We start from the raw sequence: 122,289 nt of genomic DNA on the forward strand, positions 1-122,289 counted from the left end.
TGCCCTGGAATTGGAATTGGAGAAAATGAGTCACGATACAGCAGAAAGGTCAATTATGTAGGTGGATGGGTGCTGGAAAAATTGTATTAGAATAAAAGAAAGCAAGATTGCTAACTACTTGCTGATTAAGCACATCCTTACTTATGCCAGCATGTATCGTACATGGCAATTGTCCTTGAAGGTGAGGGTGAGCTATTCCTCTTGAACTGCAGCAGTCTTTCTGGTGAATGTACATCCATAGTATTTTTGAGTAGGGAATTTCAGGTTTTAGATCCTAAGTTGATGAAGGAACATCAAAGAGGCCACATCAGACTAATGTGTGACTTAGAGGGGAGCCTGCAGGTGGAGTTTCCACAGCTACTGCCCTTATCCTTCACAGGAGAAAAAGTCAAAGGTTTAGGAGGTGGCTTTGGTAGGCTCAACAAGTAACTGTAATACATTTCGTTGATGGAACACACTGCACCATTAGAGGAAGAGTGGATGTTTACATTGGTGAATGGAGTGTCATTCAAGTAGACTGTATTGTCCTGGATGATGGTGAGCTTTTCGACTATAGTTGGGGCTGCACTCATCCTTGCAAGTGGAGAGTATTCCATTCCATACTGGATTTTTGCCTTGTTGAAGGTGTACAGGCTTTGGGTTAAAGGTGAAAATTTTGTCAAAGATTGCCCAGTTTCTAACTTGCTCGTGTATCCATAGATTTTATATGATTGATTCAGCTGAGTTTCTTGTCAATAATGACATGTAAAATGTTGTCAGCAATGGCAACGCCACTGAATGCCAATGGTAGCTCATTCTCTCCTGTGGGAGATGGTAACTGCCCAGTACTTGTGAGATTTGAATGCTACTTAACCCTTCCCTGAACATTGTCTCGGTCTTGTATTGAAGTATGGACTGCTCTGGGTCTGAGTATCTCCAAAATGAGTTGTGAAATCATCAGCAAACCTTTCCGACTCTGACCTTGTGATGAAAGGAAGGTTAATGATGAAGCTGTTGAAGGTGGTTGGGCCTAGACAGTCATAAGGGTTTCTGCAGATGTCCGGGTGATGGTATGATTAAATTCCAATGAAACACAAACATCTTTGAATGTCAAGACTCCAACCATTGGATTTTTTTCCCCTTTGATCCTTATTGACTGGCTTTACCAAAGATTCTCAAGGGCAGCCTGGAATTCAGCTCTTGGATCCATGTTTGGACCAAGACTGTTATGAGGTCCCACCAAAGTCCAAACTGAGTATTAGTGTGCAGGTTATTAATGAGTCAGTGCTGCTTAACGGCACTGTCAATGATACCTCCTATCACCTTGCTTATGAATGAGAGTAAGCCAATTGCATCATAATTAACTATAGTTGATCCCTCCTACCTTTTGTGGACAGGACATATCTGGACAATCATTGATTGATAGATACCTGTTTTGATAGACACAAGAGACTGAAGATGCTGGAATTTGGAGCAATAAACAAACTGCTGGAGGAACTCACGGTGCCTGACCTGCTGAGTTCCTCCAGCAGTTTTTTTTGTACCAGCTTTGGTAGCCTGACTAAAGGTACAGCTGGAGCTTAAGTATTCAGTACTACAACCTAGATGTTGTCTCACGGTGTAGCCTTTGCTGTAACCAGTAATCACAGCTATTTCTTCATGTGGAGTGAATTCAATAAGGGTAAAATGTTAGATTAGCACACAATGGTGTTTGTGGTCCAGAGCAAAGTAAAGGTTTAGTTGCTTTGTAAGGCAGTTCCTTAAGCATTCTGACAAAACATCACTTTGAACAACTAGCAATGCTTTCTTATCTCTGTATTATGTTTTACAACAATCTCCATTTTTATTTACAGTTCCTACAATCTGCAATATTTTGTTAATTTGCATAATCCTGTAAATTTTGCCTTTTTTATCTTATTTTCATTTTATTCACCTCATTAACTTATTTGGCACTCACTTAATTTTCTTGAATACCATTTCCACTTCTCTATTGACAACCGGCAAATCTAAATGCCGATCTGATGGGCAGTTAGTCAATTTTATTGCATCTACGAGCTTGAAACACCAGGGGGAAAAACCCCACAACCCATAGAAAATTTTGCAATGGAGAATAGTTTAAAAAGAAAATGAATCATTTTGCCATCTCAGCTAAATCTGATATTGCTGCTTCATCAGACAACCCCTGAGTGCAAGATAGTCACAGAGAGGAAACCTTAACCGATCCTAGAGCTAGAAGTAACCACTAAGAGTCATTTCAAGTAAATGTATTAAATCAAACCAAGCTATCAGATTTTCCACTTTCCTTTATGAACCAGCAAGCAAGCAATTTCATGTGTCTCAAAAAGCTTTGGAAAATGACAAGCTGTAAGATGTTCAAATTGCACAGTGCTTCCATCATATCTTCTACTCATAAAATTATGGGCATATGAAAAATATTCCCTAATATTTAAGTGTACACAAATTGGGTCAACTTGCATTTATTGAAATTCTATGTCATGGAGTCATTAGTTGACAAAAAAAGCTTCAGTATTTCATTCAGGCATTTATTTTTAAACTGTTTATAAAAAGAGAACGTTATGAATTGATATGCCAGACCAGATTCTGCAGATAGTCCCATGGAGAAAAGCCAGCTGGGGACAATGTTAACCAGCCTGTTCCTGAATTCTACGCCTGCAAACTGCAATCTGGAAGTTAGGCATGCACTCGAGGTCAGATGCCTTTACACTAGGTCCAGAGCAGAAGTCAATCACACTGAGCTGAGGAGATTGCATACACCTCATACCCATCCCCTCGGCTTGGGATTTCGGGTGTCAGAAGGTGAATCACTCATTGCAGGATATCAAGCCTCTGACCTGATCTAGTAGCCAAGGTTTTTATGTGGCTGCACCAGTTGGGTTTCTGGTCAATGGTGACCCCAAGGATCTTGATGGTGGGGGATTTGGCAATTCTAATGCCACTGAATGACAAGAGTAGGTGGTGAGACTATCATATATTGGAGTCTGACACATTTGTGGCATGGATCTAATTTACCACTTACCAGCCCATGCCTAAAAGTTGTCTATATCTTGTAGGTGTGGACTGCTTCACCTATTGAAGAGTTGCCAATGGAATTCAACAATATGCGATCATCTACAAACATCCTGACCTTATGATAGAAGGAATTTCATTGAGGAAGCAACAGAAGATGATTGAGCTGAGGAACTCCTGCAGTGATGTGCTGGGCCTGGGTGGTCACCCTTCAACAACAACAACCATCTTCCTTTGTGTGAGCAAAAAACAAACTGCTGGAGGAACTCAATGTGTCAGGCAGCATCTATGGAGGCTGACAAATGGTCGACATTTTGGGTCAAGTGGACTCCAGATTACAGCAGTCTCTTGTGTCTTCCTTTGTGTGAGATTTGACTCCAACCATTGGAGTGTTTGATGTCCTTTGATGTCCTCTGACTTCAATCTTGCTGGGTCTCTTTGATGCCACACTTGGTCAACTGCTGCCTTTCGAGAGAGGGTAATCAATTTCACCACACTTATGTAATTCAGCTCTTTGGTCCATGTTTGGAAGAAGAATGTTATGGGGCTAGACCCAGTGATCCTGGTGAGTAAGTGCCACTTGACAACACTGTCAATGACACCTACCATTTTGCAGATGATTAAAATTAAACTGATTGGAACTAATTAGCCAAATTGGATTTGTCCTGCTTTTTGCCAACAGGTTACAACTGAGCAATTTTCCACATCATCAGGTAGATGAGAAAGTTGCTATTTTACTGAAACTAGAAGCATGTGTAACTTTGGACAACAGGTCTTCAGTACTACAGCTGGTATGTTATCTGATCCTATAGCCTTTGGTGTATCCAGTGCTGTCTGCCATTTCTTGATATTACATGGTGTGAATTGAATTGACTGGAAAGTAGCTTCTGTGATATCGGGGTTCTTGGGAGGAGGATGAGATGGACCATCCATTTCAGAGATGCAATTCCACTTATGAATTGTGGTGGTAAAGCTGCTGTCATTAGAACTGTAAAGTGTGGACCAATGCATAAAAATGCATAAACCCTTGGGTTTAAACACTGTACCCACAGAATTATAGAGTTATACAGCACAGAAACAGGCCCTTCGGTCTCCCTGAAACAGGCCTCCCTGAGTGAGTCTCATTCGCCTAAATTTGGCTCACATCCCTTTAAAACTTTCCTATCCATGAACCTGTCCAAATGTCTTTTAAATGTTGTAACTGTACCCACCTCTACCACTTGCTCTGGTAGCTCACTCCATATACCCACCACACTCTGTGTGGCAAAAGCTTGCCTCTCAGGTCCCCTTTAAATCCTTCCCCTCTCACTATGAACCTATGCCCTCCAGTTTTAGACTCTTCTACACTAGAAAAAAAGACCATGACCATTCACCTTATCTATGCCCCTCATGATTTTATATACTTCTATAAAGTCACTGCTCTGCTTCCATTCACTTCAAGGAAAGCAGTCCCAGTTTATGCAGTCTCTCCTCATAAATCAAGCCCTCCAGTCATGGCTACATCCTTGTGAATTTTCTCTCCATTCTCTCTAGCTTAATCACATCCTATAGTATGGTATATACCTATAATATTAAAGGTGCAGTCTCACCAACGCCCTATACAACTGTAACATGACGTCCCGACTCTTGTACTCAAGGCCCCATACAATGAAGGCAAGCACACACTACGCCGCCTTCACCACTTTGTCTACCTGTGTTGCCACTTTCAGGGAACTCTGTACTTCTAGGTCTCTCTGTTCTACCCAGTCCCTAAGGACCTGTCGTTTAATGTGTAAGTCGTCCCAAAATGTATCACTTCACACTTGTCCGAATTAAGTTCCACCTGCTATTCCTTTGTTCACTTTTCCAGTTGACCTAGATCCCTGTTGTAATACTAGACAACCTTCTTCACTGTCCACCACACCACCAATTTTGGTGTCATTCGCAAATTTGCCAGTCTTGCCACCTACAGTCTCATCCAAATCATTAATATATATGACAGACAGCAGGAGACCCAGCACCGATCCCTGCGGCACGCTACTGATCACAGGCCGCCAATCTGGAAAATCAAGCCTCTACTACCATCCTCTGACTCCTGCCCTCAAGCTAATTTCGTATCCAAACTGGTCTGTCCATTCAAATGCACTGAATGGTCATATATGTTGAATTTTGCTTACAAATGCCTCTCTGATGCTTTCATTTAGATTTGTTTCCATCAGGAAATCAAGTTTCTAATAAAATGAAACTGAATTGTGTGTGGGTTAACCTAGTTTTGGTGATTAACCTTGAATGTCAAGATTTACTTTGCTGGAGGATACATGAAGTCTCCATCCCATTTCAACAAAAATGTGGAAAACAAAGTTGGATTGATGCGTTCAAGATTAACTACTTTATCAGATTTCTTTACAAATTTAAATTAATATAGAGAAGTTGAAAGGTTTATCTATGCTTATGAAACACTATTCAAACTTTAGCCAAGTTGATTTGATTGTACATTGAATCGAATTGATTCTGAAATACTGGTTTGAAGAACTTAATGATACTGAGATGGTGTACTGATTTGCACACCACATTGACATCTTGATTAGATTGTTCTATTTCTGATTCTGAATGAACTAATATGCCACAGCATCAATCAGAATTGGAATGGTTGTGAGGTATGAACTGCATCATGGGTGGTTTTCAAATTGGTCACAAAATGACCTAAATTTGATTAAAATCAGATGCTGAGGTCAGCTTTTTCAGCAAATCAAGTCAATAAACTATGACATTAGAAAGATTTAAACTGGCACGGCCTGGGGTGGGACATAATTTTTCAACCAGCATATCAGGAACTCAATTAACCTATGTGAGATTGAACATCAATATGATTCCAATTGTATTCAGAAGTACACCAACTTTTTCATACATTGAAGAGCAGAATAGAGTTGCATTCAGCGCTGAATACAATCAAATGTGCAAGCAAGTAATTCACACCTTCACCACTATCATTACCACAAGTAACATTCAAGAACAGAAAGTGGGTAGTGAAGATTTTGATTTGCATCAGTGTTACAAATCCAATAAGCCACCTGTCAATCCACAGGGAACAGATTGTTAAATGTTAGATAAACTCAAGATAGTGGTCATTTTAGGGAAATTAACTCGTTATTTTTCTATAGCTAATATAATTAATATAATTGTTACATTTCAAATGAAGTTTTATCTAAATTCAATATATTAAATATTTAATTACATTCTATTTGCCACGTAGTTTTTAAACGTATCACTCTTACTAACGAAACTGGGTGATTTAATAGTTGAGTACTCCCCTTTCATCTCTTGAACCTTACTTTTAAATCAATTCAGACTACCTGGCAGAAAGTGTCCACACACATCTTTGGTGATTGTTTTTTTTACTAAAAGTGTCTACAGGATGTAGGCATTACTTGCAGGGCAAACATTTATTGCTATCCCTAATTGCCCTTAAGACAGTGGTGGTGAGCCATTTTCTTGAATGACTTCAATCCTTTGAGTGAAGTTTCTCCCACAATGATGTTGAGTAGGAAGTTCCAGTATTTAGACACAGCAAAAATGATGAAACAACATATCCAACTCAAGTGGGAAGGGAACTTGCATTAGATGGTATCTCCACATGCCTCTTTCTTCTAGGTGATAGACACAATAGGTTTGGGAGGTGCTGTCAAAAGAACCTTGAGAAGCAAATGAAGTGATACACAGGTGATGGAGGAATTGAATGTTCAAGGGAGTGGAAAAGATTACCATCAAATTACTGACCTGGACAGGGTGGAACTTCTTGGATATTAGAGTTGGACTCACCCAGGCAGGTGGTACCATCATGTTTTGAAATAGCAGTAAGTAAGTTTTTGAGGAGTCATGTGGTGAGTTGCTCAGCTTCATTACAGTACTTATATGGATGATCCATTTCATTCTGGTCAATAATCATCCTCGAAACTTTGGCATTGGGGGGGCTCAGTAATATTTGAACTGTCTCTTTGTGGAGATGGTTTCACTAATCACTACTAATCAGCCTATGCTTGAATGTTGTTGAGGTCTCATTGTGTTTTAAAAAAAGGGCTATTTAACTCTGCAGAACTGCAATTGTAATTGAATATTGTGTATTTGTCAATGAACATCCCACCTCATAATGGAAGGAAGGTCATTGCAAAGCAGCTGAAGATGGTCATTCCTGGGAACATTGAACCAATATTCTGTGGCTGAGATGACTGACATCAACCATCATCCTCTGTAGAAGGTATGACTCCAACCAGTGGAGTTTTCCTCTTGCATTGAATGTTACCAGCACTGCTTGATATTGTACTCAATCAAATGATGCCTTGTTGTCAGGTGTGGTTACCACCATCCCATTTTTTTTTAAACGCATCTTTGGGTCAAAGCTGTAATTGGGCCTACAGCCAAATGGTAAAACACTAATGCTGTTCAGTTGTGCTGCTTGCTTGATGTCAGTGTTGATGTCACCTTCAGTTATTTTACTGGTGATTAAGAGTAAACAGTCTCCACTCCATGGACTCTGTCTATACTTCTCACTGCCTCGGTAAAGCAGCTGGCACAATGAAAGACTCTACCCACCCCCGCCATCAGGCAGAAGATACAAAAGCCTGAAAGCACCAAACACCAGGCTCAAGGACAGCTTCTTTCCTGATGTCATAAGGCTATTGAATTGTTCCTTAGTATGATAAGATGGACTTTTGACCTCACATTTGTCAGATAGATGTGAGAACTTTGTAATGTTGGAGAGTCTGGGTATGCCTTTGCTATGTACAAATCTAGTGCCTGGGTCAATATGATCCAACTGCTTTTTTTGTTTAACCATTGGTCTGGCATAACTACAAAATGATCTAATAAGCCATTCCGTTAAGAATCAACTATATTCTTGAGGGCTAATCTCACTTGCAGTACAGAATGAGTAAGGCAAATTTTATTCCAAAGACATTAGGGATCCAGGTAGGTTTTTAAATGACAATTTAAAAATGCCATTGTCACCATTAATTGAATTAAAATAATCTGGACTAATTTATTTTCTCCCGCTGCCATGGTGGAATTTGAATTCTTGTATGGATTGTTAGACTAACCCTTTTGTCCAATAATTTAATTACCACACCGTGATTCCGACTCAGTTAACCAACCTTGAATAAATTGATGCTAAATGAAATGAGCTAAGTAAGAGCTAATATAGACTGGAAAGGTTTAGAGGGATATGGGTAAATGGGAAGAGCTTAGATGGGAATCTTAGTCAGCATGGATGAGAAAGCTGAAGGACCAGTTTCCATGCTGTATTACTCAGAGACTATGACTCTAATGTGGGAAGTGAAATACTCCATTGTACTTAAAGTGCATGTCTGGCCTGAATAAAGGAAAACTGACTTTTCACTTCATTTGTATCATCTCTAACTTGATATGGTAACTATATATACAAAGCAAGGACAAAATACTACCTCCCAGCATCAAAATCTCTCCAGTGAAACATAATAACCATCCCAAAGATAATAAGGCTCGCCTGAAGTCTTATTCCAGATCCAGTTTTCAGTTGTTTGGGCACCAACTCAGTGTTGCTGTTGCTGCTCACTCTGACAGGTCCAACTAGCCTACTTCTGTTCCTACAATTTCCACTGCAGAGTCTTTAAATTAAGACACAACCAAACTATCAAGGTTTTCAATTGGAACTGATGTTACTTTCCCAATTCTGTATTGGGAAAAGTGAGCACCATTTTTTAATTGACATCAATGGTACATTCATTTCAAATAGCATTGTTAACAAGCTTATTAGTGATAACAATTAATATACATTTATTGACATTAACATGCTGTATATATACACACGTTCTCATATGTACAACACTGTGCACGACTTGTACATAACAGATTACAAAGAATAATCAGTAAAAAGACATTTATAAAGAGTTTATATCAACTGTTCTGAACATACTGTATAGGAAGTTAATTCACAAGGTGAAACTTTGAAATGTAACCCAGGGAGCCCCTGTATTAATCTCATTACATAAACCAGTATTAGAATACAATTTAAGAACATGTACAGGTTTTCATTAATGACTTTTAAACATTTTACAATAAGCTTTGCTACAACAATAGACATCACAAACACAACATTGAAACGATAATCTTTTGCATTGTGAATATGACATGCAACTTTACATTCAACTGTTAAATTCAAATCTATGGTAGGTTATAAACTCTTCTTGATCAATTGTTGTTTCATCAGGATATTTAGAGAATTGGTGCTAATCCCACAGATCAAAGAATTAAGGTTCTTTTAAAATGTTTGAAGTAAACAATTTTCTGCCCATGTCCTTGAAATAAAATTGAGTAATTACCACACTGAACGTGAGCATTAAAAAACAATGCAGACATAATAAAAAAGAGATCCCTTGCAAACCACTTAAAAGAAACACTTGCAGGATCAAGTTTCTCAGACTGATAATGCCGTACATCTTTCAACAATTGATCTGTACAGTCAAGTGTCTATTTTGATACTACTGCAGATAATCAAATCAGCAGTACTTGCAATTTTATATTAGAGAGATCCACAATCCACTAATGACAATGCAGATTCTACTGAAAATTGTGCGGGGGTAAAAAAAAGTTTTGGATTTGCAGAGCTGGCTTCTTGTGGCAGATTTTATTCCAACATTGGGGGCTCAGTCTGTGTATGCTTCAGCAGTTGCACAGGACAACTAACCTTAATTTCAGGGTACTTGCGGGTCCCACCACTCCCCCACTGGTTCTGCTTGTAGGACACTGACATCATCACAAGTCATCCAGAAATCTGATCACCAGAAGTTCTGATCACTTTCGTGCTTTAACACAATGTAATTAAAAGGCATTCATTAATGATGTCCATGATAAATCAGCTGAAGCTGAAAATCATGTATTTAATGTTGAAATTTGAATCTTTCAACACATCTCTACAATGCAAATTTTCACGTTTTGGATAAGTATACTGATTTTGTTTTTTTTAAAACTTGCCAGAAACCTAAACATGTATTTCGTCTTAACAAAAAACCTTGAAACAATTACTCTTCCAGTAATTTTCTGACCAAGTCTGAGATAACTAAAAGGAAATGTATTTTTCTGCTCACAAATGTGTGCTGAGGAACCAATAAATATTCCCAAGTGCTGTCAACGACCTGCTTTACATATTACAGAGTGGGAACAAATTAACCTTACTGTGGACCCAGCTGGGAACTCTAAATATGACTCAGTTTCCATAATTTTCATAAATTAGAAGGAACTCTGGGGTCTTCACAGTGAATGCCACGTCACCCAAAGCTGAAAGGCTCATCATACACTATTACCCACAGCTACCCTTAGAGCCGCACAGGAGCACCAAACATAGCTGCTGAAACCTGGAAGGTCTCAGGGTATGCAAACTACAAACATTCCCAGGTAAGGGGAAATTTCAAATCAGCCTGTGTTATCCAAAGCACCAGCACAAAGACTATTGCTTTTCATTTAGAGCAGCAAGTACCACCCCAGTCTTGGGAATGGGTGTTAACAATTTGATTAGGGAGGTAAGAAGTAATTCCTTTTCCATACACATTTAACCTTGTAAAATATTATAATGCTGAACACCTACACAATGTTTAAGAGTACAGTATGGTTCAGAATCATCTGGAATGGGAGTTCCAAGTTTGTTGCTATTTTTGTTGACAGAGCTGACTACTTCCTGTTCATCTATCCACAGCAGTTTGAACAAATCTCTTGTACCTTGCTCCAAGAGAAAAAGTTCTTAGAAGAATACTTCATTCACAAACAAGAGCAGCTTTCCTTTTAACAAATATAATTAAGGAACGGTTGAGCAAAATGTCTGAGTTAGTGTTTTAAAAATAATAGCCATTGAAGACAGATTTTCCAATCCTGAGTTCCTGGTAACATTACAGGTTGAACTACACCATGGGCATATCCTACCATGAGGAAAAAGTGCTTTACTGTCTTGTTTCCTATTGGTATGTTTAGAACTTTCCAGTTAATAGCTGCCAGTACATAGGGTGCTCTAATTTGTTTTTCATGCACTAAGTTTCATGCACAAACTCTTATTCTAATGTGATTTGATCAAGGCAGAATCCAAGAATATCACAGCACTGGGCCATTCAGTGCACTGCACCAGTGCCACTGGTGCTATCCAGTTAAGTCTATTCCACTGCCCATTCTCCATTACTTTTTTCAGTTATGCGATTTAATTGCCTTATAAAACATTTTACAAAACTTAATTTTCCTATTTTTCAGTTTCGGTATTCCATGTTAAATACCTTCCCCATGAAATAATTCTCAACTATTCTCTTATGATTTTGATGAATGATGACACTTTTCCTCAGTATAAATCAACAGAAGAAATAACAGCCCATCTTTTTTTTAAGATCTTCCCAAAGCTTCCCCTGATTTCTTGGCTTTCTCTATCTCATGAAAGGGATTGTTCTGTGGGTCTCCAGAACAAAACTTTCTAATCTTAGTGAACTTTTTCTACAGTTTCTCCATGTACTTGAATGCTTTGTGGGGAAGGAGCAGAGGGTGAATAATTTAACAGAACAATTTTTGTCAAAATGTTTCTTCTCCTCCCCGCACCTCCAAGCTAAAAGACATATTAATGCAATCTTATTCAAATAAAGATATATTATCTATCAAAGTATTCAAAACATTCACCTAACCTACAGCAGTCAGTGAACACAATCAGAAATGCAAACCCTTGACATACTATAACAATAGTGCACACAAGGCTTTAACAGAAAACAAGATAAACAAGAACCAGTGGTAAAAACGATACCAAATCTGTACATTGCAGAAGGAAAATAAGACAGAGGTAACAGTTGCAACTTAAGTTACTTGGTACCTGTTGTTTGGAGCAGTTTTACAAACCTTAAGTCCTTCGAGCTTCGAGGAGCATCTGTAAATGTTAAGTAGTGTTTTGATTTTCTTTCAAAAGCAGTTATTTTTAATAGCTTAGCTGCCTGTTGAATATTTTCTTTTCACTAATAAAACAAGACAATAAGCCAAGACTAACTAAATAATACCATCTCAAAATATTAGATAACAAAACTTGATCTCATGACATTCCACTATCATCAGCAATAAGTATAGATCTTTTTCCTCACAGACCAGTATACATGGGTTCAAGAAAAGCTCACATGAGACAACATAAACCATAATTATTCTTTGCCTTGTTATTTTTCCAATGTCCTGCAACATTTCTCATCTAAAACCTGGTCCACTGTCAGCCTGGTCTTCTGGTCATTGAAGGAGAGAGTCAATTCCAGCCTCAGCCTTTGTAGAGCGCTTCCTGATTATGAAAAAGGAAACCAGCCATAACTATTCAAAGATTTACATTCAGTTTAACATTTTACTAAGTGAGTGCTAAATTATTAATCCTGTTGCCAATATGCAATAATAACTTGTACTTGGAATGTAGGATGAAATCTGCAGCTGACATGAAACTTGAAAGTACAGTAAACACAGAAGATAGCACTAGATTTGATGGGGATAACAATGGGCTGATGGAATGAATGAACACTTAGCAGATGAAATCAAACACTAGAAAATGTTCTAACAGTTTGGCGCGAAGAATAAGGATACACAATATGGACTACAGGCCATCCCCAGGTTAAGAATGCCCAACATTGACACCCTTGCATACGAATGAGCTCCAATAATAGTATTAAATTCAAGAGTCCAACATACATATAAATGTTTGTTCCTGTGAAAGGTAGAACTAGCTTCTTCTGTCTCTCCACTTTTCATAATTGTTCTTTGTTATGCACTGTGATGCCATTCGTTACAATACTGTGGAGGTATGATTACTACATCGGATTATTTTTGTGTATTTTCCAACTTGGACAAAATCAACTTATGGATGTTTGTAAAATGGAACCTGTTCGTTACCTGGGGATTTACTCCCAGAGTGGAACCTAGAAATTCTACTTTCAACAAGTTCGCACTACACAATAGCATACAGGTAGTAAACCAACAACTTAAAGAAATCAGGGGTTTACTAGGTCTTTGACAAACAATACCCAATTGGTGCACTTACTCAGAGGCAAGCACATTATCACATTGTCAACAAAACACTGCACTATCATATTCCATGTTACATACTGTACTATTCCTATGCATCTGTAGGAAATAAGACAACTTGCAATTATACAACATCCTTAGTTTGGTTTGGTGTGTTAGAAGAGGAACGGGAAGTGGAAAAGGTAATCTCAATATTATTGGCAAGATAGTTCACAAGTTCCGTACACCTTGTTGGATATTAGGACAGGGCAAGCAATGGAGAGGGAGAGAGATGAAAAATGATTTGCAGGGGAGAAAAGCAGCTGGGAGGACAGTGTACATGAGGGGTGAGAAATGAAAGAACACCACAGAAATATACACTCTAGGAGAGAGGATAAAGCAGGATGAATTACTAGCAAGTGTCTCAAGTCTAGATCAGCAGCCAAAAGCTGCATGTGAATACATAGTATACAGCCTGCTAAACCCACTTGAAAAAAAATCAAAACTACCTTTTTTTTTAATAAAAGAAATAGACAAGCCCCATGTGAAGGCCTTTCCGTAATGGAAATTCACCCTTACAGAATTCAAATTACTACTCAAAAATTTGTGTAAAAAAATTAATGCAAAGTTTCATTTTTCCGCTTGCGTTTCTTGATATATGCGTGGATGATGCGGGTTCACATTATGCGAAATCATGAGATGGAATATTTTCCAGGAACGCAACCCCACTGTAGTGTGAAGTTGCCTGCAGCCACAATGAACGTCACTGCTTAAAACCGGATGGTAGGTTGGCAAAGAGTACTCATAGAGGACTGGGTGTTCATTATTTGCTCTCTCTCATGGGCATGCTACTTACCGATAACCTATAACTCACAGACAGAATTGAATACTCTGGCCTGGGAATGATTATCTTGACCTGTTAAAATGGAAATGAATCACTTCAAGACAGACGAGTTACTGGAAGTTGTCCAGTACCTTTGCCACAATCTCTTTATAGACGAGATTTCTAGATAAAAAGTGGTTAGAGAGAATAGAACAAAAGATAAGTTAAGGTATATTTTACATTTAAAAAGACACAGAGAAAATTTTTGCTGTGGCCTCACTTTCTTCCAGTTTTGGGTCTGGATTTTCCTGCTTTTGAAGTTCTTGGTCTCTCCAGTCTCATTAATGACTGACGCAGACTTTCTTCAGTGTAGGCCAAGTAAACGTGAGATAGATCCACTTCAAATGGCTGAAATAATTTTTAAAAAAACAGCTTTAAGAATCAAATAAAACTATCAAGAACTTTTTGTATATTTATTATTCAAGGCCACCTTCATTATGGACTTCATTTTTTACAACAAAACTCCACAGATAAGATTGACATCGAAATACATTATTTAAAAAAATACACGAATTCCACTCAGGGATCACATACTAAGATGTAAATAACAACCTTGTTACCATATAATTGGAGGCAGTAAAAAAAAAATGGACAATATTTATACTTGTGTGATAGAATATTTGTGGAGTAAGCAATTTGCAACTATGTTGTGCCTTTCAATGTAATCTTATTTTGTTGACATATGACAGGCAATTTTCATACAAGATCGATCCTACAAATTGCAGTTCAATATGTAAACAGAGTTTTATTTGGTGGAAAGTGCCATCCCTGGGTGGCAATATTTCATTCAAGGCTGTGTGTTTGAGTCCCACTCAGGCACAGAAATGTAGGTTAACTGTCCAATCCAGTTAAGGGAGTGTTGCATTTTGAGAAGTATTTAAAAGGTTCAAAAATAGCAGTATTATAATTTTATAATTATATCACTGAGACAAATTTTAATGAAGAAAGTGCTGTAATATCTTTAACTAGTAAAGAACATACAAATCACAATGCACATCTACTGTAATAACTACAGGCTAACATTCTACAGTATCCAAATTGATATACACTGTCCACAATTACAAATGGAGATGCATTTCTAAATTTCTGCAAAATTAAATGTCCAAGATTTGAATGAGGAACAACTTCAAGACTAAAAGTGATTTCACTGCACTTGATCATTTCAAATTTATAATTCACAAGTCAGTAAAATTGCTTTGTTGCTGTTTTACTCATATTTAAGCAGCATATTTCAAAGTAATATTAATGAACCCCATCATAAAATCCTTTGGAATTCTATTTAATTCAAAACTATGGGCATTCAACCAGTTAGATGCATTTTAAATAAATGAATTTCAACTGGTTAAACATTTTATTAATATTTTTCCAAATATTAAAAAGACTAATTAATAACAGTTTTAAGGTATGGATGGAATGGGGAAAGGTGGTTAAGGAGAAAAAAATATGTAGAATGCCTTCTGATTGAAATGTTTGCTCTATATAGTGAAGAATTCAAAAAGTGCCATCAACTTACATCTTTTTCTTTTTTGTCAGGAACTGGTGTCTGTTTTCTCATATTGTTCCCTGTATATGCCACACATTTCTACAAATAAACAGAAATCTTTAGGTGAGCTCAAAATATATAATTCTTAATATATAGCAAACAATTCCCCCTGGATGTACAATAAAAGAATCAAACATGGAGGTACTGCAGACCAAGTTTCGCATTATAGTTCAGCTGGCTGGAATGAAGTACATGGGTAAGACTTAGCTCTGACAAAATAAGAAATGCAACATTACTTTTATGAATATAAACATACTTTTCTGTGCATTTCCAACATTTAGGAAAAACATTGGCATTACCTAAAATGTGTCTGCACTTATTTTATTGAATTTCTTCCAGTTTATAGAAGTTGTTCCCAATATCCACTGTCAAATATTTTGGTTCTGTATGCATACCTCTCAAAACTAACATGAACTGTATGTAAGGAAATTTACCAAGTGATGAATTTACTAACAAACTCATCAGGCAAGCCACTGCATTTTGATGTTTTTCTCAATTTTACAAAACATTCAATTTTTAATTCAGCTACAGAATTATACAAAGATATCTAAAGCTTATAAGCAAAAGAAGAGAATGGAAATTCTATCCAGAAAGATGCTTAAGCAATAGGTGAGAATGGAAATACTGTCCAGAAGATTAAGATGCATGGGATCCACAGCAACTTCATCCAGAAGATCTACGGTGACTTGGTAGATTGGATTAAAAATTGGCTTGGCAATAGATGACGGAGGGTAGTGGTGAGGCGGTGGGAGGTTTCTGACAGGAGGTCTATGAACAGTGGTGTTGTAGAGTCAGAGCAATACAGCACAGATACAGGACCTTTGGCCCACGAGTCCATGCCGACCATGGTGCCCACCTATCTAGTCCTAATTTCCTCCGTTTGGCCCAAATCCCTCTAAGCCCTGCCCCTCCATGTACCTATCCAAGTGCTTCTTAAATGATACTATTGTACCTGCCTCAACCACTTCCTCTGGCAACTCGTTCCATATACTCACCACCCTCTGTGTGGAAAAAGTTGCCCCTCAGGTCTGCTTTAAATCTTCCCCCCTCTCACCCTAAACCTACGCCCCCTAGTTTTGGATTCCCCTACCCTGGGGAAAAGACTGCTACTATCCACCTTATCTATGCCCCTCATGATTTTATAAACCTCTACGATCACCCTTCATTCTCCTGTGCTCCAAGGAATAAAGACCTAGCCTGGCCAATTTCTCCCCATAACTCAGGCCCTCTAGTCCTGGTGACATCCTCATAAATCTTTACTGCACTCTTTTCCGTTTAATCACGTCTTTCCTACAACAACGTGACCAAAACTGTACACAGTACTCCAAGTGCAGCCTCACCAATGACTTGTATAACTGCAACATAATGTCTCAACTCCTATACTCAATGCCCTAACTGATGAAGGCCAGTGTGCTAAATGCCTTTTTCACCACCACCACAGGGATCAGTGCTGGGACCTGCGCTGTTTGTCATTTATATAAATGACTTGGACAAAAATGTAGATGGGCTGATTAATAAATTTGCAGACAACAAAAATTGGTGGAGTTGTGGGTAATGAAGAAGGTTGTCAAAGGCTACAGCAGGATGCATATCAGTTGCAAATATGGGTGGAAAAATGGCAGATGGAGTTTAATCCAGGCAAGTGTGAGGTGTTGCACTTTAGGAGGTCAAATGCAATGGGAACATACACAGTAAATGGCAGGACCTTAAGAGGATTGATGGTAATTTGTTAGTTCATTATTGTGACTTGTACCGAGATACAGTGAAAAGCTTTGTTTTGCATGCCATCCAGACAGATCATTCCAAACACAAGTACAACAAGTTAATGCAAAAGGAAAAACATAACAGAATGCAGAATATATTGTTACAGTTACAGAGAAAGTGCAGTGCAGGTAGACAAATAAGTTGCAAAGGCCATAATGAGGTAGACTGAGAGCTCAAGAGTTCAGCTTTATTGTACAAGAGGTCTGTTCAAGAGTCTTATAACAGCGTGATAGAAGCTACCCTCAAGCCTGGTGGTAAGCGTTTTCAAGTTTTTTGTATCTTCTGCCTGATGGAAGGGGGTAGAAGAGAATGACTGAGGTGGGAGGGGTCATTGATTATGTTGGCTCTTTCCAAAGGCAGCAGGAAGTGTAGAGAGAGTCAGTGGAGAGGAGGCTGGTTTTCATTGACAGACCGGGCTGCAATCACAACTCTCTGCAACTTCTTGTGATCTTGGATGAGCAGTTGCCATACTAAGTTGTGAGGCATCTGGACAGAATGTTTTCTACGGTGCATCTGTAAAAATTGGTGAGGGTCATTGGGGGACAGAGAACTTCGCCTTCTGAGGAAGTTGAGGCGTTGGTGTGCTTTCTTGACCATAGAGTCCACGTGGTAGGACCAGGACAAATTTTTAATGATATTTACACCAAGGAACTTGAAGTTCTCAACCATCACCACCATTGATACAGTCAGGGGCATCTACCCCACTTCACTTCCTGAAGTCAATGACCAGCTCTTTTGTTTTGCTGACATTGAGGGAAAAATTAAGGGATCTTGGGGTCCAAGTCCAAAGCTCCCCGAAAGTGGCGACATAAGTAGATAGGATGGTAAAGGCAGAGTACAGCATGTTTGCCTTCATCAGTCAGGGCATTGAGTATAAAAGTCAGGAAGTCATATTGCAGTTGATTAAAAATTTGGTTAGGCCACATTAGGAGTATTGTGTTCAGTTCTGGTTGTCACTTTATAGGAAGGATGTGGAGGCTTTGGAGAGGGTGCAAAGGAGGTTCACCAGCTTAGAACGTGGAACATTACAGGCCCGTTGGCCCACAATATTGTGCCAACATTTTATCCTGCTCTAAGATCTCTCTAACCCTTCCCTCCCACATAGCCCTCCATTTTTTTTGAAATCATTTATGTGCCTAAGAGTCTCTTAAGTGTCCCTGATGTACCTGCCCCCACAACCTCTGCCGGCAGTGCGTTCCATGCACCCACTACTCTGTGTAAGATAAAAACTTACCTCTGACATCCCCCTTATACCTTCCTCCAATCACCTTAAAATTATGCCCCCTCATGTTATCTATTTTCACCCTGGGAAAAAGTCTCTCACTGTCCACTTGATCTATGCCTCATCATCTTGTACACCTCTGTTAAGTCGCCTCTCATCCTCCTCCTCTCCAAACAGAAAAGCCCTAGCTCACTCAACCTATCCTCATAAGGCATGCTTTCCAATCCAGGCAGCATCCTGGTAAATCTCCTCTGAACCCTCTCCAAAGCTTCCACATCCTTCCTATAATGAGGTGACCAGACCAAACACCATACTCCAAGTGTGGTCTAATCAGAGTTTTATAGAGTTGCAACATTACCTCACGGCTCTTGAACTCAATACCCCAACTAATGAAGGCCAACACACCTTACACCTTCTTACCAACCCTGTCGACCTGCACGGCAACCTTGAGTGATCTATGGACAGGACCCCAAGATCCCTCTGTTCTTCCACACTACCAAGAGTCCTGCCATTAACCTTGTATTCTGCCTTCAAATTTGATCTTCCAAAATGTATCACTTCACATTTTTCTGGGTTGAACTCCATCTGCCACTTCTCAGCCCAGCTCTGCAGCCCATCAACATCCTGTTGTGATCTACAGCAACCTTCTACACTATCCACAACATCACTAACCTTCGTGTCATCTGCAACTTACTAACCCACCCTTCCACATCCTTACACGCACCATTCACATCTCAATGTTGTAGACAGGGTGGGGATGGGACCTGGACCGCTCACAGGCACAGTAGTGTAGCGGTTAGCATTACGCTTTACAGCGCCAGCGATGCCGGTTCAAATCCGGCCACTGTCTGTAAGGAGTTTGTACATTCTCCCCACGTCTGCGTGGGTTTTCTCCGGGTGCTCCAGGTTCCTCCTACATTCCAAAGACGTACAGGTTAGGAAGTTGTGGGCATGCTATTTGGTGCCGGAAGCATGGCGACACTTGCGGGCTGCTCCCAGAACACTCTACACAAAAGATGTATTTCACTGTGTGTTTTGACGTACATGTGACAAATAAAGATATCTTAAGTCATTTATAAAAATCACAAAGAGCAGGAGTCTCAGAACAGATCCCTGCAGAATACCACTGGTCACCAACCTCCAGGCAGAATATGCTCCATCTACAACCAGGCTCTCTGAATTCTGAATCCACACAACCAAGTTTCCCTGGATCCCATACCTCCTGACTTCCTGAATGAGCCTTCCATGAAGAACCTTATCAAATGCCTTACTAAAATCCATGTACACCACATCCACTGCTCTACCTTAATCAATGTGCTTTGTCACATCCTCAAAGAATTCAATCAGGCTCGTGAGGCACAACCTGCTGCTCACAAAGCCATGCTGACTGTCCCTAATCAGCTTATGCTTCTCTAAATGCCCATAAATCCTATCTCTAAGAATCTTCTCCAGTAATTTGCCCACCAGTGAAGCAAGAGTCACTGACCTATAATTCCCAGATTATCCCTACTCCCTTTCTTGAACAAAGGAACAAGATTTGCCACCCTCCAAATCACCTGGCACTACTCCTGTGGCCAGTGAGGACACAAAGATCATTGCCAAAGGCGCAGCAATCTCTTCCCAGACGTCGCCTGGATTAAAGAGTATTAGCTATATGGAGAGGTTGGACAGACTTGGACTGTTTTCTCTGGAGCTTCAGAGGCTGAGGAGAGACCAGATAGAGGTTTATAAAAATTGAGAAACATAAATAGGGTAGATAGTCAGAGTCTCTTTCCCAGGATAGAAATACTAGAGGGCATAGCTTTAAGGTGAGAGGGGGATGTTTAAGGGAGATGTGCAGGGCAAGTTTTCTTTTTACACAGAGACTGGTAGGAACATGCTGCCAGGGATAGTGGTAGAAGCAGACAACAGTGGCATTTAAGCAGCATTTAGACAGACACAGGAACATGAAGGGAACAGAGGGATATGGATCACGTGCAAGCAGATGGGATTAGTTTCATCATAGTCGGCACAAACACCATGGGCCAAAGGGCCTGTTCTGGTGCTGTACTTTTCTATATTCTACAAATCCTCTCGGTGAGACAGTTTTAAGGCTTGAACATAGAAGCACAAAGCCTACAGTCAACATAAATGCTCTAGTCCATTTTAATGTTACAATTGACACCATAAACCTACCAATTGCCACTCTCCAATGTCTTCATTCCAGTGTACGTAGTTTTCAATCATCTCCTTGAAGGCATAAATATCCATTTTAGACAAACTTGTTCTCTTATCTATTGGTGCCAAGCACAAAATTTAATAAATACAAAGGTGTAAACCAGTTCACTATATATAATTTTGATCAATCATACTTGACAAAACTATCAGGCTCTTCTGAAGTACAACTAAGGCTCATTCCATAATTCAATTATCAATTTTCCCAATTATTAACCATAACCTTTTTTGAAACAGGCTGAAATCTTGCATATAGTTTGATTTACTTAATGGCATTTTCCTACCGTTTGGCATAATCTGTTCAAAAGGCGGAAGACTAAATGCAATTTGTTACTTTCCTAATTTACTGCCCAAAATATACCCCTACTTAAAGATTTATAACACCAAAATTTAGGGTCCTCAATGAAATGGATAATTATACAAGTTCCCCATAGATGAGATGCATCATATGCAGGTTAACATTTCTGCTAAAACCACCAATTTTTCAGCCACAAGCAAATTTTATAGCAGGAAAAGTGTGACACATTTGTAAAGAATCAGTGGCGATCATCAAATGTCTCAAAAGATAGCAGCCAACAATGACAATACTAATCCTTTGCTCCAGCCCAAAAATAGATAAACACATAATAAGAATATGGCCAGTTGAATATTACTGGAATTACAAGGCAGAATAAGGTGGACTAGTAGTCAAATACAGGAAAACTCCCTTAATTTGGAACGCTTGGGACTTGGGTACTCAGTGCCTGAACAGTTTTAAAAAGTGATAAATCCCTCAGGCTGGATGGGAGCTATCCCAGGCTGCAGTGGGGTCAAGGGAAGAGATTGCTTGGGCTTTAAATGGAGTTTTTTTTAAATCATCACTGACCACAAGTGACGTTCCTGTTGACTGGAGGACAGTCCTTTTCAAGAAGGGCAGCAGGGAAAAGCCTGGTAATTATAGACTTGAGCCTAACATCAGTAGAAGGGATGTTATTGGAGAAAATACTGAGGATCAATGATCACTTGGAACATCAGGGTCTAATCAGAGATCGCCAACAGGGCTTTGTCAAGGGCAGATCCTGTCTGATCAATCTGCATGAATTTTCTGAAGAGATAACCAAGTGCATGAGGGGAAAGCAGTAGATGCGATTTAAATGGACTTGAATAAGACTTTTGACAATGTTGCACATGGAAGTCTCATCCAAAAGGTTAGGGCCCATGGGACCCAGTACAAGTTGGCAAACTGGATCCAAATCTGGCTCAGCAATAGGAAACAGAGAGTGAAGTAGAGGGTTGTTTGAGTGATTGAATGCCCATTACTAGTTGAGTTCCTCAATGATCAGTGCTGGGACCTTCACTGTTTGTAATACACGTGAATGATTTGGATGTGGAGGCACGAGTAGTAAGTTTGCAGATGATACGAAGATTAGCGGAGTTGTGGATAGTGTGGAGGGTAGTCTTAGGGATATTGATGTGTTGGTGAAAACAGGCTGATAAATAGCCAATGGAGTTCATTCCAGATAAATGCAAGGAGATGCATTTTGGGACTACTAATGACGCTAGGACATATACTATGAATAGTATGGTCTTAGGGAGCATTGATGAACAGAGGAACCACGGAGTAGTGGCAGCACAAGTAGATAACTTGGTTAGGAAGGCATGGGGATACTGGTCTTCATTAGTTGGTGCAATGAATACAAAGGCAGGGAGGTAATGCTCCAACTTTATAAAAATTTGGTTAGGCCTCAAATGGAGTGCAGTTCTGGGTGCCACACTATAGTATAGATGTGCTGGTGCTAGGGAGGGTCAGAAGAGATTCACTAGGATCTTGCCTGGAATGGAGTGTTTCTATTATGAGGAATAAATGGAGAAGCCCAAGAGAGTGGTTGAAGCTGAGTCGCTGAGAGCATTTAAGAAATCTCTAGATGAGCACTTAAATCACTTAGGCATAGAAGGGTATGGGCCAAGTGCTGGGAGATGGGATTACTGCGGATGGGTGCCCACTAGTTAGCATGGATGTGGTGGACCGAATGGCCTGTTTCCATGCTACTCATCCCTATGATGCTCTGATGAATAATTTTTTTTTGTGGTATGAGTCAGACTGACAATCTGAGTTGTATCTGAAGGCCACTCATGTGAACACGCAAGCCCCAAACTTTGACTGCGTTCCATTAATGGTTTTCTCATGAAGTCCAACGGCATCCAACTTTCTTTGAAAGTTGGAAGTCAAACTTTCTGTAGTTTCCTAGCAATTGCACTAGGGAAATCAGAGTGTTGAACCTGTGCCAGTTTAAGCCTGGTGTTGATTCAGCAGCCAGTCATTTCAATGGAGGGGGATGACATCAAGGGCTAGAGGAAAGTTACATTTTTTGAATTTTTAAATTTAACTGTGCTTTTTACTTTAAATATATTTGAGGACTGTTGGTTTTCTAGTGTAACTAACCAAAATCACCATTCACAGAAAAGGGTGTTTTCCTTTTCATTTTATGCACACACTGCATTTCCTTGATTATTCTTTTCCACCTAATAATTCCTGATCACGAAATACCCCTTAAACCATGCTCAAAACCTAACACGGAGCAGTGATATGTGTATTATGAAATCACGTTACATTCATGAAAGCTGCACAATCCAAACAACATAATTGTTTACACGTCTGAACAAAGGTATGCTCAACGCATAAGTGCAAAATATTCAATTTTATAAAAAAGCCCTACATAAGCAAATCGTTAAAGATCTATTTGACCTGGTATTCTTGAGGAATAAAGTTGTCAACAATGAGCATCTGGAGTCTGAGTTCTCGGCCTAGCTGTCTCACATTTTCCAGCAGCCCTTCAATCTCACGTTGATGTTCTTGCCGCAAGTCTGCCATCTTTGAATAAAAACCAAAACAGACCATTGGTAATGCTGTCATATCACACCTGAATGTTTTAATACAAAAACCTGGACATTGGGGTTATTTCCACCTGGACTTCTTCTACGCATTGTCAAATTAGAGCAAGTTTAAACTGCTTTACTTTTACATTGAAAAGGCACTCACATAATTAGGAAGTGACCAGTAAATTATTCATAATTTTCATAATTTTTTTGGCACTTCTTTTTCAAATGCAAGCCTTTCCTGTCAACCTTAAATTATAATCTAAGTTCTAAGCTTGATACTTCAGTGCACTCTGTGCAGGCATTCCATACAGTGAATATATTAAAGTAGATGCAGAAATTGCACTATTCCCATGGATTGCTGAGTAAGACAAATAATGAGAAAGTGAGAAACTGGATGCTGTAAATATAGATTTTCTTACATGTTCTAAAGAATATCTTTTCTAGTTTGGACTTTCAGAATTTAATATACTCAACTGCATCTAGTCACGTTTAAAGCAGAATAAATACAATTGTACAAGAAAATCTTACATGTCCTAGAAATGTCCCGCCACTGTCTGTAAGGAGTTTGTACGTTCTCCCTGTGTCTACGTGGGTTTCCTCCCACATTCCAAAGATGTATGGGTTAGGAAGTTGTGTGCATGCTATGTTGGTGCTGGAAGTGTGGCGACACTTGCGGGCTGCCCCCAGAATACTATGCAAACGATGCATTTCGCTGTGTGTTGATGTGCATATAAAGATATGTAATGTAAAGATAATAAAGATATCTTATCTTATGTAAGATCAAACATTTTTGTTTCCTCACCTCAGACTTTGCTGCCATCAGCATTGTCCAAACTTTCTTTAGTTTCTTTGTTTTACCTTGTGCCTCCTCCTGCAAACTGGTATACTTCTCCTCGATGTCTAGACGTTCTTGCTTTAATAAAAAACAAGACAGAAAGGGACATTTTTAGCAATAACATACATGAATGCAACCTTGAGGACAGTTTTATCTTTTCCTACAGCTGTTACAAAAGCTTTATACTATGCAAAAAAGACGTTGTTGAGATCTTTTGATAATTTATTAACTTCTGTTTAATGTAGTTTCATCATGATGAATGACAGAGGTGACTACTTGTTTTAGTAAAATGTCTTCAATTAAGAAAGATGAACTAGATCATTCTGTAGAAATAATTAGACAAATGAAGTGCTCCAATCCAACAAACAGGTTATTAAGAGGGAGGGTGGCACAGGAGAAATCAAAATCAAAAATCTTCATTTAAAAAGAGGAAATTTTAAGGAAACAGGAAAACAGATGAAAATGGAAATGTCTAGGGAAGAAACTTCAGTGCAAGGAACCCAGATATCAAATGATGCTACAAAAGGGATGCAAAAATAGAAAAAGGCCATTGGTCCCTCATGTGTGATCTGCCATTCACCATTACTTTTATCCCCAACCCTGTATTCCCTTAATACCCAAAAAAAACATTCATCTGCGTTGGATATACTGAGCAACTGAATCTCCACAGTTATTGATTGACAGAGGAGGCTGTGTGTGTTAAAGTACCTTCAATGAAGAAAAAAATGGTTTAGGTTATTTCACACAGGTGTACTCACAGAAAAGTAGTGCACCAAGCCACAGAACAGAATATTAAATTGCAGGAGTCAGATAGCAGAGGGGCAAGAGGCCCAAGATGGATGAACAGAATTTTTTTTTTTGTTGAAGGAGATTACAGAGATAGGAAATAAGAGACGCGACCCTGAAGTTATTGAAACAGAAAGAGAATCTTAAATGTAGGTCAGCATAGGGAAGATTTATTGGTAAGCAGTACTTGGTACAAGATAGGATCAAATGGGCTGAAGATGCAAAGAATGTAGCTAGAGATACAAGGCTATCTATATAGACTAAGTTATATCTATTATTTTCCACACTAAACAATTTACTGGGTCTTATTGTATTCTGAATCTGCCTACTTCTTTAATCATGAATGAATTACTCATCCAGATTGTACAGCACTGTGCTATAACCTGGTTTATTTACTTTTTCAATTGGTAAAAAGTATCTAGATTGGAAGCAACAGGGAAAAAAGGCAAGGTAAACCAAGAAAAGGCTGACAACAATTTGGACTTCAATTCTTTTAAACCACACATCATTAGATTAACTGAGGTAACGTTTCAATTTTGTGATACTAGGACTGTGTTAAGAGCATTAACCTCTTTTTCCTCCAACTCCTTCCTAAGTTGTTCTGCACGATTCCGGCGAGTTTCCAGTTCACAATTAGATTCATCCAGCAGCCTCTCTTGCTCTTCAGCTTTTGCCAAAAGATCCACTCCTCCCACTATCACCTTCTTCTCTAGAGCTGACAATTTTTCCAACAAAGTCTGATGTTCTTGCCTAAGAGGTCCAGTGAAAGGATTTCATTACTCAATTATTTTGTAATAAATAACATTAAAATGTAAATTCTCTTTAAAAGGAATAAGAAAAACACCAAGCTATAAGCAAAGTAGTGTGAGACCGTAGAGTAGTAGAATGTGATGTTGTGCTTATTATCTTCAGTCAATAAAATGCAAGTAAATCTCCTAGAAAGAGGAAGCAAATCTGGTAAATGACTACCAAAAATCTTCAACTAAATATGTTAATCAGAAAATAACTAAATTGCCAATAACATCTGATGCAAAATTCTACCATAATCATGGTTGCAAACATTTTACAGAAAATACTTTCAAAGAGCATTCTTTCTGCAATATTTGTAATAAATGGTTTATTCACACAATGTACCAAGCAGTTTTTAATGTATTTTGTTATTACTAAACTTTTTTTTAAATCCAAGTGCAAGTTAACACAGACTGGAATTTTGCATTAGTCTCATAATGCAGGAAGTAACAGTATTTATCCCTCAGCTCAACTCCAAGGGCAAAAAAGGTTATAGCCACTATGTTGCATTGAGTCAATTTTTAAATAGTGTTGTAAATTGATAATAACAGACAAACAACTTATCTGGTCCTGAAAAAATTAATGTGCTTTTACTGACATTATTGTTGAAGATATTTTTACAAATTGCTTTGACTGCTATTTTTATAATGCTTGACTAATTATAATAGACATTTTCCAATCTTCATTCTGCTCTCTGTACATGATTTAAACCTAATTTATACTTCCTGCTTTAACCTTATATTTTTACACAGTAATGATTGCTCAAAGTGACTGATTGCAGTATTTCACTGTCCACGTCTTGTTCAGACACCTTTAGAAGGCACAAACATTGGATCAGACAGAGGATCAAATACTGGATAACAAAGTTTTTGAAAGCTGTGAAATCTTTCTGGGCAACTGTCAATGAGATGAATGGTGCACAATGTTCCTCCAGAATTTTAATTGTATTGCATTTATGTACTAGTAACTAACTAAAGGCATTAATTTGAAAATATTCAAGATGCTCACTAAGATCATGTGTCATGTTGCAAAAGCAGAGGAATGAGGAGAAATATACAGAATTACATCGAAGTGGGCAAAAGCTGCTGATGGAATGCAATTCTTTGTGATTTCATTTGCACAAAAATCCCCCAGCATTAACAACTCTTGGGTGGCATCAAAGGGGTTCTTTTATTGACAGGTCAATAACCACTTCAGGAGCACATTTTCCTTCAAGTGAAAGGGGATGCAGTTTCTGAAGCCGAGTCACATTCCCAGCTCTGAACTACGCCTGCTGCAGTACACCTCCCTCAAATAGTTATTTTACAGTGATCAATAACAGTTGCTCCTTGGTGCAACATGATCTAATTTCCCCAGGAACATTCCAAAAGAACATTACATCAGCAACGTCATGACCCTAATGTAATCGAAGTGGAAATCACAAGACAAAGATGATTTGTGAATAGAAATGCCCAACCGAATTTCCAGAATAATGCAATCACGTCTTGCTCTTAAAGACTGACTTTTAGAAACATAGCACAGAGAAAAAGAATATTACGCTACTAACTTCCTAAGCCCCCTATATCAAGGGAATCAAGGTATATGGGGTTAGTGCCCCGAGTGGTGCCGAGGTAAAAGTTCAGCTATGAGCCTACTGAGTGACAGAGCACGAAGGGCTGAATGGCCCAGTATGGCTTCTGTTTTTTATGCTCTTCCCTTCACTGATATGATAGCCACATCTAGTGGATATAACCAGATACTGCAAAACTAAAAATACAAATATAAACTATAATGTAAATACACCTACCTGCCTGTATCATTGTTGTGTATCCCACCCCCAGATTCTCTATCTATAATCTGGAGAAACCCTAATTCTTCAATCAAATACATCTTCACAAATTTGGGTAAATATTGCTATTTAACTATGAGACTCAATATATTTTGTTAGATTAAGAACATATGTATAACTTTAAATAGGACTAAATTATACTATAACAATTAATCTTCAAATGTAACCATCTGAAGACTTTGGGACTCTCTTCCTCAAAAGAATGGAACAAGCAGAGCGAGTTGTTGAAAAAAATTAAGGCAGAGTTTGGCAGATTCTTGATGAGGAAGGGGTTAGGTGGCATTGGGAGTGTAATTATAGTTACAGTCTGATCAGCCACAATCATATTGGAACATGGAGCATGCTCAAAGGTAGTGTTACCTGCTCCTACCCTTAATTCAAATGTTTGTATGTTCGTACAAATGGTTTTGATTTTCTGTGTGGGAACTTATGGGGAAGAAACTCGAAAACACAAGGCTTTATTTAACCACAAGTTAAAATCCCAAAGAACAAAAATCATCATTTTCAATCTCTCAGATGCTACCTGACCCGTTGAGTATTTCCCGCATTTTCGGCCGTTATTTTAGATTGCCAGCATCTGCAGTTTTTTTTTTATTTATACCAGACTGCTAAAGATGTTGGACATCAGAAATAAAACAAAATATGAAATTTGCAGTATTATCTATGACACAGGAGGACATTCAGCCCATCAAGTCTCTGCCACCACCACGCATGGAAAAACTTGCCTCACAGGTCCCCTTTAAATCTTGTGCCTGTGCAGATGTCAATTTGCCTCTAATGTTAGTAATGAAAGCAAACACTAACCTTTTCACCATCATTACAACTATATTTTAGTAACTTTTGTGACTTGCACTTCAAAAATCATTAAGTGAACTTTATATTCTTTATCTTACTGTGCTTTCAGCAGGTCTTTTTCTCTCTTCTCTAGCTCTGCTCTTGCTTTGTTTCTTTCTTCCTCCTCCATGTCAAGCTTAGCTTCAAGAACTTTTCTCTCTTCATCAATCTTTGCCTGCATTTCCGCCATCTTTTCTGGAGATACCTTCTTCTTTCCTTCATCACAGAATAAATTGTGTTATCTCATTGTGCAGATCACATATTTAGATTTGGCCAAATTTACTTAGCTCTGGCCAAATAAGTCACCTTCACAATTGAACTCATCACTGACTTTCATGCCCATACATTGACTCTCAAACTTTGAGAAATCGGAAGTGCTCTAAACACTCAGCAGGTTTGGCAGCATCTGTGGGACAAGAAGCAGAGTTAACGTTTTAGGTCAAAAACCCTTCTTCAGAACAGACAATTCTGACAAAGAGTCACAACCTGAAACCGCAACTGATTCTTTTTCCACTGATGCTGCCTTCACCTGCTGAATATTTCAAGTATTTTCTGTTTTTATTTCAGATTTCTAGCATCTGCTTTTTTTAAAATCCAAGAGTCCGAGAGAAAAAGGGGCACAGTACATCCAAGTAAAACAGACAAGCTAAACAAAGATGTCTGCTTACTTTTATTTTACTTAATGTTTGTACTTTAAGATGTCTTTAAATAAATTATTTGATATTTTTAAACTTTTAATTATTTAAGGCTGAATTAATTTTAAATGTGTCTGATTACCACTTTAAGTTCTCTGATAGAAGCAACCTGTCAAAAGTCAGAGCATTCCAGGATCCACCAACTGTGGCCTAATCATCACTACCTTACCGAGGACCAAAATCTATGGGGAACCATAGTCATTTGCTCATTTTAATTGTTCTAGGATTTTGTGCTGCTTCTTTGTAAACATGCAATGAAACATTTTATTTTAAATGGCATTGTGTTTGGTTCTTGCAAAGACGATGCCCAGACAGAAAAATGTATACAAAAAAAAATTCCACCGACAAAAAAAGTAGAGATCACAAACCTGCTTGATCTTGAATTGGGAAGAAATTAGTAGGCCACACAAGGACAGTATGCGAATGAAGGAGGAAAAAGAGACAAATCAAATCATTATTTTCTGCATTTCCAATAGCCAAAGCAATGAAGATGGAAGTGATCATAACTCAAGCATGAACTGTCACAAGAAACAAAGGAATGTTAATAAAGGTAATGTTTCCTACAAATCTTAACCAAAAAATTACAAAGAACACTAATTTTGGAAAAGATTGTCAAGATAATTGAGTGGAACAGTTTATTTTGAACTATAGTTCTCTCCATATATTTACTTTAGCAACTCGTGCAACCTGCTATCGTAACACAGTACATTTCACAAACCCCTAAACAAGTTTAATCTTTCAGCAATCAATGTTTTACAAGTGCATACCTTTGACTGTTCTCAATTATCATTATCCTAGGATTTCTGCTGCCCAGAAGCACTTGAGGACACTGATCAAGTAAACAATTAGGCTTATCAGCAATTCCCAACCCCAACTCCCAATGTTGTTCTTCTGGCAGGAAAACCCAAACATATCTCATACCACTGATGAAAAGGTCATTCCTTGAACCTGTTTCTCCCTTCACAGCTGCTGCCTGACACATTACTTCTGATTTAATGTCCCATTAATACGTCACTTGCTGACCAGAACTGCCAGCTAAGTGCCTAACTGGCTACTAAAATAGGGCAGAAGTAGTACAGACTAGATATGCTAATTGCTACAAGAGGAAATTCCAGGCTAGGAAAGTTAGTGTAGGTCAATGGTTGCATTTTGTGGACTGAAAGAATCTTGCTTCTGTCAAATAATTTAAAATTCAACTTTCTTGAAACCTTCCGGCTCTGGCTTTTGGCAATTTTGGCATGGTAACAAAGCAACTACTGTTGTCACCCAATCACCATCACCCAGGCTAAAACATATCTCGAGCTGTTGGGGAGGGTTTAAACTATGTTGGCAGGGGGATGGGAACCAGAGTGTTAGGTCAGATGATGGAGCAGTTGGTATAAGGTAGATGCAACCTGCAGAGAGACTGCAAGGAAGGATAGGCAGTGGACAGGGCATAAATGAAGTCAGTTGGATGGGTTGAAATATGTTTACTTTAATGCGAGAAGTATTGAGAATAAGGGTGATGAACTTAGAGCATGGATCAGTACATGGAATTATGATGCTGTGGCCATTATAGAGACCTGGCTATCACAAGGGCAGGATTGGCTGCTTGATGTTCTGGGGTTTAGACATTTCAAAAGGGATAGGGAGGGGGGTTTAAAAAAAAAAGGAGGGGTGGAATGGCATTGCCAATCAGGGATAGCATCAATCAGGGATAGCATCAGAGCTGCAGAAAGGGAGAATATAGTGGATGGATCGCCTACCGAGTCAGTGTGGGTGGAAGTCAGCAAAATGGGTGGAGCATTGGCTGGTTGGCAGGAAGCAAAGGGTGGAAATAAAAGGATCTCGTTCTGGTTGGTTACCGGTTACTAGTGGTGTGCCGCAGGGGTCGGTGTTGGGGCCGCTCCTTTATACCTTGTACATCAATGATTTGGATGATGGAATAAATGGTTGTGTGGCTAAGTTTGCGGATGACACCAAGATAAGTGGAGGAGTAGGGAGCATAGAGGAAATAGAAAGAATGCAGAGGGACCTAGACAGTTTAGGAGAATGGGCAAGGAAATGGCAGATGAAATTCAATGTTGAGAAATGTGCAGTTGTACACTTTGGAAGCAGAAATAAGCGGGTAGATTATTATCTAGAAGGAGAGAAGATTGATAGTGCGGTAGTACAAAGGGACTTGGGGGTACTCGTACAAGATACCTTAAAAGTTAACCACCAGGTTGGATCGGTGGTTAAGAAAGCGAATGCTATGTTGGCATTCATCTCGAGAGGTATAGTGTATAAAAGTAAGGAAGTGTTGATGAGGCTCTACGGGGCGCTAGTGAGGCCTCATTTGGAATACTGTGCGCAGTTTTGGGCCCCACATCTTAGGAAGTATGTGCTGACGTTGGAGAGGGTTCAGAGGAGATTTACGAGAATGATTCCGGGAATGAAAGGGCTTAAGTATGATGAGCGTTTGTCGGCTCTTGGACTGTACTCACTGGAGTACAGAAGGATGAGAGGGGACCTCGTAGCGACATTTAAAATGTTGACAGGTAAGGATAGAGTAGGTGTGGCTAGGCTGTTTCCCTTGGTGGGCGAGTCCAGGACCAGAGGGCACAATCTTAGAATTAGAGGGTACAGTTTCAAGACAGAGATGAGGAGAAATTTCTTTACCCAGAGGGTGGTGAAATTGTGGAACTCCTTGCCACGCACAGCAGTGGAGGCCAGATCAGTGGGGGTGTTCAAGGAGGAGATAGACAGATATCTAAATAGTCAGGGTATCAAGGGATATGGGGATAAGGCTGGAAAATGGGATTAGAATAGTTTTTTTCTTTTTTTTTTCTTTTTCTTTTCTTTTTTTTCTTTTTCTTTTCTTTTTTTTCTTTTTCTTTTCTTTTTTTTCCCACCCCATTTCTTTTTCCCTTTTCCTTGGAGCAGACTCGATGGGCCGAATGGCCTGCTTCTGCTCCCTTGTCTTGTGATCTTGTGATCTATTGGGAGTATTCTATAGGCCCACCAAGTAGCTACTGGAACAGAGGAGCAGATAAGTAGGAAGATTTTGGAAAGATGCAAAAATAACAGGGTTGTTTTCATGAGTGACTTCAACTTCCCTAATATGGATTGGCACCTCCTCAGTGCAAAAGGTTTAGATGGGGCAGAATTTGTTAGGTATGTCCAGGAATGATTCCTTACACAGTGTGTGGACAGGCTGACTAGAGGAGAGGTCAAAATGGATCTAGTACTAGGCAATGAACCTGGTCAAGTGACAGATCTCTCGGTGGGCGAGCATTTTGGAGATAGTGACCACAACTTCCTAACCTTTAGCATAGCCATGCATAAGGATAGGAGCAGACATTATGGGAAAGCATTTAATTGAGGGAGGGCTAATTAGAATGGTATTAGGCAGGAACTTGGGAGCGCAAACTGGGAACAGATGTCCTCAGGGAAATGCACAGAAGAAATGTGGAGGTTGATTAGGGAACACTTGCATGAGGTTCTGGATAGGTTTATCCCACTGAGACAGGGAAAGGATGGGAGGGTGAAGGAACCGTGGTTGACAAGAGGTGGAACATTTAGTGAAGAGGAAGGAGGAAGCATACTTAAGGTTTAGGAAGCAAAAATCAGGCAGGGTTCTTGAGAGGTAGACAGAAAGGAGCTTAAAAAGGGACTTAGGAGAAGTAGAAGGGGACATGAGAAGAAGGTCTTGGTGATTAGGATTAGGGCAAACCCCAAGGCATTCTACATGTATGTGAAGAACAGGAAAATGACTTGAGTGAGGGTAGGACTGCTCAGGAATTAAGGGGGAAACGTGCCTGGAGGCGGAGGAGGTAGAGGAGGTCCTTAATCAATACTTTGCTTCAGTATTCACTAGGGAGAGGGACTTTGACAAATGTGAGGTCAGCGTAAAACAGGCTAATGTGTTGGAGCTTCTGCAAAACATTAGGATAGACAAGTCCCTGGGGCCAGATGGGATATACCCTAGGTTACCAAGGGAAGAGGCTGCTGGGACATTGACAATGATCTTTGCATCCTCCCTGGCCACAGGAGTTCTACCAGAAGATTGGAGGATGACAAATGTTCTGTTGTTCAAGAAAGGTAATACAGATAATCCTGGGAATTATAGACCAGTGAGTCTTACGTTAGTGGTAGCAAACTATTGGAGAGGATTCTTACGGATAGGATTTACAAGCATTTGGAGAAGCATAGTCTTAGTAAGGATAGTCAGCATGGCTTTGAGAGGGGCAGGTTATGCCTCACTAGCCTAATTGAGTTTTGAGGTGACAAAACAAATTGATGAAGGTAGAGCAGTGGATGTGGATTTTAGTAAGGCAATTGACAAGGTTCCCCATGGTAGGCTCATCCAGAAAGTCATTAGGCATGGGATCCATGGAAACTTGGCTGCATGGATTTGGAATTGGCAGAGGGCGGTAGTAGATGAAGAATATTCTGCCTGGAGATCAGGGACTTGTGGTGTTCCACAGGGATCTGTTCTGGGACTCCTGCTCTTCGTGATTTTTATAAATGATGGATGAGGAAGTAGAGGGATGGGTTAGTAAGTTTGCAGATGACACGAAGCTTAGCAGTGTTGTGGATAGTGTCGAAGGCTGTCGTAGGTTACAACAGGATATAGACAGGATGCAGAGTTGGGTGAAGAAGTGGCAGATGGAGAAGTGTGAAGTGATACACTTTGGAAGATCGAATTTGAAGGGAGAGTACAAGGTTAATGGCAGGATTCTTAGCAGTGTGGAGGAACAGAGGGATCTTTGGATCCAAGTCCATAGATTCCTCAAAGTTGCTGCGCAAGTTGATAGGGTGGTTAAGGTGGCGTATGGTGTGCTGGCCTTCATTAGTTGGGGTATTGAGTTCAAGAGCTGTGAAGTACTGTTGCAGCTCTATAAAATTCTGGTTAGACCACACTTGGGAGTATTGTGTTCGGTTCTGGTTGCCTCATTTATAGGAGGGATGTGGAAGCTTCAGAGAGAGTATAGAGGAGATTTGAGGAAATACGAGGAAAAGTTGAGCAGGCTGGGGCTTTTGTCTTTGGAGCAATGGAGGATGAGAAGCGACTTGATAGAGGTGAATAAGATTATGAGAGGCATAGACAGAGTGGACAGCCAGCACCTTTTTTCCAGGGTGGCAATGGCCAATACCAGCAGTAGTGTCATCCACTTAAGGTGAGTGGAGGAAAGTTTAGGGGAGATGTTAGAGGTAGGTTTGTTTTTAAAAAACATAACACACACACACAGTGGTGTGTGCATGGAATACACTGCCGGGGTGGTGGTAGAGGCTGATACAACAGGGACATTTAAAAGACTCTTAGATTGGCACATGGAAGTGAGAAAAATGGAGGGTTATGGGCTATGTAGGAGGGAAGGGTTAGATTGATTGTGGAGTAGGTTTATATAGGTTGGTACAACATTGTGGGCTGAAGGGCCCATACTATGCTGTGCAGTTCTATGTTCTACATCAGACTAAATGACAGTTGATCTGTATAAGCATGCTGCCGACCTGCTGCATGTATTCTTGCAATTTTAAATCACCCAGATTAAGGCAGGGTAAGAATGGCTAAGTATTTTTTAACCACCTCTCACATGCATAAATAATCTCACTTTACCTAGAATCTGTAATTTCTGTATCTACAGAAAATCCTATATCTACAATATTCAACATTTTAGTTAGAGGGCAAAAATACAATGGACACTTCAATAAAAAAAAAGTACTCGAAACATTTCTTATCCAAAGCTAGCCTTTTTTTCCCCTTCCATATTTTTTTTTAAAGAGTTTCTCACATACAACTATAATAATTAACTGGTAGCATGCACTGCTCAAATAGCAAGTTTCAAAGTCAACAATTTGCCTGCTTCTATTCAGAAACGAGGGAAAATAATGTACTATTTATATCCAAAGCCATCTGGACATTCTTGACATTGCAAAATAACAAAATTTGAACATCACTTGCAAAATAAACTTGCTACTATAAACAGCTGAGTCAACATGCACTACTGTGCAAGTAAATTAGTTCAGTACAGAAGACTTATTACTACCACAAAAATTCAAGCTCTGGCAAATTAGAACACAGAGAACAAGTTCAAAATGAGTGTGGTATTACCACTGTTCTCAATGTAATATCGCTACACTAAAAGGCAAAACACCTCAGTAAAAACAAACTTTACCCGGTTCTGATGGAAGATTGATTTGAAAAGTCAACTACTTCTCCCTCCACATATGCTACCAAACTTGTCAGGTAGTTTCAAAATTTTCTGCTTTTATATCTTAACAATAGTACTAATTCAAAATCATTAAAGATACTGAGAGATACAAATGGCAACTTAGAATAGGTAAGTAAAGTGAACAACAGGATTACTCCGACAACGACGTAGTTTCCTTTCATCAAAACTGATGTCCTGGCCCATTAATCCACCAAGAAAGTTAAATATGTTCTTGATTAATCAGGCATTCCAAGTAACTATTAAAGCAGTACAATGTCTATATTTGCAAACTGTCTGGTCAAAGAAGGAGCTACATCATCATGATACCGTGGATTTTTTATGATTTAAAGCCTTTCACTAGAACTATTTTACACAGTTCAAATATCAAAAATTTCTTGAATTGACACAAGTTGTTTCACTCAATGTCTATATATTTATCCTGTAATCATTCTTAGACATAAATATACAATCAGAACTCCTGTACAATCTTTGACAATCAAAGGAGCAAGATTATAAAACCAGTCTGACAGAAGAAACTGGCTCACTAGATTAATTCCTGAGATGAAGGAATTGTAATACAAGTTAGGGTACAGCAGAATTGGCCTATAATCCTGAGTCCAGAAATAATGTCATTGCAATGCAAGATTCAGGGAGGGTTTGTCAGGATAATTAATGCAAGGATGTATCCCCTGCTGGAAGAGTCTTAAACAGAGCAGTACTGTCTCATGATAAGGTGCCAAACATCAAATACTGAAATGGAGGAAGAACTTTTTCTTTAAATCTTTGGAATTCTTTACCCTGTAAGTTGTGTTAGTCAAATCATAAGTACATTCAAGGCTAAGAGGGATAGAATTTTTTGACTAGCAAGTGAATCAAGCTTTATGGTAGGGAAAAAAAAAATCGAATGGAGGTCACAGATAAGATCAGCAATGATTTTATTGAATAGTGGAGCAGGAACAGCTACATCGACTACTCTTACTTTTGTTATACCATAATAGCAACTTTCTAGGTTCCATAAAGTAAAAGGCTAATAACCAGGATTGGTTTCAATGATTTTTAATCTGAAATGTTAAAAATTACAGTGCAGTACGTTTTAGAACTGAAGCAGTACTCGTGGTCAACAAGCATTTGGATACTTTTAACATAAGCATAAATTTGTTGGTCTAATAATGAAGGTACTGCCTCTTACAATAATTAAATCAGTTCAGTTGATAGATCATTTTTAGTGAAGTTAATGAAAAATATTTGCGCACGTGACCTTATGTAGAAATGCAAATATTAAGATCAAAAATTAGGGAAGGAGATGACAAAGCTAGGAGGTATTAACATAACATAAATAGATCAAGGCCAATTAAAATGAGGGTTTATTTTAAATAAGTACCTTTTCTTTTCTTTTTCTTCTCTCCTTCCTCTCCATTTTCCCCTTCTTCTTCTTCATCTTCAGAACCACTTATTTCTGAACCAGAGATTTCTTCTCCTACAAATCAGGAAAAATTTTTACTAAATCAAATATTTTTATTTCACCTGCAGCTCAGATTTCCTCTCCATTACCGGTCCATACCTTCCTTTAGTTTATTCCTGAGATCCTCAATTTCCTTCTGGAACTGACGCAATAGAGCATCTTTAGGATCTTCATTAATTCTGGCTTTATTCTTGATATTCTTTGCTCTGTTTGCATATCGTAAAGTACTGATGGTTTCATCATAATTGTAATCCGCTGGTCCAATGTTTGCACACTAATTTAAAAAAATAACCAGAAAACATGTTCAACTCTGTTACTGAATAATCAGTCTTAACAACTTTGGTGTAAAGAGGTGTTAAGCAGAGGGAAATTAGAGGCCTCCCCATGAGGCAAGTAAACACTGCAGTGAAACTACGTTAACTCCTCGTCTAGTAAACTGCAGGCGGAAAGAATATGGAAACAACTCACAGCCCAATATTAAACATGATCAGCGATGTTTAATTTCACTCTTGGAAAGTTAGGCAAATAAGTTCTACTTGGGTCTACAAGAAGATGCAGACAGAAAAGTAGCCCATCAATTAACACAAACTTTATAGCTAGCTACATTAGATGTTGTACCTCTTCAATAAAAATCCTGGAGGTAAAAGTAGATGAATTCCTAGCATTAACCCATCCCATCATCCTTTCAGAAAAGGTCCAACATTACATGTGATCAAGAAAACTGCAAAGAACATTTTTATCATCTGTTATCTATGGGAAGAGATCCACTTATGCAGGTGTTGCGAATATGATTTTGCACCATTTTTTGAAGGTAGCTCTTGAATTATAGATACAATTGTCTATTGATGCAAATGCTGTTACCAAAGTTCAAATACTGTGTAATCTCACAAAATTATCCTCTATCCATTATATTAATAGGAAGAAATTATAGTCTCACCATCATGGTCTTTGAATTGCCTCCTAATGAATCCTGAAGTAAACGTGTCAACTTGGAATTACGGTAGGGTACATGTGTACTTTTACCATCAACAAGAGCCGAGATAACATTACCAAGGGTGGACAATGAGAGATTAATTTTTGTTGCTTCTTTTAATCGCTGCCCTGTGGCTCCAGTCTTTCCTTGTCGTTCTGAACCCTGCAAGCACAAATAATGGGACCAATTCTTTGCTAATGAGATTTAAAAATATGCTTTCACGATTAGAAAAGTTGTATCTGATATATACTTTAAAAATATTTAAGTGAATATGCCAATTTAAAAAAATGCACAAAACATTATTCAGCAGTTATAAAAATAGGTTATAACAAAAACAGAAAATGCTGCAAATACTCAGCCGAGAAGAAAGCTTATGTAGGAAAAGAAACAGTTCCATCCTTTTGACAAAAGATCACTGATCCAAAATAGTTACTGTTTCTTTCTCCAGAGGTTACCTAATTCAAATAGGTAACTAGAATCTTTCACATGGTCAGATGTCAGCCTAAATTATGTGCTCAAATTCAGAAGTAGGGGTTTAACATATAAATGGTGTGACATGAAAGCAAAAAACACTACCACTAGGCTAAGATGAAAATTCTTTGATATTTTTAAATTGTCAGAGCACATTTGATGCTGACAATGTGAAGTTAAAAAAGGCTGGAAATATTCAACAATTCAGAGAGCATGTGTGGAAGTCAAAACTGAGTTAATGTTTCAAGCTGATGAATTTAATAAATGCACTTGGCATGCTATTAGGCTGTGAACAATTAAACAGAAGCTGGTGAAAAAAGTACAATGGATAAAAAAGGAAATGGATAAAAGATAATGCCTATGACTTTATTTAAAGCTTATCATCGAGTAGAACCCAGAGGAATGTAAGCAGCAGTGTTAATATACATATTGCAAAAATGTTTATGAGTATTACAGAACACAACTTAAGAAGTGTTCATGTCACAAACTATGTTTTTAAAAAAAATTGAGAAATATAGTCAACATCCATAATGCAAAACATTAGCAAGATTTAACAGAGAAGATGAAGTAATTATGGAAGCAGTAATTAAATGATGGTGTGCTGAAATGTTTAAATCTGGAATTTATAGATGGAATAAAAACTGAATATAGGAAGGGAAAAAGGATGTCAGACTTGAAATTCAGTTATTAATAATGGGTGATTAGGACAGACAAGATTAAAACAAACATCTAAAAATTAAAAATCAAGATTTTATGATGCTAAAAAATCTGCAAAAGCACAGCTTAAAGTTAGTAAACTACAAATACAGCAAATACACAAAATTGCACGATCAAAATACACTGCCATTGTTTATAAGCGTTCTCCAAGACATGCTATCAATTCTTACAGCAAGATCAACGAGGTGTAGTTTGCCCATGCGCACATGAATATTTCCATCTATTCCTTTTTCACTACATTCAATAGTAATGGTGAAAATAGCATGAGAACGGGAACTGTGCTCATTCATATTTGTGGCACCAACAGAACCTGGTAGGGGAAAAAAAAAATCAATATATCACCATTTTGTTTTCTAAAAAAGAGATGCAAAATGCAACTGAGGTACACAATGATTTTTACTCAGAACAATCTCACAAAATAGAGGACGCAATTCTCCCTCCTCTGATTTGGGAGGAGGAGGGCCTTCTGCAAATGTTAAAAAAAAAACTACCTTTTTATCCTGGATTCTGTCTGCAGACTTCACATAGTTTGACAGCTTAGAAGTAGTGTTTTTAAATCTAATTAAACACTGATACAGAAATTTAACAATATTCTTCAGAGTGTCAGTATACAGCAACATAGTATGGTAACAAAGGACAAAGGTTAGAGCTGAAATACTCCAACCCACCCACAACACTCAATGCTCCCACATGAAGGAAATTCTAAAAAGGCCTACTTAGTACTTATGATGATGACGACATCTTGACAAATTAAGAAAAAAAACTAACATGCCGCAAAATTCATTGAAATTCATGAAAAATGAATAAGTTTCCACTAATATCAATTTTAATATGGACATGTTTAATGACATACAATTGAATATCCTGTAGCAGCCAGAGAGATGCCAAGTATCCCACTCTACTAAGCCAGCAAGGGGAAGGTGGAGGGAAATACTGGGAACCACAGAACAAAGAAACAGTGAAGGAAAGTCAGGAACTGACATCTTGTGAAAGGGACAGTCTGATGAATTTCCAAAGCACAAACTTGCATTTTTTGTCTGAATTACAGAACCACTGGTTGAGGTAATTGTGGGACAACACCAGCAGGGATTTGAAGGAGTTAAAGAAAAATTTACTTGTATGCACAAAGACTGGACTTAGTGGTATAATTGGCTATGAAGAACTAAACAATGTCTGGAGGTACACGAAGAAATATATAAAAAGGTGTCTCACAAGATAACCGGCAGCAATAAATCCAGAGACTAAGAATTGCAGAAGCTCCTAGACCCTGACTTGGAGAAGAACTCATCACATCGAACCCTCGCCAGGTTCATCTAAGCCGGTAGTATCTAGATACAAGTAGTAGGTTTTGGAAGTTGTAAAAGAGTTGCATAACTAAGAGTTAAGTAACTGAAGAGTTAATGAGTCTTATTTGAGCTACATTGTGAACCTTTGAGATTTTTTTGAACTAATCACAAATAATAAAGTATAATTATTAGGCAAAGTCATTGTCTGGTGTGATTTTATTATATGCTGTATTTAATTGGCAACAATTCCTAACCTAATTTGATAGATTTACAAATCTATGAGGATGTTTTCCTTTGTGCCCACCATTCTCTCTAAACAGAGACCGCTCAAATCAGTAAGATTGGCCATATTATTTTTAAATTGGAGAGTTTAAAAAAATCCACCGATTTTCCAGAAGTTAGATTGGTTTCCTTTAAATAAGACAGATATCCTTGATGCATTTGGCTAAACTAATGTTTTGGGGAGCTTTTTAAGACAGGGTTTATTAAAAACACTTTTTCCCCATCCACGAAAATACAAAGCAAGAGAAGTACCATATCAGATTCTTTTTAAACTTACGGTTTTTATTTCCCAAAGTCATAATACGATCCATGTCATCTGCATTATTTACTACATAACCAGAGAGATCTTTAATATATACTCCAACATCAGGCCGTTCCTTAACCTACACAATGAAGCAGAAAAAAATATGGAAATGAAGAAGGGTCATGAATTTTCATTATAACTCTCAAAACCAAAGTAATTAGAGTGATTTTAAATTATACTACGGGATAGTAATTTGGTGGAATGGAAGAAATTAAGTTGTCCAACAGGCAGGGAAATCTATTCTCCTTTCAGCTGGCAAAGTAGAAAGTTATCCTCATGAATCAACAGTGCAAGTAGGAAATTATTTAAAATAAATAAATTTAAAGATGGTGTTATTAGTAAGAAGTACTTGGTAAACTAATGGGTTTTCACATGGCCTTTCATATCTGCTGAAAGTCATCATTGGACCCTAAGTCTGCTCTGTGGGAAATGACTATCTATTAAATTACAAGATGGGTTATACCTTTCTTCTCTGTGAGTTGGTTACACAACATCACCTGAATTTCTTACCTCCAATCTCTGACTCTGATCCTTTCCAAGAAGGTCACGAACCTCCTCATTATAAATCTCCAGGTAAGATACTCGTACAAGGAATCTAAAAAGATAAAAGTCCTATAATTCAATAATCCAATATTTGACAAACCCACACTCAAAGGGGTCATAGGTTGCATACACAGAGACTGCATTGTAACTTTAAATTCTCTACCTTGCACATTTCAATTCTCTCAATGGAAGCACAAATTTCTTGAATTTACTCCTAGTTAATTTATCTAAAACAACCAATATTATAAATTTTACTAAGTTTATTTTTAATGAATTTTTGGTCAGACTAAACATGAAGTATAAGGATTACACACATTATCCACGAAAAAAAGGCTAGATCGTGCTAAACACTGACTGCCACCCAGAAATGTTGCCTATGGTCCCTGCACACCCACACTTACCTGGGTCAAATACAGAGGGCCAATCTTGCTGACACTCTGCACCCAATACTCGGGTGCTGAGGTAGATGTATTATAAATATTTGTACAGTTTGACCCCTATTCAAGAACAAGGAAGATTTCTATTTTTTTTTGGTAATGATTCCACTATAGCCCAATGCATAATTATTTTTGGAATGTTACCTGGTATCTCCCTCAGACTTTGCAATGTGGCCAAATATGTGGGCAAATGAATTGGGAATAATGCCCCTAAGTTCAGGCACTGCCCGTACTCCTTCCATAGTGAATGTCTTCCCAGTGCCAGTTTGTCCATAAGCAAATACTGTGCCTAAAGAATAAAAAACATTTGTTATGATTTTAGGTGGAACTTAATATACTGAGACTAAGCAATAAAGTTAAATATTATAAGCAAAACATTTTGATGCAAGAATATTTGGAATTCACTACATTTTTTCTTGTCACATCAGAAATCCAAGATTTAGATTAGCAATCAAGTAAAAAGAACAAAGAGAAACAAAAACCAAGAGATGACTTGATTGAGATCTTTAAAATGAAAGGATTCAGTAGGGTAGCAGCAGAGAAGGCTAAAACTAGCATCCATAAGTAATGTTATAGTCACATAAATTCGATATAGAATTTGGGAAAAAATACATACAAATTTACATGAATTGCATAGATGCATTAAAGAGAAATGACACAAGGAATACATTTCAATCAATAAGAGAGATGAAATAAACTGAGTGGGGAATTAAAAAATGCTGAGCATAATACTGGTATTAACCAGTTAGGCCAAAGGCCTTATTTTTGACCTGTAAATTCAATACGATAACTTGCATTTATATAGAAGATAAAATTGAAAATTGTAAGACATATGTATTAGCAAAAACACAATTAGAATAATCCAGAATTATCTGACAAATGCCAGCAGTATGCAATGTTTAGAACTTTCCCATATAACTAAGTTCAGAGCTCAAGTGTAAACAAACACAGAACTCCCAAACTTCCCCAGTGGTTCTCACCACCATTATTCTTATTGTACTCAAAGGCTAGATTAAGCATCTAGTACCTGCAGTTTTTGAGCAGTTACACTGGGAAACCTGTCCCTGGGCACAAATTCCATTTATTTCAGTGTAGGAACGGGTTTAAGGGAGGAAGATACAAGTATTTTACTTTCCATTTCTTGAATTAATCTAAATGTATTTAATTATTAAACAAAAGTGTTTAACAATTAAGTGTTGTATAAGTATGAATTAATTTTTAACATATCAATGCCAGAGACATTCACAAACACCGTAAACCTTTCACACTTATTTACATTCAAAGTCACAGTGTTCAGTAAGGCATTGCTGATCAGATTGGGACTAGTTTTGTGATCTCGGAGATAGAAAAGCAGAAAGGTTTAGGTAGAGTATTTCAAATCTGAGAAATTAGGAAACTGGAAGCCAACGTAGGTCAGCAAAGACAAAGTGATGGATGAGTAGCTTTAAGCTTGGCTCAAGTGTACAAGGGCAAAGAAAGAGTTAGGAAAATAATGGAATAAAAAGACACTGGAAACACTCAGTAGGTCAGGCAGCATTTGTGGAAAGGGAAGCAAAATTAGTCAGAGTTACACAGCATGGAAACAGGCCTTTCGGCCGACTTATCCATGCCAACCAAACTGCCTTACTGAGCTAGTCCCATCTGCCTGCATTTGGCCCATGTCCCTCTACACCTTTCCTATGCATGAACCCGTATAAATGTTTTTTTTAAAATAAGTCTTGTAATTGTATCTGCCTCTACCACTTCCTCTGGCAGTTCATTCTATATACCCACAACCCTGTGTGGGAAAAACCTGCCCCTCAGGTCCCCTTTAAACCTTTCTCCTCTCACCTATGCCTAGCTTTAGATTCCCCTACCAGAGGAAAAAAAAACTGACCACCACCTTATCTACACCCCTCATTGTTTCATACACAGAAGCAAATCAGCTTAGCAGGGAATGATGGGTGATGTAATGGAGCTGAAACTAGACAATTGTCGTGGTAAGAAATAAGGGAATGAGCATTCCACATAGCTCCTCAGGCAGTCTTTTAATAAGACTATAAATAGTCTTGTACCTAAACTATACATTCCTACCATTTTCCTACATGGCAAGATTTCCTTCAACAGTGAAAATATGGGATCATCATCACCACAAACGTTGTTACCCACGTCCTAACTCAAACGAATTTGTATGCACTCGATACCTCTGGCACATCCCAAATTTTACTGAAAATTGCCGACTATGTTTTCAGCTACCAAGGGCCTAGGCTCTGGAACCTCATCCCAAAACCAGGAGATTCATATAGAGACAGCAGTTTAGGAAAGACAAACGTCAACAACTTCAGAGAACAGAGGTGAAAATTGGAATCATAGAGGATGAGGAGCAGAAAGCCCAAGGCAGAAAAGGACAAAGAAATTCTCATCAAGATAAGGCTTGAAATGAAAGTAGACAACATTTTATTTATAAAACAAAAGCTCTGAGGGGAGTGGAACAATAAGTGCTCCATAGTAATTTCTAATTTAACACTCAGTTTTCACAGGAGGTTTCAAATAGAAACCATTGTCAAGGTTCTTCACCAGATCCATACCAAGATCATTTGATTAACTAAAAATACCCAGGCAAATATTTGAAAATGTTGTGTTCCGAGGACTGACCAAAATAATTGCCTTTATTTTAGAGCCTTTGGCTTAGCCTACTCCATGTACACGTGGATTACATTTCTGCCACATAGAGCTGTTAAATCAATTTTTCATATTCTTAAGACTAACTTTGCATGAATTCAAAGAGGATGAATTATTTCAGCTCTTCCCTTAGTGGGGGAATGACTTCAGGAGAATCAATGATTAAGAGGAACAGCAAAAAAAAAGTCAAGGCAAAGATCAGATCAGCCACAATCTTATTGAATGATGAAGAAGTATGTTCTCATGTAAAAAAAATCCACTGTCGGTACTTGGCAACTCATCAGAAATCCCACAATCTCATTTCAAAAACTCAAACAGCAAGACTAGAAAATAGAAAAAAAACTAACGCAACAACATTTAGGTAAGCTTGTGGGCAGATAGCTCGTTAACAATGGAATCCTTAAATTACCTAGCCTGAGTGTCTATATTTGAAAGAATAATCTTTTCTCTAATATTTAGTTGAAATTTATTCAGTGTTCAAGTGCTTAAAAGTTTTAACAAAATATGTTCCCATAATAAAAGTCAAGGTATTATAAAACTTAAAATTTTGAATCAAACAAATTTTATGCACATGCGTATCACCTATTAAGCATTTGCTTGTGGTCTTATGTTATAAATGTCATTACATATAGTTTGATATTGGCAACCCAATGTCAGAAATGCATTGAAGACCAAAAAAACTGAAAATCCAAAAATAAAAACAAAAACTGCTGGAAACACACAACAGATCGGGAAGCATCTGTGAAAAACGAAACAGAGTTGCCATTTTAGGTCCAAGACTCATCAGGAATATATTACCCTAAGTAACTAAACTAATGTATTGGCATTTAGCAATGAAGGCATAAAGAGCTTTAGGACAGACTTGTCCTTACCAGTAACCAAATGTAAAGTGCAATATCAAAAAAATGTTCACTTATAACGCAGATGGCCATTCAGCCCATTGGGCATGCTGGCTTTCAGGGCAGCAATCCCATTAGTTCCACTCCCCGTCTCTTCATTTCCCTGAATCTCTAACTCATTTTCCCTCCCACATGCCTATGAACTCCCAGTTGATTTTATTTGCCATTAACTTATAAACTGGGTAGTTTACATTAACCTATAGACCCATCAGCATGTGTTTGGAATACAAGAGGAAAATGAAGAACCCAGCAGGAAACCCATGCAGTCACAGAAAGAATCTGCAAACAATGTACAGACAGTACTAGATGTCGGAATCTGATCCAGACCCAAGAGCTGACAGCCACCAGCACCAACTGCTGCGCCATCATGCCACATCAAAAAGATGTGCAGCCCGAATTAGCAACAAACATCAGTATTATAATTCTAATATCAAGCTTAACGTCTAAAAAGAAACTTCTGCATACAACAAAAAGACTGCAGAAATAATCAAAGCAGCAAACATTTAGTACCATGAAGGCTTAAAATATCTATGTTACAGGTAGTGCATGTCACAGTTAAGATTAAAATTAACAGTACTTAGGAACTACAAGAAAGATATCAGTTAAATTTTTAAATGCAAATGAAATATTTAATATCAGGTTTAATAAATTAATATATTTACAATAACTACTGATAATTGTAGTGGAGCTACTAATAATTATCTTGAAACATTGATTTCACAGAAAAAATGCCATATCTTTTTAATGATTTAATCTTAATTGGTTCCGTTCTTCATGTCAAAAGATAAACTATCAGGAAAACAGTTAACGCCATTTTGAATGCAAGCCATGTCCATGATCATAGCTCAAGTTCAAAGAAAATGCAGCACTTAAAATTTGAAACAAAAATTTTAAAAAGCACTACAATTATCAGTACCAAAAGCCAGAAAATAAAATCCAGTAAAATACTATTCCATTCCATCAAGTTTCAATACTGCACAAAAATAATCACAAGTAGTACATAAAAATGGTGTTCTCAAAAAATACATCTTTGAGGCCAAAAATATAGACAATGTTTTCAAAATTGAGTGTAGTATACTAAAATAAGAATGAAGGACTTCATCAATCATAAAGTGTATTTTTCCCCTATGCAATCAGGCCTCCTCTTATTCAATTTGCAGAATTCTCTCTTCCACAAATCTAACGCTTTTGTTACAGCTTGGCTTTCCCCACTACACTCTATCCTTCCCCACACCACTCCCATTAAAAGCAACGAGCCACAGATGTATCAATTTTCAGCATGCTTTGCCGGATCAAATGTAGCAGGTCTGTAAGTATGGGAATAAATAGAGAGACCGTGATCTTTGTATGTTTTTCTTTGAACAAAAATCTGGTGAGGAAAGCATTTCATATTCAAATTGTTCCATCTGTGAAAATATTATTCAGTACTTTACTGAATTATTGTAACAGGACATGAATCTGAATGTATGGCCTCCTGGCTTTGAGATCTAAACAAAATAACTGGAACTACTTATTTACAAATTTTAGAAAAACATTTTCATAGTTGAAAGCAGTTATAAACCTAAAATTTACCATTGTACCCTTCCAGAACAGAATCAACAATGGGTCTTGCTGTGAGATTGTACACATCTACTTGTTTGCTCTCTGGTCCGAAGACTGTATCAAAAGTGAATGTTTTTGGTGGCTCATTGGCAGCATCTGTCTTATAGACAGTGATTGTTCCTCGTATCTCATCCACATTCACCACTTGTTTGTGTCCCATATTTCTTTCCTTTTCATTCATTGGCCGGCAGCGTACCACAACCTTCACATTATCACTGGCTTCAATGCGGTCAGTCCTCTCTAATTTATTGCTCTAGAAAACAAACAAAAAATGACTGATCACTGATAAAGTTGAAAATTCAAAAACATTGCAACGTTTTCCCTTTCTTCTAAAAATAAAATGCCTAACAAATCCTTGAACAAGATGTTGTTTTTCATCAATGTTCTATCTAGTTCAAAAGGCATCAATTGCCAATTTTCTTTAAATAGTTAATTTGATAACTCCAGTCTGCATACATTCCCTCTGTTCCCTCCATTCTTCCTCTCTGCAATTTAAAACACACTCACCTTCTCACTTTTCCAGTTCTGATGAAGGAACCTTGAACCAAAATATCGAGCCAGTTCCTCTCCCTATGGGTGCTGCCTGACCTCCTGAGTGCTTCCAGCATTTTCTGTTTTTGTTTCTGCAGTTTTTGTTTTCTCCAGTGCAATCAAGGTATTTGGGTGAATCAGCCCTATCAATCATTCCTCAGGTTCCAATCCAGAAAGTGAATGCTGGCAAACTATTCCTCGGGAATATTTCACAAATGAATCCAATCTCTGCTTCAACTGACTCGACAGCAGATATAGCAAAAATGATTGGAATTTCTCTTCGCCAACCCAGAAATATGGAAACCACTTGTATTTTTTATTAAAATTTATTACACAAAAGATTTATTGCAAATTAGGCTAGCATAAAATCTTTTTATATCAAAAACATCATTGCATATTATACTGTTCAATACATTCTGATCAGGTAGTTGAATGGGGGGGGGGGGGCGGGGGGGGGGGGGGGTAAGGGAGGGAGTGTTTAATGTCTTTTAATTATGGAGACAGTCCAGGCATCACTGCAATTAATAATCCTTAAGTATCATTTCTTTAGATTGTTTTTTGTTGCATAGTAATACTTGGTTAGGCCTGGATGCAATGCAAGTATCGACATGTGCATTGTTTAGGTTTAGAATGATCTGGAGTCAACAAGACAAAACATCCACATCCCTCAAGCATTATGACTAAAGGGCATAGTAGGCTACAGATCAAGTACTGGTAAGTGGGCATTGTATGGGTAGGTACTTAATGTTCAGCGTAGACACGGTGGGCCAAAGTGCCTGTTTTTGTGCTGCACGACTCTGACTCTATAAATTGATAAATATAAATGAAACTCTTTATCAATATAAATTTTGGCTCAAGTCTTCCCACTGCCTTAAAAATAGAGGGTTACAAGCAGCCCTTCGAGACCCAATTTACACATAGCCAGAGTGATAAGATTTTCAGTTAATTTGTGCAAAACACAAGTTGAAGGTTTCTTCCCTTAATTGACCAATATAATGCCAAAGCCTTGAATTATTATATAGAACAGAGGAAAAGTCAGAAGCAAATTTGTAGATTGAGAAAACCTGAAGTGAAAATGTGCATATTGATTCTTAATTACAGCTTGTACACTGAAGTTCAGATTTAGTTCACTTCCAAACTTTCAACAATAAACTTAGATTTGATTCTTAGCATTTTCTTCAGGCTAACAAAATATGTATCTGGAAAACTTTTTCAAATTCAGTTGTTCAAATCTCTCTACCACCACGATTTACCTCCCGAGTGCAAATCCCAGATAACAAGTGGCCCTGAACAGTGAACATCATGTGATTCAACCAGAAACCCAAACCAATCAAAGATGCATATCCTCATTTTTCAATAGATGTGAATACCAATCAAGAACAGGAAACCTGAAATTTCTTCCTCCTGGGCCAAGAACTGCAACTAGGAGACACAAGAAATTGCAGATGCTGGAATAATACACAGTGCGCTGGAGGAACTCTGGTCAGGCAACATCTATGGACGGAAATGGACAGTCAACATTTCAGGTCAACGTGAATGGTCAGTCCAGATGAAGGTCTCAACCCGAAATGCCAACCGTCCAATTCCCTCCAATAGATGCTGCCTGACCCGAGTTCCTCCAGGGCTTTGTTTGTTGCTCAAGTACTGTAACTAGTTGGATTACAACGCACTTGCAACTGGTCACTAACTGTCAGTAAACATCATGCACCAAAAGCTCCTGGTCTACCAGATTCTATACTAAATCTGTCAATTTCTTTCTAAATCTACTGAAATTTCAGGGAAGATGGAATAAATAGAAATGATTTGCCCATTAAGAGTTGCAACACACTATGCAACTGCAATTATAAGTATACTTAGCATTAAGGATGAAAAATTTACTAATATCAAACATGCTAGATAATACATGCACAAGGCGAGCTGGATGATGGATAACAGATCATTAATAATGAACTTTCACAAATGATAACAATAAATGCCTCATCATGTGGGGTCAGATTTCTGCCGACTTCCAATGACTGAAGTAAGTGAAAGCAAACTATATCTACAGGTAGCAAATTTAGTGAAAGAAAATCTAAGTGACAATTTAAATGAATAGATATGACAAATAAATTCAAGGCTACTTACAGCCTTAATTACTAACAAGTGCATTACTGTTGGAAGAAGCTAAAAATCAAAGACTGGGAGTTCAGCCAGAAGATTTGAGCACACAAACAATACTTACAAATTCATTATAAATATTTACTAAGTTACTGTAAATACCATGTTTTAAATGAGCTACTTAATCAAGGTCTAGTTTATCCATTTAAAATGGATGTAAAAACAGAGCATACAAATCCATGAAAAACAAGCTGAAATTTATTTCTCACTCAACACCTCAAAACAGCCAACTGAAGATCTCATTGCTGTTTATGAATATGCAAGCAATTTTACTATTCCATGATTATCCGTGGAACAAAACAGAAGAACTACATACATCTTCAAAAAAAAATCATCCATGCTTATGGTAAAACCTGGAAAGCATTCAAACTTGGACTGATAAAGATACAACCTTTTTATAATACAAATGAACTGTAATAGCCATCACCAAACTGAGGAAGGCTAACTAAATCCCCTTGCAATTCTATGGATTACCAAAGTCAAATCCACTTTGCAGGACAAAGCAGCCCTCTTAACTGGCACCCTAAATACTCCACAAGCAACTGAAACTGCAATGTGCATCATCTATAAAATGCACTGTACTCTTCAAATCCTTAACCTCTGCCATCTAGAAGGTCAAGGCACACTGGAACACCACCACCAGTAAATTTCCCGACATCACACACAATATCTGCACTTGGAAAATATTACTGGTCCCTTATTTTTGCTGAAACAAAATGCTGCAGATCCCTACCCAAAATCACAATGGGATTGCTTCAGCCCGTTTATAGTGGTTTAGTAATCAATTCATCACTACCATCTCAAAAGCAATTACAGAATGCCAATAAGTACATGCTTGCTAGCAATGCCAAGAATTGTTGCTTTTAAATTTGTAAATTTATCAACCATAAGGAACTTAGGAACATGTAGACCTGAAAAAAAAACTACATAAATTCATCTCTCTTCTTCCTACTACTGCACCAGAATTACACAGGAAATGTGTCACAGTAGTTATAACATATGAGAAAGATCCTTCAACTATAAACCGACACAAAACTAATTGTGTACACAATATTAATAGACAAAGGTGATGGTATCATTTTCTAATGTAATGTTGTTTAATCTTAAAGTTACCATGAGGGTCAGTTATAACATACCAACTATGGTTCAAATTTCACTCAGGCAGAATTATGTTCACGTTGTTTTGGTTTACACAGAAGGAATGAGCAGCTTTGTCTTGGAGAGCATTTTCACAAAGCTTAAATAAAATAATACTTAAAGCACAGAAGGTGGAGATGTTAGGAAAGTTCATCCCTCTAGAAATTTAAGTTATCTGACAGATTTAAAAAGTGTTTGGGTAAACACATCAACTTTCACACTCTGCCAGCTGACTTATCATTGTTCTAAATTCACACTTGTTTTTTCTAAGTTTAGATTATAAATAAGATCCTAATTTTACAAGAACTTCAGATGCTGAAATTAGTCACAGAGTCATAAACACTCAATTAATAACCCAATGTAAAATAGTTACATTTCCTAATCAAAGTACAAGATTTGCTAATAAGATGATGAAACTTTCCACACCAGTACTTCAGAAAAGTCTTCCTTTTTCCTTCACTGTGACCTACCTCTATCATAGTAACTGGGTTCTCAACAGCACCCACTCTGTTTCTTACACTCTACTCTCAACGCCTTGCCTGAGTTGGAACAAGGATAGCAGTCCCCTTGTGTTCACCTTCCACCCCTTATATTCAAAGCATCATCCTCCATAATTTTTGCCAACTTCAATGAGATTCCATCACAAGATATCTTCCCCTCTGCTCCGAGCACTCTGGTTTACTCTTCCACCTTCACCAACTATTCAATGTCTCACAGTACTTTCCCATGCAACCAGAAGAGGTGGAACATCTGCATTTTATCCTTTCACTTCCCACCATCGAAGGGATCCAACAATCCTTCCCTGTGAAGCAGCAAATCACTTTCACTTCCTCCAATTTAGTATGCTGCATTCTATGCACATAATGTGATTTCCTCTACATACAAGGAACCCAACACAAACTTTGAGATCATTTTGGAAACACATCTATTCAGATTGCAAGGGTGATCCTGAGCTTTCAATCATCTGCAATTTTAATTCTCCATTCCTCTCTTGCACTCCTACACTAATCCATCCAAGACCAAAACAAATCTGATGACCAGCACCTTATCCTCTGTTAAGGCACTCTGCAGCCCTCAGGACTTAATACTGAATTCAACAATTTCAGTTAAACAAGCTTGCCTGCCAGTTCTGATACAAGGTCAACCACCCGTAACATGAACTCAGTTTTTCTTTCACCCCAGATGTCACCTGCTGATATCTGCTGTATGCTCCCATCTCAGATTTTCAGCAGCTACTGCGTTCCGGTATTGTTTGATTTTCTCTATTCTATCCTTACTCATCTCCCTTTATTTACACTCCTCCAGACAGATTTCCTGTAATTAGAATCATAGTGTCAGAGTTATACATCACAGAAGCAGGCCCTTCAGCCCAACTCGTCCATGTTGGCCAAGGTGCCTGCCTGAGCTGGACCTTTACTATCCACATTACCTGTCCAAATGTCTTCTAAACATTGCAACTGTACTCATCTCTAACACTTCCTCTGGCAACTCATTCCACATACCTACAACCCTCTGAAAAAAAACTTGCCCCTCAGATGCCCTTTAAATCTCTCCCCTTAAACCTATGCCCTCTAGTTTAGACTTCCCTACCCTGGGAAAAAGAATATGACCATCCACCTTACCTTTGCCCCTCGTGATTTTATAAACCTCTAAAGGTCAACCCTCAGCCTCTTCTGCTCCAGGGAAAACAGTCCCAGCCTATCCAGCCTCTCCTAGTAACTCAAGTCCTCCAGTCCCAGCAGCATGCTTATGAAACTTTTCTGCCCCCCCCAACCTAGTCCCATCTTTCCTCTAGCATGGCGACAATGCAGTCTCACCAACATCTTGAACAGCTGTAACATGACGTCCTAACTCTTGCACTCAATGTCCTGACCAACAAAGCTAAGTGTGCCTTCTTCATCACCCTGTCTACTCTGTGTTGCCACTTTCAGGGAACTATGCTTTTGCCCCATAGGTCTCTCTGCAAGATTCCCCAGGGCCCTGCCAGTCACCATACATGGCCTGCCGTGGGTTAACTTCCCAAAATGCACCACTTTGATTGATCTAGTTGATTTAGATCCTGTTGTAACCTTAGAACCTTTCCAAACTGCACTATGTCACCAATTTTGATGTCATCTGCAAACTTACTAATCATGCCACCTACGTTCTCATCTAATTAACAAATATTCATCATCTCTCAGACAGCATCAACAGTCTAAATTACCTGGGCTCTTTCGACCTCCATGCTTTCACAAGAAAACAGCAGGAGTACACCACCAGAACCCTCAACCCTGTACAATATGATTATGGCTGATCCATACTGGGATCAACTCTTCTGTGCCAAAGGTGAAGTGACAGTAACTGCTCGAGATCAAGGCAGCATCTGATCAAGTACAGCATCAACGACCCCTAGCTAAAGTGGAGTCAATGGGAATCAAGAGGAAAACCCTCCCTTAGTTGGAATCATACCTAGCACAAGGGAAGATAGTTGTGATTGGAAGTCAGTCATCTCAGCCACATGACATTGCTGCAGGTGTTCCTCAAAGTAATGTCCTATGACCAACCATCTTCAGCTGTTTCATCAATGACCTTCCTTCAACCACAAGGTTAGAAGAAGGGATGTTCACCGATGATTGCACTATGTTCAGCACCATTCACAATTCCTCAGGAAGTGAAGCAATGCACAATCAAATGCAGCAAGACCTGAAGAATATCCAGGCCTGGGCTAATAGGTGGTAAGTAACATTTGTGCCATACAGGTGCCAGGGTATGACAATATTCAACAAGAGAAAATCCAACTATCACCCCCTGACATTCAATACATTACCATCATTGAATCCTCCACTATCAATATCCTGGGGATTACCAGAAACTGAACTGGAGTAGCCATATACACAACGTAGCTAAAAGAGTAGGTCAGAGGCTAGGAATCCTGCAGCAAGTAACTCACCTCCTAACTCCCCAAAGCCTGTCCACCATCTACAAGGCTCAATTCAGGAAAATGGAATACTTTCTATTTGCCCGGATGAGTGCAGCTTCAACATTCAAGAAGCTCGACACATACAGAATCTAGCAGCCCATCGACAACCATTCACTCATTCCATAACCGGTGCACAGTAGCTGCAGTTTATACCATCTACACAATGCACTGCAGCAACTCACCAAGACTTCTTACAAACTACCTTCCAAACCCACATCCTCTACCAGCTAGAAGGACAAGGGCAGCAAAAGCATGGAAACACCAGCATCTAGAAGTTGCCCTCCAAGTTAAAATAAAACTCCCCGACTCAGAAATATATCACCATTCCTTCACTGCGACTGGATCAATATTTTGGAACTCCCTCCCTAATGCCATTGAGGGTATACCCACCTCAAGGACTGCAGTAGTTCAAGGCAGCAGCTCAACACCACCTTCACAAGGGCAACTTGAGACGGGCGATTAAATGCTCGTTCTCCAAAACCCTCAATTCCTCAATTTTTCAAATATTTACCCATCTTAAATACCTCTAACGACCTGGCTTCCACCACCCTCATGGACAGAATTCCAGAGACCATGACCTTGTAAGAATTTTTTTTATTTATATATACACTTCAGTTTTAAATGACCAGCCCTTTATTTTACAGTTATGTCCCCTTGTTCGTGACTCCTACAACTGAAAACATCACAGCATCTACCCTGTACAACCTCCTCTGCATCTTAAATGTTTGAATAAGGTCACCCCGATTCTTCATAACTCCAAGGAATACAGACCCAAGCTGTCTAGCCTCTCTAGATAGGAGAACTCTCTCATCCCAGGAATTATCCTGGTGAATATGCTTTGGACTGCCTCCAATGCTGCTATATCCTTTGAGGTAAGAGGAACAAAACCGTGCACAGTATTCCAGGTGAGGCTTCACCATATCCTGTACAACCTCCCTATTCTTTTGCATTACAGGCCTAAATGCCATTTCCCTTAACTACTTGTTAGACCTATTGCTAACTTTTTTTGAATTTTATGCACTAGAACACCTAGACCTCTCTGAACTTTTACTCATTTGCAATCTCTCTCTATTTAAATAATAATCTGCCTTTTAGTTCCTCTTACTAAAGTGTGTGACCTCACTCTTCCCCAGGTTTTCACCCAATCTATATTCCTTTGCAGAATCACAATGTCCTCATCACAGAATGCCCTTCCACCTATTCCCATTGTTATATCAACAAGCTTCCCTCTGCACTTAAAACTTCTCCTGTTCCACTGAAAGATCATTGACCAGAAACAAATTATTTCTCACTCCATAGATGCTGCCTGACTTGAGTCACCATGTCCTGCTTTTAATATAAGTAAATAGAAGAATTTTTATATCTACATTGTCATTAAACTTGAGAAAAGAAAATAATTTTAAGATCTTAGCCATTACAATTCAGAGGCTAGTTTTGGTTTGTATTATCAGATATAAATGATATATATTTTTACAAAGTATACCAAGAGATGCAAATGCTAGATTCCTGGGCTAATCTCCAAGTTATGAGAACCAGCTGAGGCAGTTTAAAAGGAAATATGATACTGATTTTTAAAAATAATTAGTGAAGCTTGAGCATACTATTTTAATCTGGGAGTAAAGATGAACACATAATGACTCATTCTATAAGATTAGAAATTTATACGGAGGAGGTAAACTAAATAAACCATGTTTAAAGAATAGTTGAAATACATGAACGCCAGATTTTGGTGCTAGGAGGAGGATTGGGTACAATGTATAAAAGACAGCCAGACACATGTTAGGAATTTAACTACAATCAATAGAAATTAAAGTACAGGATGGGCAGGGGAGAGGAAATTTAAGATATTATAGTAGGAATGTAAATTTTTAACCCAGATTAAGTGATATAGTAAGTGGTGCTACGCTGCAATTTTCTTAAGTTCTTTGCAACTTAACAAGCTATGTATACTGAAGTACATGGATTACTCAAAGGAGTAGGACCCCTTTTAAGCTACAGATGGAATCAAATGTTTCATAAAACTATACTGACAGGCACTCAAAAAGTAAATTTATTATGATATAGTGATTCTCGAATATTTCTCCGGGAAACTATTTTCTATGGGAATGGTAGCCATATTAGTGCAGCTACTGTCACTTCCAATTCAGTAACTTAGAAAAATGATAACATATGAAGAAAACTGGAAAATCTTTCACTATCTACTTGTCTATAGAGAGGCCACAGTAGGTAATGAATATACCAGTACTAGGAATCAAGTCATTTGTAGGTCTGGTCTGTGTAAGGATGCTTTGCCCTGGCCATTCTAATACCCAAACAATTAGTTTTACAGCAGGCTTTAATGGTACAGCACCAGTACTGAATGTGTCTTTATGAACACTTAAATCACTTCTAAGTGTAAATCAAATACTTTACAATTTACAACTCACATACCTTCAATGGTCAAAGAATTTATTTTCTCTAGCATTTATGCAATCATGTAGAACAAAAACATGATAAATATATTTCCATAATAAACCATTAAACCAATGTTTCATGATTTACCAAAGGGATGCATTCTTGACAAGCTTTCATAATACAACTTTTCATTAATTGTAAAAGCAGGTAAAATGCATTATTGGTATGTTAGAAGTGTATTCATATGGGCAGATAGTGATTTTGTACTGTAAAACCATAAACATTCGTAAATCAGGGAATATCTGTACTGCTAGTTTTCAAGGAAAATCTGTACTGCTAGTTGTTCCAGCAAAAATTTATTTTACAAATAACTTAACATATGACAAATAAAGAAGTGGATACAATAAATATATTGGGATTAGAACACAAAGAATAGTTCAATAGTTTTGAGGGTGCTTTTAAAGATGAAAAGTAATAAGGTAAAAAGGTTGAGGAGTTTCAGAAAGTAGGAACCAGCATCACCAATATTGAAACAAGCAAAAAGGACACCAGACTATATAAAATTAAAGAGATGGGTGGGACAAGGCAATGAACAGAATTTCTAATTCGGGAAGGGGGTTTAAATTCAATTATTCGGGAGGGGAAGGGGGAGTGGTTAACCAGCACACAATGGAGACACAAAGAAACAAGGATAATAAACACGTGGAACATATTGCAGAAAAGGATGCAACAATGAAGTTTTAGTCAAGTTACAGGTTCAATAAATCGTGGATAGGTAAATAAAAAAAAAATCAAAACTGCCACTTAATAAAAAGTTCAGCAAGGAATTTTCAATATATTGAGACCAGGTATGAGAGGCAGTGTTGAAATCACGTAGTTTTGGAAATACATTGAGTCATATCTGTGTTCTCATACTACTGCTTTAATATGTGCAAGCTACTGGAGAGGAAAATAAAGATAGAAGATTTTCTTACTAAGCAAATAGATGCTTCAATGTTTCCAGTATTTACTTGGTCATATCTGGAGTTCATATTTTGTATCAGGAGGTAGGCAAGAGTAGGGGAGGAGGGAATAGAGAGAAGAGGGAATGGTAAGTAGGTTTATGTTGAATAATCACCAAAAGTTGATGTTTGAGAAGAACTCCAATTATAAAGTATGCCAAAGACTAGACAGTCTCAGTGCATTGACCAGAGCAGAAATCAACAAAAAAATCTTAAATCAGGAACCTGTAAGAAATACAGAACTAGGGATAGTAATGTATTCAGTGATCATGAGAGAGACAGATTAGAAATATGTTATTTTAAGAGGACAAAAGGGCATGATAAAAGGGATTTGAAAAATAGTTCAGCATACTGTAGACCAAATGATAGAGATTTATTGCAATCAATAGTCAAAAATTATTATAGTATTATTTTCTACCATAATGTTTAATGGAAGACTAAATGGAAATTGGTATTCTTTTATCTAGGACATTTTGTGATCCCATGCTTCTATGAAGGAAGCCAATCATCACTCGGAGGCAAGGAAAAGTAGTTGTGCAATTGGGAAAGATATGAACAGGACCTTGACTAAGTTAAGCAGACAAAAACCCCATTTACACATTAAGAAGGTTGTCAATGTTGTCAAGACATTGTTACATTAAAGGCTTTCTATTACGCGTGTCCTTTCTAAATTTCCACGTAATAGTTTCATTCCACTGGCACACACTATTTTGACTAATAAGCAATAGAAATACAAGAACACAGTATTTCACATTTATGGGTATCAAATTAATTGATCACTTCATTACCCAACATGCATATTATTCTATACATCTTTTGGCCTGTATGACCCCAGTTTAGCAAAAACCTCAGAAAAATGAGATTTTTAGCAAATGAAGCACCCATGCTAATTTCATCTAGAAATATTTGCATTTATACAGCACCTTTCATATCCTTTTTCAGGAAGCAACACAACTTTATTATAGAAAATTCAGCACCTAATGTGCCAACACTGCAAACTTTCAAAAACTGCTACAAAACAGGGGCTAGGTCTTTTGTTTTGTGTTATTTGATGGACAAACATGCATTGGCCAGAACACAAGGGATAATTTCCTTGTTCACAGAGCTAAACAGCATAGTCACAGGCCCTTTGGCTTACCATGTCCATACTGAACATTAAATACCCATTTACCAGATATTAATCATAGCCTTCTATGCCTTCCAGATATTTCTTAAACATTGCAGGAGTACCTGCCTCTCAGACAGGGTTCCAGATTTTCCTAGGTGAAGTTTCTTCCTCAGTTCCCCTCTTGAACTCTTGCACTTTACCCTAAACCCATGTCCTCTTGCTTAAGACACTTCTGCTAAGAGGAATACTTTCCTCCTATCCACCTTTTCTATAATTCCTCAATTTTGTACACCTCTCTGGAACAGTTCCCTCCCCCCACCTCCTCTGCTCCAGGGCAAATAACAAGCCATACAGTCTCTCTTCACAACTGAACTACTGCAATCCAGACAACAACCCAGTGAATAATCAAAAGAATGATTGATGTTTGTGGTTGAGACTCTACATCAGGACTACTCAATCAAGTCCTGAAGTAGGGACTTGACCCCAAAACACTGGCCTTCCCTTTGCCTCCACAGATGCTGCTTGGCCCACGGAGCTCCTCCACTGGTTTGTTTTTTGCTTGACATTCCAGCATCTGCAGTCTCTTATGTCAACACCCTAGTGAATCTCCTCTGCACCTTCAGTGTAATCAGATCTTTCCTGTAGCATGGCAAGCAGAACAGTACACATTACTCCAGCTGCAGCCTAATCAATGTTTTACCAATCCTTCAACGTCTAAAAGGTTGTGCCATAACCTCCCTGCTTTCATATTTTATTTCCCAACTAATAAAGTACGAGCACCTGTAGCCATCGCCCCCCCCCCCCACACCCGTTTTACAGGGAGTTGGGTGGAGGGGTTTGTGAAACTAGAAAACAGACCGTATCGCGATTTTCCATTACGCAAAGACGTATCATTTGTGTATTTGTCAAGAAACGCAAGTTGAAAAAAAATTTGTAATTATTTACTTTCTTTCCCCCACATAAATTCTTTAAGAGCAAATCTTACTCTGTATCTCAAATTTTTGGGTAGTGACTTGTGAATTCTACAAGGGCAAATTTCTGTAATCCGAATGCTGTTGTCCTCCAAAAGTGCATCATCTCACACTTACTAAGATTAAATTCCATCTGACATTGCTCTGCCCTTTCCTTCTCCAAACTGCATTACTGGATCTTTTTCTCATGCAGGCAGCCAGGTTTAGCCTCTCATCTGAAAGAAAAATGTCTTTGCAGGGGGCACTAAAATAGGTGTAGTTGACAGTGAAGATGGTTGTCAGGATCCACAGAGGGATCTTGATCGGCTAGGTAAGTAGGCCGAGGAATGGCAAATGGAGTTTAATTTGGATAAGTCTGAGCTGTTGCATTTTGGGAAGGCAAATGAGGGTCAGATTTTCACAGTGAACTGTAGGGCCTTGGGGAGTGTTGCAGAACAGAGGGATCTAGGAGTACAAGTACATAGTTCCCTGAAAGTATTATGGCAAATAGACTGGGTGGTGAAGGTGGCTTTTGGTGCTAGCCTTCATCAGTCAGGGCACTTGTGGGCTGCCCCCAGAACAACTAGAGGGCATAGGCTTAAGGTGAGAGGGGAGAGAGTTAATAGGAACCTGAGGGGCAACTTTTTCATGCAGAAGGTAGTCAGTATATGGAATGAGCTGCCAGAGGAAGTGGTTGAGACAAATACATTAACAACATTTGAAAGGTACTTTGACAGGTACATGGATAAGAAAGGTTTAAAGGGATATTGGCCAAATGCAAACAAAGGGGAAAATGGGACTAGCTTAGATGGGAATCTTGATCGGCATGGACCAGTTGGGCCAAAAGGCCATTTCCATGCTGTAAAAGTCTATGATTCTATAACAGTACTGCACACCTGCACAGGACTGTCAGCCTAGCTGTATGTAAAAATCTCAGGAATGAACTCAAACCAAGGACAGGAGTGCAAGGCAAAGAATAAGACTCAATTCCTTTAAAAAATTAATCACACATATTTCTTTTATATCACCATTGTTTTCATTCAAAATATGCATTAATAATTGCCTGATATTGATCATACTATTGCAAACATTCATTGTTTCAAATAAATGAGATCTCTCCATCTCTCCTCATGTAATGAGGTGGATTCACCTCCCATCTCCCCGATCCTTCATGCAGCAAGATCCAGTTAACTCAAATACACATCATCAGCATTCAAACTGATCCAAATATTGTTTACAGCGCAATCGTGTTTACCACAACGATCCGCCTGGGCTTGGCCCCGTTCTCTCAATCCAGCTCTGTTCTTAACCGCCCTCACTCTTCATGGCAATATTTATGCAGCATGCAGCGGTTTCTAGAATAATGTGAATCAAAACTCCCAACCCCAACACAAAATTCTGGTTTGTTTTTGCAATAGATGAGTAATGAATGGAGGCTGCTGGAGAGATGGGCAAACGGGTGGGTTACAAGGGAATCATCAGGGACCCAGGAGCAGGGTATGTGCGAGTGTATGAAGGTCTGTGTGTGCGAGTGTCTGTGAGCGTGTGAGGGACTGTGTGTGAGCGTGTAAAGGTCTGTGTGCGAGCGTCTGTGAGCGAGTGAGGGTCTGTGCGTGATCGTGCGGGGGTCTGTGTGTGAGCGTGTGCTGGAGGGGGTTGGGGAGGGAGGGAAGGGGTTGGGGGAAGAGAATACGATGGTTCCACTGGGTCCGGAGACCGGCAGCTGTGTGCCTCACTTTTGCCGCGGATCCAGCCCAGGTAGATCCGGCGCTGATAACCCGGAGGGGCTTTGTTGTCCGGAACTCCCACTTCGGGCCTAGCTCACAACAACAACGCCGCAGCCACGGCCGCTCGACCGGCTATAAAGGCCCGAACCGTCCTCCGCCCGCTGCCTCGCCGCCCCGCCGCCCATTACCTGCAGCCTCGGCGCTGCTTCACTCACCGGCATATTGGACGCCGCGGCTTCGGACGCACTCGAGCTTGAACCGCTTGCCCCACCCCTCCTCTCCTCACCTCCCCGACCCTACCCACCCCTCGCCGGCTTGAGGCGGTGGTGCTGTCGGCGGCGGTTCGAGCCCAACCGACGACAGCTCCGCCGCGCACACTCCCTGCCGCTCTGCGGACCGGGGCGCCCCTGATGGGCAGCCCTGCTGATCAATCAGCAGCCGCTGCGTCGCCGAAATGGGTGGGACTCAGCTACAGTTGAACCAATCAGAACCGGGATGATTTGGGTGCGTCTGGTTGCCTTGGACACGGCCAAGTGTTAGAAGAGATCCGGAGAAATAACAATGAAACAGAAGACGAATTGGTGAAAATAACTGTTAAGAAATAAGATTCAGGTAGTTGCTTTATTTTTATTTATGAAACCGAAATAAAAAGTGATGGGAAATCTCTTTACCTTACAGTAACAGCCTTTACATTATTAGCTTCAGGTCCAGAAGTCTAAGTGAGATCAACAAACCTGGCCTTCTGCCAACTGGGTGAAGGCAAGAAGTTGACCAAACACAGTCAGTAGGTAGAAGTGATTTTCTTTCCATCAGCATGAAATGAAATGTTACCTTGGGGACATAAATGATAGTCAAGTGCCTAATCCACTGCGTTAACCTGTCTTTCTCATATGTCAGTGCATTTAAATTAGGTATATAAAATGCCTTGTGACTTTAATCTCATGTTTCATCGAAATTATTTTTGTGTTTCACTTTTTCAAATAAAGAATTATTATTCTTAAGTGATCAATGTTTTAATTTAAAAAAACTTACAGTAATCTAAATTCTACACTGTAAAAGAAGGAAAATACCACGAAATGAAAGTTCAACAGCAAATAAAGCGTATGTGTTATAAGGAAGGAAAATTAATCTGTTATTTCATGGAAAGGTATTTAACTACAGTAGCAAATGCCTCCATACCATGAGATCAATACTATAACACCAGCTTATTTAAAAATCTACATTGAATTTGGGAATTATAAATAAATGTGTGATGGCCAGGCTACATGCTTTCCTTCTATTGCTTTTTAATATCGTATTTATTTGGTTAGAGGCAGGAACTGAAAGAATGGAGAAATTGAAGAGCTGTAGGACTGCAGAGGCTACAGATTGGAGGGTTGACAGAATGACAATCTTACATCGTATTTTTCATGTTTATAATAAAAAAGGGATTTCTTTTGGATATTTCAAGTTTAAACACAAGGTGTTTTCTATTGAACCATTCAAAAATATTGATCTTTTGTTATTCAAGGGTGTGATTCAAACTGCGATTAACTCTTGATAAAATTTTAAATCACATGACAGTTCTAATTCTGAATACCAGAGAGCTGAACTGCCAGTAAATAATGTCCAACACTTACACAAAAAGGCTGTTGGACTGAAATGGACAAGATTTAAATTTCTGGGCATGCTTAATTTGTACGTACTACTCAAATGCAGCAACTAGACACCATTGATTTTCAGCCCAGTACCAATTTAGTAAAACTAATCCAGGTTGTCATACCTTGTACAGTAAAGTTTGGATATCTAGAAGTTCCAACCATCCTTCTGAACCTGTTTTACAATTCATTTCCAAATAGAGGCAATTGCCAAACACCTCAGTGTTATTCTGTTGACAAATGTGGTGCTATTATCATCTTGGCACATATTAGATGATACAAAAAAAATAAGATTTTAGATGAATGATTGATAATTCCAGATATCCAAATTCTACTGTTTTTCTTTGTAAAAAAAAATCATTTGTTTTTAATACAGGTATCACCAGCATTTCATTAGTTGCCCTGAAGAGCTGCTGAGAGTTCTTGACTGTAGAGGTGCAAATGATTTGCTAAGACAGCAAATTTCCTCCCATAAAGGAAATCATGTTGAAGATAACCCAACAGTTATGAAAGTTGCCTTAATTTCTAACTTTTCAATACTGAATTCAAATTCTCAAATAGTTGGTTTTAAACTCAATTTTCTCTAAATTATGTGTCTAGACCTTTGGATGATATAACATAAACAATCAAATATCGTAAAAACCACACCAGCATGACAGAGCAGAAATCATGTCCAAATGGTTTATGGGATTTAGCACTTTGTTCTGGCATGTTGCCATCCAGATGACCTGATCATTGAAAGAAAAATATTCAGCCTGTGCTCTTTGTTACAAAAAGTTCAGCAGTTTTGGTGTACACCAAGAGAATACAAGAAGGAAAATTGATATCATTCATTCAAAAAATGTAACCCCTAAAGCTTAAATGTTATTTGACTCATCTCTGTAGAACTCTGTTGCAGATTTAGAATTGTCCAGTAAGTACAAGATAAAGTTTTGGATTTTTTTTATTATTTCTAATTATATATTTGTGGCGACTCACCGTCCATGCAGGCGAACCGGCTCGGCGGTCAGGGCGCGCGTCGTCTGAGCGGAGGGGCCCAAGATGGCGCTGGGCCTTCGTCTTCCCCGAGCGACGGGGGAGAACCCGCGCGTGCGAAAAGATTTCAATGACGTAGCACGTACGTCATTTCCGTTTTCGGAAGGCGGGAACCGCGCCGCTTAAAAGGCCCGTGCAAGGCAGGTAAATAAATCTGTCTTGTTCCACAGCTTGCAGACTCGTGTCTTTATTCTCGCATTGCGGTAGCAGCCGCGGCATTGGTGACCCCAACAGTCCAAACGGACTTTGGACCCACACAATGAACGACAACGCAGCAACCAACGCAGTGGCACTCAAGCTGCCCACCTTTTGGACGCTTCGGCCCCGCGTGTGGTTCGACCAGGCCAAAGCCCAGTTCCAACTTCGACAGATCACCTTCGATTCCACATGGTACTACCACGTGGTCAGCTCCCTGGACCAGGAGACAGCTGCCCAGGTCGGAGACTTCATCCAGTCTCCTCCGGAGGAAGGCAAGTACCCGGCTTTCAAGACCCTTCTCATTCGGACCTTCGGCCTCTCCCGTCATGAGCGCGCCACCCGCCTGCTTCATCTCGACGGCCTGGGGGACAGATCTCCATCGGCCCTGATGAACGAGATGCTGGCCTTGGCTGAGGGACACAAGCCCTGCCTGATGTTCGAGCAGGCCTTCCTCGAACAGCTGCCCGACGACATTCACCTGCTGTTGGTCAACGCCGACTTCAGCGACCCACGTGAGGTAGCCGCCCGGGCAGATGTCCTGTGGAAAGCCAAACGCGAGAGCGGTTCGTCTGTTGGCCAAATCGCCAGACCGCGTGCCCAATGCCTACCTAAACCAGTCCCAGCAGCCGAGCGACCACACCCCAGAAACACAGACGATGACACTGATGACCAGCTGTGTTTCTACCATCAGAGGTGGGGCGCGGAGGCCCGTTGATGCCGCCCACCCTGCAAGTTTCAGGGAAACGCCAGGGCCAGCCGCCGCTGATGGCTATGGCGGCTGGCCACCAGCACAGCCTCCTATTCATTTGGGACAAGCAGTCCGGGTGTCATTTCCTTGTCGATACTGGAGCAGAGGTCAGTGTTTTACCCCTGACCGGCCGCGACACTCGTAGCAGGCAACAGGGACCCGCCCTCAAAGCCGCAAATGGCACAACAATACGGACTTTCGGTACCCGTACAGTCCAATTACAATTCGACGACAGCCATTTTACCTGGAACTTCACCCTTGCCGCCGTCGCCCAGCCACTCCTGGGAGCCAACTTCCTCCAGGCCCACAGCCTGTTAGTTGACCTACGAGGGAAATGGCTAGTGCACTCCAGAACCTTTCGAACTTACTCTCTGGGAGGAGCCAGCCTATCAGCCCCACGCCTGGGCTCCGTTTCCCTGTCTGGCAACGAATTCACCAAGCTCCTAGCCAAGTTCCCATCGGTTCTGGCACCTCAGTTCACGAACTCGATGCCCAAACACAGGGTGCAGCACCACATCACTACGACAGGGCCACCCCTTCACGCCCGAGCACGACGATTACCTCCAGACAAGCTCCGTCTGGCAAAGGAGGAGTTCCGCCACATGGAGGAGCTGGGGATGGTTCGCAGGTCAGACAGCCCCTGGGCCTCCCCCCTACACATGATCCCCAAAGCCACCGGCGGGTGGAGGCCCTGCGGCAACTATCGCAGGCTGAACGACGCCACCACCCCAGACTGCTACCCTGTCCCTCGTATCCAGGACTTCACGGCAAACCTACATGGGACCCACATCTTCTCCAAGGTGGACCTCGTCCGGGGATACCACCAAATCTCGGTCCACCCTGATGACGTCCCCAAAACTGTGCTCATCACTCCATTCAGCCTCTTCAAATTCCTTCGAATGCCGTTCGGCCTTAAGAACGCCGCGCAGACCTTCCAGCGGCTGATGGACGCGGTAGGCCACGACCTGGACTTCGTGTTCATTTATTTAGATGACATCCTCATCGCAAGCCTTAACCGCCAAGAACACCTATCCCACCTCCGCTGACTGTACTCCCGCCTCAGTGATTTCAGCCTCACTATCAACCCGGCCAAGTGCCAATTCAGACTCTTTCGATTTGCTCGGCCAAAGAATCACCAGTGAGGGAGCAACACCCCTACCCTCCAAGGTAGACGCTATCCGCCATTTTGCCCATCCCAACACGGTCAAAGGCCTGCAGGAGTTCGTTGGGATGGTCAACTTTTACCATCATTTCATCCCTGCAGCAGCCCGAATCATGTGCCCTTTGTTCTCGCTGATGTCTGGCAAAGGCAAGGACATCGCCTGGGACAACGAGGCCACAGCTGCCTTCGTTAAGGCCAAAGAAGCCCTAGCAGGTGCCGCGATGCTGGTACACCCCAGGACAGATGTCCCAGCCGCCCTCACGGCGGATGCATCCAACACCGCGGTCGGTGGGGTACTGGAACAACTAATCGAAGGCCGTTGGCAACCCTTGGCATTTTTCAGCAGGCACCTTAGGCCACCTGAACTCAAATACGGCGCTTTTGATCGAGAACTACTAGCACTGTACCTGGCAATCCAGCATTTCCGGTACTTTTTAGAAGGCAGGACTTTCACCGCGTTCACTGACCACAAGCCATTGTCTTTCGCCTTCTCTAAGATCTCCGATCCCTGGTCAGCCCGCCAGCAGCGACATTTGTCCTACATTTCTGAGTTCACAACAGATATCCAACGTCTCCGGAAATGACAATGTCATTGCTGACGTGCTCTCCAGACCGACCATCCACAGCCTGTCAATGGGTGTAGACTACACGGCCCTGGCTGACGCACAGCAAGCCGACGACGAGCTGCCCAGCTATAGAACCGCAGTCTCAGGCCTGCAGCTCCAAGATTTCGTAGTTGGCCCAGGTCAGCGGACCCTCCTGTGCGACGTCGCAACCAGTTAGCCCCGCCCTATAGTTCCTGCAGCCTGGCGGAAACGCGTTTTCCACTCAGTACACGGGTTGGCACACCCGTCCATCAGATTGACTGTCTGACTAGTCGCCAGCAAGTTCGTCTGGCACGGCCTGCGCAAACAGGTCAGTGAGTGGGCCAAGACTTGTCCGCACTGCCAGACATCAAAAATCCGACGACAAACCAAGGTCCCACCACAGCAGTTCGAGCCTACCCATAGAAGGTTCGACCACATTCACATCAACCTCATTGGTCCCCTGCCAGTTTCAAGAGCAACGCGGTACCTCCTTACCGTCATGGACCAGTTCACGAGCTGGCCAGAGGCAACCCCTCTCTCAGACATCACGACCGATTACTGCGCCCGGGCACTGCTCACAACTTGGGTCTCGCGCTTTGGTGTTCCAGCCCACATCACTTCAGACAGAGGCGCCCAGTTTACCTCCAGCCTATGGTCTGCATTAGCAAACATGCTAGGAATGCAGCTGCACACCACCACGGCCTATCACCCTCAGTCAAATGGGTTGGTAGAACGTTTCCACTGCCATCTGAAATCAGCCCTGATGGCCCGCCTGAAAAGTCCTAACTTGGTCAACAAACTTCCTTGGGTCCTGCTCGGCATACGCACTGCCCACAAGAAGGATCTCCACTCTTCATCAGCCGAACTCGTGTACGGTGCACCCTGGTCGTCCCAGGGGAGTTCATACCTACCCTTAGGGGGGCAAGAGGAACAACCCACGGCAGTCCTGGAAAGACTGCGCGAGAGGCTCGGCAGCTTGGCACCGATTTCCACTTTGCGACATCGTCAGTCCCCATCCTGTGAGCCCAAGGAACTATGAGACTGGAAGTTCGTTTTCGTTCGCAGGGGCACACCTCGGGCACCATTGCAATGACCATACGAGGCGCCATTCCGGGTCATCAGAAATAATGGGTCCACCTTTATTTTGGACATTGGGGGCAAGGAAGAAGTCTTCACGGCGGACCGCCTCAAACTGGCCCATTTAGACCTACAACGACTGGTCAAGGTCCCAACACCGCGATGCAGAGGCCGACCACCTAAGCAACGGCTAGCACAGCCCACGAACTTTGGGGACCGTATCGCCGGTTCTGGGGGGCGGGGTTGTGTGACAACTCGCCGTCCGCGCAGGCGAACCAGCTCGGCGGTCGGAGCGTGCGTCGTCAGAGCGGTGGGGCCCAAGATGGCGATGGGCCTTCACCTTCCCCAAGCGACGGGGGAGAACCCGCGCGCGCAAAATGATTTCGATGACGTAACACGTAAGTCATTTCCGTTTTCAGAAGGCGGGAACTGCGCCGCTTAAAAGGCCCGCGCAAGGCGGGTAAATAAATAAGTCTTGTTCCACAGCTTGCAGACTCTTGTCTTTATTCTCGCATCGCGGTAGCAGCCGCTACATATTTACTGAAACCATAATTTTATCCCTGTGAAGATTGACAAACATCTGGTATTACCAATGAAATCCAAGCTATTTCTCACATTTTAGAGAGCTCAAAATGTATGTATTTGAAATATGGTTAAAATCTAAATGACTAAGAGTTTGTTAACAAGCCAATAGAAAAACCATATACATCTACCCTTGTTAGAGGTCTATAACCTTATGGAGTCCAGTGTCATGAAGCAATTTTAAACTAACAAAACAATCTGCGTTTTACTGAAAAGTACATCATGATCTCATCTTGTAACTGGTACGTTGGATGTGTAGATAGTCATACTTTTTCCTTTCCTGGTGAAAACCAGAGTCCCCATGGTGACATTGCTATAAATAGGCATTGTGCAACAGGGAATTATTGAGCATGCATTCTATTTCATGCATCAGGTGATTAATAGTTTACGAAGTTGCACGTGGATTGTACTTTCTAAGTCACACTTAGGTTGACAATATATTGTTCATGCTCCATATATATCCCCAAAAGGCCATCAGTACTTTTCTCTATTTATTAAAGAGCCTAAATGTCACAACAGTTTGCCAATTAAATTATTGTTTAATGGAAATAATATTTGGAGTTTTACCCTTGACATTTTCCAACATAATGATCAATTTCATATTTTAAGCTTTTTCTTTCATTCCATAATGTCTGAATAACTTAGGAGCTCAGTGTCCAATGGCCAAATATTTTTAAAGAATTCAGGTAACTTATGAAAGCAATGAAAATCAGTCAATATCACAGTAATTCCAGTTGATTTGTTTATTTAATATTATTATATTATTAAAATATACATTTTTAAATGATTCCAAATAAAGTAAGTTATAAAGTTTGAATGTGAATTGTCTATATTTTCTTTGCATTCCATTTTTGCTTAAATCTACAATTTTAACTTAGTTCTTTATCTCGCTTACCATATTTCTCTTCTTCAAAAGAGAAGTCAGCAGCGGCAACAGAGGCAATAGCAAAAAGATTGGAGACAGCAACAGTATGAATGATGTTCATTAGAATACATCATCCAGCCCACATTTTCCCAAATGCACTTTGATTGCACGTCCACGATGCTTTGATTATATGCAACAGGGTCGGCCAGAGGTGTGATATAATCACTGCCAACGGAAACCTTTCTGCTGACTGACGTACAAAGGATTGTTCTCCACCATTGTTAGGATCCTAGCAATCTTGCAATATTGAAGGTAGAGTTTGAGGAAAAATAGTTTTATTTACAAAAATAACTTAACACTTGCTAGAGCTAGAATATATAACACTTACATCAACCATAATGAAGTTCTTCAAGAGGTTGTTTTTGGCATGAATCAACTGCCGCCTTAAAGATGACCTGGATCCGCTTCAATTTGCCTACTGCCACAACAGGACAACAACAGATGCAATTTCTCTGTCTCTTCCCTCTGCTCTGGACCATCTGGACAATAGGAACACATACATCAGGCTGCCTTTCATTGACTACAGCCAGGCATTCAACACTATCATCCCATCAAAACTTGTCATCAAGCTTCAAGACCTGGGCCTCTGTACCTCCCTCTGCAACTGGATCCTTGGCTTCCTCACTGGCAGACCTCAATCAGTGAGGATTGGTAACAACATCTCCTCCTCGCTGACCATCAACACAGGTGAACCTCAAGGCTGCGTGCTTAACCCCCTGTCTACTCCCCATATGCATGTGACTGTGTGGCCAAGCACAGCTCCAATGCCATATATAGATTTGCTGATGACACCACTATTGTTGGACAAATCACAGGTGGTGCTGAGTCAGCGTACAGGAACGAGTAGGACACCTGGTTGAGTGGTGCCGCAGCAAAAACCTCTCACTCGATGTCAATAAACCTAAAGAATTGATTGTTAACTTCAGGAAGGGGAAGAAGGCAAACATGCACCAGTCTACATTTGTGGATCAGCAGTGGAGAGGCTCGACAGCATTAAATTCTTGGGTGTTAACTATACAGTAGATGTAGGGTGGAGAGCATTCTGACTGATAGCATCACAGCCCAGTATGGAGGCTCCAATGCACAGGATTGTAAGAGGCTGCAGAGGGTTGTAGACTCAGCCAGCTCCGTCACGGGCACAACCCTCCCCACCATCAAGGACATTGTCAAGAGGTGGTGCCTCAAGAAGATGGCATCTATCACTAAGGACCGTCACCATCCAGGACAACTCTCTTCTCGTTACTACCATCAGGGAGGAAGTACAGGAGCCTGAAGACCCACACTCAATGATGCAGAAACAGCTTCTTCCTCTCCGCCTTCTGATTTCTGAATGGTCCATGAACCCATAAACAGCACCTCATTATTCCATTTTTTGCACTATTTACTTATTTTGTAATTTATAGTAATTTTATGTCTTTGCACTGTACTGCTGCCGCAAAACAACAAATTACACATCATAAAACAGTGCTAATAATTCTGATTCTGATTCTAACATATCGGATGACCTGTCCTGGGCCCAACACATAGATGCAATCATAAGGAAGGCGTACCAGCATCTTTTCTTTCTTAGAAGGTCAAAGAGGTTCAGTATGTCACCAAACACTCTAAAAAGCTTCTACAGATGTACTGTTGAAAGTATCCTGACTGGTTGCATCAGGATCTGGTACAGCAATTCAAATACATAGGAACGTAAGAAGCTACAGAGGGTAATGAACTCAGCCCAATACATCACAAACACATCCCACCCCACCATCGGAAATATCTACATGAGGCGCTGCCTCAAGAAGGCAACATCTATTGTCAAAGGTCCCTGCCATCCAGGCCAAGCCATCTTCTCACAGCTACCATCAGGCAGGAGGTACAGAAGCCTGAAGTCCCACACCACCAGGTTCAAGAGCAATTACTTCCCTTCAACCATTCGGTTCTTGAATCAACCTGCACAACCCTAATCACTACCTCAGTATAGCAACACTATGACCACTTTGCACTACAATGGGCTTTTTTTGTTCTAAATGTGTTATTTCTTATATAATTTGTATAATTTATGTTTATGTATTTTCCTGTGAATGTAGTGTCTCTAATGCTATGTGCCTGTGATGCTGCTGCAAGTAAGTTTTTCATCACACCTGTGCATACATGTATTTGTGCATATGACAATAAACTCAACTCGAGTTTGACTTTGATTTTTGACATTGATGTAATCTAGACCTGGCTCTATCCATTGTGGCAAGGCACATCTTCTATCTCCTGCAAAACCAACCCGCCATTCTCCCTTCTCCACTACAACCCAGTCCTTCATTCACCTCATTTCCTGTGGTGGGCCTTTCAACATGCCTAATTGGCACCTTTAAATTTCCAATGAAAAGTTCTTTTAAGCACTATAGTATTTAGCACTATTGTGATGACTGCTGCATGCAACTTTTTATGTTACAGGGACTAACTGAAGCTCAAAATCTTAACTTTTGTTGCCCTTAGAATATTGCAGTTCCTTGAGACAATTACGACACATTCACTCTTGTTTCAAATGCTTGTAACTTCTGAACGAATGTATCAGAAATGCAGAAATGTAAAGGTGGTCTCATTTGAGCCATTTCATGCAATATTTATAAAGTCCCAGATGTGCATAAAGTGGTGATACAAAAATGACAGAACACATTCAACTACTTCACTCAGATGATGGCAGCAATAAGCAGCCACCTATGTTTCTGGAAAGAAAACATTAAAAGCTTTGTGCACAGGAACTTAATTGAATATTTTTTAACTACATGTCTTGTTTATTTCATATAGTCATTGATCCAAAATTTGTGTTTTTCAGTGACAGTAATCAATATCGACCTTTTATCTCAGTTGATTTCTTAACCAGAAATCTGTCCTATGTTCACTTTGCTAACAATATATGTTGAAAGTTTACTTCTAATTAAGTTATTTTCATCACAATGATAAAACCTTTGAAAATCTAAAATTAAGTAATAAAAGAAAATTGGAAATGGTTGATTAGTTTGGCTGGAGGACCACCAATGCTAAGCTGTGATGTTATAAAAAAAACAAGAAGAGTTAATCACCAGTTTGTCATCTTATTTACAAAAAAAAACACCTGCTTTCAATATAATGTGATAAAGTAAAATTTCTCAGTAGGCTAAAGAAACCTGTGGTTTCAAGTTTGATTATTGTTGAGTTAATTCTCGGAGCAGTCCATCACGTTATGGGATGGCAGATCATGGACAGAATGACAAAAATTATATACATTTTTTTTCATTCATTCTTGGGGATGTGAGCATCAATGACAAGAACATCAATTATTGGCAATCATTAATTCCCCTAGAGAAGATGATGGTGAGCCTTTTTAATAAATCACTGCATTCTATCTGATGAAGGCATTATTGTAACATTGTTCCTGGATTTTGACCAGAGACAGTGAAATAAGGGTAAAATATTTCTAAATTAAGATGTGTATGACTTGAAGGGGAAACGCTAATGTTTCTGTGTATATATTGCCCTTAATACAAGCAGAAAACTTTGGAAACACTCAGTAGGTCAGGTTGTGGATAGAAAAACAGAGTTACGTTCAGGTTTTAGACTATTCATCAAAATTGGGAAAGAGAGCAAACACGTTAAATTTAATTTGTAGAGAAGTTGGAGGAAGAATAGATAGGACAAAGAGATTATCTGTGATAGACTGAGTTGAGGGTTGCCATAGGAATAATCGGTAGAATTCATTCAGTTGATGGATTAATGGGGGCAGTTACAGAGTGAGAATATAAACAAGGAAGTGTAAAAAGTTGCAAAATGCAGAGCTGTAATGCATGCCCAGCAAATCAGGCTGTGCTAATGCAGAGATAAAGACTGAACTAACATTACAGATGGATGAGGGAAAAATGGAGAGGGATCTAACAGTTCTTCCAGATGAAGCAACAATTCACTTGAACTTCTTCCAATCTAGTTTACTGCATTTGGTGTTCACAATATGCTGTCTTCTACATTGGGGAATTAGGTTCTGCTAATCCACAGATTAGGTGACTGCTTTGTTGCCTGCCACTTTAATATTCCATCGCTTTCTCAATCTGACCTAGATGTCTGTGGCCTCCTGCACTAGTATAACAATGCCCATTGTAAGCTTGAGGAACATCACCTCATCTTCTATCTGAGCCCATACCAGTCTTCTGAACTCAATAGGGAATGCTACAACCTCAGATAATTTACTCTGTGCTGAGTGCCCGCCTCTAATCTGTTCTTGTTACCACAGTATTTATATGGCTGGTCCATATTAAGTGAGTTGCTGGTTAATGATGAAAGAAAATTGAAGCTTATGATAATCTTCAGGCCACTATTGATATATTATGTTTCCTTAGCATACTGCATGAGGTCAAGAAATAATGGAACTCTTTGCTTATCAAAAATAATAAAGGTTTATTAAAGTTTTTATTTTTTAAATATTTTTGTTCATTTAATAATGAAATAAAACATCTTTATAAGTGAAAAAGTCATTTTTTAATCATGAAATCTGTTCAGTAGAGCACATCAATGTAGGGGAGAAGATACGACAAAATGAAAAGTTAACTTATGTAATTAATTAGTTCTGTTTCAACTTTTAAAAATGCCTAGAAATGCAGAAAGTTGTAGTATTGTAGCAATTAACTATGCAATATAAAACCAAATGTAACAGAAATTAAACATTTCAATGTAGAAAAAATATATATAATTTTTTAATCACTAAACATCTCCATTTGTAAAAGGTTAGGCAATAGCAACATAATGCTAGGTTTCATGTTAATTTTTATCAGACTATTTAATTTGATAGTGCGTGTAAATGTCATTAGCACATTTTCCTTTCCAGTACAAATCCAACTGGAATTAGCCATTTTCATAAAATAGATGATAAAATTGCAAATATTTGTAAGCATTAAATCCTGTTTGGTAAAGAGTTGTTTTGTAAATTAATAAATTCGCTAGTGTCCATTCCAGCCACGTTAATATCTAGTCGGTACGCAAATCATTTTTTAAATCTCAGTCTAATGGTGATTTAAATCAATCCACCAGCACATTAACAATAAATAAGCAATAAACAGTTGGATTTCCCCTCCTAACCATCCAATAAAACACATTCATCAGCAATAGAAGTATTTGTAATGATGGAAGAAATTTGAATCATAGAACAACCACTAATGATATTGGATTTCGACTGGTCTTTGGTTTCCTGCTGATGCGTGTAATCTTTTTATCCAAACATCTAGACAAGCATAAACTGATTCGACCACAAGGTGTCATCTTGGTTTGTAAAATTTTTCTCAAAGGTTGCTTGTTCAAAATGGCCATTTCTGAACAGACCAATAAACTTTGCTACATGATACTAATTCATCATAACATAGAACATAGAACAATTACAGCACAATTTAGGCCCTTCGGCCCACAAAGCTGTGCCGAACATGTGCCTACCCTAGAAATTACTAGGCTTACCCATAGCCCTCTATTTCACTCAGCTCCATGTACCTATCTAACAGTCTCATGACTATGAATATACCAGAACCTGTCTACAGAAAAATCATTGACAATTAATAAATTCAGATAACAGATTTTAAGTCCATTAACTATTTCTCAGTGTTCAGTTGGGCAGATATACCATAATGTAAAATTAATTAGGAGGTCTTGCTGAGTAAAACAAAAAGCATAGGCTTGGCCCAGTTAACAACATTCTTGCATCTGAATCAAAGGCTGGAAATTTTTAATCCCATTTCGGGTCAATGGTACAGTGCATACTGAGGGAGCATAACATTAGCAATGTCAAATCAAGGTGTCCTGTTAGTTGCATGTTAAATATCCCATAAAATACTTTGAAGAGCAAGTAACATTCAGTCTTCAACCAATACCACTAGAAAACAGACCATTTTCTAGTTGTTAGTGGAATCTTGCTTTGTGCAAATTTATTGCTTCAGTTGCTATATGATAAAAGTAACTCCATTTCAAAGTTAATTTATGACACTTAAATGCCAGTCTACATTTCATTTGTGTATTGCACTCTTATTTCATACAAGAATACTGCACCATTACTCATTCAATATTATTAAATATACCCTAGATATGATAACAATATAAAATAATCAGTTTTAGCCATTTTGTATTTTTCTATTGATTGGGTTAACATATGTAGGTGATTCTTTATTAGTTTTATAAGTTGATGACCTCACTGTTACCTGGAAAGTACCCAAATCAAAAATTGTGTTTTAAGTCCTTAAGCTAATTCATTTTCACTTGAAAGCTCATCAAACTGAGATGTTAAATCAATTTCTCCATTCACAGGAGACTGACGTGTGATGTGTTCTCAGCATTTTTGGTTTCATTTTAAGTTTTCAGCATCTATTCTGCTTTGTTGTTCTTTAAGTATTCAACTTTGTGGAGGCATACAAAATGAAAAAAATGTTTACTAAACAAGAAGAAAAATTACTTGAACAACTTTAGCAGGTCATGGTCAAGGACAGGTTAATGTTAATGTCTTGTAGACCATGAGCTTAATGCCAGATTTGAGATCCTGAGATCATTGACATCAGACACCCAAAAAATCCTTTCTACTCATACTTCCATTACAGCAAGAGATTTCCAGGAGGAAGAGAAGATGCTTCAAGGATGTTCTTAAAACCTTCCAGGTAAAATGTAACATCCTCACTGTCACTTAATAAGTCTGGCCTGTGACTGTTCAAAAAAGAGAAGGTACATCTGAGAAAGCACTGAAAATCTCTGACTGGAACATGTGTTATCATGGGGTTAGAGGGTCCAGAATAAAATTAGAGGATGATGGGTGGGGAACTTGGCATTGTGTGGAGGGAGATCACAAATGATGAAGATAAGTTATTAACATGCCTGACAAGCATCCCAGGATGACAGTGTATCAGAAGTATTATATTGTTCCAGGAGTACTCAGTGACAATGGGATTAAGTTAGCAGCACAATGGTGATTCTTGCCTGATTGTCCTTGACTGAGCTTTCAGAGTGAAGTGAAATGAAATGACCCAGAATATGTTGTTATTATGCTTCATTCCGTTTACACAATTGAATTTCCAGGCACATATCCCATCAATGTTACAGCAGTAATGACTTACAAAAAATCTCAAAATTTTGCACACTGATTTGGAGAAGATCTGAAAGAATTATGTCACTAAATTAGCCTTTCACTGATTTTTGATTAATGTCAATGAAAAGGCCCTTTGTTTGAATTTGTGCCTGGTATCAATTGACAGTGTGTGTCTACACCCAATTTCTCTGCACTGAGGAATCCTACTACATGCATTTGAAATTAGAACAAACCTTAATACCCACTGCAGACTACAAGGGTAAATAGGTTTTCTCAGTAAATTATGCATTGTAAATATTTTTCCAACTCTGCTGCCAGACTGTGTCAAATATAATATACCTGACAATGGTGTTTCTTGAACATTTCTCAGAGTGGAAATGATTTCATCCTGTTCCTTGTTCCTTCTGCAGTTCTCTCAGAATTCTTTGACCCCTATCCATTAATGGATTCCATTCTAACAGCTGCTTACTTTAACTAACTAGTTCAATGATCCTACTTGGAGCAGATAAAGGAAACGGGAGATACTGTATTGTACATGGATTGATGTTAGCTTTTCACATTAGCCTGATGATTATGCAATTTACAATTTGCATTTTAATCTATTTTATTCCTAATTATATGGCTATCACCATGAAGTAATTTATCTTTAAAGACAGTGGATCAGATTTCAGGCAGCATGATTCTTACCTTGCCATAAACTAGGTACAGGATGAAGTCTATCTACTATTGTATATAGAAGGAAAGAGCAGATATTTTGGGAATTTAAGGTCCCTTGCGGAACTCAAATAAAGTAGAAAATCTCTTAACTCATTCCCTAAATTCAGTGTGAAAAAAATAATTTAAAATTCCAATTGTTATTTTGATTTGAGATTTATTTCAACACTATTAGCTTTTCTATAAGAACTCAAGCATGCTGCTTCATATTGAGACGAAACCAACAGATTCAACATGAAAAGTCACATTATTTTCAATTTGTCTTTTTATAATTTATGTTTTACTTTCCTCCCAACTCTCATTGTTTGCCTTTATTCAGCCACTAGGATTAGGTGGTTGAGGGTGACAGTTACAGGATTACTTTGAGGTCAGCTGACAAGTGACATACACAGAGTACCAAACTGCTGCTTTATTTTGATAATGTTGTATTATAGCGTATTATATAATTTTTATAAGTTTAGATTTATGCTATGGAAAAGATTTATGACATTTTCTTTAGCATCATCTTTCCCTGGTGATGCTGCTTTAAGTGAAGTTGTATCTTCAGATTACTTCCCTCCAAGGTAATCACCATTGTATCAATAGAATGGTTTTCAGCACATCACAGCAACTGCATCAAAGCAATTTAAAATATTCATGGCTTGAGGCACTAATGCTATAAACCATAATGTATGAATATGTATCTTCAGTAGCTGCATCATGTCCATCTCCAACCTATTTTCTAGATGTACCTTCCTGGAAAGTAGAAGCTGGTTTAACAGTTAATAAGTGTGGGATTGTGCCAAATGGTGGGAAAGATAAAGGTTGCCATACTGCTTTGATAATAAGTGTAAATGAGTTAGAGGAGCAGCGGTACTGATATGTAATTCAATAAAAATAATTCAATAAAATACATACCAACCATCTAAGATGCCATGTTAAAACTTGTATTGAACCTTGGTTAGAATGCGCTTGAAATACCATGCATAGTTTTGGGTTCTACTTTGTATAAATGATATGAAGGCACTGGAGAAAGTGTAGAAAAGATTCACAAGAATGATAACGTGTTATTAAGAAAAATAAGATAAGATATCTTTGTTAGTCACATGTACATCAAAACACACAGTGAAAAGCATCTTTGCCTAGAATGTTCTGGGGGCAGCCCGCAAGTGTCGCCAAGCTTCCGGCGCCAACATAGCATGCCCACAACTTCCCAACCCATACGTCTTTGGAATGTGGGAGGAAACCGGAGCACCCGGAGGAAACCCACACAGTCACGGGGAGAATGTACAAACTCCTTACAGACGGTGGCCGGAATTGAACCCAGGTCGCTGGTGCTGTAATAGCATTACACTAACCACTACACTACCATGCCTGCCCCTGACTGAAGAGACAAGGGCATTTTATCTAGAAAAGGCTGTGGGTAGGCCTGATAGGCGAAGACGATGATAGATAGAGAAAGCATTTCCTCTTTTGGGGAAATCAAGACTCACAAACATAGATTTGACAATCACTAATATATTCAGTGCGAGTTCTGATGATAACTGGCATAGATCGAGTGGACAGTCAGAAACTTTTTCCCAGGGCGACAATGGCTAACATGAGGGGACATAATTTTAAGGTGATTGGGGGAAGGTATAAGGGGGATGTCAGGGGTAAGTTTTTTACACAGAGAGTGGTGGGTGCGTGGAACACACTGCTGGCAGGGGTTGTAGGGGCAGATACATTAGGGACATTTAAGAAACTCTTAGATAGACACATGAATGATAGAAAAGTAGGGGGCTATGTGGGAGGCAAGGGTTAGATAGATCTTAGAGCAGGATAAAATGTCAGCACAACACTGTGGGCTGAAGGGCCTGTACCATGCTGTAGTGTTCTACGTTCTATGAGTTCAGGAGAGATTTATTTCCTCAAATAGTAAGAGTATGGGATATGGGACAACCTAACGAACAGTTAAGGTCAACAGCATAGATACAATTAAGGGGAAGCACAGTAAGAATAGAAGGTTATGCTTATATGGTTAATTAGAAGGGGTGGGAAGAGGCTTATGTAGAGCATAAACACTGGCAGTGACTAATTGGGCCAAATGGGCTCTTTCTGGTCAACAAACAAGGAAAATACTCCAAGAAAATCAATTATTTCAAAACTGATTTATGCTCTAACTTGATTCAGTTGTTTTGCTCCATGTTTCTGAATAAAAAGAAAGCAGGAAACATGGAGAGGGTTATAACAGAATCATGCATTTAATGCAATTGCATTTTAAATCACTATGAATATACATTATTTGTCATGTAGGTTTCAGCCAGAATTGGCTCCATTTGGTTTCTCCTCCCCCTCAGATGAAGTACCCTTTAGAATTTTTTTGGACTGTTTATCTAATGGCTCGCAGCTACTGAAAAGCATTTTCAATTGTCATTTCAGCTGGAAAACTATCTTGGCATTCTCTAAAAGAAACCCTTGTATTTACTCCCTGGAACGGTGGGTTATAATTCCATGAAGTATTTAAAATATGAAGTGAGAAGCAAACTGCTATTTCTTTAAAAAGAAAATAAATAACCTACAGAGAAAAAAAATAAAACAAGGTTCTTATATCAGTTTATAGTTATCTTTTGGCTGTATCTTCAAGTTGTATGTAGTGCTGTTGACCTGATGTCACATAGCACTATGCAGCTGGGAAACCTGACAGAACAGAAGGAATAAGTTAAAATAAAACTTTTAATGCTCAAGATTTTGAACAGAAGGGGATTAGTATGTCACTACCCACCCTGACAGCCTCCAATGAATCTGAACCCATGGTCACCATTGAGGACGTAAGATCAGTCTTCCGGAGAGTGAACCTGCATTTGGCCCAGATGGTGTCCCTGGCCGTGTCCTCAGATCCCGTGCAGATCAGCTGGCAGGGGTATTTGCAGGCATTTTTAACCTCTCCCTGCTTCAATCTGAGGTTCCCACCTGTTTTAAGAAGACCTAAGAAAAACAAAGTAACATGCCTTAATGACTACCGCCCAGTGGCTCTGACATCCACCATCATGAAGTGCTTCGAGAGGCTGATCATGGCACACATTAACTCCAGCCTCCCAGAAAACCTCAACCCACTGCAGTTCGAAACAAGTCTAAGGCAGATGCCATCTCCCTGGCCCTACACTCATCTTTGGAGCATCTAGATAGTAAAGACACCTATCTTAGACTATTGTTTATTGACTACAGCTCCGCCTTCAATACTATAATTCCAAGCAAACTCATCACCAAACTCTGAGACCTGGGACTCAATACCTCCCTCTACAACAGGATCCTTGACTTCCTGACCAACAGACCACAATCAGTAAGGATAGGCAGCAACACCTCTGGCATGATTATTCTCAACACTGGTGCCCCACAAGGCTGCATCCTCAGCCCCCTACTCTACTCTCTATACACTCATGATTGCGTGGCCAGATTCTGCTCTAACACCATCTACAAGTTTGCAGATGATACCACCGTAGTGGGCCATATCTCAAATAACGATGAGTTGGAGTAGGGAAGGAGATAGAAAGCTTAGTGACATAAACCAATAACGAATTCCAATATATGAACAATAAGACTTAATTAGGAAATTATGTAAACTGGTATTAAATTATGCAGGTGTAAAATTGTTAAATTTATTCCATCTAACAAAATAACATTCAAAATTGTTAATGGTTGTACAATTTATTCATTTTCAATATTTTTTAAAAAAATTATAGTTTAACAAATGTAAATCTCTTGTTATGAGAAACAGGGTAAATTGATCCTGATTATGGAGCATTCGGGACGGCATTGAGATTCGCAAATTCATGCACCAGCAACACACAGAAACTCTGCATAAGAGGCAGAAAGAGCTCACCAGTTCACAAACTACCCACCTGCCTGCCCTGTCAGGCATTTCCTTCCCTTCTGTGGAAGAGTCAGTGGTTCCCACACTTTCATCAGCCATCTCAGAACACACAAAACCAGAGTGGAAGTCATCCTCAATCCTAATGGACCACCTAAGAAGAAGACAATGGTTTATTTATGATTGGGCAAGAGGTACATTTAAAATTAAAGTGCTTCAAAGTGCTAAATTCATATCCTCTCAAGTTTGATAATGGCTCATTCTTTTGATTTTTAATGACAAGATTCTATAATGCCAAAATCCTATCATTATAAGAGAAATTTTACAATTTAGTAGTGGGAGAATGATTCATGTAACCTGTTTTCATAACACGTGTTCCCACTGGGAGTGTCATTATATAGCTATCAACAGTGGTTTGGAGATTGGCCTATAAGTATGCACAGAAGCAAGTATAGTCTGAGTTCTGTATTTTAATGGCTGAATTTAGTTTGATTGAAGATTGAGAACAGGTTTGATATAATGACAGCCCTGTCTGTTGAGATTGGTGAGGAGCATAGTTTGCACATCATTCTGGATAGACAAAGGATTTGCAAAATTCTTGGGATCAACTAAATTTAAGAAGGATCTTCCAAATCCTACCTTGGATGTGTTGCATAGTAATGATCAGGGCATCTTAATGGGTAGAATCCACATTATGACTAGCAGGAGTGCATAGGCCATTGGAGGAGGCAGTTAAGTATTTTTGGGTAACTTTTCCAAAGAACAGAGTGGCTTTTCAGCAGCTGTTGCATTTGGACATGTTTCCTTTCTTAAAGCTGGTCACAGTTACTGCATCTATAAGATCCACTGACATGTTCTCCTTTTCCCAGATGAGGGAGATGAAATCCTAAAATTTCACCAGAAGTATTTCTCTACCATGTTTTAGTACATAATCAGAAATTTTTTTGCCCCAGAAATCTTGTTGCTTTTCAGCTACAGAGTGGCTTTTTCATCCTCTAATCAAGCTAGAGTAATACTGACATTGTGGATAGCATGCTGTGGAATAAAATCAAGGGCATTCACATCAAAGACAGTCTTGTTTGAGATTTTCGAAGTGCTCCTTCTAGTGAGCACCAACTGTCTTATTGTCCTTTACATTTTTGCCTCTCTATTAAGATGGGTCATTTGCTGTTTGGACCAAAGGTGGATTTGGCACTGCTGAAGAATCCATGCACATTGCAGTTGTCAACCAATTGCTGGATCTTCTGTCCTCTTTTCACTCACTCTTTCTCTACATCACAAGTTTTTTTGAACATTGGCATTTAGATGCCCGAAGATGTGCTTTTCTCTCTTGAGAGAGGGAGACTGGTCCTTCCAGTCCAAGAATTCCTGGCACTTACGACTTATTAACTCCTGAATCCCCTGGTCATTCCCATCAAACGAGTTTCACTGTTTTGAAGCAGAACCATCATTGACCACTGAAGCATATAAGGAGATGATTCTTACATTGAACAAGCGTAAGATAAAGATCCTTGACCAACTTGTCCCCGGCCATAGAAAGCCTTCCCGACAATCAAGATCAATGATGAGACCTTCGTAAAGTAGATCATCTTCTATCTCTTGGGAACCACCTCTCAGGAAGAGCAGATGGCAATGATGAAACCCACCACTGCCCCCAGTACAGCACAGTTTTTGGTCACCTGATGAGTGTTCGAGGACCAAGAATTAAATCTTGGCACCATGTCTACCAATTAGAAATGACTCCTTGTCTACATTGGAAATATGGACAACTTAGAGTCAGAACATCAAAACACTGGAGAAGTACCACCTTTACTGGTTTCGCAAAACCTTCCAAACCCATTAGCAGGATAAGCAAACCAATATCTGCACCTTCCCCCAGCCCAACACCCCCAGCTTTGAGGCTCTGATGGTGTTCAACCAGCTTCGATAGTTGGGCTCACACTTTGTCCTTATGCCATGGCAAGCAATTCTCAGGTGTACAGAGAAAATACTACAAGATGTCTGTAAACCCTTCTTAAGAAATTTGGGATTATCAAAATGACAGAAAAGCATCTGAGAAGTCACCAAGTGCTTCAAGTCTCTCCAACAAGAGGATATGGAGACCAAGTGCTTACAGCAGAAGGGGCAAACATTAATCCAATCACCCAGCCACCCCAACAAAATCTATCTGTGCCACATGTGGCTGAATTTGAGGATCCCACTTAGTCACTTCAGAAGCCACAGACCAGTGGTTGAAGCAAGACTTCCTAGTCCTCAAGAAACTCCTAAGAAGAAGAAAAAGAGTTAATTTATAGAATCTGTCATGAGGGAGTAAACAGAAAACAAATAGAATGAAACTATAGCAACACACAAGATGCTGGAGGAACTCAGCCGGTCAAGTAGCATCTATGGAGGGAAATGGACAGTCGACATTTCGGGTCCAGATGAAGTGTCTTGACCTGAAATGTGAACTGTCTATTTCCCTCCATAGATACTGCCTGACTGATTGACTTCCTCCAGCATCTTGTGTGTTGCTCCAGATTCCAGCATCTGCAGTCTCTTGTGTCTCTCGAATGAATCTATTCCCATCAGACTAAACTATATTTCATATTCAAATGGGAATTTTTTTCATCCAATAACTCATGAGCATTTTCTAGCATGCTTCTTTCTCTGACTGAAATGCAAAACAGATTATTTTATTTGAACTTGACAGATTGAGGAATACTTTTCAAATAATAACCAGGATCAAGTACATTTAAATAATTGTTGAATTCTGTAAATAGTATCCAATCAATTATGTTTTTTCCATCTACCTCAGGAGAGCTTTACATGAATTAAATGCATTGACTCTGCTTTGGACAAATGCCTCTTGCAGTATCTGACTGCTGCAACTGATGAAAAATAACTAGAGGCTTGATTTTCATTGTGTCTACTCCAAACAAGAACATACTTTGTGGCTACTTTTGGGTTAAGGACTGGGTGGAGAGGGATGGGGTGGTAATGGTGGGCATGGTATGCAGTTGAGATACCTGCAGCATGGTACTCACCTTGTATTTTCCATAGTCATGCTGTGTAACAATTTCACTGGCAGAGTTTAGACAGCATCAGAATCCTTCGCTCAGGCTAACTGAGATCTCATTGAGATACAAAATTTGGTATCTGATGATTCTAATCTTATGTTAACCCTAAGGTTTTCTGTTGCCAACCACACTTAGAGAAGCTAACATGAGAAGGCTCCAGGGACAGAAATGGCCCAGGTAAGTAAAAGAAGTAAATATTTTTAAGCTTCCCTGGGCTCTATTAGGAATTATTGGCCAGTTCTTTCCTGGGCTTTTCCTCCTCTCCCAGCTGTGATCACAGCCAGACCTACCCCAATTCAGCTGCTTAACTACAGAGAAATATTCCCACCGGGTCCTGGCTAAGTCTCCTGCCATACTCACTCTTTTCCAATTTGCTGACACCACATCGTTTATACTAGGTTTAGACAGAAGTCCCATCTGGATAATTTTAATGAGATCTTGGAGTTAAATGACCCCAGCCTGACATTGTTACAGGTCCAACTGTGAACTTTCATATTGTTAAAATTGCTGCTGTCATTTTCTTCATTATAAGTGCATCTGTTTTCTATTCCTCTGTATTCTATAATAGAATTAAATAAGTTATATTTTAGTTAAACATTCTAAATATACGTAGCATGACTGGCATACTTTAAACAGTGGACAAAAGATTTTGCAGTACTGTTGAAGTAGATTTATGGTTCACAATGCTAAGGTCATCAGAACAATATTAAATAGTGGGCAGAATGTAAGTAGTTGCACATGTGCCCCTTCTCATAGAATCTGTTGTTATCACAGGTGCTTTGAAATCTTAATCTTAATGTAAAAGTTTAATCTCTCCCCCACCACTAATAATGGATGAGAGTAGGGAGTTAAATATGTGAAATCAGAAACTAATCGTCATAAGTGTGCCAACTTTGCACTCATTTGGAGGCACCTAAGTTAACTAGTCTGGAGAGGGTGTTCGATAATTAAATTATTTTAGTGAGACCCCTCAGATTTGAATCCTGTACTGTCTAACCTGGGAAGCCCAATGGCTCTAAAAAGGCAGAAATAACAACATCCAATAAGTAAATGCTTTTTAAAAGAACTACTTCTGGACCAAGAAGAGAAGTGTTTCCCCCATGGCTGATCAAGAGTCCTACAGACAAATCTTCTACCACAATCAGCCTACCTACCAGTCCCACCCATCTCAGGATCCCATGATCTTTGCTGGCATACCCATCCCATCCCTCCAGCTATTGGTCTGATTTCCCTCGCCTTGACACCAACCATTCTGAAATATCTTCTACTTGCCTGGGTCATCTCCAATGACTTTCACTATTGACTTTCCAAACCAGTAGCTAGTGTTTGATTGTAATGTCTCAACAGACAGTTGCTTGGTGCAAAAAAAATGAAGTCTTGCTGTTATGTTCCTGACTCATCCAGGTCCTCCCCGCGCCCTCCCCGCGCCCTCCCCAACCCCAATCACACACAGAGCTTCCCAACTGAAAACACCTTGCCCATAAATATCAGGCCAACAATTTGTTAACTTTCTTAGTTGATAGGAGGAAACAAATCCAAACTACATAGACAAAGATTTTGCGTTTTCTCAAATGCCCTCATCTAGTTTATTATTGAATGCATTCACAGAAGTAAAATGCTTAAATGATAGATAAGTAGATTCAGTGGGAATCATTCGGGACCCTCATTGAAGACATCATAAATGAAAAGCAATGAGTCTATATAGTCCTGGGAAATCTATTGCCACAATGGTCCAAAAGATCTTCTATTAAGGACCACGACTATGCCCCGAAGAACTGAAACTGACATTGTGTGTGTCTCTGTGACAACGTGTGTCTAATTGCCTTATCTTTCATGTATTTCATGCATTCCTCCTCTCTTTTAAGTAGATGGCAATTCTGTGTGTTATTCTCTGATGACTCCAAGGAACCTGAGCACATCTGTTCAAATATCAGTCATCAGGCAGAATGCTGGTCAAAATTAATTACCACCTCTTGCTTTGCTGCTGCATAACCAGCATAAAATTTATTTTCAACAAGTAGTAAATTTATTTTTCCAGTTTGTTCACAAGTGTTAATAATGGTCCAGATCTGATCAATTCCAAAGGTTTTCTAGTATAAATGGAGCATATCTGTTTGTAGAATCAGCAGCTGAAATTAATGTTTAATGAGTTTGTTTAACATTTCTCAATTTGTTATCTTATTCCATTTATTTTAAATGGTGAGTACTTTCATTAAAAAGCAGACTGGGGGAAATCATACGAACTTGTCTCATTCAAATGTTAATACCAATAATAGTAGCTTCTAAGATATGGTTAAGGTAATTTAGAGGAGATGGTTAAGCCACAGACAATGGTCTAAGACTGATATTTGTAGAATACAGAATCAGAATCCAAGTATCAGATTTATTCTCACTGACGTGATGTGAAACTTGTTGTTTTGCGGCTGCAGTGCAGTGCAAGACATAAAAATCTATAAATTACAAAAATAAATAAATTGTGCAAAAAAAAAGGAATAATGAGGTTGTGTCTGATGGCGGAAGGGAAGAAGCTGTTCCTGAACCATTGAGTTTGGGTCTTCAGGTTCCTGTACCTCCTCCCTGATGGCAGGAACGAGAAGAGGGCATGTCCCAGATGGTGTGGGTCCTTAATGATGGATGCCGCCTTCTTGAGGCACTGCCTCTTGAAAATGTCCTCGATGGTGGGGAGGGCTGTGCCCGTGATGGATCTGGTTGAGTCTACAACCCTCTGCAGCCTCTTGCAATCCTGTGCATTGGAGGCTCATTGCACAGATCTGAGTCTTATTGTCAATTGTAAATTGTGCTATTACAATGGATTCCAAAGCATTCATGCTTGGACAGCTGCAGAGTTCTATACCACCTGAAGCTAATTTTCCATATTATGAGATTGCAAATAACAAAGTCCACTCTCATCATTGAACAGCTATTTGCACCTGAGGAGAAGCCAAAACAGTGCCTATCTACTGACTCAGGATAATTTTGCATCTTTCTCATAAGTGTGCTTGAATGTCAGAATGGCAACTTCATTTGTGAGTTATACCACCAGGTTCACGATGATGTATGCCTGAGACCATTTTACACTGATATAAAAGTTATAGCGCATTGGTGTTCAATGAGTCAAATTAATCTCAATTTTGCGTCAACAGCTTAGTTTTCCTCTCATGTTGGTGGCCATAAGAAGAAAATCTGAGATTGTATTTGTGTCTCAGTGACTGAATGTCAATTATATTAAATCGCCTCTTACCTGCAATCACAACACAAATATGTACACATTTATATTTGCAATTGGCATTACTCTCTGTGAGACTGAAAATACCTTTATCTGGAAAAAATGAGAACTTAACTAGCGATAAATATCTGTTAATTTAATTGGATAATCCTTTCAAAGGCATAGCATAGGCAGAATGGGCCATAGATTCTTTCTATGCTTCATAATTCAATAAATAATCTAATATAGGCAAAAATGCATAAATTCCATTTTTGGAGACACAAGAGAATGCAGATGCTAGAACCTGGAGCAAAAACAAACTGCTGGAGGTACTCAGTGTGTCAGGCAGCATCTACAGAGGGAAAGGAATGGTCAACATTTTGGGTTCGAGACCCTGCATCAGGACTAATGGAAGTTCTTGATCCAAAATGTTGACTATTACTTTTCCTCTACAAATGCTGCCTGGCCCACTGAATTCCCCCAGCATCTTGTGTGTTGCTATAATTTCATTCCATTTGTTTTCTGTTTACTCCCTCATGATAGATTCTATAAATTAACTCTTTTTTTTCTTCTTAGGCAGTTGCTTGAGGACTTGGAAGTCTTGCTTCTACCACTGTTCTGTGACTTCTGAGGTGACTAATGAGTCCTATCTGCAATGTGCAAACTTTGCCACAGGTGGCACAGATGGATTTTGATGGGGTGGTTTGGTGCTTGGATTATTATTTGTCCCTTCTGCTGCAAGCACTTGGTCTCCATGTCCTCTCGTTGGAGAGACTTGAAGCACTTGGTGACTTCTCAGATGCTTTTCTACCACTTTGAGAACGCCAAATTTCTTAAAAAGGGTTTACAGACATCCTTGTGGCATTTTCTCTGCCCACCTGAGAATTGCTTGCCATGACATATCTGGCACGAGGACAATGTGGCCCAACTATCGAAGCTGGTTGTACACCATTTATGCCTCAAAGCTGGGGATGTTGGGCTGGAAGAAGATGCAGACATTGGTTTGCCTATCCTGCCAGGGGGTTTGGAAGGTTTTGCGAAGGCAGTACTTCTCCAATGTTTTGATGTTCCTACTCTCCGTTGTCCATAGTTCCAATACATACAGAGAATCACTTCTAATTGATTGACCACTAAGTTCCATTTTCATTCGGTTACTTACAGGATTTTTGTTGTTACTCCCTGTTTTAGCAAAAAACGGAATATGTTCACTTACTGCTACTTAGCACATACAACAGTACAGTACAGCACAGGAAAAGCCCCTTTGGCCCACTGTGTCTGCACCAACCATAATACCAATATAACTAATTCCATCTGCCTGCACATGATCCATACCCTTATATTCCCTGCCTGTTTATTTATTTGTTTCAGCTCCACTGTCATTTATCCTGGGGTCTTCAAATGGGAAGCTGAGGCACCCGTCAGGATGTCTCATTGATCTATCCAAATCAATAATGGATGGATATAAAAAGCCAGTGTCGCTGGAAGAGTGGTGACACTTGCAGGCTGCCCCCAGCACATTCTTAGCAATGCAAAAAGACATATTTCGCTGTGTGTTTCAATTTACATGTGACTAATAAAGAAATATCTTATCTTATTTTCAATGTCTACTGTAGCATCTCTGGAATTCATAATAATATTGTCTTCCTCAGATCATTGACCCGTCATCCCAGACATGTCTTTATTCTGCCCAAATCAACCTTAATGTCCCCTGAAATTGTGCCAGATCACAAGCAATAGGCTATAGAGAGACATTCATTGGTATGCAATATATATGTGCGCCTGAATGGTTAAAATTTGTTTCAACTTGCCCTCAACCAAGTTGTATAAACAATAAATGAATAAGCAAGTGCATAACTGTGTTAGTGTTGATTGAGGGAGGTCTGTTAGCCAAGGCACAGATATATTAAACATCCATCTGAGAATGACAGACATAAGTTCAGTTTAATATTTCCTCCAAGAGACAATACTTCTGATAATATAATGCTCCCTTCGTGTGAACGTTGATCTGCCACTCTAATGAGTCACATGCTCAATTTATAGTAGTATAAATAAATATCTAGTAGAATATAAATAAGTTTCTGTAATTATACTGTTTGCACTGGACATTATTCATTTGCCCTTTTTATGATAAGGAAATTCATCAGTTAGTTCAGACTTCAGCCATTTTTGATGAAGTCTGGTATTTTTACAGCTTTCAAAAATCAAGGAAATCATGATGTATTTCAGTGAAGAAGGGTTTTCTAGTTCAATGCTGGGACTGACTTATTTCTTGAACATGTAAAGGCAAACTTTCTAAGACACTTGATTCACTTGCAGATATCCAAATGTAACACTGGCTATGCAAACAAGTCTTGAAGTCTTGTTATATCAAGACATTACTTCAGTGCTGAATAAATCACAGTGGCACAGAGCAGTAATATAAATATCAAAGGTGAATTCCAGCCTCTCACCGTAAATAATTCTGAAGTATGTTGCAGCCAGTGTAATATTCACGTTCAGAACCATAACATTGTTACAAAGTGTTTACACTAAAAATTAGTGTGATTTACAATTTTATCATTAAAGTCCTTTAGTAATGATTAAAGATAAGGATGTGGCATTTTAAAGAGTCTATTTAATGTCTATTTAATATTGGAGTAAAAACAAAGAACCAGATAACATAGGAATTTGTAACAACTGCCAAATTAGAAATCACCTGCCTTTCTCTCTCTCTCCATAAGTCAATGTCTATCTCTTTCTCTCTCTCTCTCTCTCTCACACACACACACACACACACACACACACACACACACACACAGGCTTAGAAATGTAAAGTATGTTTAAGTGGATGCAAGAACGAAACAGTGTGCCAGCTTTGGATGAAACATCCAGATTCAATATTCTACCATACTAGGCCTTAGGCAAGTATGCATTAGGTCCTTCTTGAGTAATTTCTCACCATTCTATGGAGTGGATGAGATGGAAAAAATAAGGGAGAATATTTGGGTTTGGGGAGATTAAGGGGGATGACAGAATAATAGAGTGAGAAAAGGCAAGAGGAGATCTGTTAGAGAGGAGATGATTAAGGTAAGAAAGCTTCCCAGACATTGCTCATTCAGGGAGATGATCAGAAGAGCTGTGTGGAAAGATGATGGAAACTATTCAGTGAGATAACCAGAGATGGATCAGGAGACAACCAGGGCGAACCTGAAGACATCGGAGGAATGAGGCAGGAGTGAGGAAGACCATAATCAATGAAATCTTAAAGATGGAACCTACCTGGAGGAAGATGCATGTCTTTGATCCTGGCAGTGACCCAGGTTTTCATATTAATTAATACTAAATTGGACTTGAACATCCTTAAGCCCTTCCTTAACATTTGAGCCATACACCATTTGCAGGCACCACATGCACAACAGAATTTTGCACAAATGATGTTTAAATGAGTGCTCTGTCTTTTGCCATCACTGTATGTTCCACTGGATTCCAGACATAGACTCTTGACCTCACAATCTACCTCGTTATGACCTTGCACCTTATTGTCTGCCTGCACTGCACTTTCTCTGCAACTATAACACTTTACTCTGCTTTCTGTATTGTTTTACCTTGTACTACCTCAGTGCACTGTGTAATGAATTGATCAGTATGAATGGTATGCAAGACAAGTTTTTTTTATTAAAATTGAATTGCATAGCACAAAAATATGGTGCTACATGATCCAGTTTCCAGGCCCATGTACCTAAAGGTGAAAATATCTAGAGCTCACCAAGACCACTATGTAACTATCCTTTAATACTGAAGCAAATTGAGAGGTATGCTGGAAATCTGGGATATAAATAGGGAAACAAAAAACTATCTCCCGAAATCTTCTGGTTGAGGATCCTCTTGATTCTGGCGATGGGGAATCCATGATTGAATATAAAGGAACATAAAATGATGGCAAATGACACAGCACTCATTTAAAAATCATTTGTGACAATAATAAACCAATTCCAATATGCACATAATTAGCATAGAACATCCAAATAAAAAAAATGAAAGTGCATTACGGTATACAAAGTTTTGAAACACAATTAGCAATCAGCACTGAAAAACATTGCTCTATAAAATAGAATGTCTAGCCCACAGAATCCCCTAATTAATGTGGATAATTATAAGATATAAATCTGAATACCACGGGGATAAGTAGGGACTGATATGTGATCATATACCTACTCAACTGGTCAGGGTAGAACAAAGTGAGTGCCAGTTTGGATGAATATACTTCAGTTCTGTTCAAAGACATTGGTTCTTTTCCTCATAATATTAAATCATCTTCACAGAGCCTATTTTCGGGGCAGATTGCATAAGATCTGTACAATTAAAAGATAAATAATTTTTGCTCGATTTATATTTTGTTACGTTCGAATGTTCTCGTTTATGTTCCAAATGTAGCTGTGCAGAACTGGTGAGAACTGAATTTTAAGCATATCCACCTCCAATAATAGACCAAAATAGCAGAGCACACTAATACATTTACAGTAATCTGGCACTGTCAGGTAGGGCCAGACTAGCAGATCTTTCAGACTATTGAATATTACTCCTATTATTGACCCAACACACTTTTAATTTACTTTTTTGATGTTACATAGTTACAATGAAAGGGAGCAATGGAAACAGGGCGTTTGTGAGTTTAAAAGGAATGCAGGAAACAGGGACATAGCAAGTTTAAAGGGAGATAAGAAACAGAACCTGGTGGCTTTAAAAGGAACACAGAAACCAGGCCCCGTTGAGCTTAAAGGCAATGTGGGAAATGGGGCCCTGGTATATTTAAAGCAAGTGCTGGAAACAGGGCCCCAGTAACTTAAAAGGGGGTGCAAGAAACAGGGCCCTGGTGAGATTAGACGGAGTGTAGGACAGGAACTTAGTGAGTTTATAGGGAGAGCTTGAGCGCAGAATCTGGTGAATTTAAAAGCAAAACAGAAACATGGCTCCAGTGAGCTTAAAGGGAGCAAGGAAAATAGGCCTCAGTGAGGTCGGGAAACTGGGCCCTACTGAGCCAAATGCTGAGCCATTGGGATTTCCAAACAATTAGATACTGGAATATCAGAGTTTTACTCTAAATGAGAGTTTTTTGGAAGCTGATATTCATTTCATTGGCAAAATTATAATTGCAGTTCAAAAAAACCAACAGCACTGCTTCTTCAGGTACAACATAAAATTAGGAAATTTGCCTTTGCTTCCTTAATTCTTATTTATAAAGTCAGGATCATGGTAGATTTACAGCCTGACCCAAGGTTGGGAACATGTGTAAGAGTGCAGCTGGAGCCAGGAGCTGGGAACATGGGTGGATGTGTGTGACCACTGACGACCATTGCTACTTTGACTGCTTTTCCTCCCATCCTGCTTCCTGTAGTGGCTTTAATCTATTCTCCATCTCTGCCACATCCATTCTGACAATCCCTTCTTCCATATCAATGCACCCAATATATATTCCTTTATATTCGATCACGGATTCCCCACCGCCAGAATCAAGAGGATCCTCAACCATTTCTTCAGCATTCCGGGAGACAGTTTTTTGTTTACCTATTTATATCCCAGATTACCTCTCAATTTGCTTCAGTATTAAAGGATAGTTACATAGTGGGCTTGATGAGCTCTAGATATTTTCACATTTAAGTACATGGGTCTGGAAACTTGATCATGTAGCAGCATATTTTTGTGCTATGCAATTCAATTTTGGTTAAAAAAATTACCAAGTGAAATCATGGATTACTGCATTTTCTACAAATCCCATAATTTTCCTTCCAATTCTCCTTGATCCTAATGTTTTAGTGCACAGAGGACTCCACACAATGGGCACCATGTCAAAGACCTGCAAGACATACCTGGATGTCACTTCCATGATTTTAGATCATGCATGTGTGTTCTGCAGTCCAGTCATACTTTCTCAGCATTTGGGTAACCTAAAGAAGGTCCAATTGATCAAGTCCTAGGTTATTGCGCCAAATAAGATGAAAAACACGATGATGCTGGAGGAAGTCAGCAGGCCAGGCAGCATCTGTGGAGAAAAGCAGGCGGACCACGTTTCGGGTCGGGACCCTTCTTCAGGACTGAAGATAGGAAAAAGGGAAGCCCAATATTTAGGAGGGAAAAGCAGAGCAGTGATAGGTGAACAAAAGAGGGGAGGCAGGGTGGGCACAAGGTGGTAATAGGAAGATGCAGGTAAGAGATAGTGATAGGCAGGTGCGGGGAAGGAGGGGAGAGCAGATCCACCAGGGGATGGGTCAAAGGTAAGGAGAGAAAGGAAACAAAAGGCTAGGAAAGGGAAGAAGAGAAGAAGCATGGTGGGGGGGGGGGTGTTGTGGGGAAGGGGGGTGGGGATTACCTGAAGTGGGGAATTCAATATTCATGCCGTTAGGCTGCAAGGTTCCAAGACAGAAAATGAGGTGCTGTTCCTCCAGTTTGCAATTGGACTTCTGGCAGTGGAGGAGGCCGAGGACTGTCAGATCAGTGATAGTGTGGGAGGGGGATTTGAAGTGACTGGCAATGGGGAGATGCAGGTTGCGGTTACTGACAGAGCGCAAATGTTCTGTGAAACGGTCACCTAGTCAATGGCAGTGTTAGTGCGGAGGGAGTGGAGAGCAGAATGTGCAGAAGGGGTAAGGTTGGAGTAATGTCAGGGTTAGTGCAGAGTGAGTGGAGAGCAGAGTGTTCAGAAGAGGTAAGGTTGGAGTAATGCAGGAGCCTTCACTCCAACACACCAAATAACTTGGATAGGGTGGGTTCACAGATTGGATCAGCTGGGTTTATAGATTGGATATGGTGGGTTTATTCTCAGTGGGACATAGGAGGCTGAGAGGTTTATAAAATTATGAGGGGCATATATAAGGTAGAGTCAGAATCTTTTTACCCATGGGAAGGGAGTCGAGAGCTAGAGGGCACAGGTTTAAGGCGAGAGGAAGGAGATGTAAAGAAGATCTGAGGGGTAAGTTTGCCTACACAGAGGGTAGTAGCTATCTGGAATGAGCTGCCAGAGGAGATGGTAGAGGCAGATATAATTACAATGTTTAAAAGGTGTTTGGTTAAGTACTTGGATAGGAAAGGCATAGAGGGATATGGACCTAATATTAGCATAGATGGTCATCACATTCAGCATAGACAAGGTGGACTGATAGGTCCCTTTTCAGTGCTGTATAATTCTATGGTTCGATGAAAGTCTGAGATAATGCAATATGGTAAGGGAATATACAGTGAATGGAAGGATATTGAATGGTGTGGAGGAATAGAAGGACTTTGGAGTGTGTTTCCAAAGGTCAAAGGTAAGACAGGTCAGTAAGATAAGTAAAAATTAATTAATAAAGGTTTCGAGGGTTATGGATCAAAGACGGGCAAATGGGACTAGCTGAGATGGCATCTTAGTCAGCATGGATGAGTTGGGCCAAAGGGCCTGCTTCCATGCTGTATGACTCTTATGACTCTATGACCCTGTTAACCCGGCTCTCCAAGTTGAAGCACTATCCCACCCTGACAGTAACCCTTGGGCATCTTCACTGATCTCTTGGCAAGTACCCTCTGTCAATCCCCTGACACATGAACTAACCCCCCACCCCATCACCCTCTTCACAAACTCCAATCAGTCTATCCCTTACCTGGCATCCCCTCACCCAACCAATGCTCCTCAATCACCATTCCTGATTCCCTCCTCCCCCTAATTAATCTCAAGCCCATCCATCCTCACTGATACCTAGCCCAATATTACCCCACCTATCTTTCATCCAAATACCACCAATTTGTCCCTCATCCAACTATGCCCTTTCCAGCCATCCATCACCCCTGATCACTGGCAGCCAATCAAAACTCAAGACTCAGACCTATGGTTTAGCTGTTTCCCTTCTTGTGGTCTTCAATGACAAACATATAAAGGAGAGATCTTTCTATCCAATACGGTACAATCCATTGGGCCCTTTATGCTTTAGAATTTAGCAAATACAGACTCTTATAAAAAAACATTCATTGGCCCAGCATGGACTGACCATTTAATACACTTTATAAAAGGTGCCAATCATTTTCTAGACCTTGATATTCTGTTTACCCTTATTAAGCACAGGCGTATCTCATGAAAGCTTTTTATTTTGCTGATGAAAGGTCATTGACCTGAAATGTTAACTCTTCTTCTCCCTCATAAATACTGCCTGACCTATTGAGTATTTCCAGCGCTTTCTATTGTTGTTTCAGATTTCCAGCATCAACAGCTTTTTTTGCTTTTCATTTTATTTCTCTTCCTTCTGGAATGTAATATTAATACAGGGAGGATGAAACTCAATAGTAACATGCAAAAGAAAATTGGATAAAAATTATTGGGTAAGAGTGTAGCTTCACCAAAGAATGCAGCACAGGCAGTATAAGCAAAGAGCCTGCAGGGAAACTGTACAAAAGGAAAATAAATAAAAGGGCAAATACAGATGGGAGACAGTTAAAGAGAACCCCTGGGGGGAAATGGTATAAGAAGACAACAACAAAAGTGTAAGAACTGACTGCAGAAAGTCAATAAAAGTAGAGAGAGCAAACCTGGGGCTGAACAGTGCAAGGACTGGTGAAAGCAAAAATATAGACCATGAGCTAGAATGCAAAATACTGAGAAGGAATTCAAATCTAACTTCAATGTTGATTAGAGGTAATGCTAGTTTGTTAACTTGTTTCATAAACTGTTGAAATTATTTTGAATGTAGTTTCCATTGTGCTTTAGAGTTATGAATATAATTTCCCTTGATTTTGGTTAGCTCTTTACCAATTAAGATCTCAATCTTTCAAAGCCTAATTATAGGTTCATGTCTTAAACATCAATGTATTAGAGCAACAGGAATGCATAAGCCAAGATGGTCAGAACTACAAACACTTCAGCAACTGTAAGCCAGGGACTTGGGTGGGCAGTGAATATACATTGAGAAAATTTTTTAAAAATTAAATGACCCTCAACACACTGGAGGATATTTTGAAAGCCAAACAAAGTGCAAGGCAGTTGAAGCAAGTAATCTGTCATTTTCTAACAAAATCATTCTAACTAATGTGATTCAGGCTATTAATAAACAAGATCAGAGATAGCAGGGCAGGCTATGTGTTGGGATGGCAATATGTGGAGCTTTTACATCATCTTAGATTCACACATCTGCTGGAAATGTCTCCTTTAGATACCATAGTTCAGAGTCATTGAGCTGAGGCACATATTAGGGATACACCAAAACATAAGAATGGCAAATAACTTCTGGAAATTTTATCCACAACAGTCACATCTCTTAGGAGAAGTCATGTTCAGAAAAGTAACGCCAGGGCTGCCAACAAGCTGGAGAAGTTGAGAAGTTGGGCCCACAGACATTAGTTCTGTCCAACAGGTACAATATAAGAGCTACTTGTGAGGACAAGGAGAGAGTAGTCATGAGAGCTAGAATCCTTAATAAGGTACAATGGATCAGAGCACTGTCCAAATGTAGGAGGTGTGGAAAGAGCAGAACAGAATTATTCTAAATATCATCCTCTACAGCCATAAACTAGGTTGCAATGCCAGATTAAGGGACAAACCAAGACCCTAGAGAAGAATTTGGAAAGAAAGAGGGAAAATCCACGGTAGAGGGTTGTTTTTGCAGTTGGATGCCTGTGACTAGTGGTGGCCCTCAAGGATCAGTGCTGGGACCCTTGTCGCTTACAATATACTGTACATGAATGACTTCAATGCGTCAGTGTCAGCAAGAGCAAGGAATTGATTGTGGACTTCAGGAAGGGGAAGTCGGGAGAACACACACCAGTCCTCATTGAGGGGTCAGACGTGGAAAAGGTGAGCAGCTTCAAGTTCTTGGGCGTCAACATCTCAGAGGATCTATTCTGGGCCCAACACATTGATGCAGTCATGAAGAAGGCACGCCAGCGGTTCTACTTCATTAGGAGTTTGAGCAGATTCAGTATGTCACCAAAGACTCTTAAAAATTTCTATAGATATACGGAGGAGAGCAGCCTGACTGGTTGCATCACTGGTTGCTGCCCACATGGCACGATAGTGTAGTGGTTAGCGTAATGCCATTACAGCACCAGCGACCCGGGTTCGATTCCTGCCACTGTCTGTGAGGTGCTTGTATGTTCTCCCCGTGTCTGCGTGGGTTTCCTCTGGGTGCTCCGGTTTCCTCCCACATTCCAAAGATGTACAGGTTAGGAGCTGTGGGCATGCTATGTTGGCGCCTGAGGCTTGGCGATACTTGCGGGCTGCCCCCAGGACATTCTCAGTAATGCAAAAAGACGCATTTCACTGTATGTTTCGATGTACATGTGACTAATAAATAAATATCTGATCTTATCTGCATCATATCCTGGTACGGAGGCTCCAATGCACAGGATCACAAGAGGCTGCAGAGGATTGTAGACTCAGTCAGCTCCATCATGGGCACAAGAGAAGGGTGCCCACTGGTTGGCGTGGACAAATTGAGCCAAATGACCTGTGTTCATGCCATTCGCTTCCATGATTCTCTGCACTCTTATGGTTCACATCAGACAAAAATATAGTGTAGATAGGACCAGTGAGGAGGTCCCGAAGAATTAAAAGCTAAATTAAGAACAAGGACTTTGAAAGTAATAATCTCCCAATTATTGGCAAAGCCATGTGCAAAGTGACATTGGAAGAGACAGGTGAGGATAATTAACACATGGCTAAACAGCTGCTGTAGGAACAAAGAATTACATTTCATGGGACATTGTTCACCAACAGTGCGAACTGTATAGATGGAATCAGCCCCACATGAAATGGAGATGAATCAGTGACTCAGTGGAAATATTAATTTGGGAAGTGATAAAACCTTCAAACTGGAAAATTTGAAATAAACCTAATTATGTACATAATTAGGAAAGGAGGGCAGAGGATAGAATAAACTAATGGTGGTATAAATAGGCTGACAATAAATAAACTTATAAATCAGTAGTGTAAAATTTGGGTAAAAATAAAGTGTAAGCAATTACAATTGAAAATGAGCTGACAACAGCAGTGCACATAGAGTTGTTACAGGATGATAGGAATATGCTTTGGTGGGAGTGGGGGCAGGCATAGTACTGTAGCGGTTAGCATAACACTATTACAGCACCAGCGACCCAGGTTCAATTTCAGCTGCTGTCTGTAAGGAGTTTGTACGTTCTCCCCGTGTCTGCGTGGGTGTCCTCCGGGTGCTCCGGTTTCCTCCCACATTCCAAAGACGTAAGGGTTAGGAAGTTGTGGTCATGCTATGTTGGCGCCGGGAGCGTGGCGACACTTGCGGGCTGTACCCAGAGCACTCTACGCAAAAAGATGTATTTCACTGTGTGTTTCGATGTACATGTGACTAATAAAAATATCTTATCTTATCTTATCTAATGGCCTCAGTTGTACTTACTTTTTGATGACAGTTCTGTACAGAATGACCTGCAAATTCCTCTTCACAGGTCTCTCAACTTTCATGCCTGTGCATTGCAACATGGGGATTGAAGATATGCTGGTGGTCAGATGGCAACATAGCTAATCTCCCAACCCATCAGTCCACTACTGAACTCACCACTAATCCAGCAGCAGACTACAGACACCCTGTGCTGAGGACCTAGATATGCTTTGCATCCAGACCCTCAGGTTTACACCAAATATTTCATTTTTCTTTACATTCTTAATTAATTTCCTGTAATTTTAAATGCTTTTAAGTACATTTATTATTTTTAACTGTTATATGTCTATCATTGAAATAAAAGTCCATCAGAATTCTTTATCTGAGGCCTACTCATTACTCACTCCACCTTTCGGGACATCTTTTCCAGCTCAATCACTCCTTCAGGACTGCAAGAAGTAAGCACCCCCCACAGGAAAAGCATGGGTGGTGGGATAGATCACACATGATCAAGTCCATAATTTGTGAGGCATTGGAAATACTTGAGATTACTAAGGCATAACTACAGAAACATCTTAACGAGAAAACGAGAGAGGGAAAAGTGGTGATGGCAGTGGATGGGGTGGAATAGCTGAGTACTTTAGGTATACCAGAAAAAGAGTAGAAAAATATGACTTGGCCATCAGTGGACTTAAATACAATCCATGTGGTACAATGCAGACAGTGGTGCGAACGTGCAAGTCCTTACTACAAATAGTATTTGGGATGAACAGCATAAATGCATTTAAGAGAAAGATAGATAAGCTTATGAGGGAGAAATAAATAAAGGTTATGTTGTTAGCATTAGGCAAGGAAAAACAGAAGGAGCCTCAAGTAGATCATAAATGGCAAGGTGGACTTATTACAGTGAATTGCCTGTTCCTGTGTTACATATTCTATTCAAGGCTAGATGGGACTATTTCTGCACAATGATTCTATGATTCTAATACTTTAGTACACAATCAAAGTCACATTAGAAGGTGGAATATGACTAGGTAATGCAGCCTAGGTTCCTTTCCATCATGGGCAATCTATTCACATAGGTTCTGATCCACCCATTCAGTACTGCAAACAACAGATCTACACATCTATCCTGAACTCCAAAGTCATCAATACAATCTCCAATTGCCATTGGTATGAATTATTCAAAGTTAATCATTTTGGTAAAACAAAGCATTAAAAGAGATAATCAACATCAAAGAATGGGATCTAACACAAAACTGTTCTTGATTTAAAAATAGATGCTGGATATGGATTCACTTACCACAGAGTGTTAAAACATTGGTTCTGTTCCTCTTGCAGGAAGTTCCCAATTCTAGCTGGGAGTCTACTTGAAAGGTGATGAATAAAGCCGCATTTCCCCAAGAGCTGGAAGGCGATTCATCTTCTCTTGAACTTGTGAATCACATTGTGACTGATTCCAGAGCAGGTTTAGTACAACTTTATTTCTGCCTGCCCGCTGCCTTGGAATTCTGCCAAAATACAGGAGCATTAGTTCGAAAGAGAAAAACTTTGCACACAATTTCTTGGGGGGAAAAGATCTTAATAGGTTGTCAACTTCTTACAATTTAATCCTATCAGAAGCCAAAATTATTTTATTAATTCCAGGTCAAACATATTTGTCCATGAAGATGGCAGTTGGATCTAAGACAGCTTTGGAAAGATTTCTGAAAAATCCATACTGAGCCAATTGCACACATGACAGTAATGGAATAAGGCCATTGAAAGCCTGTATGGCATTGTGTACAGTATTTACTTTTTGTTGCTGCTGGCATGATATGAATCATTAATGCTTTGGTGACTCCTCTGCAACTGTTTCCTCCATACTATTTCCTGCATCATATCCTGCCTACGAATTGCAACAGGATGTAGCCAGGGACCAACTTTGCTGAACAAAAGCTCACTTTCATCAATCACATTGCATTACATTGATTGGGCATGCTTATGATCGGTCCTATTTGAACAATGTAAATAATTAAGAAACACCTTTACTATGCGCTCAGTAAGTCCTGCATTCAAACTTATTAGTCTATCTTTTTTAGCATGAATTTTCTTGCTTCTTGGGCTAACAGATATTAGGAAAGTAGCACTTTCCATTTCAGAATCTCTCAACATATAATTTTAACATAAATGGCTCTTCATTACTTTTTCTATGTTACATCCCTCCCAGTTTAACTCTTCATTGAAGTCATATTTGTTTATTTAACAAACTAACTATGCATCTCATCAGTTTGCACCAATTACCATTTACCATATACAGGTAATTGGCATTGGTATATATATCTTTATAATAGATAATTGCATAGCAACTCTGCAGCATCACAGTGCTACCTTAGGTAGTTGCTAGAGTGGTTTCTAGTAAGTGGTTGAGGATCAGTGCCTGTAGAGGTGGATATTAGGTATGTGGCCAATAATTAGGTCCTGGAGATGGGACTGGAGATTGGGCAAGTTGCTGGGAGTTAGTGGGGGAAGATGTGAAAGAGTTTGGGGCTCAAGGGGTTAGGAGAGGTTTGGGTACAGTGATCAGGTAAAAGGTTGGAGAATGTGGCTTGGGGTCAGGGGCTTAGGCCTCAATGGTACTGTGATTATCAGGAGCCAGAGTTGGTACTACGTAGTCCAATTTCAACTTAAGTCAGTGTAGATCACACAGGTGAAATTAAACCAGATGCAACATTGCACTAGGTTCTCCTGTGCTGTCCCGTCAGATGTTTTCCCAGGGTCAGGTGAGCAACTATTGTCATCATTACTCCTGTAATGTCCATTTCTGCTCTCATCAAGATAAGTAGAAAGCTTCAATCCATGGCCATCATTGAACAGTCTAGTTAGAACTAGTTCCATATTGTGCTAGGTTATTGTTTTATTTCCCTATTTAAAAGTAGACTCTGCTGATATTGGAGACCTGACTGGCCTCGTCCAACCACTCTCTTGTGCCTGGACTGGTCTGTCTGTAGAGATCAAGATAATGTTGTTTTTCAACTTCCTCACCACAGAATCTTTCCAAGCATACAAAGCAGATATCTGTCATGTAGTGTAGCGGTTAGCGTGACGCTATTATAGTGCCAGCAATCTGGGTTCAATTCCCGCCGCTGTCTATAAGGAGTTTGTACATTCTCCCTGTGTCTGCATGGGTTTCCTCCAGGTGCTCCGGTTTCCTCCCACATTCCAAAGACATACAGGTTAGGAGCTGTGGGCATGCTATGCTGGCGTCGGAATAGTGGCAACACTTGTGGGCTGCCCCCAGCACATTCTCAGTAACGCAAAGAGATGCATTTCACTATGTGTTTTGATGTACATGTGACTAATAAATAAATACCTAATACCTTATGTTTCCCAGTTTTGCTGCTCACTGTTGCATCTGACTGGTCACCCAGGCTTTCTATTCCCAAAGGAATGATTTCATCCACTGTCATTTCGGTAAGGAACAGGTGGCACCTCAAGCACTGGGACTTTTCAGCATCACTGTCTTCCCACAAGTTCAGGCAACTGTTGATTGTGTTCACATGCCCACAATGTCTCCCCTTCATTAGCTGGACTCCCTTAATGAACAGGAAAGGTTCCTACTCCCTCGGTGTGCAAAATGACATGGATTACAAGAAGAATTTCCATACAGTGTCCGAGAAACATAATGTCTTCATCTTGAGTGAGTCTGCATTGCTGAACATTTTCAGCACTGCTCGGAGAGATAGACTCTGGGGGATAAGGTCTGCACTCTGTTTCCTTGTCTTCTCAACCATTACATTCTCCAACCACACCAGATGAACACAGATAACATAGAAACATAGAAAACCCACAGCACAATTCAGGCCCTTTGGCCCACAAAGCTGTGCTGAACATGTCCCTACCTTAGAAATTACTAAGCTTACCCATAGCCCTCTATTTTTCTCAGCTCCATGTACCTATCCAAAAGTCTCTTAAAAGACCCTATCGTATCCGCCTCCACCACCGTTGCCGACAGCCCATTCCACACACTCACCACACTCTGAGTAAAAAACTTTCCCCTGACATCTCTTCTATACCTACTCCCCAGCACCTTAAACCTATGTCCTCTTGTGGCAACCATTTCAGCCCTGGGAAAAAGCCTCTGACTATCCACACAATAAATACCTCTCATTGTCTTATAAGATAAGATAAGACATCTTTATTAGTCACATGTACATCAAAACACACAGTGAAACGCATCTTTTGTGTAGAGTGTTCTGGGGGCAGCCCGCAAGTGTCGCCACGCTTCCGGCATCAAACCACGCTTCCAGCGCCATGCCATGCTTCCTGTACTAGACTGCATCGGTGCAAATTCATCTTGCAGTACATGCCAAAGAGCAGTGGAGACATCATTGTTGCCCACTGCATGCAGCACAACCTTGGCAATCAAAGACAGCAACCCATGCCAGAAAAAGAACAAAAAGATCCAGAGCCTTGAGGCATGAGCCACAGCCTCAGGCTACAGCTGGATCAAAAGGAACAGAAGGAAGAAGAGACTAAGAGGGGGATGTTCTTGATCAGCATCCACAGCCTCATCTCCCATCTGAGTGGAAGGGCCAGGCCCTGGCTGCACAGGATACAAGGGTCTTTAGACTCTGTAATGGAGAGGCGATTTTTATGAGAGTCCCAAAAAATAAAGTTCCTCAAAGCAAACCAAGTCACCCTCTCCAAAATAGAAATAATAACACCAATGTAGCACACAAATAATTAGCAGGATGCTCCAGAAGAAATAACAATTCCTTGATCCTATAACAATAATACCTTGACGACAAATTCTCTGTATTTTCTGATAAATAGAACTTGACTTTAACAACATGACCTCTGCACAAAATACACTTCTATCAGATCAGTTTCACTCTGCGGATCTAAACATTGATCAAGACCCTGAACCATATGGACTTCTGTTCAACATCAATAGTGCTTGGTCAGCATTGGAGCCACAGCAGTTAAGAAAAATGTACATAACAACATATAAATCAGACTAGTCTTTAATGGTAAAGGAATTCATTGAGGGGCTAATTTTTCAAGTCAATGAAGTCTGCCTTCATTCAGTAGTGAGAAATCACTCATTTTAGTTTCATCTTAAGCATTTGCAGTAATTGACCATTTCAATGTACACAATAGGTGGAAGTAATGAAGTATCAGTGGTAAAAGCAAAACATTTTACTCAGCTCACAACAATATAGTCATCACCCATTCACTTAATGTGCCTGTATCTCCCTGAAGTCTCTCTGCATCCTCCTCAGAGATTACACCGCCATCCAAAGTTATATCATCGATAAAACTAAAAATATTACAGTTGGTCTCCTCATCTATATCACTGATATAGATTAAACAGCCTGCACCTTAGCACTGATCCCTGAAGCACCCCACTATCCTCAGCCTCCCACTCCTAAAGTAACCAGTTTTCTCTTTCCAGCCCAGTATATTACCCCCAATCCCATGTTTACTAATTTTGTTCAATAACCTCTTGTGTGAGGCTTTTTCAAAGGCTATCTGAACCATTACCTTTTCGCTGGTTTCCCCTTCTGCTACTCACAGCCTCAAAAAACTCGAACAGATTTGCTGAACATGATTTCCCATTCATGAGTCGACGTTGACTCTGCCAGACCTATTATTATTTTCTGATACCCTGCTACCGATTCCTTAATAATAAATTCTAGGATTTCCCTACCACTGATGTTAGGTTAACTGGCCTATACCTCCTCTTCTCTTTCTCCCTCCATTCTTAACTGCGAAGGTTACACTTGCTGCCTTCCCAATCCATGGGAACCGTTCTCAAATCCACAATATTTTGTTAGATGACAACCCGTCCATCTTTTAACTCTTTCAAAACTTTGGGATGTGGGTTTTCAGGTCCTGTGGATGTTTAGATTTCAGTCCCTTTTAGCTTCTCTAAAACAATTTTGCGCCTGGAGAACTGCAAGCTACACTTGTGTAGTATCCTGGTGTCAAGTGATAGTAGCATACTGCTACTTACCTACCTAATATTGAAAGGCCTGGATAGAGTGGACGTGGAGAGGACATTTCCAGTAGTGGGTGAGTCTAGGACCAGAGTGCACATCCTCAGAATAGAAGGACATCCCTTTAGAACAGAGATAAGAAGAAATTTCTTTAGCCAGAGGGTGGTGAATCTGTGGAATTCATTGCCACAGACTGCTGTGGAGGGCAAGTCATTGAGCATACTTAAAGCGGAGGTTGATAGGTTCTTGATTAGTAAGGGTGTCAAAGGTTACAGGGAGAAAGCAGGAGAATGGGGTTGAGAGGGAAAAATAAATCAGCCATGATTGAACGGCAGGACAAACTCGATGGGCTGAATGGCATAATTCTGCTCCTATGTCTTATGGTGATGGCATCTCACTGCTTATTGAAAATAACGATCTTCCTGGTAAATGAGGACATCAAGCTGCCCCCCAGTGGCATATCACTGTTCCTTTAGACCTTCAAGCTGCTTCTGTATGGCAGAGACCAAACTTATAGATTGGTCAGAGTGAGACCGCATCGAAGCAGAAAGCTGTCTCCTGCAACAGTAGTAACAGGATGGTTGCTGAATGCTTTTAAAGAAATAAACATCACTTCCAGAATGATGACCATAGTCTCCTGGTTCCACACAGCTTCCTGTGGAGATGAACTCCTCTGTGCTCCTTGTCACTTCCTGCATTCTCCATCGAGCTTGACAATGTGCTCAACATTGACGTGCATCTGGCATCCACCTTGTTATGAATGCATCCAGATCACAGCCCTCATCTGAAACTTCTGGAATAATGTGGATGAGTGGATACACTCTCCTGAAGGCCCCCCACCATTTTCCATACCCCTGCTCTCAGACTGCACCCTACTAATGCCCTGTGTGTGTTCCTGTGACATGCAGCCTTCATACTTAATATTTTCACCTCTTGCAGTGCAAGTCTCTGAAGCGGTGCTTAAGGTATCAAGTGCAGTAACATACATCGATCATTAAAATCATAATTAGTTACTCCCCTCTCCCTCCAGCCTCCTCCTTATGGTCTCCCTGTGCAGACTAATGGTATTCAAGGGATCTCTCCTTATATCCTTTAAGGTTAAAATAGGAGATAGTTATAGACTCTGCCCAAAACACCTTCACAATGACGCTACACCACAGATGGTAATGAAGACGTCCAGTAGATCAAACCTATTCCTCACTCTCATAGGAGAACAAATAAGAAGAAAAACTGGAGTAAACTTGATTTTCCTACCTTTGAAGGTTTGACATGAGAATGTGTTTGTGTGAGGGTGTATAAGTGTGAGCGTATGTTTGTATGAGGGTGTGTGTGATCATGTGCTTGTGTAAGAATGGATGAGGATGTGTGTGAGAATGTGTGTGAGGTGTATGAGATAAGATATCTTTATTAGTCACATGTACACCGAAATACACAGTGGAATGCATCTTTTGCGTAGAGTGTTCTGGGGGCGGCCCGCAAGTGTCGCCACGCTTCCGGTGCCAACATAGCATACCCACAACTTCCCAACCCGTACGTCTTTGGAATGTGGGAGGAAACCAGAGCACCCGGAGGAAACCCACGCAGACACAGGGAGAACGTACAAACTCCTTACAGACAGTGGCGGGAATTGAACCCGGGTCGCTGGTGCTGTAATAGCGTTACACTAACCGCTACACTACCACGTCTGCCTGTGCATGTCTGCTTAGGTAGGTATATTTGTGATTTGCAGCTGACATGGATATTTCATGGAAGAGCATGAAGTTTCCTGCAGCAGTGCTCCATGTTGCAGGATTTTCACTCCTGGAGAATTTCACTCAAGGCACCTTCTATCAGGCTCTTCTAACCATGCAGCTGCCCTTTCCTTCATGTGACACCTAATTGTATATTGTCGTTATCCAGCTGCCATGGGGGTGTGCCTTTAAGAGCCAACATTTTGCTTTAATTATTGCACAGCAAGGTGTCTGAAAATGCATTCACCTAGTCCCATCAGGAACTGAGCATGTCCCATTTTAAACTACATCTCTGGGTGTAAATTACCCTACCACAGTTTCAATCTGGATTTTGACCAATTTTACAATTATTTGTTGGAGGCCTGATTGGGCATTAGCATTAAACAAAGCCATGTTTTAGCACATCAAATTAAATTAAATCCAATTTCTAAGCAATTAGGTTAAAGATGGATTGTCAACTAGATGTATTTCATTCTATTTCAAAGCAGTTATATGAACATATCAGCAAAATTTTGAACTGGAATCTGAAAGACCTTCAGTAAGAACAGGCAAGGCATGTTATTGTTACCAAAGAAATGGTTAATTAAAGAGGAGACGAATGCAGAAAAAAATCACAAAAATAATAAAATTGAAACTGACAATTAACATAGTTTATATACTAAAAGCCAGGACATCAAGCCAAGTCTCCCTCTCTCTCTCTCTCTGTCTCTCTCTCTCTCTCTTTCTCGCACGCGCTCTCTCTTTCACTCATTCTCTCTCGTGCTCTCTCTCTCTCCCTCACTGCCTCTTCCCCTCCACGCCTCCTTACTTATTCTCTTCCATCTTGTTTTCTTTCTCCCATCATTCCATGGCTTTTTCTCTCTGCTTTCATTTTTTTCCTTCCTCTCCTCCTCTTTTCTCTTTCTTGTTATTTCCAAACACTCCACCCAGTCTGTTCCCTCTCTTCCCCTTTCCGCTCCATTCTCTGAAGGACATGCATAAACCTTCCATTTGACCCCTGGCCAACCTGGCTGGTAGCAGCTGTTTATTCCAGGTTGATTTAGTTATTTGAATTGAGATTCCCAATTGCCATGGTGGGATTCAAACGTATGTCTCTGGATCAAGAGTCCAGGCCTCTGGAAACCAGCCTATTAACAATGCTATGATGCATAACTATAGAGAATTTGCAAACTTTAATATTTTATCTTTGATTAGTTGAACAGACTTCTCCTTAACAGTAAAATGTTCTGGAAACCTGTTGTGCAGAAATGAGATGGTCCTGCAACAGATCATTGTCCAGAGCATTTACTGCCTTTTCTCTCATCACCACCTCCACTCCACCAGCAAGGATAAGGTACTGATGAGGTAAAGCATCAGATCATGACAGAAACACATCTGAAGGAATCAATTTAATTGACTTTTCACATACTGCTACATATAATATACTTTCATCTCATCCCCAACCATTTCTCTCCTTCCTCAAGTGAAGGAGCTTAGATTCATGTGCCTGTATAATTTGCTATGTTTTCTTTAGGATGTCAGCATAATATAGAGAAGTCTTCATGAATGCTCAAGAGGTTGTGTATTATGTCTCAAAAGGGATTTGTCCACGTGTTAGCCTACTTAAATAGTCCTTTAAGTTTCAAAGTGACAAACCTGAAACCATTTGAATAAGTCATTATTTTCAAACTGATATTGTGTTTGTAGCTTTGAAAATGTATAAATCTGTCTTGGGATATAAAGTCTCCCATCTCCTGAATATCTTTGTAATGTTAAACCTTTCATCCTGTACTCAGAAATCTCTGGCTTTTTTCCAGAAGAAAATGTGAAATTCCTTTGAGAATAACAAGGAATTTATATGTTTTCTATTAGTTCATTAAAGAGATTTTGAATCCTAAAGAGATTTTTACTGAAGGAACACTGTTGAAGTCAGCAGAGTCTCAGTGCCTGCTCCTATCTGCACACATACCAAGGACTGAGATGGCCAAACAAATCAGCCCATTTTTGACAATAATAAAATCGACAAGTTGACACTTTAATTATTCTATTTATCACTGAGCATGAAACATCTTGATCTCAGAGTAGTAGTTACCGGCATGAATTATGCCCAGATGGAAGAGAGTCCAACACCACAGCGTAAACTTTTTTGAGGGGTTATGGCTTATGGGTTAGATGCCATTCATAAAAACATCAATTAGAAGATGAAATTTACAAAACCCATCCTTGATGGGATATGACATGGCTCTTATTTATGTTGTTACTAAAGATTATTCATCTTCCAAACTTTATATCAGACATATAAGTGACTCACAATCTGCCTGAGTCTTTCAGAGCACCATTTAAATTAGGTTTAATATGCCCCATACAACATTAGGCCAGCAACACTACAGCACAACTCTCACATGTACACAATAAAGAATCCAACCTTGTGATTGAATAAGAGTAGGGTTTCAGAAGAATATCTCAGCATGACTCAGTTGCCTCTGAGTCAGCCAATTATGAATTCAAGTCTCACTTCAAACAATTATATACCAACATTAAAAATCTAAGGATTATAGTTGCTGGACATCTGAAATAAAAACAGAAAGTGCGGGAATTAACTCAGCAAGTACTGATTGAGTATTAGGGAAACAGAGTTAATGTTTCAGGTCAAAGAACCTTCATCAGAAGTAGTAAAGTGAGAATACAAGTTAATTTTTAGATACTGTGGGGGTGTGGATGGAATGTATAGGACAAAGGGAATATATCTGAAAGGGTGAGGCCAGGATTGCTGAGGGGATACATTGTTTGCAAAGCTATCTAGTTCGTAGATTAATTGGGGAGGTTAGAGAGGGAGAAAGTAAACAGGTTTGAGTCACTAAAAGAAACTTGGCCTTGTTTCTCAGACTTCCAACAGGAAACAGAAAAGATAATTTGAATTTGAATATTTGAGATGTCTTATTTTATAATGTTTCTTGGGTCTCCCTGCTCCCGTTGGCTTACAGCTTCCCCTTCTGTAAAATTGCAGCATCATTTAACACAGAGGAAATCCAGTTGCCCACCTTGCCTGTGCTGACTCTCTGAAAGCAAGCTGATGTGTACAATCCCCTGCACTTTTCCTGTAGCTCTGCAAATATTCCCTTTTAAGTGTGTAACCAGCTTCCTTTTGGACATTCTTGTTGAATCTAAAGTGCATTCAAGATCACTTGCTGTATAAAAAATCCTCCTTAATTCCTGTTTTTTTTCTTTATGAAGTCCCAGAGACGGTGAAAAGAGCAACATTTTCTTCCAGTTATCTTTAAAATGGAATGAAAGGAAATAATTAATACTTAAGTTTCTATTGTGAAGGAAAGAAGGAACACAATATAAGCATTTGCTACTCACATAATATCACATAATAGGATCATCATTTTCTGATATATAAAACAAATAGAATGAGATAATAGATAAGGTACTGTCATACACCCTGAACATTTTCAGTTTTAGTTCTGATTGAGCTTGTATAAACCTTTCATTTTATTAAGCAAACAATTTTCTTCAATAATTAACGTTAAAAATCTATTCTACTGTTTTTTTCAGCAACTTTCTTTTCACCTCTTCCCACCTTGCTTTTGAGTATAGCACAAACAAAAGCTTATAATCACCATTCTGTTGAAAATGTTATCGTCCAGAAATTGAGTCACAAGTGCCATCATTTTAGCTCTAGACAGAGAAAAATTGTTTGTTTTTTGGATTGGATGTGATTACCATGGACCAGATGAAATCAAGTCAGTCCATGAATCTGACGAGGCATCTTCTGTTGTGAATCATGTTTGCGTGGAAGACACATTTTTGGCACATTCACAATGGGATCATTCCCCTCAAATACCCTTTTAGAATATCACTGGGAGAAATTACTTCATTTAATTTTGAAGAATGCCTGTTATTGGCTCTCAGCCCAGTCGGATTTTAATAGCCCTGCGTGATCTGTAGTAGTGCAATTGAATAGTTCAGGTAGGTTCCCTTCCATATATTTATTTACCTGCTCATTTTTACCTCATTCTGGCACAAACCCCCACATCACCCCACACCCCCCCCCCCCCCCGTCTACCTCCCACCATGTTAATCCCTCAATCCCAGAGCAATAAGATTTAATTTCTACTCCTTTATCCGTCTATCTCAGGAAGAGATAGTCTTGGTCAAGCCTGTGTCTGGAATAGTCTGTGTGCGACATGAGAATTGTACTCATTACACTGCCTGTGAAACACTCAGGCCTGGACTGAGTGCTTCCCAGGCAGTGTAATGAGTACAATTACTGATGTGCTAAGTAATATTTATGCTATGTAACTGCCAGCCAATGACCAATATGAGCTGAAGGGAGTCTAGCCAGCTTCCCTTGATGCCCAGTAGAATTACTATTCCCAAGTCTCCTACTATTAACATCCTGAGGTTCAACACTAACCAGAAACCTAAATGGAGCAGCCACACAAGCACTGTGGCTAAAGCAGCAGATTGGAGGCTGGGTATCTGCTGTCTGTAAGGAGTTTGTACGTTCTCCCCATGTCTGCGTGGGTTTCCTCCGGGTGCTCCAGTTTCTTCCCACATTCCAAAGACGTATGGGTTAGGAAGTTGTGGGCATGCTATGTTGGCGCCAGAAGCGTGGTGATGTTCGCAGGCTGCCCCCAGAACACTCTACGCAAAAGATACATTTCACTGTGTGTTTCGATGTACATGTGACCAATAAAGATATCTTGTTTCAAATGACTCACCTCCTGACTCTCTAAAGCCTTTTCCTCATCTATACAGAGTCTTACTAATCAGATGGAATACGCTCTACTTCACTGAAAAAGTTCAACACTGATATCTCTTAAGAAGATTGACACCATTCACGTCAAAGCAGCCACTTGATTGTCACTCCATACATTGTCCTAAATATTCACTCCCTGCATGACAGGATCACCTGAAAAATGCACTGAAGTTATTCATCTAGGCTACCTTGACAGCACTCACAAACTAAAGCACAAGGGCAGCAGGCCCATGGGATTACCACCACTTACAGGTTGCCCTTCAGCTTGCACACTATTCTGACTTAGAAATATATCACTGTTCCTTCATTACCACTAGAACTTAATCCTAGAATTTCTTATCCAAAAACAATGAGGGAGTACCACAGAAGGACTGAAGAGGTCCAAAAAGACCGCTCGCCACCAACTTTGTGAGGGCAACTTGGAATGGACAATAAATGTAGACTTTGCCAATGGTGCAATATCCCTTAAATGAGAAAAAAAGGGATAGCACTAATGATTTCACAGATTTCTGACATGAAATAGGTTCATAACATCAGGCAGCTCTGAATAATTTATTATTTTGATGCTGCGAGTAGCAATCGGGAATTGATTGAACCTCACAGGAAGACAATTTTAAGTTCGTTCATTTACTTCATATAATAATAAACCATATTGTTGTTCTACAGTTGGTCAATCTGCACTAAGTTCTTAGCAGTCTGCCTTTTAAAAGACAGAAGGACAGACATGGCAGCCACACAGTTTGCAATAAATGCATCTAAGCGCATAGTTTTCTATCTCTAGGATTAAACAAATCACTTGGACAGTAAAACTTACCTCCATCTTATAAAGAATTAAGATCCATTTGCAGGAGTTGCCAGTGATACCAAATCTGAGAACATATCTATTGCATTTCCCAAATTGTAACATTAGTAAGGGTCCATAGTTTTAAAATGAACAACCCCAGACGCAGAATAGATGTTGGGAGGGTTTGTTTTATGTCCAAGAGATAGGCGACTTTTGGAACTTTATCCTAGTTTCCATTATGACAATGAACATCTGTCACAAGTATCAGACAAGCCATTAGGCATAGTTAAATTATGAAAATCTCTATGCTATGTATTATGTAATGCTGCAAAAATGACCTAATATTAGCTAGTTGCAGAATAAAACATTTATCCTTTCTGATCACAGCGCCTGTTTCAAGTACCTTCAATGTAAACTATAGTTCTTCGTGCTCCACCTGAGACATATATCTTAATTTAATGATCAGGCACTTTGTCAGTGTGAATTTGTCAAACTTCTATGCCAGGTCACCTTATGCTTTCCTGAGCAATGTTCTAATTTTAGCCAGATTGCCAGGCCTATTTTTGATGAACATTGACTGAGAATATTAAGTTGCTACAGCCAAATATTGATGCTTGCTACAGATTGTTCACTTACTATCCATAACAAACCTACTTTTGCTGATGAGTGCTTGTGCATTTGATATGCCATTGCAATTAAATGAGGTGCAAGTTAATGCATGAAACTGTTCCTTCCCTTGTGGGTGTTCTTCTAATATTGACATCGACAGGAAAGTGTTAAAACAGTTCTGTGCCCTCAATACTTAAAATGATTTTACATCACTCTGATCTCATCAGAAGTTACTGTTTTCACTGGGTCTGAGACCTTTAAAAGAAAATTGCATAAGTTGGCTGGGAAGTTACATAATAATGGAAGACATTCACAGAATTTACAGAATAAATTGTTTTAAATATGCAATAGTTTGCTGCACAGCATTGTTTTCCCTAAGGCAAAACATGCACACTTTATGACAAAATTCATCACATAACCATAAACAACTTGGAGTCCACTTGCTATTTTAAATTTCAAGATTTCCTGTCATGAATAACATTTCACCTTTGCCTTCTCATATTTCTTTATGACACAGAAGGAGGCCATTTGGCCCATCAAGTCTATGATGGCTCTCAGAGAACTTACATCAGTTCCATTCCCTCACTTATGTCCCTGCAACCCATTCCTTCTCCATTAACTGCCCCCGATTCTCCTACACTCACCTACACCAGAGGTCATTCACAGTAATCAATTAACCAACCTACCCCTATGTGTTTGGAAAGTGGGAGGAAATCGAAGCACCTGAGGGAAGCCCAGGCAGTCACGGGGAGAGTGTGCAAACTCCATGCAGACAGCACAGGAGGACAGAATTGAAGCTGACTGATTGGATGTGTTTGGCAGCGTTACTGCTTACTGCACCACAGTACCACCCCTTACACTGGTACAGTCATCGCTGCTTCCCCTTGCCTGGAACTCCATTCCAGTTGTCACTACACTGTTGATTGCAGAGTTTTTCTAGCCATGTGGCAGTTTACTGTAGATGTCAATATTGGAAGAACATCCACACAGGAAGGAAGAATTACATGCATTAACTCGTACCTCACTTAATTGCAATGGCATATCAAATACACAATCCCTGGTGCTCTTCAGTAAAGGTAGGTCTGTTATGGATAAAAAGTGAACAATCTATTGCAAGCATCAATATTTGGCTGTAGCAACCTAATATTCCCAGTCAATGTACATCAAAAATAGACTTAGCAATCTGGCTAAAATTTAAAAATTGCTCAGTAAAGCATTAGGTCCCCTGGCAGAGAATGTTGACAAATTTACACTGACAAAGTGCCCAATAATTACATTCAGATGTATGTCTCAGGTGGAGCAGGAAGGACCATAGTTTACATTGAAGGTACTTGAAACAGACACTGTGACCAGAAAGGATAAATGTTTTATTCTGCAACTGGTTAGTATTTGGTCATTTTTGCAATCTCTCATCAATATGAATAGCTTCTTGGTAAATCAACTTGCAAAGTCCACATGAGCACTTGTTTACCCATTCAGACCATCCTTCACCTTGGCCACTTCATCAGCCACCACAATGGAAAAAGAAAATTCTGTGTGTGAGTCGCAATGAGGCTATTTTTCATGGTTTTCCATGTGTTGACCCAAGAGAAGCACCAGCAGGAAGCTAGTGACAGATTGTCTGCCCACTCTCACAATTCAAGTTAGAAAGAGAACAAAGGGATTTTTACTGAGGTAATGTGATAAGGTGATTCATTCAGCATATGCAACTTCAAAACATCTATTTAAATAGGATGATTAAAATGACACTTCGAAGTTTCGTTCAACTTCCAACCACTTTGCACAGCTGATGGCTAAAGCAATCATGCATTGTCAGGGTCTTTGTTCCCTATTGCAGAATTATTCATGTACTGTAGTTCCACTGCATGCTCACAGCCATTTTAATTTTATTCAGTAGCTCTGGTCCTCAATATCAGGCTGGTTTCTGATGTTATAGAAGCTAAAAACATGATAGATTGTAAAGGAAAATGATACAGCCCTTTCTATTTAAGAACCAGATTCTGGATTCATTCTGTTTCAATTATCAAAATTCCCGGTACCATTCTTTATAAAGTTACGGTCCATTTGTAAACTAAAATTTAAAAATAAAACTGGACGTTAAGCCAGTGGGACTGTTTTACGTTGGTTTAGAATCCAGAAGGATTCTATTTGAAATTAAAATGCAACACCCACAATGTATCATTAATATTTCATCAACTTCCACTGTCCAAATGCTCCAGCTTTTCAGCAAATGCTCTCCCTTTACCTCCTGGCTGTTTTGTTATGACATTCAATAGCTGACTAAATATTCCTCATCAATAATGGAGCCAATTTAATCCAAATTCGAAAGTACCTTAAAATATGGAGTTGTTGGTTAACTGTGAAGAAAGCCAAAAGAAGCCTTTAACTCATTAGGATTCAGAAATAAAAAAAATAAAATGTGGGGGGGTAGAATTTCAAGTACGCAGCTTTGCATGAGCAAAGGCATAGGGTGTTTTTCCTTCATCTGAATAGTGAAGTCTAAAGTAAACCCCATGTTGGTCCCTGGGCCCTATTTCAGACTTGCTGGCAAATGGTCATTGAGGATCTAGCCCCTGAATATTAGAGTGAGGAAGGGTGGCTGATCAAGCCTTACAGTGTAAAGAGAAAGCAGAAATTAGTGACTGCAGGAAGGGAGGAGTCAGAATTACACAAGGGGAGGGTGGTTGGGATGGGGCAAGTGAGTGTAGGTCAGTGTGCGAGGTGTAATGATCTGTGGCAGAGTGTTTGGGCTTTGGGACAAGTGGTGTGAGGTAGGTCCATGTAAGTAGAGAGTTGGGGGAAAGGTGAAATAGGATGCTGCAAAACACCAGGTTCAGATGAAGGGAGAGTGTTTGGGCTTTGGGACAAGTGGTGTGAGATAGGTCCATGTAAGTAGAGAGTTGGGGGGAAAGGTAAAATAGGGTACTGCAAACACCCGGTCCAGGTGAAGGATCTCAACCTGAAACATCAACTGCCCCTTTTCCTCCACAGATGCTGCCTGACCTGCTGAGTTCCTCCAGCATCTTGATTCAATTATCAACATTGCTCCAGATTCCAGCATCTGCAGTCTCTTGTGTCTCCAGGACCCGAATTTACATCAATTATTCTTCACTTTTAATGTCACCTGCATGCATTCAGTCCCCAACATGGGAGGAGGTCTCCTATAATCCAAAGTTTGTGATGGTACATGACCACTCTGTTGGAGGCTTTGTCAACAATGAGAACCAGGAAATTAACTGGAGTCATATTCAATGGAGAACGACTGACTCAGAGGTGTATGGTTTTCTTGTGCCAGACCAAACCAAGATTCAAGTTGCAAAATATATCCAGTGAGACTGGCAAAACTATAATTCAGATATGGCTTAGAGTTTCTCTGTTTCATTTTGATAATATCAGTTACTAATTCTTGGAATCTGAGAGTTTGAGTTCCACACAACTACTTTACTACATATTCCAGACTAAGTTCCTTTCTGATTTTTCTTTAAGTGTAGCAATTATTAAATCTAGAATGCTGAGATGTTATTTTCACACCTTTGTTGTCTGTATTCAATACTGAGAGAGTTTTAAAGCTTGGAAACTAAAACTATTTTCCATGTCAACTGCCCAAAGATACACTCTTCCCTCAGCACCCAACCTCAAAGATCATCCAATGATTGAGGACAATGCCCCCTCACGAATTCGTCTCAAAAATCTCTGGAAAACAAAATCTATTTGTAATCATGCTTTTTACTGAATTGTTCAATTTGTACCTTGTGGCCCTGGAAGTTTCTAAAATGCACTATTGACACATCAGTGGATGTAGGGTCTCAACCCAAAACGTCAACTACCCCTTTGCTTCCACAGATGCTGCCTGACCTGCTGAGTTCTTCCAGCAGTTTGTTTTTTGCTGCAGTGGATAAATCTGAATCAGAATAGCCAGATTTAAGAAGTTTGGACATCTAATCTCACTAAACTACCAGCCAATCTGGTCCCATGGTCAACACTTTACTGAGAACGTTAGAATAGGGGTTATGAGTTTACTTAATGATAGAGAAAGTTTGACGGGCTGAGTGGCCTCTTGCTCCAAATTCACGTTTTTGTATATAAAAGCATTAGCAATTCAGAGACTTGAATTCGCAGGCATGAGTTCAAATCCTGCCCTGGCAAAAGAAGAATTTCAATTCAATTAAATAAATCTATAATGAAAAGGTAGACTTGGAAATGGGTTAATTAAACTCCTGAAATGTTGTACAAACTCAGCTGCAAAAGCTTTATTTGGTCTAGGGTCTATGTGAATTCACAGTAGGTCTTAACTACCACTTAAAAACAAGCCACTTAGTTGAACCAGACCTTCAGTTGAAAGACCACCAGAATAGGGAATAACTGCTGGTCTTGTCCTACAGTGCCCACGCCCGATGAATGAAAAATTAATTTGTATCACCACCAACTAATTTGGAATTAATAAAGTTATATCAATAAATTCAAATGTATTTCCAATAATAATTAAATATCCATGTCTCAATCACATTCACATGGCCACTAAACTGAATTTGTGAAGTATAAAAGGAAGCTGCCTGCTTTTTTTAGATTAGCTTTTATTGTTATATACACCAGGGTGCAATGAAATTCCTTGTTCCCGTGAAGCTCAGAAAGTAAATAGCATACACGGTAATAATGAATACAACAATAAATACAATGATGAGCGGAAGAACCAGAATCAGGTTTATTATCACTGACATATGTCGTGAAATTTGTTGTTTTGTGGCAGCAGTACAGTGCAAGACATAAAGACATAAAAATTACTATAAGTTACAAAAATAAATAAATAATGCAAAAGAGGACTAAGGAGGTAGTGTTCATGGGTTCATGGACCGTTCAGAAATCTGATGGTGGAGGGGAAGAAGCTGTTTCTGAAACATTGAGTGTGGGTCTTCAGGCTCCTGTACCTCCTCCCCGATGGTAGTAATGTGAAGAGGGTATGTCCTGGGTGGTGAGGGTCCTTAATGTTGGATGCTGTCTTCTTGAGGCACCGCCTCTTGAAGATGTCTTTGATGGCAGGGAGGATTGTATCTGTGATGGAGCTGGCTGAGTCTACAACCCTCTGTAGCCTCTTTCGTTCCTGAGCATTGGAGCCTCCATACCAGGTGGTGATGATGCAACCAGTCAGAATGCTCTCCACCAGACATCTGTAGAAATTTGCAGGATTCTTTGGTGACATACCAAATCTCCTCAAACTCCTAACAAAGTACAGCCACTGGCGAGCCTTCTTTGTGGGCAAGGTGACGCACTTAGGGAGCACTAATAAGGGGAGTGCCTTCACAAAAATGGTAGGGCTCTAGAGAGTATTGAGGAAGTGAGGGATCTTGGTGTATGTCTGAGGATCTGTGAAGGTGGCGGCACAAAAAGATAAGGCACACTTGTGTTCATTAGCTAGGCCACAAAATATAAGAGCAGGGATGTTATGATAAAACTTTATAAAACATTGATTAGGCCACCGCTGGAACACTGTGTACAGTTCAGGTCACCATACTATGAGAAAGACCTGATTACACAGGAGAGGGTGCACAGGAGATTCATCAAGATATTGCTTGAGATGGAGAGTTCCAGTTATGAGAAGAGACAGGATAGGCTGTTTATTTGTTTTTTGGAGCAGAGGAGACTGAGGGCAAACCTGACAGGAATAGAAAATATATGAGGGGCATAGACAGGGGACATAGTAGGAAACTCTTCCCCGTAGAAAGCTGTGTAAACTAGAGGACGTGGTTTATGGCAAGGAGTTCAGAGGGCAAGTGAAGAGAATTATTTTTCACCCTCAGGGTGACTGGAATCTGGAATGCATTGCCTGAGGGTTTGGTGGAGGCAGGTCCTCTGACAAAGTGTAACAAGTATCTAGACAAGCACTTGAATTCCCAAGACAAAGAAGGCTATAGACCAAGTGCTGGTAAGCAGGGTTAGTAGAGGTTTTTTCCCTCTTCTCCAAGTTCATGAAAAATGAACTATATGTTTCAGTTTTTCTCAGGCTTTTCTATAAATGGATGCAAAATCCATCGGCCAATCAGCTTGCTTTTATTTAAATGAGCCCATCAGATATCAAAATTTCTCCTGACGCAGCCTTACATTACAAAGTCTTTTCAGAAGACAAGATATAAACCCTTCTTCCCACACAACAAATTGAGACAAAGAATAGCTAAGCTATACAGTACACAAACATTACCACTTCAGTCCAGTTGTTGAATTGCCTATCTTCAGCTGACATACCCCTATCAACCTGTGCAGCTACTTTCAGGGAGCTATGGACTTGGACCTCAAGATTCCTCTGTACATCAACACTGTTAGGGGTCTTGCTATTAACAGCGTACTGCCCTTTTACATTTGATCTCGCGAAGTGCAACACCTCACATTTGGCCAGATTAAGCTCCATCTACCATTTCTCCGCCCATATCCGCAACTGGTCTATATTACGCTGTATCCTTTGACAATCTTCTACACTATCCACAACACCAACAATCTTACTACCATCTGCGAACTTACTAATCCACTCATCTACATTTTCATCCAGGTCATTTATAAATATCACAAACAGCAGAGGTCCCAGTACGGATCCCTGCGGAACACCACTAGTTATGGACCTCCAGCCAGAATAAGTCCCATCGACCACTACCCTCTGTCTTCTATGGGCAAGCCAATTCTGAATCCAAATAGCCAAATCACTGTGGATCCCATGCATCTTAATCTTCTGGATGAGCCTCCCATGAGGAACCTTGTCAACCGCCTTACTAAAACCCATGTAGACAACATCCACAGCTCTACCTTCATCAATCACCTTCGTCACCTCCTCAAAAAACTCAATCGTTAGTAAGATAGGACTTGCTCTGCACACACCCATGCTGACTGTCCCTAGTTAGGCCATGGTTTTCCAAATGCTCATAATTCCTATCCCTAAGAATCCTCTCCACTAGCTTCCCTACCACCAATATGAGACTCACCAGTCTATAGTTTCCAGGATTATTCCTATTTCCCTTCTTGAGCATAGCAAGTGCACAGGAAAAATACCAATTGCAAGTTGTTCTTCAACATGTAAACCTAGCTTCTTTTTTCATGTTTAAAATCCTGGAAATGTTCACTGAATAGCACTATTTGCTATTTAGCACTGGATACCCAAACTACAAGGTCAAGAAAAGGGATCAGTTTGGGGATGGGCATTTGATGCTGATTTTGCCTTTGACACCTGAGTCCTTGAGCAAACAAAAAAATCTCCCTGAGCTGATAAGAGAGCATTCACTCACAAAGGCTGCTTCTGACTGGTGTTCATTACCATTGTTGGAACTCCATCTGTGGATGTCAGGTTAGAAGAGAGTTGGGGTTGTCTGAAAAGCATCTACAGTCAAATAGCTTCCTTGTACTTAATGTCTGGACTCACTTCTAAAGAATGGCGCATGAACAAGTCCCCAGATTTGCTGGTGTACATAGAGTTTTCAATAGCAAAATGCCAATGTTTTCAGGAAAGGAAAATGAAAGGTGAAGGTGGGGGCTGTGTGCTGAAACAGAAAAGGGTAAAGATTAAAGAAAAATACGGAATTAAATAATACCATTTAGATCCAAATTCTGCAAATGCTCTGGGCATGTTCAATGGACCTTAGCCAGCCATTTACTCTCAAAGATAAAATATGCTGCAAATAAAGAGAATTAATAATCATCAAGGCATTCCATTCACTTTGATAAGAATAACAGTGATTGAAATTTTGATTATATAGGTGATACCATTTCTAGGGCATCCTTTTTGTCTTAATAGAGAATTATGTTAGTAATGTCTGATTACATCAATACACAATGTTAAATACTGGTAGACAATATTAGCAAAACTTATAAACAGTCTTTGTGAAATGCAAAAAGATTACAAACTTCACCTCCAATGAACTATAAGAACAATAGCACAATGCTCCCACAAATTGATATACAACTTGGCATATAGATTGTTACAAAGGTTCCAGGGGTAGTTAAATAATATTCTTTAAAATATCAAATACACTCCAATATTTTTGTTTTCTCATTTGCCATGTTTAAAGAACTTATAGGAGTCCAGTATCAAATACTGTAGACATCAGTAAGTAGACAACCAGCTTGAGGAGTTATCTGGAGGTGCTCTTGGACCAACTTCAGTGAGAAATGGCTAACACGAGGGGACATAATTTTAAGGTGATTGGAGGAAGCTATAAGGGGGATGTCAGGGGTAAGTTTTTTTACACAGAGAGTGGTGGGTGTGTGGAACGCACTGCCGGCGGAGGTTGTGGGGGCAGATACATTAGGGACATTTAAGAGACTCTTAGATAGACACATAACTGTAAGAGAGATGGGGGGCTATGTGGGATGGAAGGGTTAGATAGATCTTAGAGCAGGGTAAAATGTCGGCACAACATTGTGGGCTGAAGGGCCTGTACTGTGCTGTAATGTTCTATCTATGTTCTATCTATCTATCCAAATGAGTGTGTCTCAGAGGGACTCACATTGCAGACAGCTACCCTTTCCTTCCCTGTCCTGAGCTGTCTGACCTCCACTTCCCATCACCACCCACCCCAGGAGAATCAAGATCTAACACAAGGCAAATAAAAAGAATTCCAACTTTACAAAGCTATATTTAAAAGCAAGCCCATAAATTATTAGACTATTCAAATGCTCAAATCACAGCAACAAAAATGTGTATTTATATAATGCCTTTTAACTTAGTAAAACTTCTCAAGCTGCTCGAACAAAATGAAGCTGCTGGCACAAATAAAAATCATGTCTCAAACAGTTGTGGTCAAAACTCTGCAGTAATGCTGCATTTTCTACAAGAACCAGAAATTCTGTAACTGAAGTGAATAGAATCTGCATTTCCAGTGAAACAGACTGTTTCAATCTGGTGCTGGGCAGTGGTGTAAAACAGGTTAGCCACTCTTTACATGCTCATCCTTATATTTACTGTTGTTGACTGCGATTGAATTGAATTCATAGGTGGGCAATGTGACACTGGGCATTTCTACTCAAGGCAACTTTCCACCGCACATACTCCAATCTCATTCCTGGTCACTCCTTCAAGTTCCTATCGTGGTCAGAATTTGTCCCCTTTGACACTCACCAACTTTTATCGATGCGCCATAGAAAGCATCCTATCTGGATGCATCACAGCTTGGGACGACAACTGGTCTGCCCAGGACCACAACAAACTGCAGAGAGTTGTGGACACAGCCCAGCGTGTCACGGAAACCAGCCTCCTCTCCTTGGATTCCATCTTTATCTCTCGCTGCCTTGGCGAAGCAGCCAACATAATCAAAGAACCCACCCACCCGGGTCATTCTCTCTTCTCTCCTCTTCCATCAGGTAGAAGATACAGGAGCCTGAGGGCATGTACCACCAGACTTAAGGACAGCTTCTATCCCACTGTGATAACTATTGAACGTTTCCCTTATACGATGAGATGGACTCTGACCTCACAATCTACCTTGTTGTGACCTTGCACCTTATTGCACTGCACTTTCTCTGTAGCTTTGACACTTTGCTCTGTACTGTTATTGTTTTTAACTGTACTACCTCCATGCAGTCTGTACTAACTCAGTGTAAATTGTTACGGACTCAGTGAAAGTCCCTTTAAGATAGAGAGTGTGTGTGTATGTGTGTGTGGGGCGTGCTTACGTCAATAGAAGATAAAGGACGTAATGACGTTGTTGAAGAAGTAAGAAGAAGTCAGAAGGAGAGAGAGAGAGAAGGGAGAGAGACACCAGCCTGCTTGTTTTTCTCTATCGATGGATGAGAAACAATAACTGTGTTTACCACTGAAATCCATGTATGGAAGTTGGAAGTAATCCGGTGGAGTTCACTTTGTTGCTGACCTGTAGAAGGAAACAGCTATTTGTGTGTGGACGACCACGGTTCGGATGCTTTTCGGGGTGAGGAAGTCACTACCGAGTAAACACTGAAGTGTCTTTTGGGTTCCATCGTGGAACATTTGGATTTCGTATGTACTCTCTCTATGTTTTTCTACATCTACATCTTATCTTCAGACAACGGTGGTTGTTGAAGAAGCCCTTGCTCATGTTTCACCTTATGGCTTGCGGAACTGAACTTTAAGAACCATTCCGGAACTGGGAGTTTTGGACTTTGTCACACACACACACGAAGAGTTTAGTTTTGGGGTTAACGTTCGAGGTTTAACATTTTTGAATTCTAACATACTAACATTTTTACTTTTATTTTACGTATTATCATAAGTAGTGATTAAT

The 122,289-nt window shown here is 39.8% G+C and overlaps 1 protein-coding gene across 2 annotated transcripts; it reads right to left on the minus strand.

The window, feature by feature from the left end:
• Positions 1-8,682: 8,682 nt before the first annotated feature.
• On the minus strand, positions 8,683-61,500 carry kif3a (kinesin family member 3A). 2 transcript variants are annotated; one of them, XM_052014209.1, is made up of 17 exons: positions 61,253-61,500; positions 47,044-47,326; positions 42,056-42,200; positions 41,442-41,526; positions 40,905-41,010; positions 39,230-39,369; positions 37,836-38,033; positions 36,998-37,172; positions 36,818-36,913; positions 28,625-28,781; positions 25,684-25,864; positions 24,296-24,406; positions 23,360-23,485; positions 20,596-20,649; positions 15,405-15,473; positions 14,112-14,239; positions 8,683-12,298 (listed from the first exon to the last, which is right to left on the minus strand). In XM_052014209.1, exons 1-17 carry the CDS (start codon positions 61,256-61,258, stop codon positions 12,250-12,252), a joined length of 2,109 nt encoding a protein of 702 aa, XP_051870169.1. In that variant the 5' UTR covers positions 61,259-61,500; the 3' UTR covers positions 8,683-12,249. The 2 variants fall into 2 exon arrangements, with proteins under 2 accessions (XP_051870169.1, XP_051870170.1); XM_052014210.1 differs by lacking the exon at positions 61,253-61,500 and adding an exon at positions 47,581-47,728.
• Between the last annotated feature and the right edge of the window lie 60,789 nt (positions 61,501-122,289).

The sequence above is a fragment of the Pristis pectinata genome, chromosome 4, assembly GCF_009764475.1.
Source record: "Pristis pectinata isolate sPriPec2 chromosome 4, sPriPec2.1.pri, whole genome shotgun sequence".
Classification (NCBI taxonomy): Eukaryota; Metazoa; Chordata; class Chondrichthyes; order Rhinopristiformes; family Pristidae; genus Pristis; species Pristis pectinata.

What these genes read in the sequence shown, in the direction of transcription:
- kif3a (XM_052014209.1), bottom strand. An exon ending in AAAGACCTGCTGAAAGCACA is followed by an intron (nt 25,865 to 28,624) that starts GTAAGATAAAGA and finishes TGGACCTCTTAG; the next exon opens with GCAAGAACATCAGACTTTGT. An exon ending in TGATGGCAGCAAAGTCTGAG is followed by an intron (nt 23,486 to 24,295) that starts GTGAGGAAACAA and finishes TTTTATTCAAAG; the next exon opens with ATGGCAGACTTGCGGCAAGA.